Source organism: Mugil cephalus, chromosome 1, assembly GCF_022458985.1.
Source record: "Mugil cephalus isolate CIBA_MC_2020 chromosome 1, CIBA_Mcephalus_1.1, whole genome shotgun sequence".
NCBI classification, from domain to species: Eukaryota; Metazoa; Chordata; class Actinopteri; order Mugiliformes; family Mugilidae; genus Mugil; species Mugil cephalus.
In genome coordinates, this window is record NC_061770.1 from 16915078 (window position 1) to 17040713 (window position 125636).

General features: G+C 44.1%; 10 protein-coding genes across 15 annotated transcripts; 3 read left to right on the forward strand and 7 right to left on the reverse strand.

The window, feature by feature from the left end:
- Positions 1–2125: 2125 nt before the first annotated feature.
- Positions 2126–5531, reverse strand: ssr4 (signal sequence receptor, delta). Its single transcript, XM_047593525.1, has 6 exons — positions 5360–5531; positions 5039–5157; positions 4867–4941; positions 4364–4453; positions 4208–4273; positions 2126–2793 (listed from the first exon to the last, which is right to left on the reverse strand). Exons 1-6 carry the CDS (start codon positions 5406–5408, stop codon positions 2689–2691), a joined length of 504 nt encoding a protein of 167 aa, XP_047449481.1. The 5' UTR covers positions 5409–5531; the 3' UTR covers positions 2126–2688.
- A 1329-nt stretch (positions 5532–6860) lies between these two features.
- LOC125013141 (SLIT-ROBO Rho GTPase-activating protein 3-like) lies at positions 6861–14973 on the reverse strand. Its single transcript, XM_047593512.1, has 22 exons — positions 14786–14973; positions 13214–13303; positions 12817–12988; positions 12566–12728; positions 12393–12455; positions 12171–12299; positions 11964–12092; positions 11595–11816; positions 11405–11506; positions 10804–10983; positions 10599–10683; positions 10352–10379; positions 10179–10278; positions 10023–10083; positions 9693–9770; positions 9449–9577; positions 9261–9366; positions 8652–8879; positions 8503–8558; positions 8207–8420; positions 8081–8129; positions 6861–7577 (listed from the first exon to the last, which is right to left on the reverse strand). The coding sequence occupies exons 2-22, from the start codon at positions 13278–13280 to the stop codon at positions 7437–7439; spliced, it is 2502 nt and encodes an 833-aa protein (XP_047449468.1). The 5' UTR covers positions 13281–13303; positions 14786–14973; the 3' UTR covers positions 6861–7436.
- Positions 14974–16181: 1208 nt separating this feature from the next.
- On the reverse strand, positions 16182–18696 carry naa10 (N-alpha-acetyltransferase 10, NatA catalytic subuni). 2 transcript variants are annotated; one of them, XM_047572112.1, is made up of 8 exons: positions 18511–18696; positions 18254–18352; positions 18096–18154; positions 17960–18005; positions 17738–17853; positions 17582–17626; positions 16753–16837; positions 16182–16649 (listed from the first exon to the last, which is right to left on the reverse strand). In XM_047572112.1, the coding sequence occupies exons 1-8, from the start codon at positions 18529–18531 to the stop codon at positions 16458–16460; spliced, it is 663 nt and encodes a 220-aa protein (XP_047428068.1). In that variant the 5' UTR covers positions 18532–18696; the 3' UTR covers positions 16182–16457. The 2 variants fall into 2 exon arrangements, with proteins under 2 accessions (XP_047428068.1, XP_047428077.1); XM_047572121.1 differs by having other exon boundaries at positions 16182–16640; positions 18511–18695.
- Positions 18697–20006: 1310 nt separating this feature from the next.
- zgc:158263 (ceramide kinase family protein) lies at positions 20007–25551 on the forward strand. Its single transcript, XM_047597032.1, has 13 exons — positions 20007–20418; positions 21316–21411; positions 21657–21794; positions 21882–22010; positions 22099–22162; positions 22278–22423; positions 22509–22583; positions 22719–22871; positions 23108–23213; positions 23974–24077; positions 24315–24511; positions 24604–24920; positions 25111–25551. The coding sequence occupies exons 1-13, from the start codon at positions 20295–20297 to the stop codon at positions 25199–25201; spliced, it is 1740 nt and encodes a 579-aa protein (XP_047452988.1). The 5' UTR covers positions 20007–20294; the 3' UTR covers positions 25202–25551.
- A 686-nt stretch (positions 25552–26237) lies between these two features.
- LOC125015300 (glucose-6-phosphate 1-dehydrogenase-like) lies at positions 26238–30099 on the reverse strand. Its single transcript, XM_047597044.1, has 12 exons — positions 29764–30099; positions 29274–29311; positions 29067–29175; positions 28749–28966; positions 28507–28665; positions 28292–28417; positions 28119–28212; positions 27830–28016; positions 27490–27725; positions 26911–26987; positions 26663–26755; positions 26238–26565 (listed from the first exon to the last, which is right to left on the reverse strand). The coding sequence occupies exons 1-12, from the start codon at positions 29878–29880 to the stop codon at positions 26475–26477; spliced, it is 1545 nt and encodes a 514-aa protein (XP_047453000.1). The 5' UTR covers positions 29881–30099; the 3' UTR covers positions 26238–26474.
- Positions 30100–30610: 511 nt separating this feature from the next.
- galnt6 (UDP-N-acetyl-alpha-D-galactosamine:polypeptide N-acetylgalactosaminyltransferase 6 (GalNAc-T6)) lies at positions 30611–38474 on the reverse strand. 2 transcript variants are annotated; one of them, XM_047597020.1, is made up of 11 exons: positions 38279–38474; positions 36476–36984; positions 35673–35845; positions 34083–34232; positions 33255–33489; positions 33051–33168; positions 32415–32615; positions 32200–32331; positions 32000–32101; positions 31747–31905; positions 30611–31248 (listed from the first exon to the last, which is right to left on the reverse strand). In XM_047597020.1, the coding sequence occupies exons 2-11, from the start codon at positions 36955–36957 to the stop codon at positions 31135–31137; spliced, it is 1866 nt and encodes a 621-aa protein (XP_047452976.1). In that variant the 5' UTR covers positions 36958–36984; positions 38279–38474; the 3' UTR covers positions 30611–31134. The 2 variants fall into 2 exon arrangements, with proteins under 2 accessions (XP_047452976.1, XP_047452966.1); XM_047597010.1 differs by lacking the exon at positions 38279–38474 and adding an exon at positions 37089–37595.
- An 829-nt stretch (positions 38475–39303) lies between these two features.
- Positions 39304–71031, reverse strand: LOC125019197 (adenylate cyclase type 6-like). The gene is made up of 24 exons (XM_047603759.1): positions 70802–71031; positions 68503–68701; positions 67524–68418; positions 52484–52633; positions 51975–52096; positions 50367–50478; positions 49925–50052; positions 49586–49744; positions 49345–49486; positions 49080–49208; positions 47426–47454; positions 47073–47220; positions 46862–46959; positions 46654–46741; positions 46416–46532; positions 45415–45564; positions 45067–45242; positions 44824–44856; positions 44708–44737; positions 44489–44624; positions 43667–43930; positions 43324–43528; positions 42602–42726; positions 39304–41277 (listed from the first exon to the last, which is right to left on the reverse strand). The coding sequence occupies exons 3-24, from the start codon at positions 68415–68417 to the stop codon at positions 41149–41151; spliced, it is 3564 nt and encodes a 1187-aa protein (XP_047459715.1). The 5' UTR covers position 68418; positions 68503–68701; positions 70802–71031; the 3' UTR covers positions 39304–41148.
- Positions 71032–72102: 1071 nt separating this feature from the next.
- On the forward strand, positions 72103–95456 carry cacnb3b (calcium channel, voltage-dependent, beta 3b). Of its 4 annotated transcripts, none has more exons than XM_047589202.1 (14): positions 72103–72212; positions 85323–85442; positions 85738–85860; positions 86699–86820; positions 87069–87121; positions 87454–87473; positions 87629–87709; positions 90026–90084; positions 90315–90415; positions 90580–90731; positions 91809–91904; positions 91999–92160; positions 92244–92291; positions 92378–95456. In XM_047589202.1, the coding sequence occupies exons 1-13, from the start codon at positions 72111–72113 to the stop codon at positions 92271–92273; spliced, it is 1221 nt and encodes a 406-aa protein (XP_047445158.1). In that variant the 5' UTR covers positions 72103–72110; the 3' UTR covers positions 92274–92291; positions 92378–95456. The 4 variants fall into 4 exon arrangements, with proteins under 4 accessions (XP_047445158.1, XP_047445177.1, XP_047445167.1 ...); XM_047589221.1 differs by lacking the exon at positions 72103–72212 and adding an exon at positions 74178–74555; XM_047589211.1 differs by lacking the exon at positions 72103–72212 and adding an exon at positions 82033–82342.
- Positions 95457–99485: 4029 nt separating this feature from the next.
- Positions 99486–110397, forward strand: rnd1b (Rho family GTPase 1b). Its single transcript, XM_047589244.1, has 5 exons — positions 99486–99831; positions 100349–100436; positions 106708–106817; positions 106925–107059; positions 107367–110397. The coding sequence occupies exons 1-5, from the start codon at positions 99712–99714 to the stop codon at positions 107610–107612; spliced, it is 699 nt and encodes a 232-aa protein (XP_047445200.1). The 5' UTR covers positions 99486–99711; the 3' UTR covers positions 107613–110397.
- Positions 110398–119493: 9096 nt separating this feature from the next.
- On the reverse strand, positions 119494–124121 carry LOC125022617 (probable E3 ubiquitin-protein ligase DTX3). The gene is made up of 3 exons (XM_047609471.1): positions 123671–124121; positions 121604–121821; positions 119494–121153 (listed from the first exon to the last, which is right to left on the reverse strand). The coding sequence occupies exons 1-3, from the start codon at positions 123956–123958 to the stop codon at positions 121075–121077; spliced, it is 585 nt and encodes a 194-aa protein (XP_047465427.1). The 5' UTR covers positions 123959–124121; the 3' UTR covers positions 119494–121074.
- Positions 124122–125636: the final 1515 nt, after the last annotated feature.

Genomic DNA, 125636 nt, shown 5'->3' on the forward strand with positions numbered 1-125636 from the left:
ACAGCAATTCAGGACACGGACAGAAATAGACATGCTAAGTTTAAGTCTCTCAAACAAACTAGATCATATCAGCACGGGTTTTCTGTAAGCACATTACAAACGTGACAATCCAGAGCTGAGGAGGTGCAATGGGAACCAAGGCTCAGAGCGCATTATGCAGTGTTTTGAAAGACATTAGCAACAGCTTATGGCCTAATGAACCAGCAAAAATCATAATGTAATCTGTCCGTGAGCTCATGGCTGGCCCGGCCACTGCGAACAACAGACACGGAGCAAGCAGCACAGAGCTGCCACAGTGTGTCCAACGGCGGCACTGCACCACATCCAGTCAGAAACGGAGGCAGCCGCCGGGAGCTTTTTCTCAGAACTAATACCTATGTAATGGTTGCCGTTGGTGCAGGTTGAGTGAAAACAGGGCAGCGCGTCAGCCGCTGGTGAGCTGTTTGAACACGTATCTCTCCTCGACTATCGAGGAATGCCAGTGGGACAGCCGGGCCTCTCGTCTGATGACAAAAATAGCCGCCATGTCCGCTGAGAGTGGAGCCACGGCGTCAAAGTGGAGCATGTTTACAGCAACGACCAAAGCACTTTTTTGTGGCTTTGTTAAATAATATGGTAACACTTTCTATGAAGGTTGTATGTATTGGTTTGTGAGCTAATGCCTCACTTTGCTTACACGAAGCACATGGTTTACATATGAAAGCAATGATTTCGAATGGTTTCAATCATTAAACGCAAAAATATGAAAACGATCTAACTTGTGAGGGAAAACTAGCCGTGTCTTGTAACTTTCGTGTAGCTAGCTTAAGCCACCTACGGGTAATCTGCGCTGCCTGCATGATATGCGGTAACACAATGTCTCATTATGCTGCTTTAAACAAAAAAACGTGATCTGTTTATGTGTTTTCAATCAAACCTTTCTGCGTAAAAAGCAAACCCAGCTAGAGCACTAAAGATTTGCCTCTGTTCTTCTTGTAGTTGCTGTCAAACCATCTCCTGACCTCTGACCCTGAATCACCTCACCAACCCAAAGGCACTTTTAAGAGCCACATCTCTAGGACCACGCCGTGCCACTTTTGTGGCCTGTTTCACGTGTTTCATGTGTTTGTGTAATGTGCTCAGAGCATTGATAATCATTCTGATTATGTGTGTTGGTTTAAATGAAAATAAAGTGAACTAAATGCATTCCTTTGTCTTTACTGTCCAGGCACCTCATTTGGACTAATTTACCTAAAGCTGACAAATAACACCTATAATATTAACATTGTGCATATGGGGTAAAGATGCCAGACTCAGTGCTTAGTTCATTGCACCTTTATTTACTCATAGTAACTTATATCTGTTAATAATAGTGTCGTATTCTTGTCACTTTACTTAGAGCTGACAAGTAGCACTTATGATATTGCATAGCTGTTTATAAGTGTGTGCTGTAGGGAGATGTATACATTATTATAACTTTAGTCAAAACTCATTATGCATCACTATACACATTTAGCAAAGCAAAGTAGTTATGATGCATTATAAAACTAACAAGTGACTAGGCAGATATTGACATATTTATAATGCACTATTCAGATTAAAATTATAATCATTCATAACCAGTTGTCATAATGCATCATGAAGTTGGTTATAACAACTTGTGAATATGTATAGATGTAATAATGACCATTATAATGCTTTATAGACACCTTATAAAACATTATAAGTGCATTCATAGGGCATTATAAATACAACCTTCATAGAAAGTGTTACCGATAAATCTTAATATACGAGTACAAATGAGTTGGACAAAAACATTTCCATTAGCATAGTAGTATAAATCTTGGTAGAAACTCCATCTTTACCTGATTATATTAAGAGGATAAAATACATGCAGCTGTTCGGATTATTTTTCCAACACTAGTTCATCCATCTAGCAATAAGCCTGTAATAAATCTGCTATTGTCTGATCTGCATGGCTTCAGGGGTACCGCCGAAACCAACACAACGCCAGACTGAGACTGGCTGACAACACCCCAATTGTGTTGGAATAACAGGCTATGAATCTCCCACTCTGTCTTGGATTAAAAGGAATTTATAGAATAGCAGATTGTCACTCTGCCACAAGAAGCAAAACACACTACGCTGGAAGAAAAACAAGCCATTTATTCACTTTACTGGAACAAACTTGTCCGTTTGGCTTGTTCTGGCCAGCCAGAGCAGTCACATTATTGACATTTCCTGCACATAGAGGGGCTTGACCTTTCTCTGTTGGTGTTAACATTGTACAAGTCCGACTCTGGCTGGTGCATCCACACAGAAGGACAATTTGCTCTTGATGTACCAACAGATTTAGAGCAGGACTGAATACATCACATGATCTAGATTTGTTTTCTTTATTTGTAAAAATCCAGCTTTTTTTTTTTTTTTTTCATTCTGGCATTTCAGAAACAAAATTACAAAACTCCATCCCTGTTGAGAGGACAAACGCCTGACGAAATTCATCTGTAAATTGATAAGACTGACCACACACAGACACAGTCTGAATAGAAAAAGAAAAAAAATACAAAGACTGCTACTTTTGCTCCTTGCCTCAAATCAGACCAAGTGGCAAAATCCTGTTGGTTTGAAACAACACTGGATGATGGATCATTTTGGTTGAGCTCAGTCTTTAATGATCCAGTGGCTAAAAAGTGACTGTGGATCTGTTTATGCCTGGATGGTGGTCTTGGCGCTGAATGCCATGTAGTAGAACAGGATACCAATTAGGGCAGCGACAACCTCAGTGGACACCCATGGGCCGCTCCAAGCACCCTGTAGTGGTAAAGATAAAAAGAGGTTGACTGGAAATAGAAATAAACTGATGTCGGCCAAATAAACTCATACCGCAATCTACACAATCAGAGTTATTTTTAAAGGCAGGAGGCTATTCTTATGTGGGTATAACTTTAAATAAGTTTTGCTATTTTTAGTAAATAAGTAGGAAATCACTGGCTATCTCTACAACATTAAGAAAGAGGCTTTCATGGAAAATATTTCCAGTTTGCTCCAGGGAATTTGCAAAGTATACATATCATTCAACAAAGATTAAGGAAATTAAGGACTCCAGGTATGAATCAGACCCTTTCACTTATTCCAGTAAAATGTCTACAGCCATTATTCCTGTGTAGTTGTTGATTTGTTATCCATCATCTAAACTGCAGCTCAAATATTAATCTATAGATGTTATCATCACTACAGTCATACACAATGAAAACCCTTTATTACTCATGTGTACACAGATCAGTCTTAAAATTATGACCACCTTTCAAATATTGTGCCTAAAAAACACGTGTGATCAGAGAACAGATATGGGCCTTCTGATGGTATCCTGTGGTGTCTGGTAACAGGATGTTGTCAGTGGGGGAGGGGAGGGGAGCCTCTGTGGATCATCTCACAGATACTTGATCAGTTTGGGATCTAGTGAATTTAGAGGCCAGGTCAACACTTGTGCTGTTTTTCATGTGTTTTTTTTTTTTTTTGTTCCTAAACTATTTTTGTGTATGTGCCTGTGTGAGGCTGCATCCTGCTGGGGATGGCTGCTGCCATTGCCAGTATTGCTATGGGGTGGGGGTGTCTGGTCTGCTCTAGGCGGCACATAACCTCCAAATGAATGCCACGTCCACACGTTCCCCAGCAGAACACTGAATTGTCACAAGGTCAATGTTATTTATTCCTCCTGTGGTTTTAATGCTGTGGCTGATCGGTGTATATGTACACATAATTTTTTCAAAGTGCATCGTGACCAATAAATTACACCTTTTAGCCACTGATGCTTGATGTTTTTTTTTGTTTTTTTAAGGCTGGTCTGGTACAATCTGCTAACCTAAGCTGGGGAAACTCTTTGTGAGTCTGGGGGCAAGAATCATTCTTTAGATAGTGCTGACATAGTTGTATAAATACAACTATGTAGTTGCTATCAAGACATCCATCATTTACAGAAGAACCTCAGCATATAACTAAGGTCACCTTTCTGGCCATGGAAGAAAAAGAAAAAAAATATATTTACTAAAGGGGCCTTTTAACTGCTTAAGCAGTGTGACTGAATCAATCAAAACAATGAATTGAAAGACGCTAGAATCATTATTAATATGAAACTGAAGTGCTGCTAGAATGTGTTTACTCAATGAGTAGATTAAGAATCAAGGTCACAGGTTTACTCAAATATGTGCTTTGGTGAGAGACTCACCCTGTGGTCGATGTTCACAGAGAAGAGAGGCTGAATAGCGTTTACATCTTCATTGTTTCTCTGAGCCTGGAGCAAATAAGACGAAGACATTTAATTAATATTAAAAAAACACAACTCATAGGCACTGGGCTATGAGGTTATGCATGACACGCTAACCTTGCGCAGGGCACTGTAGGACTCCTCATCGAAGAATTTGACCTGATATGTCCCAGAGCTGGCCTGTTTGTGAGGAAGACTCCAAGAGACCTGGTAGAAGAAGAGAAAAGTTAAACAACGACTGAGAAACGGTCAAAATAAAGATGTTATGTAAAGCTGTTGCATGGCACAATTGTTTAAAGCTGTTCCAAATAATCACTCTCAAAGAAAAGGGGCAGTCCTCATGAGTGAGTGATTGTGTTAGACAGGGACAAAAGCTTTTATTTGACTCCTGACTTTTAGAGATCGTTAATGTGTGGAGGGTCAGTGACTCAGGGATGAAAACATACCAATCAAAGGTATCCTGTAACAAACACTTTGTTTTGTGCATTTAAGATGATCAGTGGTTTAAAATTTTGTAAAAACTTAGATGCACAGTCAACACATGAGAGAATCTATCATGTATGTACCATCACTATCAAATGAGCGAGAGCCTCAGTCAGCAGCAACATGTGAACCCTTACCTGGTACTTGCCAACATCTTGGCCTCTGGTCACAGGGAACTGTCTTCCATTGACATCAGCATAGAGAGTCACACTCTGGGGAGGACAAAAGTCTCTATCAGTGAGCCATTTGATCGGATTATCAACGAGGCATCATGCTGTCTGTCTCAGGTGCTGGAGGTGGAGGGGTTACCTGCGCTCCGTTGCCACAGGTGAGGCTCAGTTCAACGATGAAGACAGACTCGGATGAGATAACGGCGTCGGAGGTGGTGTAGGCCGACGGAGTGATGACTGGGTCTGTGCAGCTCTCTCCTGTCACCGCAGAGAGCAGACATGAAGTTAACAAAGACACTCAGTTTTAATAAACCAAACAAACGTCATTTATAATCAAGCTAACTGGAGTAAAAGGACAAATGGCAATGATTTGATTAGCTAGCTACTAGCTAACAGTGGTTAGCTTCAGAGGCTAATAAACCCCCTGGATATCTCTTCGACCGGTTTCCCTTTGACTTACCCGAGCAGGCGACGACCAGCAGGGCGAGGAATGCGGCTATCCGGATCATGGTTGAGTCTGAGAGGGTGTTTTTTCTTACCGAGGTCCGGCTACTGAGCTGCACTGCTTCTGTCTCTCACTGACTGAACGGAAGAAGTCCACCTCAGCTCACTGCAGGGATACCTCTGCGCATGCGCTGCAATGACGTGGACGTCCAGTGCCGCGTTGCATTTTGGGAAACTACTCTGTCGACACGTCATCTGAACTTTTTACACTAGCAAGGTACAGCGAGGCTTAAGAAAGGGAAAAGAAAATGACATTTAGGTTTCAGTACTTTTATAAACAGCACCATGCACCGTGATATTTATTTAATTTATATTTTAATAATTCTCCCAAAGACTTTAGCATATACACATGAGGGATTTTATTAATGCTGCACACACATATTGCACGGCTTGAATTTGGATTTTATTTTTTTTCTCCATGCATTTCAGACACCTGTCAGACTACAAACTTAGGCGTGTACCATGCGTATACCATGATTTGTTTTTAGACCCGGACCCACCCCAGCAGGTCTAGTCATGAAGCAGTATGATCTGCTGTTGCAACCTTTTCATTCAAGGTAAAGGGGTCACCAACTTGCAGAAGGCCGTCAAACACTGCCCAATAAAGAGGGTTGTAAAAAGGTGCTGCAGGATTATGGCTACTGACACACATAATGAGCGATCGCTGTGCCCGTAATCTTAAAAGGAAGCGAAACAAATTGCTGGTTTGTGGTGGCATCGCTCAGGGTTATTCATTTGAACACTTTCTGTTTGGGGAAGTGTGCGCACTGTTTGTGGACATAAGAATTTCCTCTCTTCTCTTTGCGAACCATCATCGGTTCCACTGTACGCAGTATGCACTGGTGAGGTTTGCAGCCAGTGTGAAGGAGCTGCGATGAAAGCAAGTCAACGCCAGAGCCACCGTTCTCTGTTGGATTGCTGCCTCACCGATGGGACCGAGTTGCAACCAATAAGTTACATTATCCAGGATCTTTTTAATAGGTGAGGGTAAAAATGAGGCAACGACATGACAAATGGATTTGTGCAGCAGTAATGCGGATTGTGTACCAGACTACTGAAGTAGGGACAAGCCTAAAGGCAAAGCTTTTGCATTTCATTCCATCCCTCACACATGTTCATGAGCTCTGGTGACAGGAAGAATGTGCTTCTAAATACAAGCAGCTATTATAGACATCCTACATACGCCTTCCCCCGGAGGTTTCCCAAGCACATTCAACTTACAGGAGATGAGAAAAAGTCGGAGAAAATATAGTTCATGCGATGTGGGAACTCCTCGGGATTCCCCAGGAGCAGCTGGAACACTTTTTTTTTTTTTTAAAAAAAGGGACATCTGGACTACTTAGCCTAATCTTAACCTTAAATGAGAAATTGTTTTACTCATAAAAACACAAGTTTATAGTAAAATAAATACATTGTGCACACACATATTTTGCTGTTCTTATAAAAAAAGTCCAGAGAACAGACAAATTATTTATTTTGCATGTAGCCTATAAATATGTACACACAGGGAAACTATGAACTGTAAAATGAGCTAAATCATTCATATGTACAACGCCAGTATTCAGTTTTTGTCAATGCTATGACACTTTCGTTTCAAGAGACCTTTGATGAAGATTGCGTGAGTAGATGTGCACACTGACAAAGAGTGAAAATAAAAATTGAGAGAAATTTGGCCTTAACCGGAATATATCAACACTTACATAGCTGCAGATATGAAGTTGCATAATCACTGTACACAACCACAGCGGATTTCAAGTAATTCACAGTTCCCACATCATGTTGCAGGTCTGCAGTCACGCTAGAGATCTACTGTACTGAACATGAACGAGGCCCGACTCCCAGCGGAAAGAAGCCAGGAGGCAGGCTTATGGGTCAGTGCGCTCAGTTTTCTAGAAATAGATGTGCTGAAAGCTACTGTCAGAGCCCTTCACACTACACCTCAGCTTTCATTAGTATCATCTCCCTCTTTTCCTGTCATCTGCTGATGCCAGCCCTCTCACTCCACTGGATCTGCTGCTCTGAAAGAGCCCTGCTCATTTTCCCTTGCGTCCGTCCTTCTTCCCTTTCTTTTGGGGCACTTGGGCGGAGGGGGAGGACGCGGCAGAGAAGGGATCCTGCTGGGTTTGACGCGTAAGGAGCTCCTTGAAGACCGTGTCCATCTGGCGACAGACGTCCTGAAACATGAAGCAAACAATGTCGATGTCGGGGAGGGAACAAAACAGTCTTTGTTCTTCACACTCCTCCGCTCGACGCTATTAGCCACCCTAAAAGGCCTGAGAGTCACGATTAGTTGATAAGCATGTAAGTGATTTCTGGGTCGACCTATCGTGGGAAAAATGAGCGGCAGGTGGTTTCTTTCTCAAGTGAGATACTTGCTTAATCGTTATTGGGCGTTACATCACCAAGACAACATTTCGAAAGTGCAGGTCAGCCACTTAACTGGAAGAAATCTGCAGAGCATTTGGACCTTACAACATTTACAGCTGCTTGATGGATTATTCTAAAGACTCCAAATGATTTAACGTTTAGAGCTTCGAAGGCCTTGCTAGGAAATGTTAAACCTAAGACCTTCTATGGAAATAATAAAATCATAAACTATTTGTAAAGCTATCCACTGATCTACAGCATCATTAACACGTCTCGCCTAATTTGAAACAAGCTGAGAATCAAGACAAACCTTGTCTACTTGAACGAGTAGATCCTCAGATGACGAGTTTTGATGAGATCTGATTGCAGGAAAAAAAAAAAAATTAGAAAACCCTGAATATTATTTTCCTCACATAATTCTTTCAGTGTTACTTACTGTTTGCGCACATAACCAGGAGAGAGCATCTTCCTGTTGGTTTGTGGCCCAATAGGAATCTGCAGCATTAACCTTCCCCCTGAGGTTATGCTGCCCCCTGCTGTTGACCTAATGTGCTCTATGGAGCCGCTGCTGTTGGCTCGAGGGCGTTCGGCCTTATTCTGTGTAGGTGCTGCCAACATGCTGCTGTCTCCTGATGATCCCGTTTCCAAATCTGTAGCAAAACCCCATTAGTGGTTTATAGTACAAAGACGCCACCCTAGTTTTAATGAAGCCGAACGAGGGCATCAACCTACCATCCTTGCTCTGACTGTACTCTGATTCTACGTCTCCTTCCTCATTGATGGCCTCGCTGTGAAGAGAACACCCGCAAATAAACTTAAAAATGAAAGCTTTTTCTTTTTTTTTTAAACATACATGTGATTTAAAACGTCTTTCACGTTACCAGTCGTCCTCCTCTAGTGTCATGCATTTCTCGTACACCGGCCCTTCTATTTCACTGAGGCCTGGGAAGATGCTTTCATGCTGCAGGATCATGCTCTTCACCAGGGCGTTGATCTGAGACTGCAGCATGACAACATCATCATCCTGGGCCCCTCTCACCAGGCTGGGGCCGAAACACACGGCCAAATTGTACGGCTGCATCATGTTCTCGTCACTATACTGAGACACGCTGAGGGCAGGAAACACAAAATAAATAAATAAATAAAATAAAATAAAAAATAAAAAAAAAAGAGCCAGATCCAATAGCACTTATCCAATATCCACACTATAATGCACTGCTGGATATATTGTGTGGAAGGAAAAAAAATCCAAAGTAATCAGATTTTGTCTAATTTGTGTATTTGTGTTTGTGTTTTCTTGTGTATAAATGTCAAAACTTGTAATTTTAAAGGAATACAAGCAGTCCCTGTGGACATGAGCTGGCCGTGCGCATCGGACAAAAATACCATGTGAAAAACAAACCTCCCTCATCCATCTGTCTCCTCTAATAAAACTTCAGCTTCAGAGACATTTTCATACACAGCTAGTGAAGAGGGTTTAAAACACTCACTGATGAAGGAATGCAAAGAGGTATCTCATGACAATGATGGCAGGCTCGGGGTAGGATGAGATGACCGTTTTTAGCTGAGCTGCTCTCTCTGCCTCGTTTTTTAATTCTGAGGGAAAAAAAAAGAAAAAAAAATGTAAGAAAAGAAAGCTAAGCTGCCACAAGCGACCACGCTCGTCTCATCCACTCACGGGCGTGCTCCAGGAGCTCAGTGGTGCTGGCGATGGGGAAGAGTGGATTCTCCAGACCTCTGAAGTAGAGCTTCAGAACCCCAGCCACAGAGTCCATGTCATACCGGCGCTCAGCCAGGGGGTCCTCTCCTGCAGGGGAAGCCCACGGCACACTGCCCCACATTATTAATGCTCCATGGTGAGCAGATCTGCTCTGCAAGCACGGCTTATGCTAAAAACGCGCTCACGAAACACACAGGCCTACCTCGCTCGAATGCATCCCTCAGGTTGTTGACCTCCACCTGAGACCCCGGCACTCTAAATATCCCCTCGTGATGGAGACCTGAAAGGCAGACACGCCGCTGTGATCCCTCAGCACACCTCTTAACCAGGAGACAACTATTACATCCAGTTCAAAAGTGCACTTTAAACGCAGACAATCAGGAGGTGTTACATCAGTGTCAGAAGGGGAAGGCACAAGTGCACCACAGTGACCATTTAATGTCAACACCCTTCTGGTGTGTGTGTGGGTGGGGGTGGAACAAAAACTTGAAATGTGCGTCTACATCGCGCTCCTTCAGTCCTCGGCACTCACCGTGGAGGTTGATGTAGCGGATGCAGCTTTCCACGACAGCTGGAATCCGTTGTCCCGATTCCTGAGTGAAACACGTTTAGCACCAAAGTTCATGAAGCTCATAAATCATCGCTGTCTGATTATATAAAATTACAGAACAAAAGACATGGCAGCTACCTCTATAAAGGACAGCATGTCTCCACTGAAAAGTTTTTGGTTGTACACCAGATTTCCACTTGAGTGATTCTTTCGGATGCGCAGAGACTTTCCAGGGTGTCTGCAATAAACAGCAACTGTTTAGTGTCCACACTTTGGCCATTTAAAATACCGTATGCCGTTACTATTCATACCTAGGAGGATGTCCATTTGATGACTCGGCTAGAATGAAAAAAAAAGAAAAAGAAAAGAAAAGAGCCTTTATAAGGACATGAGAAATGAGAAATACAGCAAATGATTTATTTGGTGATGAGCACAAAAAAAAAAAAAAAAAGGGAACAATGATTTAGTGGAAAGGCAATACCCCACAATGCAGCAACTGTGGGTCAGCAGTTTGCAGTTTGCCTTGTGGTATTGTGAAAAAAAATGCAGAAGTGATACCTTTTTCCACAGCCTCTTTAAGCAGGTCGTGCTTGGCTTGCAGTTTAGATACCAGGGAACTGCCCACAAGGTACTCTTTTACTTTCTGTAAAACCAATCACATCATCATTTTCGTCGCTGCCAGTCACTGCGGTTCAATCAAACTAATTTGATCTTTCACTTTAAAAAAAAAAAAAAAAAAAAAGGAAAGAAAAAAAGGACTCACGGTGAAGTACAGATTTTCTATTTCTTGCAAGTTTGCCCTGCGTCGCGCCACGCTGGGCTTGACCGTCAGATTCTCAGTGCTGCCCTCCTGAGACGAACCGCCGCTGATGCTGAGCTCCAGGTCGTCGTCACTGATGCCTTCCAGCAGGGAACCCTGGACCGTCGACATGCTCTTACTAGCCTGTATGACACGTGTCGAAGGGGATGAATGCACAGTGACACTCTTAGACATGGACAGACTTCAACGATCCACTGTAGCTTAGCAAATAAAAGAAACATTTTTAAAAAACTACAAGTAAAAAGACAGAAAGTAAAATAAGATTAGATTAAAATAACAAAAATAAGTAATATCTAGTTAAATAAAAGAACAATGAGAATACTGATGACTCAGGCGTATACTTGACGCTGGGCTAAAAACATTAGGCTCCACCAGTCAGAAAAAAAAGCAGTTACCACTTCCTTGAGCCCACGACATTTTCTATCCGCCTCAGTAAAATTAGATCAAGTGAAGTAAGTATGATGTTACTTTATAAACTATTTAAAGTCTACAGGGACAAAAAAATGCTAATGATGAGCTAACAGTTGTGCAATGAACTCTTTACCTCCTCCGTTTCTTGGCTGACGGCTTTCAGTCGGGTTTGTATCTGTTTGAATCTGGTCTCCAGCTCGCACCTCACCTCGCACTCTGCGCTGACTTCAGAAACCTGACGGGAGACACGTGTGTTCAGAACCGGCCCCATGTAGAATAAGAGCGACGTGTACCTCTGGGTCATTCAAAATCAAAGCGCGCACCTGGTCGCCGTCGTGCGGCTGATACTGGAAACGGGCAGGCATACAGAAGGTGTTGTAGTGGTCCTTCAGGAGGGTGTCTCTGTCCTGGCTCTGATCCAGTCCGGACACGGCCGCCTGGAGCTGCTGCAGGCCCGTGCCCAGGTTCTGCTGGTTCCGCCGCCGCCTGGATAGGTAGGCCTGCATCACGCGGCCCAAAGACACGTGGTACCCCGTGTCTGCACACTAAAAAGGAGAAAGAGACATTTTAAGGCCATGTCACCCATTTCATTTCGGAGCTTTCAGGTCATGATGACATTCTAGGAATTGTAGTTTTAAAACTTGGTGCACATGACATGAATGAATTGGAGGGGAGTAAACCGATGCACTCACATCTATGAGAGTAGAGATGTCTTGGAGGTAGTACTTATTTATGGACGAATTGGCTGCAGCCAGGTTCAGGAGGTACTCATTTCGGGCCTTGCTGCACTTCATCTGGATCTCTTGGACTTTAACTTGTCTCTACAGCACGCGGGCGAGAAAGGAACATCAACTGGCATGCACGCACAAAATACTGCGCGGGCGATAGCGATTATTTACCTTTTCTATCAACCTGTCTATTTTTTTTGTAGAACTCTGCTTCCGCTTCTCCTCCTGCTTCTCTGCCTCCCTCAGCTTCCCCTCTGCATTTGTGTAGTCTGAGTGGTACTGATAGTATGTCCGCCACGCCTGTACACAGACAAAAAAAAAAAAAAAAAAAGTACACCATTGCCTTCCTTTGCCTCTTTAGGTAGCGTCTCAAGCACTTGGTTTCTCACTTACAGTCTGCAGCTCTGTGGTAACCTTGAGTAGCCCATCTTGCAGTTGAGTGCAGATCTCTTTGCTCTGGATATGTAGGGACAAAATATCCCAGAGTCCGTTATTTAGTTATTTGGAGGCAGCTGGAATACATTTTAAGAAATTACATGGCTTGTTGGAGGCAGGTGTGATACTACCTTCTTGGCAAGGCGTTGCGTGTACTCCAGACAGTTCGAGAGCGGCTGGAGGAGAAGGTTGCTACAACTCTCACTCAATGCATTGTGGTCCTTGCTGTCCTGGCGGGTCTGGGACAGCAGGGCCATCCAGACCTGAACCACGGAGTGACTACTGGGCTCCTTCCTGTCGACAGCAAAGACAGAGTCAAAAATGGCACGTCCTTCTTAAACGAGTCGGCAGTTCATTTAGACGGCTTCGTGGGCAGGATTACCTTTTAATCCTAGACGTGAACCTTTCAGCAAGTTTTTCCAGAGAGCGGGCGTACTCGCTTTCAATCTCACCCCGCCGCCGCAGGTAGTCTGTCATGTCTTGCAGCTGTTGGCTCTTCTGCTCAAGTTGCACATCCAACACCTTTAGCTGGTCTACAAGCTGGCAACGCACTTCTGCAGACAGACAAAGAGGAAGGGGGTGGGGGGGTGGCGGGCATAACAGACCATTCAAACAGTGAGAAACACATAGGAAACAAACATATGACTCATTCTGAAGTCTCGTTGCAGGGTGAGAAAAGGATCTCACAGGTCCACATTAGAACATGGTGGATTAAGTACAGTCAAGATGTGGTGTGATGGACTTTGTCTGTGTTAAAGTGGCGAAGACAGAAGCTTTACCTTTGATTTGTGTGTCATAGTCCACCGCGCCAACCCTCTCCTTCCGGAGTTTTACGTGAGAAGCCATTGTCGCTCCAACCGGGTGGAATTCTGTAGGAAGACACTTGATACTTTATGATATGACCGTGAAATTTCAGTTACGTTCCCTTTGTCCGTCTCGCGACAGCAGAGTCAGTTTGTGTGCATGCAAGCAAACTGTCGCGCTCCTTTTGCTGAACGAATCTGGAAACGGCTTCTCGAGAACTTTGACCCCTACGCCCTGCGCTGCTCTCCACAAACTTTCGCACTCTTCCCTCAACAGGCAGCGCCGACTTCCTCCTGCTACGTAAAGAGCAAAAAGAGCATGCTCATCTTACTGTAACACATCTCTCCAAACCGGCCACCCGTCTGCTGCGCCTTCACGTACGGCAGACAACGAGAAAAACAGTTGCCATGTGTCGCCTGCAGCAGATTTGCACCGGTGCAAAAATAGCTCGAGCAGCATCTCGGCTGCCCTAAAAATAGTCTGAACCGCAGGGCTTCCAACTCCGTGGGGATGTTTGTGCCGAAAACTACAGGTGGTTTTAACAATGATTCTGAAGTTTCCAGTTTCACTGCGACTACTTTCTGCATTTCCACTGGTAAAACAGCTGCTTTCGACTTCTACAGGTTGTGACTCTTCATAGGCAGTGTATTCCAGTTTGGGCTGATCACATGGGGGCACATTTGACGGACAGTTGGCTTTACACAGGATAAACAGGAAAATTAACAGAAAAACGTTTTTTTTTTTTTTTTTGGTTTAGTTTTTTTTTAATTATTATTTTGGCGTCAGGCTCTTTGTATGACTGAAACTAACCAAGTTACTGGAGCATGACGGCTTTTTAAACGCTCAACAGTTTGACCATGTATGACATTTAATCCACACCAGAAAGGGGAAGAACGGCCTGCTTTCTTGCTTGCTCATAATGCTTTGTACAAAATCATCACACGCGTTATCATTCTTTCCTTAACTTCCCCTTTCTTTTTTAAAAAAAAAAGAAAAGACAAACATCACTGATCAGCATTCTCTTCAGCTGAAATGTGCACTTTTCCTATTTCAGCCGAGACGTTTATCAAGCAACCTGCAAAAATGAATGCAGCATTTTAGCACACCCAAAACTCTCCGCAGAAAGTGTCTCGTTTTCACTTTTCCAGCCTGTCACCCTGTTCCATTAGTCTTTCATTCTTTCTCTGTTGCGATCAGCACTGAATCACCACCTCCTGTCGTCACAATCCCCTGCAACATTTTTTTTATCAAAGATAGCCTTAACCTCAGCGCGGCTGCTATTAACGCTCATGCAGCTCGTCTCACTTTAGGTCGTCACAAGCACCACCAGCGCATAGATGCTGCCTGAGAACGGCAGTTTACAGCCCGAGGGCTGCGTCTGAAGCCAGCAATAACATAGCTGAAATAACGAAACAGAGTGATCCCTCACAGGAGGGCAGCGTGCGCTTTTCAGGACAAAAAACATGTTCATTACACTGCCCTGCTGCGCAGAGACAGGTCAGGAGATGGAAATTAATAAAAGGTCAAACCCAGATGAAGGGTCATACCTGATGAAGAGCGGTCGTCAACAGAGTCTCCTCCAGACTGAGACAACTAAATAATGCCAGTAGTTGATGGCACAGTAAGCTCTCAACTGTTTCACCTCCCCCTCACATTGGACACGGATAGATGTGGGTGGAGTGGAACTCATTTCACTGACTCTCTCTCACTCTTTCTAACACACACACACACACACACTGACTGTTGCTCTCTCTTTCTCACCCCTCCTCTCACTCACACATTCAGTTTGAGGCATCAGTGTGTGCTTGAGCGAGTGTGACGTGCAAAAAAAAAAAAAAAAAAAAACAACAAAAAAAACAAACTTTTCAAGACCTTCCTCTCACTTCCTCGCCACTTCTTGAACCCTGCAGCCGCTGCTCTACACCCAAACCTAACACCAGCTGCTTTCACTGATTAGTATCTCCTCACTGGTTATTTGGTCACTTAGTGAAATCAGCTGCTAGGGAAGTAAGTTGCTCGTGGAGATTCTTGGTGAAAAATGGAAGGTGCTCAAATACTAAGTTTATGATCAACTCATTTGGAATACTTGATACTTCACCGAGAAGTATCCACAATAACTTTAAGGCCACGCTACTGTAAACTTACAAGTCACGCAAAAAGGTTGAGGAGCACCAAGATTGTTATCGTCTCTCGTGCACAACTGAAGACGCTGAAAACGTGTTAAAAGGCACCGAGGTGTGAACCTCTCTTGCAATTTGTGTCAAACGGCCAAACTTCATTTGCCCTTATCTGCCACGTACTTCTCACTCACTGCTGTTTCCTTCCTCTCGCAGGCAGTACGACGGTGTTGCATAATTAGCGTAAAAATAAGCCAAATTTCTTGGCCTGCGTAACACAGGGACACATTTTGAGCGAAGTTCAGACATTATTTGTGATTTGATGCCTTATTACGTGAGCGTCGGGCAGAAATGTTAACGGCGCATTTAAAGCTGTAATGGTTCCAGTATGAAAGTCAGACGCTTGTGGCAGAAAGCACTCGTGCCTGTTTGTTGTTTGGTTGTGTCTCTTATATCTACACATATTGTTATTTTTTTTGAGGAGAAATATAACATTTGTGGAATTCATGATGTTGCTTTCACACCGTTTATTAGCATCCTGTAGGCCACATTATTTCCAAAAGTCACCACTAGGAGGCGCCAAGGCAAGAAGTTACTACATCTAAATGAAGGCACACCACAAGTAATATCTATGTCAATTAATCAATAACCTATTCAATAAAGCTATGATGATGAGTTTATGCCAGTTTAAATAATGCATGTCATTAATAAACGTTTCCCCAGCACTGATTGGCTGTCACCAGACTGTCAAGGGTTTGAGCTCAGACGTAAACATAAGAAATGCCGCTTGTATGAAGAGTTACTGGAAGAACTGAAATGCCAACGGTTTTATTTGAAAGATTTATTTGCTGTAATTCTGTTAAGTGTGAAAAGCACAGGCTGTTATCAATTGAGTTTTGGTAGTGACAACAGCAATTAATTCAGATCAATGAACCGATTTATTATCCAAGTCTCTTTCCAAAAAAAAAAAAAAAAAATTGTTGTAAAGAACTAAGACAAACCAATGGTGGAAATGTTGGACTGGAGTGGAGATCTGTGAACCCTCTATCAGAAGACAGATAAAAAGCAGAAGTGAGGGATGATTTTAAAAATAACTGGGGTGTCATTGCGAATCAGAAGAAGAATCTTTAACGTCTGTGCTTTCTGTCGCTTCGCTGACTTCACTCAGCTCTTTGCTCTCTCCTCCACTGTCTCTCTCGCTTTCTCTCTCCTGGTCGCCGGACCCCGACGGGCTCTGGCCAGACGGTGCCTCTTGACCCGAAACGCGCACCCCAGGTTTCCTCAACTGTGGGATTTAAAGACAAAAATAACAAAAAGATATCAGGATCGGCTTGTGTGAGGCCTGCGTTTTGACGCGAGCCGCAACTACAGTAACTAAACATAGAGAATAAAGTCACCTCATCAGCCATGTGGGCCAGGTCTCTCTTCATGGCATAAGCATCCTCCCCATCTGCATAGTATTTAGGCTCTACTTCACTAATCCTGTGAGGAAACAACATCAACGTTAACCAAGGTAATCGCAATGTTTACGAGCTGGAGGCTAATGGGTAGGAGAAGAAGAAAAGAAGAAATGAATGAACTCCTTCTTCTTCTTGAGTTAAAAGAGAAGTGGAAACTTGCACAACAAAACTATGCAGAGACGCACCAACACTGAAACTTAACAACAACGCTGACAGACATAAAAAAAAAAAAAACATACAAAAGTATTTGTTTGCAAAGAAGAACTGTGATCAAGACATGATTTGACGGACAGGACATTTATATAAATCGCGTTAGCACACTTGGTGAAGTGTTAAGAGCAACACTTTTTTTTTTTAATGAATCGAAACTTTTACACAATTACTGAGAATGTTGTTGTTGTTTTAGAGAAATTAATATTACACGCATGTTATTACTCATCGGTTGATGTATTCACAAACAGTGACACCTGCTTTTACTATTTTTATCATATTTATCTTTTACACCATCAACCCGTTATTATTGTTACTTTTTTGCACTTATGGGTGTTGTTTCAAATTTGCTGCAATTTCCTCATGTGGGACGAATGAGGTTTTCTAATTCTTATTACTGTGTATTTGCTGATAAGCAGTTGATTTAGTGGCCTTACCCGTGACCTCTTGGTGTTTGTGAAAGTCTGAGGTGTGGCCTAAACATCAACCACCAACGAGTATTTGTAATAAAACACACTAAAATACTGAAATGATGCTATCGCACAAGCAGACTTACTGGAATTTGAGTGTGTTCGAATACAGGTGCAGGGCTGCTCGGTTGCTGCAATGTGGAGAAAACACGGGTAAGTCTCTTAAAAACAGGAGCACGGACACGTGATCCACAGAAGATGAAGCTAAACCGAGCTCACTACAAACCAACGGTGCGCAGTACCTTTTACGAACATGCAGCGAGACGTATTTAGCATTGAAGTTTTCTATCATGGCACGGCTGGCCTGGTCCATCAGCTTCTGAGCCAGACCAAGACGCCTGTGCGACCTCTTCACCGCCTGGAAGACACAGAGCAGGGTTTCAATGCCCCACGCAGGACAGCCAAATAAACAACCTGTCACATAAATAACTGGGGAACAGGAGACATCTCTTGTTCCAACTCACCAGTGATGTGATATGTCCATGGGGTACATCGTCTGGATCCTCCTCCCTGAGAATAATTAGTTGCCGAGAGTTATGTGGGGAAACATTACACATCACCGGCTTTGTTCAGGTTACAAACATGGGCACAGACACTCACATCTTCGCCAACACGTATCCCACGATTTTTCCATTTTCATCCTCTGCAATGTAAGAGAGCTGAAACGATGAGAACAGGGCGTGAACACGGTTAAGGACGGGAGGGGGGCCATTGTTAAGAGACAGAGGAGATGGGAACCAGCACTGTCAATCAATCACCTGAGGCCAGGACAGCCCATGATAGAAATAGTATTTCATCTGGTAGTTCTCCGGTAGACACAGCAGGTTACAGTGCTGCATGTTCATGAGGTCCTCCGGCTGAAAGAGTGAGAATAGACGAGATAAATGTGTGTGACACGATGTAAAACTACTGATTGGTGGTATGTAGTCAGCTAAAGTGTAGACTACAGGCACTAGCGTTAGCTTAGCAACCAGTGGAAGCAGCGTGGCTGTCGGGGTGATTTAAGCATACTTACTCTTGCGTTTCGTATGTTCATTTTGTTAGCTGTTTTCTTGTCAAGTTCGCGGAAGTTGAAATTACTTATACTACGCAGATGGAACAATTCATAATAGTTACACTACAGGTTTTAAGAACCTTGTTTCGCTAGCCAGCGAAGCCGACCTGCTAGCATGTAAGGGAAGGGGGAGGAGCGTGAGGCAATAACGGCATTCATTTCCGGGTACCGCTGGCTGGGCCTTCACAATAAAAGTAGAGAAACTACAATCTCGCACCTAAACCACAACTATCTGTCCGGGTTTAGTCTATTTTAATATTAAGATAATACTTAAATACAAACGTATCATCACATTATATGACAATATATTTTACAGTGAATCACTAAACCGCTTAACAATAAACCGAAGCCTTCATTGTGGGTGAGAGTTATTTCCCGTTTCAGCCCCAAAAGGCGTCGATTTAAACATATTTTTGAAAAAACAATAAAATGTTGCTTGAGCGAATATCCTTGGGAATTAACATCTTAATGATAAAATTAATTTAATGTACCGATCACAAATACAAATACAATTTGCTGAAACTGCAACTTGATTCAGGAGGACTTTTGAATGCAGGGCTTGCTGTATAGTTTTTATTTATTTATTTATTTATTTATTTATTTTGACTGCTCAGCCCACAGGACCCCCAAAAGTCAGAGATCTCTTGTGCGTCTGTAAAGTCAGTTACTCTGACAAATCATGTTTGTGTCCTTCCTGGTCTCTACCTAGCCTGCGTGTTTTTTCTTTTTTTTTTCTCAAGTGTAACTTTCACATTGTTCTCATACTCATGTCATTTTTGATGCAGCACTTGTTTTTTCAACAGCAATCTTCCTGTTGGAGTTTGTCATTGTTTTTCTCCAGACTGTAGTTATCATTATTATTAGCCATAGATGTTTATCTATTTATTTAATTAGTTACGTACTTAAAACTTGATACAGTGTGTAAATATTTTAACTACATTACGCACAGAACAATAGGCTGTGAGTATCTGAAACTGTTCAGATGGAGACCATTGTTCAGATACACACCGTGCAGGGGCAACAGAAGCCTAACAACCTTTTGTTTGTTTGTTTGTTTCTTTTTTTTTTGTCAAGTTAATATGAGTTATTTTAAAGTTTAGGGTCAAGACTAAGTGGAGTCTCAAACCACTGAAGTTATTATTATTATAATTAAGTTTTTGTTCTGCTTTAAAATGTAATAAATAATCTACACAAGAGAAATGAGGATATTTTCCATTTATTATTTCCCACCTAAATGCAGACTATTTAGTTTACGTAAGTGAGCAGGTCATTTCAAATGTCTGTCTTCGATAACATCTTATGTTATTAGTTACACTGAATATTACATCGTCCATGTAGAGAAAAAAAGGCCAGATACCTCAGAAGCTCACAATAACAGGATTCGCTACTACAGGTAAATTTCCGGCATCCAATCAGATGCCCAACATGCAAATCGAGCAGGTGTCACAAGGGTAGGGAGTGGAGAGGAAACGGATTTTTTTTGTTTGAATAACACCCGAGTGCCAGTGTGTCTTCAGCATTTTAGAGGAATAATGCCCTGAACGTGTGTTTCTAAGGCACAAAAGAGGAAAAAGGGCTTTATCCAGAGGAAGATGAACTTTCACCCAAGGACTCTGGTGCGCTGCTGCTGAAGTCGAGATCACGCTGCCGACCTGCTATTGTTTCTCAGGGATGTAAACACTGAGGGTGTACGATGTAATCAGGGAAGTATTTTAGGGAAGCTGTGTCCGAAAGCGCTTTTCCACATGGAGACTGATCTGAGGCTGGAGTCAAGTTTGTGGGTCGGGAACAAACGATACCGGGCCGTGCTGACGGGCTGGCACTTCAAGTGGACCGAGGTGGATAAGAAGAACCGAGACAGTAAAACAGGTGGGTGTACTCTCTCCTAAGCACCGGTCCACGTCATAGTGGCTGTTGTTACTGTACTTTGCTTTTAATAAACATCCTCGGTGGCATCACTTTTCTTCACCGTGTTTCAAAAGAACAAATGTTCAAAATTAACTCATGCACACGCGCGGAAATGCTTTCTGTGGTAGCACCTGTTGAAACCACAACATAATACTGTTTCCCATTCGCACTGTGAACAGTGGTGGTGACAAGCAAGCACTTTGTGTTTAAGTAGGCAAGGCAACAGCCTCAACAACACGGCATCCATGCGTGTCATTTTTGGACCATCACAGGGAGCGTGTGCTTCAATTAACTCGGCGGCTGCACGCAGAAAACGTGAAGAACGAGTTTAACAGCACACTCGTGAGAGGGTTTACTGAAAATACAGGCTGTGGAAAACACACACGCACCTCCTTGCACAAGAGTAATATAAGGGTTGTCTTACTTTGGCCTCAATGCCAATATACCTCCAAAGAAAGGGCAGACAGACAAATGACGGGCGAAGCGTTTCCCAGAGTTGTGTCCTTGGGGACAACACCCACTTTTCCAAATGTGTAAAACATCCATTTTATTCTTAGTTCTTTCACACAGCTGATAGTGTTGACAATGACCCTGCTCCTTTAAGGTGTGCCAGTAGGCCAGCATATGCAATAGGAGCACCTTTCAGCAGCAAACATTCTGGCAGGTGTCCATAATAACAATGGCTCGGTTCAGCATGAATAACACCGGCCCCAACTTGAGACTGAGGCCTTTCTTGCTGCCACTTCAAGGTCTCTGAGGCAGCCGTCCCGGCGGGCCAGCTACATAGCACCTGGTTAAATATTCTGTTTATTGCACACAAATACGCCTGTCCGCTGAAGTTTTGGATGTTGGATAAAGTTTCAGTGCCCGTGGCGGAGGTGGTCGGAGTGGAGGAGGGTCGAGTGGAGATCTTACCCCAGAAGTCGGTCGAGGACACGGACAAAGATTTCACAGGTGAGTTCTCTTGGGGGACTCTCAAGTATCACATACCCGGGGCCAATGTCAATGCTTAGTTAAATAATAGCACGGCCTGAATCATTGCCCGTCTTACGCCGCTGAGTTTCAGGCAAGAGTGTGAATAATTTACGTGCAAGTCCACTGCACACTAGCTTTATAGTTTGGTCAGAGATGCAACAGTAGACTTTTTGGTTTTACAGCATGGTTTAAATGTTTTTTTCTTTTCTTTGTTGAATCTCCAGTTTTCTACGTCAAGCGCAGCAGCAGTGGTGGCACCCAAGGGTTGCTGTGGAGACTGGGCCGGACCCAGTTCAGCTGCCCCAGTCGTGTCCTCAGAGACCAGTGGACACAGCACCTAAGGACAGCTGTCAAAACGCACAGTGAGGACGGACAGCTAACATTACAGCTACGGTATTTTGTACGAGCCTGTACTCGAGAATGCTTAATATTCCAAATGTGTGTTTCAGGTCCTGTGCGTCCCTGCAGACTGTTGGTGTTCATCAATCCATTTGGAGGAAAGAGGAGAGGAAGACAGATCTATCATTCTGTGGTTGCGCCTATATTTGAGCTGGCTGGTATCAGCTCTCATGTCATAGGTAGATGTGGTTAATCTTATCAAAAATTGTTCATGAAACTAGATTTCCAGTGGGAATATGATATAATCATTGACAATTTGTTGTTTAGTGACAGAGCGGGCCAACCAGGCCAGAGACCACCTCCTGAAGAAAGACCTGACAGGCTTTGACGGGTAAACGCCTCGAGCACCACAGAATAAATCCTGTGGCGAGAGAGCATTGTGACAGCTAAGGCTTGCTGCGAGGCGCTTTCATAACAGAAAAGGGTTTTGTGCTCATTTATAACAGCGTGGTGTGTGTGGGCGGGGATGGCATGTTCAGCGAAATACTTCACGGTTTGATTGGGCGGACGCAACAAGAGGCAGGCCTTTGTGAGCACGATCCCACTGTCGCTCTGCAGCCGTGTCCACTTCACATCGGCATCATCCCCGCAGGTTACCGCCAGTGGTTATTCATAAACCGACTGTGTTACATTTAGAGCTGTCACACACGCATGCTGATGCACTGTGTCTACTGTAGGTTCCACGGACTGTGTGTGTTACGCCACAGTGGGAGTGATTGACCCCGTTACTTCGGCCTTGCACATTATCCTTGGTGAGGATTCTTTTAATATATGAAACACTTTTAATCATAGATTGTTTAATCAAAACAACTTTTTTTTTTTTTTTTTAGTTTGATCTTCCTATTACTGCTTGTGTAATCTTTTTGATTACCCACACTTCCTTGCAGGAGACTCTCAGCCTTTGGATGTTTGCTCAGTTCATCATGCCTCTGCTCTGGTGCGCTACTCTGTGTCTCTGTTGGGCTACGGCTTCTATGGTGACGTACTGGCAGAGAGTGAAAAACACCGCTGGATGGGCCCTCTCAGATATGACTACTCAGGTGCAGACTGACGGTTCATCTGAAACAGAAATGACTGCACGCTCTGTGATGTTACACGCAGTTAGATTATCTATATTTACTTTAAGCGCGAAGCTATAAATTCATCCTGCGATTGTCTCCGATAACTGTACGATCAAGATTTTTTTTTCATCTGACAAAGCCACAGGTTTTTTTTTTTTTTTTTAAATGTGCCTCTGGTGCATTTTTAGCTAACCATAGCTGATCTCTTTATCTAGGCACGGTGGTATACCTGAGCAACAGAAGCTACACGGGCGTCGTTCAGTATCTACCAGCAGACCCGCTGCTTTCCAGCCCCAGAGATAAAACCCGCTGCCTCTCAGGGTAAAACATGAACTACTGGCAAATAAATGCATAAATAAGGGCGTGTGCATGACAAAATGAAGAAAAAAAAAGAAAGAAGGAATGAAGAGAAAGTTATACAATTTTATTGTGTGTTGTAACACCATAAAAATGCAATAGCATAGGACCTCTGTTGTTTCTTCTGCACATTTCCTCTAACACACAGGGAGGGGGGGGTCACCGCGCACTGACTTTGTGATTCATGAGATTTTCAAGTAATGATCAAGAAAATGTGGCAGATCTGGAAGTACACTGTGAGAGTTGAACTTGTACAGGAGCCGTTTAAATAACTAATCTTACTCTCAGGCTTTGTGTGAGTCCCAATCTAAGTAATCGAAGGGTTAAGGTGATTTGAACCTTAAAACTTTTTTAATTAGAAAGAGGAGAAAGTGTCCCATGTGGGCAGCATCATTACTATTCAAACACTAGTGAAACGTTTCAAAGCTGCTGCTTGAGACACTGTACCTGCTGCCACCATCAGCAGGGACTCGGGTGTTGGGTGCACCTTGAGGAGGATAGGAGCCCTCGGCGAGAGGAACTTGATCTAGATGAAAGGTGAGCCCTGAACTCCGGTCAGAGTGTGCAGAGACAAAAGTCTTTGTCTGAGGCCGCTGCTTCCGGCTGTCAGCAAACGGTTTATAATGCTCTTATGAATGGATGTCAAGGTCGAGGAGCTTGTTATTTCAAAGACTTCCAGGAGTGTGAAACTCATTGTGTTGCCTGTGTGTGTGTGTGTGTTTAGATGCAGCGTGTGTTCCAGAAGCTCGGAAAGGCTTTTCCCCCACTCTTCAGATTCTGGCTCTTTGTACAGCTCCAACCTCAGCCAATCCAGCACTGACTTAGAAGGTAACATACACGGAAAATTTGTGTTTTTGTTTTGCATGTTGTAGCCACGTGTCCTGTATATTTATAATCACACCCCCAGGCAATAGCTTCTTGTTTTTCTGTTTTAGGTCACTGATTTAAAAGCTGTTGAAGAAGTAACTTTATAAACCTGGCGCAGTATTGAGCCATAGCTGAGTTCCATTGTGCAGGTTTCCTTTTAAATGTAGCCTCATCTTTCTCTTTTTCGTCTCTCCTCAGGTGAGTGGGTGAGAGTGGAGGGCAGGTTCAGGTGTGTCTCAATCACTTGTATGTCCAGCTCATGCGCCAGGAGTCCTCTGGGCCTCTCTCCCTCGGCTCACCTGGCGGACGGCACAGGGGACCTCATCCTAGTGTGGGACTCTCACCCACTGAGCTTCCTCAAGTTCCTCCACAGGCACACAAGCACACAGGACCAGGTAAAGGAATTTAATTCCCAAAAAAAATAAACGGCGCTAAACTTAAAAACTTTACAAACTGTTTGACCTGGCCGCTCTCCTGCCTTTCCTAGTTTGACCTGCCATTTGTGGAGGTCCATCGCGTGAAGGCCGTGCGTTTCTCTCTGCCAGAAATGTGCGAGGAGGAAGGGTGTGAGGAAACCGTCGGGCCGAGCGGTGTGCTGGATGAAGAAGAGGTGGGCTATGTGGACACTGTGAGCAGAAGTGGATCCCAGCAGCATCTAGCCGAGAGAGCCACGGGGCGGGGAGCGACAAACGAGCAGAAAACGGCGATGCCCTTCCTGTGTGGTCTGTGCTGCAAAAAAGCTCCCGCCGTGTCCGTGTGGAACTGTGATGGAGAGATCCTGACTTTCACTGATATTCAGTGCAAGTAAGAGAATTTAAGAGAAGATGTGTTTTGGTTAATCACGCAATCAGATCATTCACCTCCGTTGACAGCAAGTTTGGTTGCCTTACTTTCAGCTTGTATTTGTAATTACTGACTGAGACCAGACTCCATAGATGACACTATTTTGTATTCGGTACCTGCACTGCTCTTTAACATTTCCTTTTTCTCTCAGGATTCATGGACAGTTGGTGCGTCTCTACGCCCGGGGTATCGAGGACCAAGCAAACGTATACAACGGCAGCCAGGAGCTGGATGAGTGTTGAAGGAGCTGCATCCTGCACAAACAGTCTTACCTACATTTTGAATGATGAGGAGTGAAAAATGAACTGTTTGCATGGTTGTGAGTTTATTAGAAGCATTTCTAGCCTTGCAGCCATAGCCAAAGACGTCCTATTATTTATACATTTTCTCAACATAGTAGAAAAAAAACCTATTTATTCTTAAAAATGTGTTTTTTGTCGAATTCTTCTCTTTTCTAGTCTGTAAATGCACCAGTACTCAACAATCCTCTTCACAGACCGGTTTAACCTGAAACTGTGTTATGTTTTGTTTTTGTCTGTAAATTTTATTCACGTCCATTTGAACTTCCAGAGAATAAAATCATCGCAGATATGTTGATGTTTGTGGAAAATAATTACTTTGGCGTCGGCTCAGAGGTGTGGAGACATGCAGTCGGAACATTTCAGGGTCTGAACTAAATTATAAATGAAGAACGTGTGCGTAATTTCTAGTGTCAGCACAACTCCATGGAATGATAAAATATTGCATGACAAGAGGAAGAAGCGAAAAGGAAGAAGAAATGTTTAAACCCATGTTTGTTTGTCTTGTGTTTCCATCAGTCCTCTGAGCACTCGACCTTTATTAGTCAGGGTGTGGAAGAAATTGTGTGTTTGTGGTTCCAGTTAGGCCACACACCTGGTAGGGACAAAGAGACAAGACATCAGTGTGGTGCAGGTAGTGGTATGGAAATTACTGTTTGAATGTAATTAGATTAATTGGCTCTCAGGAGGGATTAACAGCAGTTATTTAAAGGTTTGATTTGAATGCAGCTTACCTGTAAGTTGTTCTCACCAGAAGGAGGAAATTTAAACATGTTTCCCTTAACGGTTCTAAATCAACAAGACCAACAAGTCCTCCTGGTATGACTACTACCCGATGTATGAAGTAAGGCAACTACTACAGCAGCATAACAATGTAGCTCAGTGATGACTGTAAACACAGGCCTGTTTATAGCAGAGAACAGGTTTATATGCATACGTAATACAGTGCAACCTCTAAAGACATGCCAGAAAGAGTGAATACAGAAGAATGATTCCAGATTTATTTTGTAATTTCAGATATACACGTTGGATCAGACTTACATTTCCACACTCATTCTCGTGTGATTAAGGATATAATAAAGCAGTGGCGTCTTGTGTGCATGCAGACAAAATCAAACAGGCGGTGACTGCAGTAAACTTTATTATTTCTAAACATCCTTACAGTGGCTATATTCACAAGCATGCGGGTTTGTGTGCATGAGAGTGACAGAAAGCATCAGGCTGTGTGGGGCTGCACCCACTTGTATGTTCCCTCATAGCGGAATCCCACCCTCTGCACAAGTTCGTCTGCTTCGTTTGGACCGCGACTACGGACACAACAAATACAGGAGGAAAGGTGACGATGAATAAAGTGTGACGCCCATCAGGCGTTCATTATTTATCATCTAATAAAACTGGCTTTACCTTCCATACGTGTAAGGAATGGGGCGTGTCTTCTCTCCCTCTATTTGGTGGAGGAGTGGGGTGAAGATCCTCCAGGCCTCCCGCAGCTCATCACTAAGAAAAGGAGCGGCAGTGGAAACAGCTTTACGACAAAATATCTGTCAACCTTTTCCTCGAAAAAAGATATTAGAGTTCTGAATGGCTGTAAAAGTTGTAGTACGAGAAAAGTGCACTACAATGGAAATACAACAGTAAAATATGTCACCAACCTGCGGACAAAGTGCATCTGATTTCCACAGAAGACGTCCAGTATTAGTCTCTCATAAGCATCTGGGAGTTTCACATTCTGCAAATAGAAGGCAGTTTTATGTAATTTAATATATATTTTGCATTAAAAACTTTGACTGGCATTGTAACCGCACGGTTGATCTTTTTTGTAGTAGTAGTAGTAGTAGACAATAAAATGCTTAATTTCTCATTTTGTACTCGTTTTCTAACCATTGCTAATCATTCAGGTTGGCTCTTATACCTTTTGAGATATAGAGCTTTTGAACAGATGACCATAGCTCGAAAATATACATCATACAGCTTCAGTATTTCTATTGTATGAATATGTACATTTGGGTGAACATTGTAATAATGATGTCAAAATACTCAGTTTGCAGTGCACACTATTAACTATTAGATTAAAAATGAATGATATTTAATCGCGATTAATCGAACTGAACGCGATTAATTGAACTAGAATTAACTTTAACTTCAGAAACGTCATAATATTTTGACACTTTCAGCTGCACCTGAATGATGGATTACAGTGAATACTTTGATTCAAGCGAGCCCATAAGCACCTTGTATCTGCTCTTGTAAGTGAGGTCCAGCTCAGTCTCCTCTGGGCTGAAGTAAACTCCGGGCCTCTTGGTCATCATCTTCAGGTAAATGGCCTCGTCCGGCTGCACCCGCACCACCAGCTCGTTCCTCTGGCAGCGTTCTCCAAAGATGTCTCCTGGCACGTCTGTGAACTGCAGACGCACCTCTGCTTTCCGCTCATTTAGAGCTTTACCACAGCGCAGGATGAAAGGGACTCCTGGTGGGTGGGTTGGATGGTGGGAGAACAGACACGGTGGATGAGAGAGGAGATAAAATGTTGACCAAGAAAGGCAAGATGTAAAAGCTGGAATGCAGCCTCACCATCCCATCTTTCATTCTGCACGTAGAGCACCGCAGTGGCAAACGTTGGTGTGCTCGATCCCTTTGGTACCGTGGGGTCGTCAAGGTAACCCAGCTTGGAGTGGCCCTCCCCTTCAGGATCTCCGATGTACTGGCCAAGCACCACATCTGACTCCTTTACCGGAGCTATACACTTCAACACCTTCACCTACAGCACATCGACAAATACAGAGAAATTAAATTACAATGAGCTGATGATTTTGTCACTGATGAAGATACACACATATCATGATCCAGTCCATAGTGTTACCTTCTCATCCCTCACGTCATCTGGACTGGTGGAAGCGGGTTTCTCCATTGCAACCAAGCAGAGCATCTGGAGGAGATGGTTCTGCATGACATCCCTACGCAACGAGAGAAAGGCGCAAGTTCGATGCAAGTTTCCATTGGAGGAATTATTTTTCTGAATGTGCCACCTCTCACCGAATGATACCGAAGTCGTCAAAGTATCCTCCACGGCCCTGAGTGCCGAAAGGCTCCTTAAAGGTGAGGACCACACAAGCCACGCTGTTCCTGTTCCATATGGGCCCAAAAATGCGATTTCCAAACCTGATAGTGAGGGAAGAGATGAAGGGTAATGACTGCTTCTATAATCAAGCCATGCAATATAGTGCTTAAAAAAAAACTGGTGTCAGCACCTGAGCACCATGAGATTCTGGACCATCTCTTTTCCCAAGTAGTGGTCAATGCGGTAGATTTGGTCCTCCGTGAACAGGGAGGAGAGGTGGGCTGACAGCTCCTGTGAGCTCTGGAGGTCACGACCAAAGGGCTTCTCAACAATCAGCCGGCTCCAGCCTCTGGTACGGGCATAGAGTAATGTTAGAGTAATGCAATCAAACTGTATGCAACAAGTCATTTAAGGGACTGAACTGATACTGACTTGTGGCTCATGCAGTGGTTTCTGATGTTTGCGCTGACGTGGTGGTAGACACTGGGTGGCAGAGCCAGGTAGAAGAGGCGATGGGCCTTGGCTCCCCCAGGCAGAGATGACAGATGGCTGTTGAGCCGGTCGAATGAGCTTCCGTCGTCATACCTGCCGCTCAGGTAAGAGTTCTTACTGAAGAAGGCCGATAAACTCTCAGTCTCTTCATCGGTGACCTGAGGGGAACGAGGAACATAACAATGCTTCCTGAAAACACACCCTGAACAAACCATGATCTCGTCAGAGATAGCAAGCAAGGAGCCTTAAAGGTGATACCTTCATGTAGGGAAGACATGCGGCTTTGATGTCCTCAACACTCAGGTTAGACCGGGCAAACCCCACAAAGAGTGTGTTGTCAGGAAGCAGGCCATCTCTGAATAACCACCTGAACAAGGGGCAGTCAGTAAAATGCAACGGTGCAGAACATTCAGGCCAAGGGTCAAACTTCTCATAATACACGGTGACCAAAGAACTTCAACTCACCATAAAGTTGGATAGATCTTCTTTTTAGCAAGATCTCCCTGTGATAATGACACACGTGAGAAAAGTGGGGAAAAAAAGGAATCAATAGAGTCCAAAGATTAAGCAAACTTTCAAAAAACATGGGCACAGTGAAGCAGGGAGAGTGGAACTGTTGGGTAATATTAGAAAAACTAATAAGGAACTTGAAACACACACCCATTGCAGGACATTTTGGCTTCATGCAATTGTTTAAATTTTTTTTTTTTTTTTGGTGCTGCACAAAGGTGTAAATGCAGCACATTTCTTTTAACATTCCCAGGCTTTCATTGACCGATTACCACACTGCAGTAATTATTCACCCAGTGAATAGTTCTCGGGTAAGGCTTTGTGTCAACTCTGCTGGGCCCCTCTCACTGCAAACACTCGCCTAGATCTCCTCTAATTTGGTGCAAAAACAACTCTACCCTGCAGATGTGAACACAGCAAACATGATATTAAAGGTTGTACTCACAGAAGCTCCCAATATGATGAATATGTGTGTGTTGGAATGACTTGATGGCTCCTCTCCGTAGAGCTCCTTCCTGAGCTGTCCAAACACCTCAGAGCGAGTCAAAGGCTCAGCGTTCATCTTCTGACTTGTCTGCACTCAGCCTGTCCACTACTGTGACCACTCATTGCCCCGTTGCCTCATGACACACACACTATATAGGGAAACTTGCCAACTTGCAAGTTGTCATTCCCGGCTTGCAGGAAACATCCGTGGCTCTGTGCTGCCACCTGTTGTTGTAAAGATAAAACGCCTCAAGTTTCAGCACTTCTGCTTTCCAGCCGTGGCGGTTTAGCATAGGTCCACGTATAAATTCACACCTTCACATTCCACCGGATCAAGTCCGTCTACCAGAGCCATTCACCTCAACTTGTAATTCAGGTCCATGCAGGTGACGCTGAACCAACTGGCAGGAATACTTCTTTCCTCTACCACTCCTTTTGTCAATGTTGCACAAACACTGGGAGTCACCTCTGACAAAGTCTTCACACATGCAGACAGACTTCTTATCAGCACATAACTCAGCTAAATAGTTTTCTATAGCTGTAAAAATGAGTCACAAGTTTTTTTTTATCAAGCATCGCCACGCTATAAGCTTAATGCCACTGTAGCTTTAACTCCCAATGATTTCTGTAATATCAGCAACCATAGCAAAGACTCTAAGTTAATCATTACTTCAGGATACAGCATTCTTCATAAATTAGTATCTACTCCTACAGGGCTAAAACATAACAGGAGAATTCCAGTGCTAATGCAAGATTAGTACTGTACACACATGAGTAAAATAATGAACCATGACAGACCAAAGATATTGGTTGAAACTCCAGTATATTTTACTTTTGAAACCCTTGGAGAGCCTTACAGTGATGATAAAAAATAAATATTAATCATACATTGCATACAAATTATCATTTATCTGACACAAAGAATTTTTATTAAAAAATAGACACTCTTGGAGACGAGTGCATATTGTCACATTTCAACATTCACTGACAGATCCCCCCTTCAAAAAAAAAGAAAAAAAAAGTTATTTCTTAGCTGGAGTGTACATTCTGTGAAATTAAGGTCATGACAGTCGACAGCCTTTGTCATGTTTTTCCTGAGTTCACTTCATAAATAACTTAAAAAAATCGGTTAAAACCCAGAGTGTCTTCAACAGGTGCGACTGTCATTGTCCTCCACCTTTAATTGTCCATTCAGTATTTTGGCCAAATGCCTGAAAGCTCCACCGCAAATCCTATTGGATTAATTAATTGATTGATTTGGCTCTTTGGTGCAGAGTCTGCGGCGTGAGACACAAAGAGCTACAGGTCACTGGATGAGCAGACCAGGAGGTCAGCTGAAGGTCCAGTGCTGGAAGAGATCAGCAGAATTACAGACGTCCATATGAATCTGGTCTCCTTTCAGTCGTAAACATTTTCCACTGCTGGGATTCTTTAGAAGATTTGCCTGTAGAGCAACAATAGAGAAACAAAGAATCAACACTAAAAACTCAAAGTAATACATTTAGTACATAGTGTGTATGTACTCAACATAGATTGGTTACATAAACTGGGAAGTATCCTATGTCGATTTAGTTCATATAAGGCCACAGCTACTAGTTAGCTTGTCAAACAGATAGGAAATGACTATCTTGTCTACCTGAAGGCTACAACTTTACACAAGCACAATCTCGGAAGCTCACTAGTTGACACAATTTCTAATGATGCATTTAATTTGTACAAAATTCAAAGAAGAAAGGAGAAAATAATTAAGTCATCATGCCAATCAGTGTCAGAAACTTTGCAATAAATCCCTGTTTCTCCGTCATTATGCTCAGCAAAGCTAATTGAAATAGCCGTAGCTTTAAATGTAACAGATGGCAGTGTTATCCATCCTGATCCTGGCAGTGACTACTGGAGCAAATTTCAAATATTTGCTATAAGTCAGACGTCAGTTGCTGCTCACCCCTGTAAAGACCCACTCCTGTTGTGGAGACAAACTGGTTCCCTTCCCCTTCAGTTGGCACAGCTCAATCTTCACCGGCTCTGGCTGGGTTGTGGCTTGAAGGCACAGCTGCTTTCCAGTATTGTGACGTAGCTCGTTATGAGATGTGTACTCAAAGTACTGCAATACACAGTAATCCAGTTAGAGGCCATCAAAGGAGCTTAAATTCAGCTTAAACTCATTGCTTCACTTTTGTAGAGCCAGAGTTGCTTACCTGGTTGCCTCCCATGTTGTGACACTGGTACATGATCACTGGTTTACCTCCCTGGTTGCTATCCCCAACATCCAGGCAGGTATTAGACCCTGAGTTTTTAAGCTGGTGCAAACACAGACACACAGTAACAGTTTAGACACGGCGAGAGTTATGAGACACGTATGGTGACGCTTCTCTTACCGTTCACAAAATTGACTCACCGCTCCATATTTTTCAGGGTTTAAATCTGGAATGAAGATCTCTGGGTAGACTGTGTTTAGAAACCACGTGAAGTTCTTGCATTGAAGCCTCTCTTTCAATTTCAGGCGATCAGAGATGTCCCCGAAATTATTCTATAACAGTGAAATGGCATCAAAAACTCTAACGAGGCATCATAGCAATAAAGCAAACGTGTGTTGGAGGAAGGGAAACTGACCTCTTTAGCCATAACTGCAGCATTCCTGTTGCGGCGATAGTAGACCTTCTTAAAGTCGTCCATCCAGACTTCAGCCAGGCGCACTTGGTTGCGTGTGATGACTTCTGTGCCCTTGGGGAAAGTGTGGGGGCTCTTGTTGCGGAAGACGTGGCCCACCACAGAACAAGGGATGATCTCCAGCTGACCCCCACACTGCCACACCTGGTAATTACATGTGGCAAAGGAGGAAATGATTCACACTCTATTTTGATAATCACTGATTAAAGTCCACATGAAATCCAGTTCAGTGTTTTTATTTGATTATGTCACCTATATGCTAGTATCTGGCCTAACAATCTCAAAAATTGTTGTTTCAGCAGTATTCATAATGCCAGTTTAGTCTTTCTGGATAAATGATTTAGAAATATTAATGAATCATTGTGCATTTGAAATTTTGAGTTAATGAAACACTCCTCTAATCCTCTAATCCTCTCTCCCTCCTCCCTCCTGTGTCTTAGCCAGTAGCACTGCCGGCTTCAGCTTTCTGCTCAGGCCATTGGATTTTTTTATTTTTTTTTATTTTAACAGAAAACATGAATATGCAGAAACAAACAGCACTCTGCTGGCTGTTTCATGCCGCCTAGATAAAAGACTGACCCTGAGCGACATTTCCACATTTTCACCGCCCCAGATCTCCATCTTGTCATCGTATGTCCCAATGTGCTCAAAGTACTTCTTGGAGATTGAGAAGAGACCTCCGGCGAAAGCAGGCGTTCTGAAATTTTCAAGGGCACAAATAAAAGCTTCAGGCATTTGAATGATTAAGGGTGTTCTCAGTGTGACCCACGTGATCCTTCTTACTTTACAGGGTAGGTTTCATCCTTGCGCAGCTTCCGTGCTTCCTCGGGGATCGGCTCCCAGCCGAAGGACAGGCTCCAGTCAAAGTTACCTCGGTTGTAGGCGCGGTTGGTGGCTACAGGTTTATTGAACTGAAAGGTGTTGAGGTCAATGGTGACGATTTCTGGACTGACCACAGCAGTGGGTTCTTCAACAATGCGGTACAACAGGGGTTCCAGCCAACCATGGAAACACTCACCTTAAAAAGAGAAGGAGATAATATTTTTATTACTTAAAAAACAGGCTAATGACGGTTTGCAAATGTATCAACTGTGGGTTTGTGGGGTTGTTTTCATGGGTTTACTGTTGCACATCGGCGTTGAGGATTTTGGCAAGAATGTATTCAAATATGTCTTGGTTGTATTGTTTGAATATACAAAGAAAACAGTAACTCAGCATAAAAACAGCTAATCACAGGCTAATTTTCTAAGTAGGGGACGTCTGTTTCAAGCATGCTAAACTTAACCACTGTGGTTTTCCAGTATGTCCCAACTGTTAAATATAATTAGATTTAATAAAATAATCTGCAGTTAGTATTAACAAAAGACAGATGAAGTATAATATGAAAGATTGGGTTAAAATGGTCAAAAATCATGAATAACTGGATGAGTCTAAATACAACATTAAACAAAATAATTATAATTTTAGCCAAAGTCATGTCTCCATGAGGCAAAAACGAAATATTTAGAAATATATCATGACATAGAGTTTAAATTCTAACCTTGACCCTGCAGGCAGTTTAAATGAGGATACTGTGTTGTTATGGGTTTCAGTGCGAGTGTGTTTTCTTACAGTGTGCGTCGAGGAAGGTGAGCACTTCACCCTGAGCAACGCTGGCACCCAGCAGCCTGGCTGTGATGAGGCCCTTCCTCTCGAGCTGCCTCACTACACGAACAATCTTCAGCTGAAGCACATACTCATCCAGTTTGCTCTTCAGGTGCTCTGCAGAGATAAGACACCATCACATGAGTCTTATTTATTGTTAACAAAAGGTGTGTTAGGCAAACTGCAATGATGTGTAGTCAGTGCAACAGACTTGGAAAAACCTCAGAGAGAAAAAAAAAAGACAGTGTAAAAGAACACATACTATGCTCAGGAAACCAGCGCTAATAAAAACAGACGAATGAAGAGGAAATGTTACTGGCAAATTCGGGTCACACTTCCCCTCTAAGAACTATTATGACCACAATGAATGGCACGCTTCATACAAGTTTTGCTCTGAGTGAATCACCCACGTGTGATGACTGTTGTGACAGTAAACTGGTGGTTCAAAAACACGATTAGTACTGTAGGAAATAAGTAAAGAGCTCACAGCACGTTAGCTTAAGAGAGAGAGAGAGAGAGTGAGACTTTGTCAAGACCAGATAAATAGACCACAGGAAGTTTTTATTGTCAACAGACTCAAAATAGCTTCTACACCTGCTTTACTCAAGAGGGCTGTTCAAGTTGTAGTCAAATGCAACTGTATGTATTTAAATCATTAAAATAAGTCAGACATAAAAGAGATGGATTGTAAAACTTCTTTATGAACAAGAAATCTAAAAAAGCAGAACACAGGCCATTAAAGTAAGCTTCTTTCATCACAGCTATTGTGTCACTCGGAGCTGCTCCACCAACTCCACCTCTTGCTGCCACTTGCAAACTCTCGTTCACTCTGCCTTTAGTCACTGTGCCAATCCTTGTGGTCATGCGGATTTATGACACTGAAAACTGTCTATTCCCCTGCATGCTACCCTGACTGAAGTATTGACAGCTTCTGTATTTGCGAAAACCACACCTACTGCCATTGTGCCAGTGAGCTGCTAAAATCCTGAGTAAACAGTGCTCTGGCTCATCTTATCAAAGCTTATATTATTTCGGACACGCTGCCCTAAAAACTCTGAAGGTCAGTTTAATTAATAAATTACATGTTAAACTAAACATATTTTCTATATTAGTCCTAGTCTCTATGCAGTCGCCTAATATTACGTAACCCTGATGGGTTTATTTCAAACTGTTTTGTTACTGTCAAATTGGAGTGCTTCTTTTTCTTGTTGCATCATTGGTAAAATATCAAAAGCAGCTAAATAAAATATTGTATTTGCATAAATCGTGGCCAAGAAGTTACTGCAGTGGTATAGTATTCCTTTTGTATGCACGGCATTGGCATTTCTATATTTACTCTGCCTATCTGCCAATTTTAATATTTGCATTTGCTTCACTAGAACAGCACTTGGCATTCATTCCTAATTAAAAGCTGTGATAGGAATTAATGAAGGGCTAAACCTGATCTCAATCCTTCACTGCCTATTGCCACGTACGTGCCACGTACTACAGCAAAGTCCATTATGGTTTAGGTAAAAAGGGAGTTTTGTCAGTGCAGTGTTTTCATATTTTCCATACCTGCAGTACTGGCATCATCTACCAAGATGATCTCTTTGAGCAGAATGGCAGGAGACGAGTGCAGGACGCTGTAGACTGTCCTAAGGAGCGTGGACCAGGCCTCGTTGTGGAAGACTATGATGACGCTTGTGTCAGGCAGAGGAGGACAACGAGGAAACTTTCTCTCCACACACCTGGGCAAGGTGAGCCAAGCCACAAAATGGAAAGAGACAAAGAAGCGTGTGAGAGTGAGAAGCATATCTGATGAAATGAAAAGAAGGTCTTGCAGTGCTGCGGATAACAGACCATTGTCTGCAGATATTCAAGCTCTGCTCACTTAAATCGCTCCGCGTGCAATACTTGCTATCAGTCTGCTCATTTTAAAAGCTACTAGAAAAAAAAAAAAAAAACTTAACCAAATATCTCAAGGCCCAAATGTATTATGCAGATATCAAGCTGGACTAATGTTTACACTGAATTGGCATATTCAAAATGTGTACGCTTCCAGCCGTACCGTATTCAGAATTAGTGGTTACAGACACATTAGCTTTTTTTGACCAAGTGACTTTTCAGGAAAATGGTGAGCAGAATATGAAAATACATGTAAATAACTGAGCATGACCTCAGCTGCGATGGAGACTAATGGCCAGTGTATGTGATGATCATTACTTTACTTATTTACTTACTGCGCGCCACGTTTCTGTGAAGCACTTGTGATGTGAATTGAAAAGTGCGTTACAAAAAAAGTATTATTATTATTATTATTAATGATTATTAACGATTATTATGAAAGTGTGACAAATCACCCTGTGAAACTAACTTACTCTGTGGGCCTCGTGTCTTCACCAAGACTTCGACTAAGTGAAATGCGGTCACTGGCAAACTGGTTAAAACAATTCCGCGTCATGCCCTCCTGCCTCTCCTTCTCTTCCTCAGGGCTCAGGGGGTCTTTCTGAAATCCTTTCCCATCAGCACCGGGGCCGTTGGGGTCCTGGGGCGGTCTCTCCAGGTAAGGTTTAAGCTCTGCCTTAGTGTAAAACCCAGCGGGGCAGTTGATATCCTGGGTCGGCTGCTCCTTTTCTGGCGGTGGCTGTGGAGCTCCAATCTGAAAGCCCATGTTGTTGACAGCCTCTCGGACCATGATCATCACCTTGTCTTTTTTGACCACCAGCCCTTGCAGCCAGGGGTCCCCGGCAGATGAAGACCCAACATCCCTTTGGAGAACCACGAGGACAACCATGAAGAGAGTCCCCCCGAAGAGCACCAGTTTCAGGGGGGACATACGCCGGCGTAGAAACAGACGCATGCTTCAGAACGGATGTTGATCCGAAGGCTGTTGAACAGAAAGAAAAAAGAAGAATGTCTATGTATTAGCTGGCTGTTTACACAAGGGTTTCAACCGAAACCCAAACACACCAAAACACACTCTACTCTTACCTGGCGTTAATTGCTAAACATTCACGGGGTAAATCTTGAAGTAGAAAGGCAAGGGTAAGAGCAAATTCCTTGAACCTGTTTGTGCGTCTCTGCAAGTGTCATAGCAGCTAATCTAGTCAACCTCGCTCCTCCTCCCTTTCTGGCTCTTCAGGGAACAGTCCCACAGGGCGGGCACAGAGAACAGGGAGGAGGCGAGAGCGAACAAACACACCACACCTCTCTGTAAACACCTGAATTCACCTGCTCCGACCACAGTCCTCCTCCAGCAGCCACGGGGCAGTATATGTGAACCGTTACACTGCTGCCTTACGTTGCAACTCCCATGCCAGTTAATGAGTGACAATATTTGCCTCGCCCAGACACCTGTACTTAAAGACACCTCATCATAACTGATCGGCCGTACTCTGGAACAGGAAGTAGGGTTTGCTACGTGGAGCAACACAGGCCAATAACTTCCCCCAATCATGGAACAATAGATGGCACTTTCCTACTATGTGAAAGGGGATATCATTCAATTGAAGGACTGTCTGAATGTCTGCAGGTGATCACTATTCAAACTCACTCTTACTTGGCCATAATTAATTTAATTTGTTCTCAAGCCAGCCACCTTCATAATTGATTCAAGAGGACACATTGTGTGGCGTGTTGCAGAAAGGAGAAACAACCCCAGGATATGAAGTAATAAAAGACTGCATAGAATCGCACATATCTGCCATCATTATGAGGACGTGCAGAATGGCCAAAATGAACGTATGAGTCAGAGAAGGAGAGGACAGGATCCCCCCACAAAATTAATATTAGCAGGTTACAGCTTGAAATAGCATCACAAGCAGACTGACTGCGGGCTATGAGATGTTGAGCAGAGACAAGTTGCAGAGGCCTTCGATAAAAATCATCAGTGCAAAATGAAAGAGGAAGAGCGGCATTCTGCTTTCACTGAGTCAAAGTACGCAACGCAGAAACAGCGTATCTAGAAATCACATATTTGACAGATGGGGGAGACACATGGCCAAACAATGTCACAAAACAATGTTAAGCGACGATATACACGAGGTTTAAACTCCCGAAACGCCGCCACTTACCCACAACTGACTTAACACTTAACACTTGATCTACACCTGTTTCCCCCCGACTGGATGTTTTCCTGTTTCTGTGTGAGAAGTGAAAATGTGAGCACGTATCGAACTTACCCGTTTTCTGAAGTTGTCAAACTGATGTTCGGCGACAACCGGAGTCCCGGCTTTTGCTTTCAATTCTACAGGTGCCATTTGTTGAAATAATTAGTTGGAGTGAGTCCCCTGCTGGCCGCGTGTGCTAAACTCTCATTATTTCCGTGCATCGTTACAGCAAAGGCACGAGCTCCTGTGTAATATCGAAAGTGCGGAAAAGACATAAAATCTTTATTATTATGTTTTACTTTTTTTCTTTCTTTCTTTTTTGATTTCTCTCTTTCAATTACTATGTCTTGGCCGACATATGTAATAATGGCGGCTGTGCGTGTTGCATTTCAGCAGTTCTGCAATAATGTAACTATTGACAAAGTGTATAGTTTTACTTTTGTAGCATTGCAAAGGTTTAACTGAATGTTGAATTACAGAAAATTTATACCACATTGAGGTGTTATTGTTGTCACATGACGTTTCCATTTGCAAAGGGGAAGTCGGAATATTCCAAACGCTTTTAAATCTAAAGCAGCGCAATATGACACCACCTCTCGGTTTGACCCAAATTCATCAACATATATAAGTGAACCAGCAACCTTTGTGTGGAAGTGTATGAAATAATGAGCATGTTAAGCATCCTAAAAATCAACTTCATGGTGGAACTGTTGTTAGGTTGCATTATTCTGTATAGATGTACCTGTGTCACGAATCTATTGTGGGGACATTAGTCCTTTTTCATCAGGGATTAGGAGGAATTTATGTCACTTAATTAATGTTCAGCATAGAGTGCTGTAAGTGAACATAGCCATTACCTCAACAGAAATTCATTATTCATGTGCAAGCAATTAAATACTCTCTCCTGTATAACTCCCCTCCTGAAACCCAAGACTGAGTTATTCAGAGACGTAGATGGACACATCTCTCAGGTTACTGTCAAAGGGAGAAATCTTGATTGCAGACAGGAGACTGACATGATATCTAAATTAAATCTAACAAACAGAGCATCGCGTCATTTTGAGAATGGCAAATACAGACCAAACCAAAGAAACATAACGAATGCAAAAACAGACATTTATTGATTTCTTACCAGGGGGTGGATTTTAATCAAATCAATCATTGCACTAATTTTTAATCTCCTTTAAAGAAAATGCAACAGTGTTTATTCACCTTTCTTCATAAGGTAAAAGAGGGACAGGCAAGGATCTTTTTCGTAGCCTATGAAGGCACAATCAATTCTGGTGGTCAGACAGAGGAATGAGCATGTCAACACTACTTGCTTAAAATATTCCTTCACCTTCAAAAAGCATATAGGTCGGTTATTTTTTCAGCACCAAAGGCACTGCATGTAGTGGTTTTCCCAGTAGTCTCATGGAGGGCAGAATTACTCATCATTACATACATTCATACGACTATTGGTTCAAATGGCTAATTTCGGTGGGCTACAAGCCTCTATGCGCCAAATACAAAAAAAAAGGGTCAAATACTGTTGTGTAAAGTTGTGAATATTGGTCCATGAACTATGCTGACCTTGGAGCTGCATAATCTCAAGGCAATACGGAGCAGACTAAGAATTTCTGCAAACACTTAATCCTGAAGAAGTCAGGAACCCAGCTAACTTTGTTGTAACACAATCCAAAAAATGAGCAAAAAAAAAAAAAAAAAAAAAAAAAAAAAAAAAGAAAGAAAGAAAGAAACACATACATTTCATAGGCCTTTGCTTATTTGAGTTGGAATGAAACCAGTCAAAATCACAGTCCAGTAAAAGGCGCAGAAGACACAAATCTCTGCAAATGATCATTTTGACACACACACACACACACAAAAAAAATATATATGTATATATATCAGGAATGGACACACAACTCTAAAGAATAATATAAAACATGCCTTGCAGCAACCAGTTTGGCGAGAAAGCATTGTCATACAGTATCATAAAAACCTCACAGTGAAAAGTTACAGTATGCCCCTTTATGGATAAAGATCAGCATTCACTTACATGTGCTCACTCCCACACACACACACACACACACACACACACACACACACACACACACACACACACACACACACACACACACACTCACACACACAAACACTTGTGGAACAATGTTTCACAACAGTTCGACAATCTCTCTTCAGTTCCGTGACACTAATGCAACTGTCCCTCCTTCATTTCATACTTCTCGTGTTTGGCTTGAACCAAAAATACATTGCAGGGAGTGAGTGTTCAGTCGTACATTTGAGTGAACCACAAACAGCTCGTGTCCAGACTGTGGATTATCACAGGCTGGAAGAAACAAAGAAGGCCCTGATAAGAAACACAGAGGTCCAAACCAAGGTCGTTGTGTTTTCTGTCTGCGTTCTGTGTGCATATGTGCGTTCTCCTTCATGAATAAGTCCGCGACAAAATAAGTGTTCATCCCTGTCGACGACAGTGATGGTACCTTGGCCTTTGCTCACAAAAGATGAATAAATTACTTAAGGTTACTGTAGTGTTCAACAGAATCATCAGAGTGTGTCTCAGATCAGACAGTTGTTCTTTGGTTATTTTCATCCTTCATGTTGTCCTTGCATATTTTCTTTTATGAAACAGTTTTGCTGAAATATATTTCGATGAAATACTTGTACTATTGCTCATAAACACAAGCATAGCCACTTCTGTCCTAAGGCAACTGGGCTTCATTATCTCTCGGGCAGCTTGGGAAAAAGCCTTCGAACATGGACAACGCCCTGCATGTGTGCATCTGAGTATGTGACAACATACAGACTCGTCCCTGCTGGCCATCTCCTGTCCCCAGTGTGTTTTCACCGCGCTACGGTGCTCATCGCCGAACTGGCCACTCAGTCTCTGCCTTATCAGTGCAGTGGGAGTCACTCTGCGGTCGCCTCGTCTGTCGCTAACTGCCCGGGGGACCACTGGTGAGGAAGTAAGTAGTCATCTCTCCTTTCCCCTTCACCTTCACAACACCTCGACAGTCCAGCTGGTATCCGTTGTTGACCAGCACGTGGTACAAGTCCGTGGTCACCTAAGAAAGGACACGGACATTTGACACTTGGGATGTGGGACATTCAACCCTTGCAAAGAGAAGCAGCGTCACACTGAATAACGGCCTAAAGAACTAAAGCGCAGGCACAACACAAACAACAGAACCTCTAGTATATATATACAGTATATAGTAAATCTCACTTCAAATTAGAGGATCTGCAGCTTGGCTCAAGTTTTAAACTGTCCCCCAGACACTGGTTAGCCTCACTGATTGGTGGTTTTCTTAAGGAACCACAACTCTTCAGTCCAAATCCCTTCACGCTGTAGTTCTACTTTTGTCCGTCTTCGACCGCATTTCACCAAATGTTTTCCGACCACATTTCTTCCCCAAAGGCGATGGTCCCCCACTGTCCTTCCAGTCTTTAATAATGCGTTAGACCGTTCTTAACCCAAGTTTAGGAGTTTCTGCTTCAGTCTCCTTCATGTTTTCTGTGCGTCATGCATGCCAATGATCTGACCCTCCTCAGCATCTTTTCCACAACCACGGGATGTGTCTTTTGACGTAATCGTTTAAGAAATGAGAAGCTACTCATTGCATGAGTTGGGGTTAAATAAGTTGTTGCCAGCTGAAAGATAATCACCCATGCGGTAATTATCCAATAGGAGGTTATTGTGTAGCTGAACCCTACTATTATGCAGTAACACACACTGTACAATAGATGGCAGCACTGCTCTAACTAATCTTTCAGGAAGCCAGTTCATGCATCTGTTTTGGGGGCAGCACAGCATCCAGGCATGGTGTGACTCACACCTTTCAAAGAAAGTGTCACCATCTACTACACACCTATGAATGAGGTATGACTTCACAGATGGACATGCAATGGCTTTTCACCACTGGAGAAAATAATACCGCGGTACTCACATGGCCTCTGCAGGGAATTCAAATTTAGCCTTCTGTCCTCCCACAGAGGAACATTAGTTTCTGCTAGAGAACAGCATGTCCTGCGCTGACCAGAATTCCTGTTCAAGGCCACTTATGCCCTTGTGCCTTCCTCTTAGATTAGATGTCTAAACCCCTCATTCAGACTCCACAAACAGTACTTTTAACCCTATTTTCCTTGGACCAATACGCATCTCGAAATTGGGGGACGGAGGCTGAGGTGTGGACGTCGTTTTCATAATTATTTGGCAATTAATAAACACAAATGACCTACACTTTCACACGGGATAACTTAATGGCTAAATTCATAATTACTAATTGATATTCTGACTTGACTAAACTAAAATTGCAAAACGCTTCTCGTGAACCTAAAATTACACGGTGCGGAGAAGTTACTGAGAAGAATCCAGGACGCGCGCTGTACCTGGATGTAGTCTGGTACCCCTGTGCTGTCCATCCGACTGGCCACGTTGACCGTGTTCCCCCAGATGTCATACTGCGGCTTCCTGGCACCGATCACACCTGCTACCACAGGCCCCATGTTCAATCCTGAGGAAAAAAAAAAAGTCACCTGACTGTGAAAAATCATATTAGTTTTTAATATGAATCTCCTTTTTAACCCTTTATGGGACGAGGAACCGCATATGGAAAATCCGCCACACATTTTAAATTGCGTCCCTGTGCCTCTCAGTGAGGTTTAGAAGCATGTGGTTTTCATTCAGACAATTAGAGAAGATCAAGGAAACATTCTCAGGTAAAATCAGGGTCAAATGAGGTCCACCTCTGCATGAACCCGGAGAATAACCGCTTTATTAGGGACAATGAAGAAGTGACAATGTGCATGTTGACAAGTGTCTGAATCAGCACTTATGTTGTAATGGTCTAAATGCATGTTTACATGTGTTTAAGGGCAAAGAAACCTTGATTTTCTCCATAAAAAAAAAATCACAAAATGTTCAACCTGTTCACTCCTTCTTTTTTTTGGATACAACATGACCCTACGATAACACTAGGGTTGAAATTTAGAATTTGCAGGTATTTCAATGAGTGCCCTATAAAGGGTTAAGGCCTTAGCCGAACAAAAGCCAATCCAAGAAATTATCAGTAGACGTTTCAAAATCTATTTCGGCCTCTGTCCAGCCTTACCTATCTTCATCTGGAAGTTGTTGAAGGAGTGCTCGTTGATGTATTTCATCTGCTCTCTGAGTCTCATGGCGTAGTCGGCCAAAGCCAGGATGTGTGAGCGGCCCTCTCTGTCGTAGGTGGAGTCGTTGAGGCCGGAGGCTGCCATGTAGGTGGAGCCGATGGTTTTGATTTTCTCCAGTTGACGGAACCTCTCCTCACTTATGATCTAGTGGTGCGTAAGCGGTTGTACGCAAGGAGGGGGAAAAGAGAGAAAACAACACTTCAGCTACAGCTTATTTTTCCATCTTAAACACTTCATCCAGTAAATATTACCACATTAACTTTGACTGCATAATTTTCTCACCTCATCAAAGTCTGCGATGATCTCATTGAGCAGCCGGAGACACTCCACTCCCTCGTTGTTCGCTTCCAGCTCCACGTAGAACTCTGAGAAGTTGCTAATGGAGGCAAACATGACAGCGACGCATTCGCACGACTGGTAGTACAACTCGTCGTTCCGACGCTCCCTGGCGAGGAAGTGGGCGGCCACGTCCTTGGGCAGGATGTTGTGGAGGAGGCGGCGGTTGTACGCCTGCAGCTCCTCCATCTCCTCCTTCTCCTCTGTGGCCTGAAGAGGGACAGCAAGAGTAGTGGCGATTAGTCACGCTGTCAGGTGACTATTACTCACAGAACACATTTATGTCACAGAGGGGGAAAAAAAATAAAATCTAATGATGGTTGAATTCCACTCAGCTCCCTCAGTGTCAGTCTGGATGCTGGGTAACTAACTAACACGCTGGCATATACAGAATAGAGCCATTGTTAATGTTATTCCTAACCCCATGTCCAAAAAGCGAAGCTGGAACAAGGGCAAATGGACTTATTGTGTTTCTCAAAAACATTTCCCCATTCATCCAAGTAATTTTTCAGCTCTAAATGAGGAGTTGGGGTTTTATTAGTAACATCTGTGGGTGGTGTCCACCTAAAACAACTAACTACTTAGCTGTAATCGGAGGAACCTGTTTTGAATCTGCTTTCTTCTCCAGTAAATAGCTCTATAACGACACAACAGCCAGAGACTCCGGCCACAAGGTGTGAACAGGGTTGGAAGTTTTTTTAGATGTAACATGATGAACTATATGCACTGCACGCATGTCCACTGTGAAAAAAACAACTCTTCATTCACCTGCAGCTTCCAGAGGAAGTCAAGGCGAGCAGTGGACTCCACCTGCTGGCCGTGCAAGTAGAGAGCCAGAACGAAAACCGTCAAGATGACGGGAGTCATGACCTTTAGGGACACCTTCTTCACCACACTCTCCGGGCTGTGGAGGGACAGAGGAGGCATGAGCGAGCGTCTCGCACGGGAAAACAAATAATACTGTAACGTACAGTGAAAACTGCTCACCACTGTTGCTCAGTTTCATTGAAACCAAATCTGGAAAATGGAAAAGAGAAAGTCATGCATCCAAATCGTTGTGAGTCACTGAGATGAGGAACTACTAAACATCAAAAACAACTTACAGAGGCAGGGAATCGTTAACAGGTGGTAATTGCCTGAGGACAAAATGAGAACATAATCAAAAAATAGGACTTAACATTAGAAAGTAGGTCTTGTACGATCAGAAGCTTATCATAAAAAATTAGGCCAATTCCAACCTGAACCAGAGAGTTGTGACACATAAGCTATTCAGGTTGGGAAAGAGTGAGATTATGGGTTTGTGTGAGTGTGTGCGTCTGTTTGTGTGTTTTTGGCCGGGGACTCACAGGGAGTTGACAAAGACCAGCAGGTCCGCATTGTCAAACAGGGCCACCTGAGGCCACTCCACCAGCAGGAGGAATGTGAGCTGGATGAGCAGCATCAGAGCCAGTTTCCCTATGCTGCTGATGTGAAGGAACACGGAGCAGGCCAGCAGGGTCAGCAGTACGCTGTAGCTGAAATACTGCAGCACGGAGGAGGAAGGAAGGTTTAGGGTGAATATTCAAACATCCTCTTCATGTCCACTGAAAAACAAATATGCACACAAGCGGAATCGGCGCGCACCTGCACTTGTGCGCGTACACAAAGGCAAACACACGTAAATGACACGTGTAATGAGACGTTATGGGACTGACCTCGGGGAAATGGCAGGGCATGGCCTGACTGGAACACAGAGTCAAACCGTCCTCTGCCGTCTTGGTCAGGTTGTGCAGCAGGCACAAAGTCGCTGATGTGTTCAGCTCCTTGGACACACAGTCCATCAGTCCTTCTCTGCTGCAGGTAAACTGGTACAAAAAAAAAAAAGAAATGCAAGAAGGACACAGATGTTATTCTGAAACATAAATTGAATGATGGCAGAAACCATTAGCATTGGCTTTAGGACGTCAAAAGCATTATCCCTGTTTATGGATGCTTAATATTTTGTTCCAATAACATCCCTGTATATCAGCCATGTGCCTTCAAAAATCCTTAGGGCCTTTTGTTAGTCACTGTTTTTGACAGAGCCATGTTGCGCACAAAAGTACTGTAGGTACATAATATAAGAGCAAAACTAATGTGGAAACTGTGATCAATGCATAACATTCCAGACGCAGAGAAAGCAGCTGCTAAACTGGGCGAGCACAACTTTGAAAACTCTCTTGCCCAGTTTGATGCCAGTTCTTGCAACTGAGAGATCAGTCAAAGGAGGGGACAGCCCTGCAGGCAGCCAATCAAATGTGTGGGCCGGCATAAAAAAAGCTTGAACACGGAAAGTGACACACAAGTCACAAAACTAGAATGTAAGATATTTACATTTAATGCTGATATTTTACTTTTACCCCTTTGTAACTGTGTTAAACATGATGATGGTTAAAAATAGACCCTATTTCTACAACCCCATCTGTCACAGTGACGGATTATGATTAATTGCAGCCGCCAATTATAGCGCCCCCTCAGGCAAATTGGTCTAATTTTAAAACCGAGATGGTTGCAGAATTTCTTCAGGTGTGCGATCGTCAGCGTCATCTTTGTGAGGTCGACGTGTACGATAGGTTCGCGGTAGGGCAGAAGAATGCCGCTGAGGCAGGCATCTCCCCCTGACTTCACTGTTTTGGGGCGCAAACGTGACAAAATAAAAAAAAACGGCGGCCCCTACCATGTTAGCAAAAGAAGAGATGAAGAGGAGGAGGATGGTGAAGACGGCCACCAGCGTGCTGTTTGCTCGAGACTGGACTATTTTCTTGGTTACTGTCTGCAAGGCAGCTGGGAAGAGCTTTGACACGGGCAGCAGGGAGGAGATGAGATAAGAGAGAGTTAATGCCATTAGTGATGTGGGCCGAAGACATGTAATAACGACTCTTATCCGAGGACGTGAGCGGCCGTGCGTTTCTTACTTTGATGCAGGAATAGATGGCGCAGATGAAGAGGATGTTGGTGTGGATGATGAAGACGCTGGTGTAAAGGCCGAGCATAAGTGTTGTTCTGTGGAAGAGAGGAAAACTCATTAAGATGTGCAGCTCCTCGTAAACTAATCAAGATCAAGTTTCCCATCAGCAATTCAGTATAACGCGAAGAAGCAACTTCTCAGTGAGAGGCACTTACTTTGGGAAAATGATAACCTGAATAAAACAGATAAAACAGAAGACCATAAGCGTGCAGGCCACGTATCCCCCGAAACGATCATCAACCTTTTTGGAGTACTGAGAACAGAGAATCAACGAGAAATTAGTCGCACTGCGGACGGGTTTGAGAACAAAGAGACGATTGAGTTTATTTCACGGGGAAGTTTGGTGAAATTCAAACTCTCGCTGACCTTTTTCTCGAGGTCAGCAGTCTGAAAAGTGAGCAGGAACTTCTTGACGTGATCTTTCCTCAGCTGGTCAATGCTGCGTGCGTCGATGGCCCGTCCCAGAAACTCGTCCACCTCATCCTCCGGGTTCAGGGTCTCCTGAGCACAGCGACTGCGAGGCAGATGGAACAATAGGTCACTGTGCGCCGCGTGTCCATGTCTCTGTGAATGTGCACGTCAGGGAACTGGCCTACGCTGCGACAGGCAGGGTGAATCAGAGCTAATGTGGCGTTAGTGCCATGTTGGACCCGACTGTATAAAACCAACAGTGGGCCCTAAAGTTAACTGCTGAGAAAAACTAGGGATAAAACACTCACTTTTCTTTGCTGGATGCAGCATCTATGCCCTGAGAAAAACAAAAACAGAATGAAATTGAAAACAAAAGCAGTGAAGAAACAGCAATAAAAGAGTCACTATTGTGTAGCTACAGTGCAACTGAAAAATAGACAGAGACTCAGACATCTGCACAGTTAATCCCTGTGAGCCAGACTGATGTTTTAATTAATGCTCGGAGGCTTCAAATTACACCCTCTTTGCCCCTAGGGCTCAAGCCCTCTGAGATGGAGAGGACAAAAGGAGGAGGAGAGGAAAGGAATGTCGGAAAGAAAAGGAAATTAGACTTCTTAGAGAGAGGAGGGAGGGAGGAAGTGTGAGAAAGTGTGCGAGCGAGAGGGAAAACGTCTGCAGCTGTAGCCTCATCAGATGAAGCATAAGAAGAACTAGGGCTCCCTGGGACTGTGGCGACTCCTGTTCGTTGGACGCAAACACATCAATACATCTTCTCACATTCACAAATGTTCTTTTAAGCTTACGCCACATTTGTGTACATATTTGTCCCAATATAATATTCATAGTCAGAGGGAATATTTCAAGGGTAGATTCGGTTAGTCATTCTAGCGGCTCTACGTGGCTGCACTTAGCCGCAACTATTGCGCAAGTGTGATACCACACTAGCACTAGCAGCACAGAATTAAGTTTTTTTTTAATCACACTATGACTATTTTAACTTCATTCTGACTTAATAATGTACGTAATAAGATAGCAAAGAGTTTTTTTTGGAATACTGGGAAAAGTTAGAGATATACTGGACCACAAAACATTATATGCTCACTGGTATTAGCATATTTAGATTATTTAGATTTAGATTTACTGTGTGGAAGTTTGGGGGAAACACTAACAAAAGCGATCTACAAACAATATGCACACTGTTTTTAAAGTCGCATGCACTTAAATTTAGGGATTTGGTGGAATTATAATCTACCTCCTTATAATATACAAAACATGTTCATGGACAAAAGAAGGGGGTTATAATCTCAGAGGGAATTTAAACTTTAAACACTGAAAAGCATGTGCATATGCGTTTGTGGGGTGATTTTTTGCACTGGGAAGAAAACAATGAATGATGACGCATTAATACTGACAATGGGTGGGGCAAGATAAACTTACCCCCACTCCTTTTCAAACATTGACAGTGATTTATGTCACTTATTGAAAGCATTATTATTTTTCTGTCTTTTGTTTCTTATTCAATTGTTTATGCATTTGATACAGTTCTTTTCTTTTGAATGTTCAAAATAAATAAATAAAACTAAAACTAAATATTGAGATGATTGGGTCACCAAAGTTAAACTGAATTCATCCTCCATGGACACACAGTAGTATACCTGCACAATATTTCACGTTGAATCATGCAGTTTTTCGGGTATTACAAGGATCCACAGGTGACTGTCCATATGCTCCAAGTGTGACAAAAACTAAAGATTTTGCCCAGTAACATATTCCGGTAAGTCAAGTGTAGCCTGACAATGTACCCTTGACACTTTAAGGACCATGACGGCATCTATCATTAAGGCTGCATGATCCACTTAGAAATTATATTAGTGCCTTGGCTTGGAGAGAGAGGAGAAGATGACACGGAAAGACATGCATGGAAAAGTAGTGAGGGTATCGGGCACAAGCTTAATTGCTCACCATCTTCTTGTAGACTTTGGACTCCTTGTTTCTGGAGAAAGATCTGTCGGGCACCCAGCGCGGCATCAGTCCCTCCGCGGAGTTTGCACGTGCTCGCTGCATCTTAGCCATCATGGCTTTCTCCTCTTTCTGGAAGTGAAGAAAACCCCACCAGGGCACACGCTTTGACAAACATCGTCTATGCTGAAGTATGCTGCTGGTGTGATTTTGCTTTGAAGAGCTCAAGCAGATGACGTGTGTGTTGGTTTGACATGCGTGGACTAACCCTTTTCTGGCTACAGCCGAGCACCAAAAAGGTTTCGATGTTGTTCTCCTTCAGGTAAGCATTCCTCTCTCCTCCGAACCCCGGCTCCACCTCGTAGTCTCCGTTCAGGTACTGAAGCGTGGCTTTGGTGATGTGGATGCGCCTACACATACACACACGCACAACAAAGACATGGTGAGTCCAAAATGACATACAGCAGCCTACTCCAGTGCAGCAGCAGGTAGAGATAGGGGGGACCTACCCAGCCTTTCCCCCAGCCTCCATTTGGTTGGCGAGCGTCACGTCATTGGACCAGACGTCGAACTGCCACTTCCGCAGGCCCAACACCCCGCAGTGCACGCGCCCACTGTGGATACCCACCCTCATGTTCACGTTCACGCCCGTCACCTCTCTCACCAGCCTGCAGATAGTACATATAGATTTTGTCGTCCAAAAAAATCCCCACACACATTTACCTTCACGCGTCTCTTCGCAGCAAAAGCGTGACACGTGCACTCAACCTTCAGATAAATATTACTACTCAACCTTCAGGGTGTGTTGATCTTGGTGTGTGAGCTGCATTAGTGTGTGTTTCACTCACGAGATGGCCTCAATCATGTCTACTCCCATCTCTACGCAGCAGTGGGCGTGGTCGGCCCGGGGCTCGGGCAGCCCCGACACACAGTAGTAGCAGTCCCCGAGGATTTTAATGCGCAGGCAGTGGTTCTCCTGCAAAGCAGAGACACGGAGCAAAATGTAAAATATGACACTCTCTAATGCGCAGCATGCTCATGTGAAATATAGGGCTTTTTATGCATAATTTAGATGACTCATCAGTCTCAGGATGGCCTAATTGGTGTGTTACACAATGCTTAAGTAACCCCCTCGCCCCCACCACCACCACCACCACCACCACCATCAACAAGTACATCATGTTGGCTTTGTCATACCAACAGTAAAGGCTACAGACTGCTACGGTTATATAAGAGGTGGCGGTTTGGCGCTCTGCTGTGAAAATGGCGGCAGCAGGTGCCGGCGCTCACCGAGGCCAGCTTGTCGAAGCGGGCGAACAGCTCGTTCAGCGTCATGACCAGCTCCTGGGCCGTGCACTGAGACGCCAGGCTGGTGAAGCCCTCGATGTCCGCGAACAGTATGCTGCAGGACGAGGGGGGGGAAGGAAGACAAAAGGAGGACAGAGAATGAGATCAATCAATAAAGTATAGAGTGAGTTAGCATGGTCTAGCGCCTCCCTCACCCCCTCCCTCACCCTGTCCCTCCTCACTGACCAGCTGACATGAGACAGAGAGAGAGAGGGAGAGGGGAGAGAGGCAGACATTTGTCCAGCTTTGGCTCTCATCATCTAAGCCAATGTGGGTCACCTCCTCCTCCAGCCCTTCCCCCTGAGAACCCCCCCCACCCCCCCCCACCCCCCCCCCCCCCCCCCCCACCCCCACCCCCCTCCCTCCTCAGTCCCCCTGTCTGCATGCCTTTCATTGCTAACTTTTGATAGTACCGAAAGGCGAGGATAAACAACACTACGGACAGCAGTTCCAGCTGAAAGCGACAGATGGCGCTGTGGGTCCCCCGAGTTCATGCACTGAGAGAGACGCGACCCTTAATTACAGCGGCCCAGAGCTCGTCTGTGTCTCCCATCATGACCGAGAGGCTGTGAGCAATTACGTATTCGGACAAATTCATCCAGATTGTAAACAAACCCCATTTTCTCACTTACTGGTAAAGTGGTGGTGTTTTCCGTTACAGTGGACGGGGGAGCTTGACATTTTCATTTAGTCATAATTTAAGATTTTTGCTCTCAAATGTCACTTAAACCTTCTTTTCTGGTGAAGAAATAGACCCATCATAAAGTGAGAGGACAGCACGGCCGTGGAAATTACACTTTAGAGAAGCCGCTGCAGTCTGGGCGAAGATATCACTAGGAGCAAGTTTAATTTATTTTTAATCAAGTAAATTACATGTTTGCCTCTTTACACAGCATAAATAATAAGAGGACTGTTAATGGTTAAGCGCCACCAAAACATAAAGAACATATTTGTTGTTTAAAGCTATTAAAAAAACAGAACATCCATTTGGGACAAAGGCAGCAGGTTTTAGTCTTGTGTTACATTTGGATAACGGATAGCTCGTGTAAGTTCACACCTTGTAGTTGCAACAGATTATTCCACTAAGTGCATCACCTGTACCTATTTGGGTCACCTCCAACAGGAGACCTGTGCTCATTTCATATCACCGCCGCCGCCGTCACCGTCCGCTGCACCACAAATGGAGCAGCACTTGCTGGACTCAACTGTGGGCTCACGTAGGGAGAGCCACCTGTTGAACTGACTTATTCCCACTACAGAGGTGAAATTGAGTGGCGAAAACTGACACAGAGGTCCCGCAAACTTCAAGTCTGCCTCCCGCTGTGTGTTATGGAAAGCACAGCAGTTCGCCCAAGTCTATATCGTTACTGCAGCCGGCGCTGTCAGCGTCAATAAACAACAACATGCATAATACATGCTGTCAGGGAAATAGCTGTTGGAGTGACTCTGTAACTGTCAGTGGAGTGAGGTCAAAGCCACCGGTGCAAGCTGTGACAGCGAAGTAGGCAGGCGCTCCAACGTCTTCTTCTGCATTTATCTGTCTGTGCTTACCTAACATTGTCGTGCTTCTGGATGTAGATCTTGTGGAACATCATATCTTCCTTCTTGGCATTGATATCGGCCTTCATCTCCATGGCAACGTGCCTTGGCAGCACTGACAGCAGTAAGCGCTCCTGAGAGAGAGATAGAGGCAGAGGAAGAGAAAATAACAGCGAGAGAAATTTAAGAAAGAGAGACAGAGAGAGAGAGAGAGAGAGAGAGAGAGAGAAAGAGAAAGAGAGCCCATTCATTTTCAAAATCTTTCTGCTGTTAGAGTCCTCAGTGAGTCACCCTGAGTTCCCATCTGCGTGGGAATGTGAGAGGAGAGCGGAGATGCGTGTTATACTCCAGAACATATTGCTGACCTCGAAAACAGAGACAAACAAATGAGACCAGAAAATGGAGACTCCCATTTGTTGCTCTTTTGCATCCGTGCATGTGCTCTCCTCCCAGGCGTGGGCACGGCGCGCCGTTCATAATTTGCCTGAACCTGCAGCCGATCGCTTTGCGTGTGCGCGTACCTGCTGCTGGTTTTCCCTCTGCAAGTGCAGTCTGGCCTGGATGTATCCTCTCGTCTCCTGGAAGGCTTGCCTCTGGGAGACCTCAGCGGGGTAGTGTGTACAGATCCCGATCATGTTAGTGCACAGGAAGATCAGCACGTTGGCACTGATCTGGAAACACACAGACGCACACAAACGCGGTGAAAAAAAAGTATCAAGTTTGCTGCGGTTATGTCACAAGAATACAGTAAACTCTGTCTGACCTGGGTGAGGTCACTTCGTGAAATTGATAACGCGTTGTGTCATAGGAATTAAAGCAAGGCGAAAAAATTCCTCAAACGTCTGAGGGGCCATTAGATGTGATCTGGTTAGAGATGACAAGCATGGCCTAAGATGCCTGAACGGAGACCCGTGAAGACTTGGCGACGCCAGTCTATCTTTTCGAGCCTTAGTGTTTACAGTGCATGTGGAATCTATTCAAAATGGATGCTTTTGTTGAAAGCCATAAAACATATGGCGTGACCCAACTAACAGCTTTTTCTTATCAAAGTGAAGCAACAATAGCGTGAAGCAGACAGACGGGCCAGGTTTCGTGCAATACTTGCGGCGTATCTGAATGTGCGGCTTTAGCGAGAGGCATGAGCAGCCGTTAGCGTTAGCTTTCTTGTGTGTACCCAGCGCCGTGAGTTGAACAATGGGGTTTCGAGAATGCAGTGCACAATCTGTGTAACATTATCTGTGGCTTGAGCAAATTAAGTTTCGCTATAGCGTACAGTTAGCTTTGTGGGGTCGTTGACCTTAAAGACATTGCTCCGTGCTGCTACAGTCTCTCTCTCTGTGTGTGTGTTCGCCTGTGTGTGTTTTTTTTTTTTTTTGTTGTTTTGCTTTTTTCGGATGCGTGTGCGGTACGTTGCAGTTTGAGTCTGTTAGTGATTTCTCTTCTCACTAGTCCAGAGCCAAGACCGAACATCAGTAATGGAGCCTTGAGCCGTGGACTTCCCCTCCGCTCAGAAACACACGGGCATGCGCACACACACGTCCTCTCTATGTTCAGAAACACACTCCGGCCTGGGAAAGTCACTTGACCCATGACCGGGAGCACAGAGTGTTTCCTCTGAAGATGATATCATCAATAATGAGAAAAAGACATGCAGGGACAGTCGGCGCATTTAAGCGCTGTCTTAACAGCAGCATTACAGCTAAACTCGGCGGCTGAAACATCGCAACGGCGGTACCAGTATGTCGGCTGGTATGTTGCCAAACCAGTGTGTATTTCTGTGCAGGCTCGTCGTTAGCGTTTATCAGAAAGATGGCAGATAAGAGATGCAGTACAGAGGAGACAGAGGATCATTATCTGTGTACATACATAGACGGCATATTTTCAGGGATGTGAGCTACAGGAGTGTCAGAACTCCTGTAGAATCGCCTCAACGTTAAGTAGACGAAAACGCGGCCCCAAACATGCGTAGTGATGGCAGCTTTTAACACCGTTTACACTTGATACACACGGGCTTGCCATTTGTTGTCACAACAAGATGGGGTTAATCTAACAGCCTGTGCTTGAAACAGAACACCAGTGCCACGGGACAGTGGCAGGCAAATTCCACTCTGTGTGTATTATAATACAGAGTCTGCGGAAGCCTCCCATCCCTCCTCAAAATAAATGGCTGAACTAGATCATAAACACACAGATGGTTCACAGGTGCCGAGGCAACAGCACCTCTGAATAATTCGGCAAATGCCATTCCCTGACGTAGCGGAAGCCCCCGCATTAATCGGGGACCGAAAACAGAAAAGCGCAAAATATATCCTCCCTCATAAATTCATGAGGATATTCAGCCTTGTACATATATAACAGAGTTCCCTCAAACATTTTCTGAGAAAGAATATGAATCACTTCTTCTTAAAGTCTTTGAAGCAGGATGATAGAGAATAGCTGATCAGTCAACTCTCAAGGACTCATATCAAAGCCGTCAAGATGTGCGAGGCATCTCATCGGCGGGCTAATCAAGATAAGGTGTGCGACGAGAACATCCACTCATGTTCTTTACATGACTGGCCACATAATTGTCCTCTAAGTGCTACATTGAATTTGTGCCGCACCATCGCTCAGTTGGTGATTTGCCTATTGTGTTCATAAATCACTGATGGGCCGGGGTTTCCAGATAAGCCCTGTGTCGCATCGTTATAGGCAATCGCTTGAGACCTGACACTCCGGTCTTCAGCGGCTCTGATACGACCTGATCGCATTAATCCCAAACAGATGGCCCATAAAAGAAGGAGCCAGATAACTTGGTTTAGTGGCCTGTCTGAGATACCGGCCCACCTGCAGCTCCCAGGACCACACTGACTTCTCGGCCGTGCAATTAATCTGCATTCAGACAATTCATCTTCCCGTGTGAGGAAGTTTATTGATGGATTCAGCGGCCCACATTCAGAGTTTTGTGTACTTTTGTTCAACAGAAAAAGCACATCCTGTGTTTGAATGCTGTGTCGAATCTAATTGAGGGTGCAGCGCATGAGGCTATACATCACAATCAGGCATAACATTATGACCACCTTCCTAATATTGTGTAGGTCTCCCTTGTGCCTCCAGAACAGTAGTCTGACTCATCAGAGAATGGACATGGTCCTACTGAGGGTGTCCTGTGGTGTCTGGGTACAGAAGTTTGTTAGTGGGGGCCTTTGAGTCCTACGGGTTGAAGAGAGGGGGCTCTGTGGATCAGACTTGTTCTAGTGCATCCAATTTGGGATCTAGTGAATTTCGAGGCCAGGTCCTTGTGCTGCTTTTCATGTTTTTTTTTTTTGTTTGTTTTTTTGTAGTTCTTTAACTGTTGTTGTGTGTGTATCTGTGTCAGGGTGCTGGGGATGGCTGCTGCCATCAAGGAGTGTCATTGCCTGGTCTGGTGTAGGCGTGTGGTACATGTCTTAGTAACATCCACACAAATGCCAGGTCCAAAAACTTTTCCATGAAAACATTGAATTGTCACAAGACGGTCAATGTTATTTACTTCTGATGTCATAATGTTATGGCTGATCGGTGTAAATAGGAACCAGTCGGCTCAGGTGTTCCACTCAGAACTAAAACGAAAAAAGATTTTAACTGTTTAACCAAGTGAAAACTATTTAAACTTGCAAAAGCACAAAAAATATCTAAAAAAGCTCCACTCAGGTTCAGTGCTATTAGAGCCTCAGCTGACAGTGCAAGAGTTTGCCATCTACGTCGTAAATGTCGTAAAACACGATGAAAATAGGTTGTGTTAATGCCAAGTTATATGCTTGGTCACCGCATGATCTCGGGATTAGACGCATTCACAAAAGCTTTTAAACAAATCTTGCGCGTGAGCTTTGCAGCAGTGTGTGTGCGTGCGTGTGTGTGTCTTTGGACAGGCAGCTCTTTGATCCTAAAGCTTGTTGTGTCTGTTGCTGGACCTTTATCACCCAGGCCTGCAAATCCAGCACAGATGCAAGGCTGACACTGATCCCTCTCCACACAGCGATGCGGTGCGAAGAGGGCAGAAGCAGCTCCTCTCCATTAGCGCGATGCCACTCTCTTCATTAGCACTGATCTGGACTTAGTGTATCTTCCGCCGATCTCTCCTGACCGTTCCTCCCGCAGACTGCTGGCTCTCAGAGATGATCCTCGCTCAACATTTACTTAAGCAGGAACCCTGGGCGGCGAAGTTAAAAGGAGTCCAAACATTGGCTTATAAGGTGCGGCTCATGGCAAGGTGCTTTATAAAGTAAGGCAGAAGGATAGCATGTCAACGAACAAATGAAGAAAGGGGATGGAAAAGATTTCTGCTTGGCAAACACACAGCAAATCCATTTGGTCTTAAATAATATCCCAGCGGACAAATTCCCTCAAGTAAAAGCACGCACGACTGTTCAAATTCTGAAAGGCTATTATCCAGTTATTTACAGACCAAACTAATACAGCATCTGATATGTCCTATCAGTCAATAAAACACATTTTCCTCGATATTTTATCTGCTGTGGTAAATGCGCGCGTTTCGTCATGCATCTTCAGCGGAGGCTGCTGCAGAAGCTCAGTCCGTGAGCGGAGCTGAGGTGGTCACACGTTGACGAACTTCCATAAGCCGATAATCAAAGATACACGTTGAATGCCACTGGTGTAAAGGGCGCATACAACAAATGTTTGGCTTCGCTCAGGAATATCTGAAAAAAGGACTGAACTGAAAGAGAAGTTCAGGCGCTAACCCCGAGCTCCACAAAAGCTGATGTTTAAACTTTAAAAAGGCCAGAGTGCTATATCCCATAAGTCAACACAGAGACTCCTGGGACACGGACTGTTGTTGACATGGGGGGCTACTCTGGAGCACATGACCTTTGATAGGCATCTGGAGCTTTTAAAACCCGAACGTCGAAGCTCAGTCGCACACGGCTCATCGTGGCCAGTGCCAGAACGGTAAAAATAGACAATACTATGAGACTTTGTTGCGCTAGTCTTGATCTAATCGGGGGCTACTATGATGTGTCATTAGTAACATAAGCTATTCCTTATAAAGATAAACGCTGCAGAGTCAGGAGGTGCCTGTCTTTGCCATCTTGGGCTCCTGCCATCTGGAACTGAGGCTCTGTTTTTGTCATGAGTTGGGCCAAACCAAAATTGGTCTCAGGCGACCGCCGAGGGCCGTAAAGTAATCTTTGTGAAACACTGAAGCGAATTCCGCATAGCTAAACGGAGCTGGACACAGGGATACAGATCCTGAATTAATGCTTAGGCGAGTAAAATTTGAGCACGAGAAAAATCTCCCAGCCGTCCAAGGATCACCGGGTAAAACAAGCTCTAACCGCCGGCTTAAACTGCCCACTCAATCTCTCTAACAAATTGTTCTTCGAATCAAAAGATTACAAAGCTCTTTTTTTTTTCCTCATCTCTATAATAGTTCAACCCTTAATTTATTCTTGCCTGGCTGAAATTCCAGTTAGCGTCACATCACTGTGCCTGGTTGAGGACAATATTTGGTCATGATTTAATTCTTTTTCTCATGCCACTGTATCTGTATTTACCTTCAGAGCACCAGGACGGTCATGAAGAAAAGCTCAAAGGATAAAAATTGTCAGTGACAGGAAGTGACTTTGATAACTTTGGCAAAACTGGACACAGATAGAAAAGATTCTTTGTTGCATTGTTATTTGTTATTTGAGTTATTTGAGCTTTAAACAAGGCCTTTCCCTTAGGCAAAGCAAAGAGGCGTTTCTCTTTACATATTAGTTTCTTGTGGCTATGTTACATCTATGACAATTATCACTGTGCTCTCCTTCCTAGGTTTTCTGTCTCCAACGGCTACAAATAACCCGAAGCTTTGAAGGGTTATTTGTACTTTGCTTGACCTGTTCCTGCAGATTTAATTGGTTTTAGTTTGAGTTACTGCTGAATTTCTGCTGAATTTATCCAAATAAAAAAAAAAAAAAAACAGAAACAAATAGATGTCAAACTCACACTGACTGAAAACTCAATGTTTATGCCGTGTGTTTGTAGTATTTAACGTCTGAGTGCTGTGTTTTAAATGTCGTTCTCCACTTGGTATCTGTAAACCAGAAAGTGATTCTTTTTATGCACAAACTGGACTTTTTCTTGTATTTTTCTTAAAGAGATTTATACGAAACTGACAAACAAAGACGGATTAACCACTACAAACTCTGGATTTATTTGTGAACATTTCACTACAAGATCAGCATCCTAATGTCTGCCATATTTGGTATTTCGACTGGGAAAATATACAAATAACCAAACAACCAAAAAGTTAAAATATGTATTAATAATTGTTTATATTCTATCTTACGTCCACATCTAATTGCGTCCCCTATGTTTATGTTCAGTTTCTGATCATGGAACTAGTTTCTATACCTTATAAATGTTATTGTGATCTGATGCAGCAGGAGCACATTTTTATTTAGATACAGTAAATAGTGAACCACGGGAACAGTACTATAGAAGTGGGAACCATAAACCAGGAGGAAAAATAGAGCTACTTTCAAAGTTGTGATGCTACTAGTTGCTGTTTGTGAGTGGTCTTGGCTCCTCGTGGTCTGGGGGTCAGTGCTTGGCTGGAAAGCAGAAAGCGGGTGGGAGAGAGTGGGCAGGACTAGACACATCCCTCGCCTCCCCTCCCGTCCCCTCCCCTCCCAGCTGTGTCCTCACTAACCCTCCACTTCCTGCCCGCTAACACCCTCACATGCACAGCTGCAATTACAGCAGAGCAGCCGAAAGGAACACAAAATCTACTTAATTAGCCTAACCAACCAACCAGCCACATTAACTCCTCTGTTGGCCACTCTCCTTGATTTGTAAGCCTGGACCTTGAACTGTGTGAGCTAAACATCCAGGAATTCCCATTTCGGCTGCTATTGCGTCTCATTTAAAAGCACAACATTGAGCCAAGGCCACCATTTCACTTTGACAGAGGCCGACGTAACGCGAACATGTCTCCCAGGCCTTAGCGACTAAAGCAGGGTACCGTGTTTGTCTCGTACTTGAGTATGTTTTGCATTCTTCCAATAAAAGGGTCCAATCAAAGTACGAAAGGGTTTAGTTTCACTGTCCTCTTATATAAGCCTCCGCTAAGATTTCAGTTTTAACCGCTGTCCTTCCCTGTTCTGACACACACAACACACACACACAACACTGGCTTTTACTACAAAGCACACAGATCAATACTGGGACAAGAACAGGTTACATTTTAAACAGCAGCGGACACTCATCTTCCATGACTTGCTCAGTCAAGGATGAGCTGATACTGAACTCAAGCATGTAACACATCCGCCTCCTGGGCCAACTTCAGGACATGTCATGTGGCGTGTTTACGGACACTAATGCATAAGCTGCGTTTTACGAGAATAAAAGCACAGGTGTAGAGTTTCAGCGTATTCTCACAAAACAACAACATGAGCCGCCATTTGTCTCGATCTGACCATTTATTTATGGTGTCGTCCTGATCTTCTCTGCTCAGCAGGTGGAAAGCTAAAGTGATGCAGAAGTTCCAGCGGTAATACAGACCCTGCGTAGCTGCAATTTTCGTTTTGGATCAATAAAGAATCGGAAAAGTTAACTGAGGAGGTTTGGAGGTGCACTCGTGTTCGTTGACCTTAAAGTTAAAGTTAAAGTTCCAGCTGCCATTAGCTGGGTTTAGTTTAAGCTAAATAATCCGATTACAATGGGTTTAGAAGCTCAAATCGAATGAAAACGCTTCATATACACACCTCAATTGGAATAAACAGGCCCAAACCTAATTAAATTTCATTCGGTCTCACAAGAGTACAATGTTCCTTTTCCCATACTGATTGAAAGTCATGTAAACGAAGAATCGAAAAGAAGTCAGGCTCCGTTCTGTCTGCACTGCCACATGTTTCCTCAGCTGGTCTGCGGCGCCGCGGAGGGTTTGATTTTTTAATAAAAACTCTGAAAGAACTAGATGCTTAGATGGCAGGAAAAATAGAAATATTGGACTGTTTAAAAAAGGTCCATCAAAAATTCACTGAAGCTGGGATAGACCGAAGTATGGAACAAATTCCGCTGGAAAACCTTGAAGACCGGCTACTATAAAGCCAACACAATAGCAAAAGTGGACGCGGCTCCACAAACTTTCAGAACCAAGCTGTTGCTTTAGTAATAAAACTGTAAAAACAATAGCAACTGATGCTAGTTAGACGAGAAACATCCATCTCTGATCAGCCACATGACGTTTGCATCGATCTGCGCATGTCACGCGTCAACAAGCGTAAACAGCTGACCTGAAACCGCCAACTGGGACGATTTCAATCGGAATGAGAAAAGAGTCTCACTGTAAACGTGGCTACTCCGGCGGAGGGTAGTAGTAGTTAACAAAGTAGTTAGTAGTTTAAATGTACGCATAAGACTTGGAAAAGTGATTCAGCCACATCGGATGTTAAAGAAAATGTCTGCCATCTTTAAAGACGGGGATCTATTTTATTTATTTGTCCAAAAAAAAGGGAGCGTAACAATCATAACAGAAAACAACCCCAAAAGGCTTTCTCGAGTTTTCTACACGCTTCCGTGGGAGGATCCTGCAAACTTCTGCAACTTCCTCTGGATTTACTCTGAGAGTGTGAAATTGTAATCATGGGACCAGGGACTTGTTATTGCGTCTGACATCACCCGGTAAAAATGTGAAAAAGGCATGCTGTGAGGCACCAAGGCTCTGCCCTCTGAGCTCGCAGCTAACAAACGGAGCTGCTCTTTCTATTTAATAGGCTGGTGAACGTTCTAGTAAAGAGCCTGAGCAGTTCTGGAGAGGATCTATAACGTCTTCGACTGTAAATGGGTTGTGCAGAGTTCATCTCGGTGGCAGGAAGGTATTGCCTATTTGTACACTGATAGTGAACACGTTATTAAAGTTTCACTCCTGCCAGCCTGACATATGTTGTCACTGTTTTAACAGCGTAATTGTAGCTGGGATAGAGGGGATAACAAGACAGTTGGCTAGTGCCACGTTGACCTTTGACAGAGAGCCATTCACCTTCCTGTCACCAGCATTATAGCCACTACACTCAGCAAGGTTTAGTAAAACGACCCTTAAAAGCCTAGGGGCGTGCATTCCTCGCAGATCAACATTTAACACCGCTAATGGAGCCCTAATATACATCTGTTGGCCGTCAGCCGTACATCCCTGTATTTACTTTTGCTGAGAGGCAAGTTGTTAGTAAATGAATTGTTATTAGAAGCCTGCACTTCCTCATCCCTGACTCGCACGGCTATTATTAGCCTGCCAATTATTTCCCTTATCGTTTGGCTGTATTTTAAGAGCAATACTCTTATCGCTAATCCTAATTTCTTCCACCCATGGAGATGGAAGTTATCCGGGTTTGTATCATTGCCTGTGGTTGTAATACAATAACTGGATGAGTCACAAGCTCTCCGTCTCTCTGACAGGAGGTGGGGCTGGAGGTAAAAAAAAAAAAAAAAAAGGAGCAGGGGGGAGGGAGGGGATTATCTGAGCCAGTGCATTGTTTGACCCGAAGTACCTGAAGATAGGTTCTCACCATTTGATAGCAGCCAAGTGATCTGCAGCCCACCCAGCCAGACACGCACTCCACCTCAAATGGCCTTTGCATGTGTGTGTGTGACTGTGCATAATGTGGGTATACTAGACACCACGTTCGCTCAATATAAGAAGAGCGGCGTATCAAATTTCGATAGTTGTTGCGTGCCGCCCAAGTCACGTGCACAGCAACAAGTAGGAGTGTCACGTATGAAACGCTGACATGAAATGTGTGAGCATTTTTTTTTTTTTAGGTAATGTTTCCAGATTCTACTTGATATGAATGAATCCTTTTTTTTTTCTTTTTCTTAAAGCATAGTATTACTGCATCCTCAAACCATCATGTGGAAAAAAAATCTAATTTTACCAACACCCAGGCACTGATTGGCTCTGCTATTTGAAAAATCGTCAAACAACGAGCTACTGTGATGCCTGACACAGCTGAAAAATGAAAATATATATCTGGGTGATCTATGTTTTCTTTTGTCTTTGTTTTCGTCTCTTTAGGATCAGGAAGTGGGGTATTTCCCTATAGTACATCTGAGTGTCAGACAGCTCTGGTCATACTTTCCAGGAAAACATCATAAAGCACTGTATAAAGGTTAAATTGGTCTGTGTAGCTGCTTTCTGTTTTGTTTTGTTTTTTTGTTTTGTTTCAATAATGTCAATGTTCTGGCTTAAATGCATTATGCATGCTTTAGCCATGGTTGTGACATTTCATTGATTGGTATCTTTTTCACCACAGTTAAGCCGAGGGATCAGTATGTTCCCACTAGTCCCACATTAGTTGACCCCATAACAATCTGCCTGAGGAACAGGTTTTTCCTCCAGCGCAGGATCAACACACACTAACTAAAGCACACACTAGATACGCCTTTGAGACTTTATTCACGATGTGAACTCTCTGTCCCCGGGACTCGGGACGTTTACCATTTGATTATCCAAATTCATCCTGCTGCGCACAAAAGAACCACTTCTGTTCCTCCCAATTCACGTGCGGTATCCTGATGCAAGCCGGCTGGTTATGAATTCCTACAACTGAACAACGTTGGCCTAAGTCACATAATCCCCCTTAAGACATATAAGCGTAAGGATTCCGCAGGAGTTATGGAAATACATGTATGAAAGCAAAACATCCCTGCATGGTCCTGGATGTCAATCACGCAAAAGTTAGTTATTTTTCTATCCAACGAGACGTAACAAAAACACTTGGACGCACAACCGTACCTGAATAATGTGTGCGTGTGTCTGTGCGTGTGTTTTGTGCGTGCGTGTGCACATGTCTGACTTCCTACCATAGTCTGAGTTCTCGGCGCCATGAGCTAAAATCATCACTCAGATGACCGGACAAAAGTAGACCAGTGCAAGAGGGCGCTATCCACAAAGGACTAAATATGGAGTACTATGTGAATCCCTAAAATCACTCTTTACTGGGAGCATGATGCAGGGATGATAACAGTTGGGTTCAGTCAATTACTGCATGCTTATACTACAAAACCACAAACCTAACAAACAGCTCTGTGCCTCTGGCTCTGCACGATGGGTTCTTGTCACCGAGGACAGCTGTGATAATAGATAAGGCACTGGCCTCCTAAGCCAGGGATTGTGGGTTCAAGTCCCATCTGGGATGAGAAGCAGAGTGGCGTGAGGCAGAGGTCGATGGATTGATGGCCAATATGTCTTTTAATGGAGCTGTGAGCTGGTTTGCATCCCTCCTATGTCCATGCTCACGACTCTCTCTGCGTAGAAATTGTATGGGTTAAAAGTGCAATGTTCTGTTGTTCAAACTTCTGTATCTGGCATTTTGATCTAGACCAGACCTTACTCCCCCATCACCTTAATCTGTCTACATATATATACACACACACACGGCCAATAAAACCTGTTTTGTTTTGAGATATTCAGTGAGCAGAAATGACAAAAAAAGAAAACCAAATCTGACACGGTCAAAATAGACTTTCCTAATAACAAGGGCGCTGGTCGTCAGCTGACTTGGGAATAAAACAGCCTCCACAACAACTGTCAGCTGTCACGGCAGGCTGTTTAAATGAAGTTAATGGGCTGAGGCATGAAAAATCCCAGTAAACATAAGTGAAGATGAGGAAATAATAGAGACACTTGTGAAGCTAAGCTACCGCGTTACAGGGATTTCAGCCGATCAAATATCAATGCAGAGTTTCAGCGTGACTCAAGTTGGAAACGTGAGCAGCACAAAGTCAGGATGTGTCAAAAAAAACATTAATTATGAGCAACAAAAGCAAAGGCAAATTAAACCGCCTCGACTGTTCCAAAGCCAAATGTATGAACTACAAGCTGTATTATATTGAGAACAGCTTCAACTTCAATGACATGATTAAGTATGAGCTGTTATTAAGGATGAGTTTTTCAGTATTAAATGACACTCCATGTGTTCTCACTCAACCACTGGTTTGATTTAGAGCTTGACTTTTTAAGTAAAAGTTGAGAAGACGGTGAAAGAAATTTCTTCACCGAAACCATGTTTCCCAAGTCTAGAAACTGGACACAAACATCATTGGTACGTCAGTGAACAGTGATAACACCTGAACTTATGAAATCTCCAGTCAGTACCTTTTTGGGCCAACACAAACAAAAATGAACAAACTCAAAGCTATGCAACTTTTTTCTAAGATAAAAAAAAAAAAATGGTTTTCTCTTTTCAGGCATCACCTCTATGAATGACCGAAGCCCTTGTGAGCCCCTGTAGAATAGTGCACTTCAAGTGAACAGCAGCGGTGTAACTTGTTGAGAGCGGTTGCACCTTCCATCTCCCTGTAGATGTCTGAGAGGGGGCCCTTCAGAGCAGAGCGGTGAAATGGGGAGCATCTATGGAAGCAATCCCCATGAGTAGGGTGAGCTCAGTCTCAGGCGGTTGTGAAATAAAAGGCCACTCCATCTGAGAGGGATTTTGTGAGAATGGAATTATGACTCAGAGAAAGAGAGTGGAGGGTTGAAAAAAAAAATGGGAGAAGAGACTGGCAGCTCTTTTACAGCAGGGTGAGTCAGCCCAGCATTATTTCATGTTCTCCATCCGTAGTTGCCCCCTTGTCACCCACAGTCCCCCGCCTCCACCGCTTCATCGTGGAGGTCTTATACAAAGAGGGCTTTTGTACTTTGCTGTCATCGGTTCCACATCTTCTCAGCTCTGATCCTGCATGAATATCTCCGTGGGGGGAAAATACAAGTAAAGGAAAAGGCTGGGAGACACAGGCTGCCTGGAAGGTGATGAGGTCCCAGAAGAAGAGTCACGAAGGGGGGGGGCACAGAGTTTGCTCTGGCGTACATGTGCAGTACAGATGGTGTGGCAGACTGAGTGGAGTCCTCCAGTATTCACACAACAGACTGATACCTGGGGAGAGCGTGAAGTGACTAAATGACACTCTATGCCGGTTATTTTGGTGAGGCTGAAATCCACCTCAATTTCATCTTAATGTGAGACGGGAGCATTATGCAGGTAACGGCATTAACCGACCCCAAGCAGATGGCCGTCTTGGTCTGCAATGCCTAGGGCGGAGACAGTGCAGGGGAGGGGGATGGTTGCAAAATCTTTGGTTGATTAGACATCTTTTGTATACATTTGTTTTGTTTTTTTAATTTCCTTCACAAATTTAAATTTCGTCAATTACACATTAACTTAAATCCAACATATTTTAGCAAAGGGATAAGGGATAGCTTAATATTGAATGCAAAATGATATTAATGTATATTTATAAAAAGAACTAGTTTAATATAGAACACATATATGTATATGTATATATGTACATATATGTGTATATATGTACTAGCCTGTAGTATATGCAGATGACGTACGTCGACACTGTTTCTCATGGAGGAGTTAACTAAACTAAAAATCTTTACTGAAATCCCTGTGACATAGAAACGAGAGGTGAAGTTTGACTAGATAATGTGCCTCTCTCTAAGAGGCGTAGAAGGCAGTTGTGTTACATTTCTGAGGAGGTGCATGTCGAAATGCGGCGCAGGCCACAGCGTAGGAGCTAGACCGTACCCACAGTCCAGATCCAGCTCGAAAGCACAAATCTGGCGTTTGTGTCTACCCAAAGAGACAGAGACAGAGAGTCACCCTGTAGCACGACAGTGTGAAGTTCATGTCCTATCATCGACTGCTCAGACAACTGGAATGAACTGTGTTGAGGGTCCAGGCCCTCGGGCATGGCAGCAGTCCATCATCAGAAGACCAACCAGCCAGGGCTTCAGCCTCACAGAGGCAACACACCAATGTGCATGTAGTCACCCTGTCTAGTCGAGGGCATGGGCACTTAACACACAAGCTCACTGGACCAGTGGAGTTATGTCAATATTGCCTTATACATAGTGGCTCCACATTCATCTGGTTGCCTAATAGCCATGGCTGCTAGAGAAAACCAATAACATATCAGAGGACTGAGGCCACAGGATTTCGGAGTTATTGAATTAACTATTTCAATGCACAGCTCTGTATGGGAGGGTGGCTTAAGGCACCAACATAAGGGAAAATAGTGAGGCACACACATACGGCAGAATTAATGTGTTTCCATAAAGTAGAGGTATGACAATAACTATGATCCTGACCTATTTAAATATAAAAGTACACATAATACTAGGACAATACGTGGTGAGGAAAATACATTTTCAAAGGGTTTGGCCATGAAGTACAGTAAATTAGCTGCTTTTTCTCTTTTCTCTTGTCCATTTATGTCACTACATATTCAACAGATTGGTGTTTTGGACCGGAAAAAAAAGTCCATCGTGCTACAGTGTACATCTAATTGCCGACATTAGAAGAAAATCAATGAGTAACTGCCCTCGCATAAAAGAAAAGAATATACAAAAGTAATGAAGAAATATTTTCCGATGTGCGTCTTCCAATATGAAGAAGTAATCATCATGCTTTCCATAAAATTCATTGCACAATCTGTGTATCCCACCCAGCCCTGTTTCATTTCACTACAATAGTCTCCTTGTTTTAGGGAACAGCGGCCTGAATGGCACCATGCTACATTATCATGATAGTCATCCACAATGCAGCTAAACGGGCTCATTCAACCCAGATGACCTTCTACAAACCCCAAAAGAGTTGCCAATGGCTGCCCTACAGCGCAAAACATAGGCTCATTAAAAATCTCATTTGAAAGGCTGCCGAGATCTACAGCACCATCTACTTTTAGTACGGCACCTTTGACATGGAAAAGTGGCTGAGGAGCCCGTACAATGTTTGTCCTATATTGATGGGAAGAGAAAGTAGGGCGTTTCCACTGGTGAATACAGTAACAACATTGTGCTCAGTTCTATGGTGACAATAGTGGGTCCTAACTAGCACGAGTCTGACATATTTTTCCTTGTGTTCTCATAAATTAAATGTTTCACTTGTGGTTGAATATTTACAAGCAACTCGGATACAAAACTGAGAGAAGAGTCTGCATCTAGACAGACAAAAGTGACATGTTGTCCAACTTAAAATAATCATTACATATATCATCGTGCAAATGCAAATCTAAAAGAGCTTTTCCTGCTGCCCGTGCAAAACTGAACCCACAGTTGAAATTTTATTCAATGATGCATTGTGAAGGCAACTGATATGAGGCTTCAGCGATCAAAGCTACCGTCTCTTTGGTGTGAAACTTACAAGGGGAATTTTGAATTACAAACACACTAAAACTTCACGCTAGCCCCGGATTAGCTCAAGGACAGATTTTGAACAATTACTGTAAATTTCACTGTACACATTGAGATTTCCCTATAAAATGTGTCGAATCGAAAATGCTAACACCAATAAAAAAAACATTTACACTGAGGCCACTGTCCCTTTAACATTTATGGAGATGCACCATATGCCAATTGTGCAAACTAATGAGCCACAATATGTCATAGCAACACTGGGTTTTATTCATAAATGCAATGAAGTTGTTGTTCAATGTACATGACCAATCAATGGACATAGCATTCAATTCTAATCACTAAATTGCGTTATTTTATTGCATTATGTTGTATTTATATTACTTATTCTTACTATCACTTACCTGTTTGAAAATGAACTTGTCCTCTTGGTTGAGCTGCCAGGCAGTGACTACATGTATGGTGGACATCACAACTCCACTTAGCACAGCAGCTCTCATCCTGACCGGCAGCAGAGTGTAGATGATGTAGATGAAGAAGACCGTCCACCAGATGCCCTCTGAGGCACTGCGCGGGTGCACCCTCCATACCCCAAATATTTGCACTACGATCAGCACCCCGATCACCAGGTAGCTCACAATCCACATGTAGTCTTGGTGGAAGCCGTTGCGGTTGCACACCACCATCATGATCAGGAAGAGAACCATGGCCACGGACAGCACTGAGATGTAGATCACGTGCGGGGTTGTGTGGATGCAGTGGAAGGTAAGCATGACCCCACACACCACCACCAGCACCCCCATTAGCATGGTCAGGGAGCTCTGGTTGAGTCTGAAGAAGTAGCGCTGGTACAGACGCTCCAGCTTGGCGGACTGAAATTTCTTGGATTGGAAAACCCACATGAGACGCATCCAGCAGTCTGCAGCGGTCATCGTCTTGCAGCCGCTCTCTGCTAACTCCCCCAGCTCTTCCTCTTTCCTGCCCTTCAGCTCGCCATCTTCAAAGCCAAGGTCCACAGCCTTTAGACCCAGATCTCCACCGCCGACCATCCTCTTCCCATAGTGGTCCTCCTGCCAGCCGCAACGCAGGCCGAAGTTGCCCCCACTGGTACTTGCCCCGCAGTGGTAATGCTGAGGGGCCGCATTAGAGGTCTCTAAGTCCTCTGGGTCCCTCAGGCAGCTCATGTAACGTGGGTTGCATAGTGACGAGCTGTCCTTCCTCTTTTTGCCATTCCGCTCTCCCCATGCAGTCTTTCGCTCGTCCACTCTGCCTACGAACAGGCCTCTGGCCCACGACATCCTGAGCAAAAACATAAACAGGACACATGAATGGAAAACCTTCACATGAACCAAGGCATCCCGCGAAACATGAGCATCCTCTCACCTGTGTGGGCTTGACTGCGTGTAGCAACACTGAGCTCCTCAGCCGGGCTACTAGTTTATCCCAGCGAGTACACACCATGAGCTCAGACTGGCCAGAGGCATCAGAGGTGTGTCTGTGGTTGAGCCGCCCTTCTTTTGTAGAAACAGTCAGTGTGTCAACCCTATACACCACCCAGCGTGTTTACAGACCACCTGTTTTCCTGGAAAACAAACACAAACAAAAGCATGTTATGTTGCTGAGCAAACGTCAACTTGAGAAACATCACCTGATGTTCGTGATTATTGCAGATAAATAAAGATCCAGGAAAGCGTGCACTGGTCTTTACAGCTGCGTCTGGTGTTTTTTTGCAAACACGATTCTCTGACAGAGGGCTTGACAGTGAATAGCTAGGACGTGAAATAATACTGAGTAAATGGCATGTCCATCCCAGTCTCCCATCACCTCCCCTCCAAGTGGGCACAGCATTTCCATGGAAATGACTTTCCGCTTTACATGGTAAAACAGCAGGTTGTCACGGCAAAACCTGCCCCAGTAACTGCCTCACATGGAAGGTGCCACCCGTCAGTCCTGTCGTCAAACCATCACAGCGACTGCAGGCCCATTTCTACAATTTATCCACCGATCCGTGGCTTTTTGAACAATTTACCCACCGGGAGCTTTTTTGGAGGAGACAAACAATTCTTCTTGGTGGATAGCACTCGCGCACACTCTATCACTGCAATCTGTCCCTAACATCTTGAGTGGGCAGGGATGGGTGTGCTCTATTTGACAACAAAGGCCTAGTGAGTGGGCACCATCAGAGATCAAGAGCTCTCCAGTTCAGATTAAATTGTCCATGCTTCCCCCATTAGCTTTGATGACTCACTGTGGCTGGCTTCTGGCAGCACATGTCAAGGGCACTGCTAACCTCTAAACTTAATAAGCAAATGTCTGCCAGGCTGACTGGGCTGAGACTAATGGTGGGAAGAGCACACATGAACTGCACACTCGGACATGTTTATAATCAGCAGCAGCTAGTAATATAAGTTGCTCAGCCACCAGACACACACACTGAAAAAAAAACAACAACAACATCTAACTGGAAGAGTGGCTCCAGAGACACAGCAGGTTGCACGGACCATACTTGGAAAAAATCACATCTTCATATCCTCTAGCCAATCGAGCGACACGGTGACATCATAGCACAGTGATGAGCATGTTGTTTAGTGTTGTGGTGCATCCATTTGCCACATCTGGAATGCAAACGAGCGGCCGGGTCACCTTCTTTTCCCTGCCTCACCTTTGTTAACGTTTGCGACAGGTCAGGCAGCGACTTGCGGCTCCTTATGTAATCTGAACACGCATCTGCCGCGGCGTGGGGACCACGACTCGAATGTGCTGCCACGCAAATGTGTCGATTTGAGTCCTGCGTCCTGCATGCGCTGCACATGAAGAAGACGGCGACGCGTTCACTTACGTTTCGGCAGTGATATTATTGTCCCTGTGCGTGACACTGGCCGGCAGCCCTGCTGTCACCACTGCTAACATGAGCCTGATGTTGGGGAGGAAAAAAAAAAAACATGTTTGGCAATTACACGTGTAGGCCCGGGCTGTCTGGTTTGCGGGCACTCGGCCGAAGCGCATTACATAACAGGACGCTCCGAGAGGCTCTGCGCGTTCAAATGTTGCCTCTTTCACCACAATTCACAGGGAGACGGTGTGGGACCTGGTAGCATGAAGTCAGCCCGGAGTCTGTGGGCTGCAGAAGAAAGTGCAGCTCGACACACATCACTGCCTCCACCAACTTACTAACTGGAGTAAAGCATTTCGAGGGGGTTAACTTCAGGCTCGCCAGCGGGATCCATCCAGCGATGTGTAGTCCATCTAAACAGGACAGTGATAATAATAATGGTCTACGCTGGCTGTACGCCGGGCCTGTCTCCCGCAACACAAGCGTCATTCTGTTTAGACTCCAAACAGGTCAGTGGACGAGAGGGTATATCGGTGAGCCGCCGTGAGTCAACATGCAAAGTGTCTAACAGCTGATCGGCCTCTTCATAAGTGTGCCTTTAAATAAAATGTTTATATATAAATATATATGAACGCCTGTAGGCTGTGTGTAGTGTGCACAGTCCTGCAGGACAGTTCAGACTGCTCAACGCCGCCGCAATCATCACAGCAAAAAAAAAAAAAAAAAAAAAACACAGGAGTACAAATCAGCTGTTTGGTCTTTTTTCCCCCCCTTATTAATCCCTCGCAACAAATGAATAGTTGCCCAACACAACCGCGCGAATGCCGGAGAGAGGCAGTGTGCACTTACCATTGGATATCCAATAGGAGTTACTGTAACACTGCAGTGGAGCTCCAGTTGAGCCCGGTCTTCAGTCTTCACGCAGCCGCCGAGACTCGCTTCAGATGCGGATCTGTCCGCCTGGGAATGGATTTGAGAAGCAAGGGGGGGAAAACTGCGGATTGGCAGGACAACCTTCGCTCTTGCCCGCCAGAGCTACAGTACTACATTCCCAACGCCTTTCTCACTCCCCCCTCTCTCTCTCTCTCTAAAACACACACACAAACACACAGACTCATGGAAGCTGCATTCCTATTCGTGGACACAGGAGTCCCCCTAGAGGAGGCACGAGTCTCTCTCCCTACCTGCGTGTCTCATTTTCACTTCTGCTGCTCTGTTGACCATTTCTTATTTTTTTTTTCTCACTTTTCACAGCAGCCCACGGCGTCACCCCTCATCATAACACAACATAGAGCGGAAGCAGGCAAGTGACAGAAAACAATCCGAAACTCCCGAGCATCTCACTCACACATAGTCAGAGCTCCACCCAGTGGCGAGGGTTCACGCGCAGTCTCCATGGCTGTCTCGCGCCGTGGAGCTGCTCCACATTGTTTTCGGACGCGTGTTTACATCCACCGATTCACTTCACCAGTGGGACAATGCAGGGAAACAGAATCGGGTTTAAAGTCTACACTGCCAGCTAGCCTGCAGAAAATCACATGATGAAGCTTAATCCGTGAACCAGTAGGGCAACTTTGCTGTTGACTCAGAAGAATCTATTTGTTGACTTTTGAGGCTTTAAAACAACTACACGCCCTAACAGACCCCATCAGGAACATTAAACACTTGGCTGCAGCGAGCTATTGCACAATGTACTGTAAAACACAGCTTAGTAGTGCAGAATATCGGTTTACTCAAATGCTCTATGTTGCTGGTCTTCAGTACAGAGCTATTTAATTAACACTATAGCGGTAATACAAATGAGATGGGGTCACCTGTATTGATCGTGTGCAGCAGGTCCATCCTGGTGTTGCAAAAGCAGAAGAACTGACAAGGGCAATTTAAAACTTAGTCTTTCAAGCATTTCAGCTCAAGGAATAATAATGATAATTAAGAGAAAATAATCCCCAAATACTAAAATTGCACTGAAACTGGGTGGTGGGTATATACTGCACTATATAGTGGATTTTATATAGGTTTCTCCACACATACACTATATATATATGGTGATTTATACTGTATATACACCAATCAGTCACAACATTAAAACCACTGAAGAGTAAATAACACTGACTGGCTTCCAATTCCCTAGACCTCAAACTGATCAAGTATCTGTGGGATGCACTGCAACAAGCCTGATCCACGGTGGCCCCTCCCCTCCAACTCAGTAGATCCAACAGGCCACGCAGGACACCCTCAGAAGGCCTGTGTCCATTCTCTGGTGAGTCAGAACTGTTTTGGAGGCACAAAGGAGACCTACGTAATATTAGGTGGTCATAATGTTATGGCCATGGGAGGTGTATGTGCTCTAATGGTTATGTTTTTACCTTTAGTGTTCGGGGTTTTGATTTGCCACAGGCCAGAGTGTTGTTCGTTAGGAGTGGTGGCTGACACCTAGGTGGAGGTGAACACTAATCCGTATTAATAGGTGTGGGAGCACTCTCTGTGTCTCTTATTTAGCCGGGATGAACTCTTATTTGCTTCTTGTTCTCCTGTCATGACCCTCTTTCTCCCACACACAGGCTGCACACATTACTGATTCTCTGCAGTTTTGATTTGATTAAATATAATAAACTTAGCTTTATTTTAAGGATTCAAGTGACATTCACGAGACATTCATGAGGGACATTTTGCCATTTCCCACACATACTTTTTCAAACCACGAGTTCAGGAAGCATCATTGCTACTTTCCTGCCGTGTCCCTTGAGAGTGGAGATACTCTTTTATTAAGTGTTTTCGTGTAGAAACTTTTATTCATAGTGCCACTTATAAATATCACCAGCCTCACAATTTTTGCACTCGTACCGCCCGATATCAGGATGATAACCCCTCTTCATGTTTTTTGTTCAGCATTGTGTAGTCGCTGTGGTAGTCCCAGTCCAGTCCATGCCAGTCATCAGACTCCATGATGATTACACCAGGCCTCTCTCTGTGATTGTTTTTGAAGGATTCTGTCTTCTGATTAGACATAAGGTGGTCTGATGTTACATGTGGACGGACACTGTTTACAACAATGTCATCTACGTCAAATCGTCCAGCAGTGGGCGCCATAGGTCCTCACAGGCGCATCCCTTCTCTTTGAAGGAAGGCACAGAAACAGTGTTCTCTGTGGTGAAATGAATAACATGTTTATTAGGACACAAGATATAAAAATAATCTGCAGGCCAGAGAGAGTTTGTTACTGGGTGTGAACAACCAAGACAAGTAGCTTTGAGACTGTGAGGTCACTGGTTCGATCCCCACTCAAGAGCCTTGAGCAAGTATCTAAAACTCCTGAAACTGCTCCCCAGATGCCTCTTGTGGCTGCTCCAAGTTTGGCCTCTGAGATGGGTTCAATGCAAAGAGCTAATTCCTTACATGTGTGTATATGGCCAAACAGTCATCAGAACGATGCATAGAGTTTTAAGCTGTATTCATCTGTGTATGGAGGAAGTATGCACCTAAGATCTGAGATCAAGACTGATTCAAGCATGCTTTTCTGTCACATATACAATTTATACAAAAGGCTACGACGGCGAGTCCCTGCAGTATCTTGTGAATTAACTGAGAATTGATTGTTCAGAACAGTAAAGTTGCATCAGTCTGTGGCCTTGTCTTTCTCCTGTCTTTTTGACATTGGCAGTGTATATAAGTTACCTGACTGGAGCGGTCGATTGGCCCTGTGTAAATGGAAGGCGTTTGCAGGATGTGAGGGGAGGGGGGGTGCCAAAGTGCTGGATCAGTGAAAACTGAGAAGACCTGTAAATAGTCCTCTGGTGCTGGATAACTTCAGCTGGAGGAAACTAAATGTCTGAAATCAAACAAAGGTTTGTGAATAAAAAAAAAAAAAGAAACTGGACACATCTGACAGTAACAACAGAGACTTGACACTGTAGGTCATGTCTTGATGCATCACTGTAATGAAATTTCATCCTGATATTGGACTAGAATAACTGCTCATCCCATGAATCCATTAATTTCACGCTGAGCAACAAATACTGCTGAGCCCTAAGCTTGAAGGGCCACATTTGCTTCGTTAACATTTTTTTTTTCTTTTCAAATAACAGAGACGAAAACTGAGAACACACTAGAGGAAGATAAAAAAGTGTCGTAGACATATTACAGGATGATGACATCAAACTCACAAATGACCATCTTACATTCGGACTCAAAAATAGAAATCGGTCGAGAAGCCACAGAAATCCCGGCGGACTGGCTTGTGCGAAAAGTGCAGGTCTTGCATAATTTATTGCGAAAGCTGTAATCTATCCATCCGTGTGTCCGGGCGTATATGGCTTTGTGTACAGTCATTGATCATGCAGAAATCCAGAAACAAGAGAATTTGCAGCGCGGATGCCGCCTGGACCCGCGCGTCCTCATGAAGCGTTGAGCGGCGGCCGAGACGTCTCGTCGCGGCTGGTGGATGGAGATGTTTGGACGAGGCTCGGTACTCTGCCTGCAGCTGATGCCGTCCATTGTTACAAACTGTGGCTTGTTTTATCACCCAAAGTTGGGCTGTGCTGACCGAGGACCCCGTTAACTGCGGATGTCCCTGACCAATTCCAGCGTCTTTCTGCTTAACGAGGTGGGCCATTTTCAGTTTTATCACCGTTCAGATATGAGTAAGCGCCGAAGGTAGAGGCAGGTCCTCGGTGGGAGGCTGATAATTAAATTAAGCAGGCGGACCTCACCGGGAATCTTTCACTTCTGAGTGGAAGAGCCTGCATCGTTCCTGTCAACATGCCAGCGGAGATTAGGGGCGGATGAGCTGGGCTTTTAAATGTGCATGATTTATTTATTTTCCGTTTTAGCCAAAATAATAAAAACCGGTCAGCTGGAGCAACAGATGGACTGTGGGTCTGTTTAGGCTTCCACTTCATCCTTTATTAGGTAATTATTCCATTTGTTACAATAATATTGACAACAGAGATTGTACTTAGGTTATAAACCCATTTTTTGTCACATTTCATGCATCCAGTAAATGTCTGATTAAAAAAAAGAATTGAATTTGAACAACTTTCAGATTCAATCAGCTGACTCACAATTTATAAATAAATTTACTTCATGTGAACTTCATGGATACTACACAGGCGTCTGGTGATGTGAGGCTGCCAGAACTTACGCTCATACTATTTTGCCATGTTGTGACATCAGAAAATCTCTGCACGTTACAAAGTGCATGTGCTGCCTTCGCCAGAGTGCGTTCCCTCACTGGTATGGGTTTGAGCCAATGATGTAATTGCTGTGAGTGATACTGAAACATGCTTGCGGTCTAATAACACTCACCTAATAACTACTTCTACTCCCGTGTTTTTGCAGGTTTAATAATTCACTCTAAATAACCGAGCCCGCTCTTAGCTGGTGACTACAGAACAGAAAATTCCTACTATTATTATTATGAAGATGATGATGAAATGACAATGCAATGATACACTAAAAACCTTTCATCTTCATTATTTAGGTTGCTTCCTTTTTCGTTCTACGAAAGTGATGCTCCTGCTCACTTGCTTGGTAAAGCCTGACCGACTTTGAAATTGAAATGTCACTCTTCAGATTATTCTCTCCTGGAAGTTTGAGTTCTGGAGGTAAACTGGTAGACACAGAGGACAGAACCTTTTCTAATGAGCGCTTATGAATGATCAAGCTTTGAAATCTGTGGCTTCCCGGTGAGATAATCCGTCATCCCGGACACCATCAGGGCATCCATCTGCGTCTCTACGCGTTTGTTTCCCACCCAGAGGGCCTGGACTGTGTTAAAGGTGATTGAAAAGTCAAAACACATGCTTTTTGACCGTGTTTTCGGCCACCGGCTGAGAAAAGTCCATTATTTGCTTCAGTGTGTGTCCCGTAGGCAAACTGCAGGAGGTCCAGTCAGTCTGTCTGCTCCAGATTCGTGATGAACAGCTAAAAGTGTCTACGACACCTTGATGAGGCAGGTCTGGCACTTGAATTAAAACGTCTCCTCTAGGAAGATGAAATGCAAATCACTTGTGTGATGTTTGCCATGATATTTTGAGTACGTGCAAATTAGTGATGTACATATAAGGTGCACGGATTGAAATGTGACGATGAGAAACATCCCTGAAATCTGGTGCTTTTTACCATTATACACATTCATCTATTTCCCTTTCAGTAGAATGTGTGCACATTCATATTCTAGACTCATAAATTTCCCTTTCCAGTTTGGACTTAAATGGGTAAAATATTAAAAGCTCAGAACTCATTTGGATCTGGCAGTGCACGCACGTTTGCATCCACACCCATAACAAATGACACTGACACTGTTCTCGTCTTAATTTAGCAATGTGCCACGTTTTCAAGCAGACCGTGTGTGTCTGGGAAGTGATGACACATGTAGTTGAGGTTAGCTAGTGACCATATCTACGCTGGCAGCTTCAACAAACTCCCTGGTTGAATTAACTGCTCAGCAAACAAGCTCACAAGAGATTACGTAAGATGTGCACGTGCGCGCGTGCGTGCGCGTGGCTTATCGTCACATAAAGTACACTGTCTGTGCGAGGCGCTGCTCGGTGACACTCGCGCTCACTTCAATGGCATCCCGGTCTGTTTACCTCCTCCCTCCTCTTGGCGTGTACACTTCAAACAGGGATCAGGCCTGTGTTGGAACACATTCTGTACCTGCACGTCTGAACCCATCAAGTACTGTACAAACCCGATGAAAGGATTTGGCAGCAGCCCGGTGTCATCTCCCTCCACTAAAAAAAAAAAAAATCAAAACCCAGCATCCCCGGTGCCTTAAAATAGCCCCTCATCCATAATGCACCAGCAGCAGCTCTGCCCACAGAGGCGCTTCATATGGGACAGACTGACAGACAGCCGCGCTCAATGCTTGGGTGCAACTCCTAAATCTGCTCTCACTCCCCCTTTCCTGCCTTTCTCCTGCTCGATGCAAAGCACACTGGAGTTTAACTTTCCAACCTTCATCCGTTCATATTTTATTCACATCTTCTGCTCATGCAGAATTCGAATGGATGCCTCCTCCGTCTCTTTCTCCCTTCATCTGTTCCTTTCCCCTCTGCCTCACTGTTTCCTGCAACCTACCCAATGAATTATGAATCTCATCCTTTGCTGGAGATTTTCGCATCACCCACCGACCGGTTGGTTTTGGGTGCACGCTGTTCGTTTTTTCGAGGCGCTCTGAGCTCTAATTAACAATTAAAGCGGATACATCAATCCTATCTGGAGGTGTTTTGGTTGGTTTGGATGGCAACGAGAAGAGTAGCTTCCCGCATCTTTGCGCAACCGAAACGCATACTGAGCAGCTGTCAGGGCACAGCCAGCCATGACATCTAGAGAACACACTCTGTGAACAAAGGCCCACACTGGGGACGCTTCCACATGTCGAACATAGCTTCCCATATCCACCCTCGTCTCCACCAGACTTTCTCCTGCCTCTAAACTTTTGGGGTTTTGACATGTTGAAATCGACCGTGGCTGAGAGGAAGTGTGATAGGAATGTAAAAACGCGCAAATTTCCCCACTGAGACTTTGCCTTTGTGTTTACGGGTTGCATGCAGTGGACACTCCCGTCGATTTAAATGTGAAGGTGGACTCCTTGGATCTTTCACATGGTTGGGGCAAGGACAGTCAGTTTCAGTGTAACCCGAATGAGCCACATACACAAAACTGGACATGTCTGCATCTCACGCAGGGACGTGATGTTAGGACGCCCATACGCCTTCAGCGATATTTTTTGTGACCAAACAAAAGTGTGATGCTTTATTTTACGATCTCCAAGTGTCTCGGGATCTGACATGCACGGAGCCGCGTCGTCATCCGACGCACCGTCACGTGGTCATCTTTTGAATGAACTTAGCATGCGCTCGCGATCCAGAGTCCCATTGGTCGGCCGAGGTAGAGATGGAGAGGGGAGAGGGTGGGAAGGATGATATGCGGAGCGGAGAGAGCCTCGCTGACGTAGAAAAGGGGTTGTGTACTGAGAGAGAGGTGGAGAACAGGAGAGGAGGGGGGGTGGGGTGGGGAGGGGTGCTAAGAAAGAGAGAGGCATAGACTGCTCACAAGCACGCTACAGTGCACTTCAGTGTTACCCAAGAGGGAGAGCACACCATGACTGCCTAGCAGAGAGAGCGAGCAAGAGAAACGGGGAGTGTGCTCTCCTACTTCCATCTGAGTAAGTACGCCCGTGTCTCTTCTACGTCTATTCTGCAATGACAGCTCCAGTAAAAGGTCTTTGCTTGATCAGATGGCGTTGGAAGATGCAGTGAGGTAATAAGGTATATTCTTCACCTTTTTTTTTAAATTTTTTTACAGAAAGTTTGAGGAATAGAGTTGGTGCCTGCAAACAGCATTTTCTGTCTGTGCTGGAGCGTTCTGAATAAATTTGATGCATATCCAAAAATTTCTCACCCTCAGCACTGGCATTTCTGGGGAAAAGTCTGAGTTGCACCAAAGCAGAAAATGGCATTTTATTGCAGTTGTGTGACAGAGTAGCAGCGGTGGAAAGCTGTGGGGCATACTCGCAGGCGTTCATGCTTTTTTTCCGTCGGTCGGTGGGGGTGGGGGGGTGGGGGGCGGTGGAAGAGTGCATTTGGGACCGCTAGGCTTCCTGTGTGGGGTCAATTAAATACTGCATGAGACAGAGCACTAAAAGCCTGTCCCGTGTGGAGCGAAGTGCTTTGTGTGTTTCTGTGAGTGGATGTGCATGCATGCATGTGTTTGTGTGTGTGTGTGTGTGTGTGTGCTGGCGCATCAGTGTGCAGTGTCTTGATTAAATTTGATGAACCAGCAATGTTGAGAGGGCCAAAGATTCCAGTAGCAGCTTCTTTGAGTTCCTGTTCAGAAACGGCGTCTTTTGCATTATTAGCTTACTAAAAGGCAGGAATACGTGCTCACCCGATTGTGAATGTTACTTCACCGGTCTAATCTAGGACATCTCCTTTATCTAGTCTGGCGTCTTAAACATCTCCGGTTTTCTTCACAGGGTTTTTCTTTAGCGTTACATCTGCAGTCTTCACTAACATGCAGTTGTGGGGAAAAAAGGTTCAAGGCGTAAACTTGGGAGAAAACTCAGTGTTTCAACGTAAAGCTGGGAGTACGTGAATAAGTAGGCCACCATTATATATTGATAAGTCTGACATCCTCTCAGTTAGTGGAGGCGCACCAATTAGGCCCAGCTCAAACCTAGAGCCTAAATCAGGTCATCTTCTAACAAACACATCTCGTTTAATGAAGGATGTGGCGCAGTGCAATCCTCCGCACTGTAGGTACACAGCTTTATGTGGGTTAGCCCCAGCCTCTCTGCGCTTTGAAGCAGTTTGGTGAAGTCAGGTTGAGGGGGATCCCTGAGGGGATGAAAGCAGCCCTAAGTATGCACAGTGTAGCCGGCGAGGCCAAGTTCACAGCGAGGAGGAAAGACGCAGAATTCCCGGGTCAGGCTTCCTGCATCCCGCTCCTTTTTTGCTAAACTGTATGCTAGCTTCAGCGTCAACCCATTGGCATTATTGCATTAGCAGAACTTCTCAACAGCTGGCGAATACTCTTAAACCTGTCACAAAGCCTGCAGTTATTGAAGGAACTTGATGTCTTCGCCTCAGGCGTCAGGTTCTGTCAAGGGCTCATTACGGACGGGGAGAAAGTATCCTGAGGTAACATTAACGCGGGAGGAGGGTGGAGCTGCTAAGGACAGTATGGATTATCAATCTGGGTGGCTCTTGTATTGATCCACTCTGCCCTACTCTGGTTGCACTTCTGGCTCTGAATGATCCACCGCTGCCCGTAATGCTGCCTCAGCTCCTTCCGCACACGGATGCGTACGGTGTCTCTTCACAGGCTGGAAAAGCTGCAGACATGGACGTCGACAGTTGAGGTCTCGTGGCCGATTCAAAGGTCTCGCGCTTCAATCTCCAGATTTGTTGTTTTTAGTTTGAACTTTCTCTTCGCAGCCACTCGTTCCCTGTAGGGTGTAGAGCTTTTCAGTTGCTTACAGGGCGGACGGCTCTGCAGTGTTCAGCAGAAAATAAAAGAGTGAAAATAAAGGGCCAAGCGCCCAACCTTGAAACTTTATTTGCTCAGACCAAAATGCGCTTTTAGTGCTCCGCTTAGATGTTTAAGTGTATATATACGTAGGTTTAGTTATTATGGTGACACCCCAATGCATTCTGACTTTAAAAATATATATATTATTGTGCTGCGTTTTATTTGGATTCAGCTTAAGCACAAAGATCTTTTTAACAGCAGCTTAAAAAAAATTGCCATATCTGGATCCAAATTTTAATTGTATTCAGTTCTGTTTTTGCTTCACTATGAAGGCCTGTGAGAAAGCACAGCAGCATTATTGTGAACATAAAACAGACCCAAAAAAAACAACGGAAAAAACACCTTTGTTGCAGAGACGGTGTACAGTACACGCTGTTGGCTGATTAGAGACACGTCTCAGCGTCTGTCTCTGCTAGTTTTTTCTCATCCATAGGCACTTAGTTCGCATTCAGATGGGCTATCTGGTGTCAGGGATGTAGCCAAGCCAGTTTCAAATCTGCTTTGCTCTTTCTTGAGGGAATTCATCAAAACTCAGTGAACTTTGACAATCCTCCTCAATCTTCTCCCCACTGCCAAACCCGGGCTGTGATGGGAGGAGAGGAGAGGAGAGGAGAGGAGAGGAGAGGAGAGGAGAGGAGAGGAGAGGAGAGGAGAGGAGAGCTAAATTTAGAGCAACTGAACTGCAGAAATATTACAAAAAAAGAAAAAAAAGATTCCTCTGTTAAACTCTCGTTCTGTTGTTCCAGCGGTCTCGCTGCTTTGCCCTCATTTGTTTTCCTCTGACTTCCCCGCGTATTAATAATTCTTGTTTTCATGTCACTCTCGAAATGAAAGAGCTTGAGCTTACGTCACAATTCACCTACAAAAATATTGCTTCTTTCTCTCTACCGTTTTCACTCCTTCCATCTCCGCCTCCCTCTGCCAGTGACCGGCCGCTCCACGATGAGAACAGTCACCATATTTCGTATCTCTAGCAGAGGCGTCAGCGACGGTTGCTGCAGTAACTACAGCGATGTTTTCGTTGTTTGTGTTTGTTTGCCGCCCCACTGGCTTCCCCTTTAATATGAAAAAGCCACGCAGCGGCATAGCCCTGAGACATTTTTTTGCTAAAAAGCCTTCGCAGAGTGCACTTAATTCTTAAGCAGGAGAGGTTGAATGAGGGTGAGAGGGGGCGTGCGCGCTGCCAGCATAATGGAGCCCAAAGTAGGGTCCTCGGGGCCCGGGGCGGCCCGGGGAGCAGGCATGCAGCCCTGGCTTGGCAGGAACAATGAGGCCGTCTCCAACAATAGCGACGTTCTCTGCTGGCTTATTAAGACATCTGATGGACTCTAGATGGCTGCTTGCTGACTCATCGCTGCATTTCTGTTCTGTGGGCTCATGCATCACCTTCCTGTCAGGAGGATGGTGCAGGGCAGGCAGACAGGCAGGCGGGCACAACCCCTGCCTTCCTTTACTCATCTCCTCTGCCCCTTTTTGCATCCCTTCATTCATGGCCACCTCTCTTTAATCCATCACCGCACCTTGCGCATGTAAGGCTTTAGCTCGTGAATGGCGGAAGGAAACGGAGACACTAGTCGGCAGAGGGATGACAGAAGTACTATTTCCAACCATCGCCTTGCTCAGTCATTGTTATTATCACTTAGCACGGCTTACACAGACACAGCCTTTGTTCTTATTTATAGAAGTTCTGCTCGTGCCCAGAGAAGATGAAACCTGGCCGAGTTCATGTGCATGTATTTTTATTTTTTTTTCAGGATATCTTAAGAGCAGGAACTGACATAAGAGGAATATATATGGGAGAACTTGAAAGGACGAGGATGCTGGAGAGGAATATATCAAATTTGTAGCGTGCTAGGGCGGAGAGGAGAGGAGAGGAGAGGAGAGGAGAGGAGAGGAGAGGAGAGGAGAGGAGAGGAGAGGACAGGACAGGACAGGACAGGAGAGGAGAGGAGAGGAGAGGAGAGGAGAGGAGAGGAGAGGAGAGGAGAGGAGAGGAGAGGAGAGGAGAGGAGAGGACAGGAGAGGAGAGGACAGGACAGGACAGGAGAGGAGAGGAGAGGACCAGGGCTAGCTCGAACCTAAAGAAGCCCACTGTACGCCACCAGTGTGCGGGCGTGTACACAACAGTGCTGCAGTCAGGGCATCAATTTTGTATAGGAAATGAGTGTTGAGGCAACGCAGCAACGGTTGTGAAGCACTTAGGCTGAGCGCGCCTCCCTCTTTCTCTCCCTCCTGTAACCACGGGCTGAGGGGAGGAGGGTTCCGCTTTTTCCTGTGCAATGGGGGGAAGAGAGCGCTGGCAGCAGAATCATGTCTGCCTCCGACTCGAGCGCTACAGGACTCATCTGTAACAAGGTACGCTGTCAATGCTCCCCCACCCACCCCCCAAACACCACCTCTTTTTTTTTTTAATCACTCTGCATGCAAACTCAGCCTCCTCGTCCATGGTGAGCACCCCATCTGCCTGCTCTCAGACGTCTCCTCTCTGTTTCCCTCTTCTCCCCACTCTCTGCTCTCACTCTTGTCTCAGCTGAAGTCTATTCTGGTTCACTCACTTTGCCAGCATCCCCCACTTGTCCTCCCTTCCCTGCCTTCTTCTCCCTCTCCTCCTCCTCCTCCTCCTCCTCCTCCTCCTCCTCCTCCTCCTCCTGTCCTTCGTACTGTAGACATGCAGTTTGTCTGTTTATCTCAACTCTGTAGCGTGTGTTTTGCAGCTCTGCGTTGGACCTGTGCCTCACAGGGTGGCCCATCTGTTGAGCATGAATTTTGACACTGTGGTTTTTTTAATGGCTCTCCTCCCCTGTCTGTTTCATGAAGTCACTGCTCTCTTTAAATATTGCATCCCGTCCAGTGCCTGTGGTTCTTTCTTCCTCCTGCATTTCATGCTGTTAAATTTTGTTGTGCAACAGCTGCTTTGAAATTTCCAAATATCACACTATAATTTTATATAAATAAGGAACCAATTTAAATCCAATTGTATCTTTAACTGAGCTGAAATATGTATATGCAACTATACACATGTAACTGTATACTTTTTTTCCCCTTAGACATGATGTGTTTGAGGACCATCAAGTGAAATTGATGGTCACTTTTTTTTTGTGGTGAATCCAACCTGTTTTGTAATGTGCATGCCTCCCTCTGCTGGTGAGAACGTGCAACTGCTGCAGTGTCATCATCTCGTGTTTCAGTCTCTAATGGGACTTCCAGCATGTGAGGGATTTCTCGTTAGCATCTCTGTCTCTCGTTTCCTCGCTCCGAGAACGACCTCCGCGGCGCGAGTGGAGGTCTGTGGCTTTAAAAGGTCGAAACAGTCGTAAAACACAGCGGGCGGTGCGACACATTAAGGCTGTTCCAGCAGTGAAACCTGCGTGTCAGTGATTGCATTAGTTTCTACTATTGATCCCAGTGTGATGAGCTGAATTTTTTATCTTTTTTTTGTTTTTTTTCCTGAGAGTGAAGCAGAGTGAGCTTGTCTGACTTTATGTTTTCACTTTATTATAAATATCACAGCTTCTGCCACTGTGCATAATGGTTGAAATTACAGTCATTTGATGAATACGACATACCTTTTCATTATGTCTCTCTGCAAGTTTGGTTGATGCATTTGTGCACATGAAGGGGGAAAAAAAGGCAATAGTTTGAAACGCGAAATCTGTCTTTAGTGCCATGGGATGTGTCAGTTCATCAAGTAGTCATAGTGGCTGCATGTGAATACAGTGCTGAAAGGAAGGAGGAGGATGGGAGATAGTTAGACTGAAACAAAGAGCAACAAACACCAAGTTTGTTCTATACTTTTAAAATGAATCCCAACATGCTCAGCCTGTAGAGTCGATAAATATCTGAGATGTATTATCAGAGTGTCCGTGGGACAACGTGGATAAGATCTCCAGGATTTATCAAGTGATTAGTTAAATTGACTTCACTATGATCATCTCACACATACAGAGTACATTTCTCTCTGGAGGCAACTGGGAAAACAGTACAACGTCGCATCTGACCTGTACATTTCTGCAAGTTTTGTGTGGCTCAAAACAAATTGGCTTAACAACTAGACAAACAGAAATTACTGGAGAAAAACGCAGTTTTAAACGGAGCAGAGTGATGAGCTGCAGCAAAGAAGTTGAGGACCTGGCCAGTGGCAAACATAACGTGAAAGTACGTATTCCTTCTCAATCGAGGCAAAGCAGTTAAAACCGCAGCAGTTTTTTTAGTTGAAGGCAATGTGCAGTCTACAGTATATATACTGCTGCTCTGTGCTAATGAGAGTCTCTGCCTGTCCTCCTCATCCATGCGCAGAACTTCATGTGCCTTAATTAGGATTTCTGCTGCTTGACTCCAATGTCCACGAACTCTGCTCCAGATTCAGCTTAACGTGTTTTTCTGGGAGAAGAGGGGTTCAGCAGAGGCGGAGCTGATGGAAGAGAGGAGGGAAGAGATAAGGGAGGAGGGGGAGGAGGAGGAGGAGGAGGAGGAGGCAGGTAGAAAAAAATAAATAAAGTAAGAGAAGGGTGACGTAGTTGTGGCGCTATATTTGGCTGTTTTATGTGGGTGCTCCTGTCTGGCATGTGGAGAGTTTTCCGACCTCGCGCCCGAGCCGTTGCAGAGGAGCAGGTTGCTGATGGAGTTTACGATCTGTGAGGTGTGGTTTGTGAGTTTTATTTGCCTGTAGATGAAGTCTAAGAGAGTGATGTGAGTGGGTTCTTTTTCCCTCTGTATGATGCTTGACAGGTTTCATTGTACAACGTTTCTGTGAGAGTAAATTTTTTTTTTAATGTGAATTTCAGTATAAATGACAGCTTATTTTTACTGATATACAAATGTATAATACATCAACTGTGTCTTATAGCTCATGATTAAAACTGGTTTGTTTAATGACTCAACTCCTGTTAATACAGGCCTGCATGGAGTTGAGAAAGTGGAATAAGAAAGAAAGCTGGATATTGAAGCATTATGAGGTATAATTAGTAGCTTGGTTGAAGACTGGCCTTTTGCCAACATGTTGTGAGCCTGACTCAGTGGATAAAGAGACAACACGCTTGTGCTGGTTGTTAGTGTTGCAGTGCTCACGCACATGCTCCCCTGAGGGCGCTGCTTTGGAAAAGCCACAGGAAAAGACGGGCAGGTACACGTAGAGGTGAACAAGGAGAAGGTCATGGCAGACGCAGAGGGAGATATAGATGATCTGTTCAAAGCTGCGTCTCGGCCGTAAGTCAGCACTTAACTGCATCGCGAGTTACTCCGAGCAGCTGCTACGATGGCACCGTGCGGCGATGGATTTATCTCCCCTCGCCCCGGACGCTGACGGCTATTTCCTCTCCTCTCCTCCCTCCTCCAGGGTTCTGCCGATTCATACACTAGTCGACCCTCTGATTCCGACCTGTCCCTGGAGGAGGACCAGGAGGCGTCTCGGCGTGAAGCCGAGCGCCAGGCTCAGCTGCAGCTGGAGAGAGCCAAGGTGAGACAGCGAAGGCCAAGGGTTTGTGTTTGTCTTTAAACTCACCTTAACTCCCTGAGCAGCAGTAACTAAAGTGCTCATAAAAGCAGGGACAGGATCAGAATGTGCTTACTGTCATTGCACGTCCACGTAAGGTGAAATTAAAGTGGCTCTCCTTAGAAAGACAGTAACATAAATTACACTCCACCCACCTTCACTGAGCCCATATATAGGTTTACATTTATATATACATTTAGTGAGTTAAATTACACATTCACATTATCTCATTTCTGCTTTTCACTTTGTCGTCCAACAGTCTAAACCTGTAGCATTTGCAGTGAAAACCAACGTGAGTTACTGTGGGGCCCTCGATGAGGATTGTCCAGTCCAAGGTGCCGCTATTAACTTTGAAACCAAAGACTTCCTGCACATAAAAGAGGTGAGAGGCATAAAGCATTACGTTTTTTTTTTTTTTTTTTTCTAATACTTTTGAATGTATTAAAGAAACAGTGCAAGTTATCACAGCTACTAGTGTGATGGACCTGTGGCAGGAAAACAAAAGAAGTGTCCACAAAATGTTTCTGATGCTCCAGATAAAAAAACAAAAACATGGATTACAGACTAGAAAAGAATGTGACGGACAAAAAAAAAGCTAAATGATAGTACTTTATCTGGAAAGTCACCAACTCAGAGTGTAAAAATACTGGGACATTTCCACAGTTCCAAGAAAACAACCCATTATTTATGTCGAGTATATATAATAGCTACACGGCCTGCTCTGAATATTTTACAAATACCAACCTGTCAAAGAGCAGAAAGGCAACAGACCGTGTCAGCCCTCAGTTCCCTCCTTTTCTTTCAGCCCTCTCCAGCAAGTAAAAGCCACTCCAACGGTAATTAATCCTAGCCAGTGAGCTCGCTTGCATTGTTTGTCAGTTCGTGAAAACGAACTCGCATATTGCTCATAATCCCCCAGCACCAGCTCTGTAATCAAAGTGGTCGGAGGACACGTTTCTCTCAGCCGGTCTCTTAGGTCCGTGCTTGGTTACCTTAGCTCGTAACAGGCTGAGCCATAGAGAGTCTGGAGGAGTCACACCATATTCTGTGACCGACCGGTGACGGGTTCACATGCACGCATCATGTGCACGTGTCGTCAGTGTTTGTGTGACCTGCAGGACGGTGGAGACGGCGTGAGGCATTAACGATTTAATCATGTCAGCGCGGCAGTGCTGCAGCACGACGTCTGAGTCACAAAACTGTGATTCACTCTCGTACAGAAATACAACAATGACTGGTGGATTGGTCGGCTGGTGAAGGAAGGGGCAGACATCACGTTCATCCCGAGCCCAGTGAAACTGGAAGCCATGAGGATAAAACAAGAACAGAAAGCAGCAGCGAGGTCAGAGGTCGCACAGCTCTTGACACATCTCTTTGTCATCACTCTTCCAGTTTTGTCTGTGTTTCTTTCTTTGCCCTATTTCCAGCAGCTTCCTCCCTATCACACTGTTTGAAGACAACTTTTTTGTCTTTTTTTTTTTAGACACAACTAGTTCTTGCTCATGTGTCGCTAGGTGCAAGTCCTTATCACTAAATTGCCTCCTTAGGGGATTCATGCATAATGAAGCTTCGCATTATGTTGCTCCGCAGGAAAGGAGGGAACGCTTCCTCCGGAGGCTGGAGGTCCACCCCTCCATCTGCAGGTAAGTAGGGCTGAAGACGCCCTGCTGCTGTTCATGTCTGCTGGGAATGTATGCTCTCGCGGGGTTAGATTAGCATATGGGACTAAGATGCTCTCTTTAGAAGTAATGTCTTCCTCCTCCTAATGAAGACGAAGCTTAATGACTATTTCCATTTAAACTAGGGCTCCTAAATTAACACACAATTTACCAAGACTGCAATCCTGAAAGTCAACACATGTTCTCTGAGCCCATGCAGAGTCTGAGATCTTCAACATTTTTAATCAATCAGTGATTTATTTAGTCTACTCATTAGCTTTGAACCGGCTAAAAGTTCATTCTGTTTATTCTGAAAGCCAAACAGAAGCAGAAGCAGGTATGTTTGCATTTTCTTTAAAAACTTGAACTATATTAATATGCTACTCATTTTTGCAACTATGTTTTTAACTATAGCTATGTGTGTGTCAGCTCATTACCTGCCTCATATGTTGTTGTTTTTCTGACTTCCATCCCCTGCCTGTGCCTGTGCAGACTGAACATGTTTCTCCGTATGATGTGGTTCCTTCCATGCGGCCCGTGGTGCTGGTGGGGCCTTCGCTGAAAGGCTACGAGGTGAGTCGACGGTGCCGCTCTTCAGTTGGCTCTCGTCTTTGTGTTCAGAGTAACAACCTGGATGTGGTTAGGAATGTTTTTGGGATTAATCATTTAGTCAAAGACACTCAGTGTCTCTTATGGGTGCACCAAAGTTGGATTTTAGTTGGATTTTTTTAAAATTTGATTTGAAACCCGAACTGATTGAGATATTAAGTATGGACTCCCTATATGTGTTCTATATTAAACTCAGCCTAGTGCTATTTATGAATATACATTATTATTATCATTCTGCATTTAAGTTATTCAAATAATAGGTTCAAATACTATTCCCCTCAGTATGAGCAGCCTTTTTGTAAACTAGCTGCAAACTAATGGCTATCCCATCAGCCCCAGCAGCAATTTGCATAGCTTGGTTGTAGACTCTTATCAATTTAAAATAGGAATTTGTCATTATTTTAAGCCTTTTATTCAATTTGATTGATTCATTTAAGAATACAATCAATATATTGCAGTATATAATGAAATCAATAGTTCATTCCAGCCACAGATTAGACGTATCTGACAGTTTGAGTTTGTTTTAGCTCAGTCTGGTCTTTTCTTCCCTGGGCTGCCTTCTTTGTTCCAGTCTCGTTTTCAGTGGCAGTAGCTCTTGCGTGGCTTGCCTCCATTATCCCATTAACAGTCGTGCAAAATCGCCGCAGTAACATCCTGATGAAATTACAGCGCACACAACAGGCGTCAAGCATCCATTTGGGCGATACAGAATTGCACGTATGCGTTTTTGCATTAGCTAATGTATGTGATATTCCAGCACACTTAACACACACACACACACCCTGGGTGAAACACATGGAAACACACTGAGTTCATCTCAGAATATGTCGATCTGGAATGAGTCTGTGCTGAAATGAGAGGCATGTAATTGAACGGAGCGTCTCGGCGCTTCACTGTTTTCTCTCCGCCCTGCCCTCTCCTCTGTGGCTGCGCAGGCCGCGCGCCAAGCCGTTTGTTTTGTGTCTGTGAAATATTTATGCATTGCTCTGGTGATATGCTTCGGGGATGCTCCAGCGGCGAACGCCAGCCCTGCCTGCTCCTCTCCTTCCCTCTCATTCTCTTCTCCCCTGCTTTGTCTCCCTTGCACACATCATGTTCAGCCGCTCGCCGTCGTCTTTCTTCAAAGCTGCCTCCTCCCCTTTTCCCTCTTTCGCACTGTCTCTGTTCCTCAGAGGAAGCGCAACGCTGTGCGCTTCATCTTCCATTCCGAAGGCCATCCATTTTTCAGGACTGTTTGAAAATAGACGCCTCGTCTTCCTCGCAGTGCACACTGCAAACACTCTGTCCGTGGCACGGTTAAAACCCGCTAAATTACATCTAAGCCCATCTCATCCACTGCACGGCTACGTAAAATTAAACTTCTATGAAGTGTCCTCCTTCAGTCTAGAGCCTAATCTCCAGAAGGTGTCCTGAGGAGTCATCAGACGTCCACACCCCGCAGTTAATGAACTGGATGTCGACTCAGTTAAATTCAATTCACTTGATTTGTCCCCAAGGGGCAATTTAAAAGGGCATAAAGTAGCTGAAAAAACAGAATCACAATCGATAGACGCAAAAACAGCGCACACAGTACAACATACGACATTCTCAAATCAGTTTTTGTTAAACTGTCATAGTTAAACAATAATTTATTTTAATGGTGTTAGTATTTTACCTATTCCTTTTTTTTAGTTTCACATATGTTGCGTGATTGCATCCTCTGTTTGGTTCGTCTGTTGGTGTATTAGCTCGGTTATATAGCATCGGTATCGGGTTGGTTTCGCCGATTCCAGCCTGAACTTTACTCAGTATTGGATCGGAAAGGAAACCGCTGGTATCGAACATCGCCTACAGTCTGGACAGTGAAGTGTTCGTCCTGAGGGGAGCCACTCAAACTCACAAAATGTCAGGGTGTCATGTAAGATCCTGTGAGTTGATTTCACTGGCTCCAAAATTAGCTTCATTACAAACTCTGGTGCTATAGTAATTAAATTTAAGGTGAACACCAGAGACTCCTCGAGTGATGGATTATAGGAGATCCTTTCAGAGCTAAATTCTGCACGTGGATCATTTTGCAAAGAGAAACACAAACATCCAAAATAAGTAAAGTAAAACCGAGGATGAAGGACACAAAAATTGTATAAAATATGTCTTCACAGGAGAAGTTGTCATTGTTTACATTAATAAAATTGAAATTGTCCAAACTGCTTTAATGCATCATATTTGAAATGTATTAAAGCTTTAAATTGAGCTGTGAATGCTCCATTTTAACCTCCCTCCTCTTTTCTTTTTGTCTCCTAGGTAACAGATATGATGCAGAAAGCCTTGTTTGACTTCTTAAAGCACAGATTTGACGGCAGGTAGGTGCGGCTGTACGTGTTTCTCACCACAAGATGCAGCTCTGTGCGCAGCAACTCGTGTGTCTGGGCTCGCGGAGCCGTTCCGTAGGACTGCGCCTATCACGTTTCATGGTCGATAGGACGCGCGATGATGATGATTTGTTTTTAGCTGTGTGAGAGAGTACAAGTTCATCTCCTCCTTTGAAATGGAACAGTTGTGGATGTGATGTGATAAGACACTTCTTCTGTAGGATCTCTATTACACGGGTGACTGCTGATCTGTCGCTGGCAAAGCGCTCCATGCTGAACAAGAAGGCCATAATGGAGAGATCCAACACTCGCTCCAGTCTGGGTGAGTGACGGAAAATAAGTTCTCTCTCTGTTTCTGCTTCTTTGCTAAATAAAGATTAATATCTGCTAAGAATAGATGCCTGTTGTGTCTTTGATATATGAAGCCCGTATTAAACTAAGCTGCTCCGTTTAAAAGCAGCTCACGTGTTCTCTGTCTGCTCACAGCTGAGGTCGAGAGTGAGATAGAGAGGATCTTTGAGTTGGCCAAGTCTCTACAGCTGGTCGTCCTGGACGCCGACACCATCAACCACCCTGCGCAGCTCCTCAAAACTTCTCTGGCCCCCATCATTGTCTACGTCAAAGTCTCCTCACCCAAGGTAAGTTTATGTGTAAATCACATAAACTTCACAAAGAAATATATCAACACCTTGTTTTTGTTCATATTGTAGCTGATTGAAGCTGAAATTTTAAGTTCAAGCAGAAAAATGAACCATTGATTTATCAGCTATTTATCAACTTATCACTTTTTAATCACTGCAGATGTAATGTCCTTGCATTTTTGACACAACATCTGAAGTTGGACATTGTATAAGTGATTTTCTTCCAATTGCAATGATAGAGAGAATACTTCTAATTGAATGCTTAAAATAAGGGACAGTTTAATTCCTAAACTTCTCCTCCAATTCCCTCAACTTAAAGCTGAGTGTTGCACTTTAAGCCAGAGTTATTATAAAATTGTGTTCCACATATAAAGACCTAAGTGCATGTTGCTTGAATTTTCTTGCATGCAAGTTTAAAATTGCACATTGACCGTCCTTGCTGAATAAAATTTTAAGAAATTAAAGGAAGGAATACTTGAGATTTGACCTCCTGAGACGTGAGCTTTTGTTTGGTATACATTTTTAATTTCTCCGTTTCTCTTTATTTGCCATTAGTACGGCCTAAGAACTCTAACCACTAAGCCTCGTCTTTGACCAGGAAGTAGATTTTGGAAAAAAATATGTCCTCATATGTGGACACGGGGGTTATTTCACTCAATATTATCATAAAGCCACCAATTTGTAACAAAATATAAAACTGTTAATTTTCATGTCTTCAACTGAGTACTTGCTAATTAGCAAAGTTATAGCTTGTTACTACTGATAGAAAACTGGTAGACATATTAAACTAGAAAACTTGATGAGCATAAATAAGCTAGTCTCAACCGTAACATTTGATGAGGTTTTGTGCTGCAGAATGAATCCGCTGAAATGCCCGCTATCATGTTTTTACACCAACTAGTATCCAGTTAAGAGAATAAAAATTTAAATGGAGCATAATAAGAGCTTATAAAACTTAATGTCCCCATATGAGGACGCGGGTTCTCAGGAGGTTGAGATGACATGCATTTGCCATTATTTTTCTTTTTTTTTTTTCCCCTGCTTGAACATTTCTGTCTGTGGCTCACCCCACAGGTTCTTCAGAGGCTGATTAAATCTCGAGGAAAGTCCCAAAGCAAACACCTCAACGTCCAGATGATGGCAGGAGACAAGCTGGCTCAGTGTCCACCTGTATGTCTCTCTCACAACAATGACCAGCAGAGACGACCAGCAGCCTCTTATGGATGTGTTTTATCTGTTCTTCTCTCATCTTTTGACTCCTCAGGAGATGTTTGATGTCATCCTGGATGAGAATCAGCTGGAGGATGCATGTGACCACCTGGCTGAGTACCTGGAAATTTACTGGCGTGCTACACATCTTCCCTGTTCTGCCCCAGTTAACCCCACCAACCTGATCACCCCACCTTCAGCTAACTCTAGCCAACAGGTACAAGGAACATTTAAATTTTGCTCGATTCATTCAGAATTTTGCACACATTAATAAGTGCATCTGTTCTGCCTCCTGTTTAGTTCTCTGAGACTCAAGAGTTGATCGAATGATCACAAGTGAAAACATAGGTGAGAAGTCTTTTTTCTGTATTGTGCTCCTGCTGCTTACTCGTTTGGGGCTCTCCCTTTTAAAATGTCCGTATCGCTCTCCTCAGGAGCAGCCTGTGCTGTCGGCTGGTGTCGGACCAGGAAGTCATAGAGCACAGGGACCAGGGCGCCACCAGGGGGCAGCAGCAGCCCTCATCTCTCCAAAAACCAGCCACCACCTTCTCCAGCCACACCTGGGGCGTAGAGGAGAGCAAGAGCGGGGGCCCCCGAGAGAGAAGGAGCAGGAGGCTGGTGAGCTGGAGGGAGAGACGGAACAGGGAGAGGAGCAGGAGGACGGAGACTTGACCAGCGCCGCCACGCACAGAGGACCCTCCGCCTCACTGCTGCCCCCTCGGCCAGAGCTCCCTGCTCCCACCGTCACGCGACAACTCCGCTTTTCTGCAGCTGCACATGCACTGGTGGTAAAAAAGCCAGTGCAGCAGTGCAGTCACCGTTCACCACCTGACCCCCACCCACCAACCTCACACTTCCTCCCACCCCGACCTTAAAATTACATCCCTGCTTTCACACCCAAAGTCGCATCCCTCTCTCGACAAAGCTGAGCCAGCCCATGTGTGCGTCCAGACGCCCACGACTTTCACATAGGCTGATTCAGCTCTCATTGTAGACAAATTGCACCCCTGTGAAGTCGTACAGTACTGTGGCACACAAAGCTGACAGTATAACATCTATACATCCTCCCGATGCAGGGCTCCCGGGGTTTTCTGTGCAGAGAGTGGCAGATGATCTATTCTGTATGTCTTCCATCTGTACAGCTCTCCAGTAGCTGTCATTCCAAATGTATAAACCAAATGTTTTCTCAAAGGCACAATTGCTTCTGTCTTGGAGACCAAAGGAATTTGTTTTTTAAACTATTTTCCTGCATCACGTTCAATAACCCTTTTAAATGATTTATTTCTATTCTCTTTTATTTAACGTTAGCTGTCAATGATGCCACCTGTTATTCATATCTTTGCTCTGAGTATAGCTTAGCGTACGTAATATCTGTACGAAACGATGATACAAAGCCCATGTATAACAAGCACAGACATGCACACAGTCTATATGCATATTCGTCACAGCTGTGAATGTATAGATGCTGGATCACTGGCTTAGGCTGGATTATTTACAATAACTGTGGTTTGTTTGCGGATGGTTGAGGGGCTAATCCTGTAAGGTGCTTTTAAGAAAGACATATGATTCATTCACATGGAAGTCAAATCACAGAGTCACATCACATCTGGACAAAGACACTTTTTAGAATTAACTATTTATCTCTGAGACAATTTGATCCACCTAGTAACATAATTTGTAGCAGATAATATTTAAAACACAAGTATTGGTTGAATCAGATTTAACTTAGAAAAAAAACCTCATTATATTTTTTTACAATCTGCTCCTTTTTGGATAAATTTTACTCTTACCACCAAAGTTTTGTACCTGTTTTTATTTTATTGCTATTATCTGTGTGGAGAATACAACAATAAATTAGCAAGAGATAAAAATATTAACAATTTAAACAAAACATAATTAAGAAGATTCACAGTATGATTTCCAGGGATAATATCTGTAGATTAATCGTAACCTCAAAATGTTCTGAATGTGACTCTTGGCCTTGACATTACTGCATCACCATGAGTACACAGACGCACACAGTCAGGACCAGTCGTCGCTCATAATCACCGGCGCGGCTATAACTGTAGTGGACAAGTGAGCCGAATGACATCAAGAGTGTGTAATCTCAGTCACTTCACAGGAAATGGTAAACGCTGATCTGAACGATAGGACTCTCTCTGTGCGTAGGCTGAATCATCAGACAGAATCAAGAAGCAAAAGTAGTAAAAAAAAAATAAACTCACTCACCGCTGAGAAGCCTTCTGAGCACATCAACAGATTGTGAAGGATCACTTCCTAACAAGCCCAGTTGTTCATTTCAGTATCCTTCGACAGAATCAAATCAGCATGCGTACAAGCTTGTGAGTGTATTTACAATTTAACGCCGGTCTTATATCCGTTGCTGTATGTAGCCACATAAATGTACTGTATGTTCCCATAGCCTGCATACAGTCACCAACCTTTTTTTTATTTTTTTTTATGCCTCGCCCCACTCACGAAAATGACACGTTAAAGCAACTCCTTGTATCTTAAACCTTAAACCACATACCTTACATGTAAATAATCTAAATGTATGTGCATGACATTTATATCCCCGCTTCATCAGAAGGGCTGCTTAGGACTACCCTCACTCGAGCCGTTCACTCATCAGACTGAACCAGTGCGACCTACGTAACCAGTTACATTATTATATGAGTTACTGTAAATAATGTATATTCAATATGCAGATACTATTATTATTAATATTATCAAATTGCACAGAAATGCTGAGAGTAGAAAGGGGTTTTAGTCGCAGTGCAAAGTCCTATACTCAGCTCCTTCCTCAGAAAGCATGTGTTTGTATGTAACGTCCTTTGAACGTCTTTCTCGAATGATGCTCCGTTTGTTTAGTTGCCACCGTGACGTATCGCTTCCACTGACACCCACATTCATTTCTGAAGGATAAGGTTTGTGATACATAACTTCTACTTGATGAAACACAGAGAGCACAGTACCTTCTAAAGCTGATTAAATTTAAAAAATAAAAAACTCAATCAGCTTCTTCTTATTTGCTTAATTTAGATTGCAGGAAATTTCTACAAAACGTGAATTACTCTTTGGAAGTCCAAAGCACAATTTTTTACAACTATCATTTCTTATTGCGTTTCCCTCACCTAAATTCTGTATGCAATACGACGTTTGGCATTGACACTAGCTGAGACTATCAAGATATCTCCTCAGATGTGATGGGGTATAATTGCACTACTATCGTTTCTATGTATGCTTTCCAATGCAATAAATGCACTAAACATTACGCTGATCCCACCTCCAATACTGAACAAGCTGCCCGGCCTGATGATGATGATCATGATGATGATGATGATGTCAACTTTTCTCGTAGTTTCTGACATGTCAGCAAGATAAATGATATCCAACAGTGTCTGATGACGATGATAATGATGATGATGATTATGATGATGTGTTACAGGGTGCATCTTTTGTCAATAGCACACGTGAAGGAGGGGGTGAATAAACAAAACTACATTTATGTAACATTTCTGTGCGCCATGGTTTCATTTCTCAGTGATTCACCAAGCCACCAACAGAGGGCAAAAAGGGACTAAGTGATAGGTATAAATATTTTAAAGGTTTTTGGTTCAATTTAAATTCCATAGTAAGGGGGTGAGTTCAGTCTTCTACGTCTTCCCAACCGAACGTTACACTAAAACTATACTTCCTTAAAAAACACTCCTTATAAAATCAGCTCATTAAAGTAGAGACACTACAGAAGAAGCAGAAATTGTAAATTGTGCACAACCTGAAAAGAGCAGAATAGCACTTGCCTAGACAATATTAGTAAAAATATATACAGTGGCCACTTCATTAAGAACATCTCTACAAGCTGGTGCTAATTCAATACACCAGCTTCCCTTTAACTCCTGGCTTTAATTAGTTTACACATGCCAGTTTTTATACATATATATATATATATTATAATCCTAAATAAGTCTACGGACTCAGTTAAATGTCAAAGTGGTGTTTATGTTCATAACATCATGACCACCTGCCTGGTATCGTATAAGTCTCCAAAACAGTTGTGACTCATCAGAGAATGGACATGGGCCTTCTGAGGGTCAGTGTTGTTGTGTTGCTGTATCCTGCTGGGGATGGCTTCTGCCCTTGACGAGTGTCATAGCCATGGTGTGGGGGTGCCTGGTCTGGCCTAGGTGGGTGCTGTATGGTCCAAAAGTTTCCCAGCACAACGCTGAATTGTCAGCAGATGATCAATGTTATTCACTTCTCCTGTCTGTGGTTTTAATGTTGTGGCTGGTTGGCGTCCACTCTTTGTTACATAGAAGTGGAGGTCAGAATTTAAGAAGCAGCTTTGACTTCAGTGCAGTTTAATGGACTATGAATGAGTGTGAAAATAATGAACACAACAGGCATCATAAAAGTTTAGTTCAGTGATTCTAGATGGACATAGTTAAGTGGTTTCTGTGTGTATCTACTGTTTATATACTGTGCATATTAAACTGGTGAAACACCCATAAAGAAGATTTCCTTCTTTGGTGTAGAAATCAGCCCCATCCAATATATTTTGCATAAATGCTGCTCTTGCAATAGGATGGGAGAAACAAAGAAGAGTATTTAGGCCCATGACTGGCTTTGGAATAAGATGTTCAGGTGGTTTAATAACAAGAGGAATGACAAATGACTTGTTGGCTATCCACAGCTACCTTGGGTGACAAATCCCTTCACCCATGTTCTGACACGGAGGGGTGACATATGTCATAACATGACATGTGTCATGTTATGTCACATGTCATAACATGTCATGTGTCAGAGCTGGCGACCTGCAACATATCCCACGTCTCTTCAGTCAAACCACACATGCTCTTCAGCGAGAACATCGATCTGGATCCACGTGCACCCCCTTCACATTCAGCTTATGCTCTGTTTTCTACAGACTGCTCCATTATTACCACCTCTATCTGCACACGATGACTCACCATCTGCACTAGTTCTCCATTCTAGTAATGCCACACCTCCTCCTGTGAGTGTCTGAATGTCACTTCCATTAATCCCAGATTGTATCATGAGAGAGTGTAAATTGCTCCTTAATAGATCTAGAACATCTCATGTGAAGTTTTTAAAACTCCCGAGCTACAGCACCATCTGCTGGACACTTGGTGGTGGAAACATGAGGAAGTCTTTTTGAGTCCACGGTTCCCACCGTCCCTACGTTTGTGTGTTTTCCTGGGCCCGTGCTGTCACTCTCTCATTGTGTTGACTTTAATTACCAACAATGTCACTAAATACGTCGAGGTGCAACGCTTTAAAGTGTCGACGCTTCCTCCTGCCAGTAGCCAGCCTCTCCACGTTTATATCCCCAGCCCTCTCTCTCTCGTGCTGTAGTGCCAGCCATATTGGAAGGTGTCACTTTATGCCTGCTGATTATTCACAGCCACCTGCTCTTCTGTCCCAACAGAGGAGCTCTGCGGCGGATACGAGGAATCCAGTTTAGGAGGGTTAGAGAGAGTTCATAGCCTCGACAACTTTTAGTAAGGACAGTCCCCCTGTATAGAAGTCATATTTATACTTTCAAGTGACCACTGATGATGTATTTATAAAGCATCAATGCCACAAGACATTTCCTTGTTTTTATTGCATGAGACGTTATTTCTGTCCCAGTTCTCACAGAACAAATGCAACCACATGCAGCGTAAAATGTTTACAGCTTAAAGGCAAACGTATAATGCAAAATCCTAAAATGATATTGCACAACTTAATGCACAGCGTGAACTAGGATAATAAAGCTACATCATTTAAAATGTATAATTTATAATGCTGATGCCATAAATTTCAAGGAGCAAAGATTTAGTGCAACGCTGTTTAGATAATATCAGGATGCATTCCTTTTTACCACTGGCCAATTGAGTTTATGACATCATGAGATCACTGACGCTGAACCATCAACGTGTTAGCAGCGTGTTTGAGTTAAAGTCCGGACTACTTTACATACAGTTTTAATTCCAGAGACTATAAAGGAATTTGTGAGATTTGCATCGTTTGAACTGAAATGAAACCACAAGAGAAGTTAGAAATCCGTAATCAGACAGAGACTGGAAGCCGGTGGTTTGATTTGTGCCAATGAGTAGACATTCTACTCAACAGGGACACCCAAAACAGCGAAACTCCATATAATGGCCTGTAATTGGTGGAAAAATACCATCACACTGTGATTTTTATAAAGCCTGTAAATACAGCCAGCAGGAGGCACAGAAGTCAGTTGTTCACTCATAACACTTGAATTGCAATATACTTACAGGTTATTATCAAATTTGGACCATTTCCATCTATGTGGGATTTTTTTTTTAATTGTAGAACTGCTCCAAATATAAAAGGGAAAGATAATCTGGTCAATGATGCAAATGAAATACTGCCGGCACATCCCACATAATCAAAGCTGTGCAAGATGACAACGAGACATATATTGGGGTGTTACAGACAGACAGGTCCCAGCATGAGGGAGTGACTGATATGAGCTGTTTGTTAACAACGGCAAATTGCTTTGACCCACGGGGGCAGAAACCGCAGGGCTGCGATGGGCAACAGTAAGTAAATTAGCCAGGAGGCTGGCAGGCACATGAGTGTAATTGGCTTTTATCTTCTAACTCCTCTTTTCCTCACAATGAGACGCTGTTTCCATACAGTAATAACCTTCGAGGTGTGAATGGCTGTGTCTCAGCGTCTCCAGGGGTTCGAGCAGAGGGGAGGACCTCTGACTTGACCCCGTGGTCGGCTGACTGCTGGTCACCTATCAGGGGGCGCCTCGCACCGTCCCACCACATGTCAGCGTGGTGGTATGAACACTACACTGATCAGCAAACATTCGCTCACACGTTCTTTAAATCTTGTGTCTCTGCGTTTATCTGGGAGCAGCCATGACCGGTTGGCGTCTGGAAGAAACTCACACAGTAAATCAAACATCACTTTTAAATACAAAGACACAGATTAAAGGTTACAGAGGGTACAGATTATCAATCGTCTCATTCCAGGACCAATAACACAATCCTCTATGGTCAACTGCTATCTGAGTCTGGCTCAGTCAGTTTCAGACTAGTCGTGAAGGGAGGAGGATAAATTCCAGAAAGGAGAAGTCGAGTTGTTCAGATGCATCTGGCCTGACTGAAGTGCAAATTAAAGTAAACTAATTAGTCCGCGTGGATCAGTCTATCAGTTCCATTGTCTTCAGTCAGTGGCATGCCATTGATCCAGAGAGTCAATCTAATCAATCAGTTTGCGTCAGGGCAAGTAACTGGGCCCACAGGTGACAAAACACAAGTCTGCAGGGGCCGCCTGCTTGTTAAATGGCTGTAAAAATGTAATGTTAAAGCACGTAGTCGACACTATATACATCCGCTACTGCGACTGGATGATCTGTATTAACAACATTCGGTCATTTTGTACTGAAACTAAAATACGTGTAATCTTGCGCAATATTCTGGACACTGTCTTCAAGTAAATCCACAACGCTTCGTCTCTATCACATTCGCCGCGAGGACATCTGTGGGTGCAGTGGAGGGATGTTAGAAAGCCTGTGGAATGGCGAGCTCCCATTGGCCGCTGCTCGCCTGTATAAAGAGCCGCAGTGGCAAATTCAATCAGATCAACTGCGGGCATCCTCCGAGAAGCAGGCACGCAGACACGAGGACACTCAACACTGGGACCATTTCTGGGCTATTCACCGCTACTTGCTTTTCATACATTCGCCGCAGAATAAATATACCGGACCACACGTAAAACCATGAAGGAAAGGAGAAATACGCAACCGCTGGTGGTGAGATGTAAACTGGTTCTTGTGGGAGACGTTCAATGCGGAAAAACGGCGATGTTGCAAGTCCTGGCGAAGGATTGTTATCCAGAGGTATGTTCTGATGTTGATGAGAAATAAGCTAAATGTGTATGCACGTGAAGCTGTTTTGTATTTAGTTGACAATCAGACTATCGGGAGTTCCGTTAAAGGAGAGAAAATGGCAGGGATAAAACGGTGCGTCTGTTGCAGACGGCGAGAGTTTGCATGCGCATTTTCCAAAAACGAGTCCTGCTTAATTTTCTATGCACTGAACAGAATATTATTGAATGTAAAAGCTCCCTTTTTATCACGTGACGATTGAAAATGCGCATTTGTGATCGTTTCCTGTAAATTGACCTGTAGTCTAGTGATTTTTTCCCCTGCAGATGCAGTGATTCAAGTGATTGATTGAAATCCAAAATTCTTTCAAATGAAGGAATGTTTTTTTCTCCACTGTGCTTATTATTCGACTTATTCCTCAGTGAGAGTTTTTTTTTTTTATGTTGCCTAATCTGCTAGATAACTTTCATTACCTGTAGCTGACTGACTGACTGACACCTCCCCTCTAATGTTGCTAATTGCTCCCCAGACCTACGTGCCCACGGTATTTGAAAACTACACAGCCTGTCTGGAGCTGGAGGAGCAGCGAGTGGAGCTCAGTCTGTGGGACACTTCAGGTAACTGATCACCTTCTCCATGACTGTCTGGTGTGTGACCTGCAGCTCTGGAGGATGCTGGAAAATCAGACAGTGCCCAGAGAATGTAATGAGAGTCTCACCCGAAAGGAGATAACATTGGAGTTTTCTCTTACATTATTGGATGCAAGGTGGCAGTGTCCACTTTTTTGAATGTAGGAGATAACATGAAATATAAATAGATAGAGGCTTATGTGAAGGCTTTTACTTCTTTTTATCCATTCCAGACTCACAGTAGGTGCACTAGTTGATCTGCAGGATCTCAAGCGATTTTTCATGTCTTTTAATTTGTTGCTGATTACTTTTCCCCTGATGTTTTTTTTTTTTTGTTTTTTTTGCATGTGGCTTGATGAAGGACTGGCAGATCTACAAGTAGATTATTGTGCCAAGTGTGTTTCACTGGAAACTAGGCAGAAAGACAGTGATTATTCCGCTTCACTTGAGGTCAATGCTGACTTCGTGCATCATATGTTCATTTACACTCGGCGTGAAAAAGAGGGTCATTGTGTCATGGCAGATCTCCGGGGAGATCTGCCGTTTAGAGTGCTGACCTGAATACTGGGAGCACGGGTCTGAAGCACCTGTTTGATTCCCTTCATGCTCGCTGCACAGCGGCCTCGCATTCCTCTCCCATCCTGCACGCGCACGATGTGTGGATGTGTGCTGCGCGGCCTCACTGGGTCACCGTGGCAGGGCAAAGTGCTGTGGCGCACATGTGCGTCCGCGCACTACAAATCCTTTATGTAACAGGCCCACTTGTGTGACGCGATGCAGCATTGGTCGTGTTTTTATGTTTTTTGTCCTGCCATTATCACAAATCAGAGAGAGAAAGAGAGAGAGAGAGAGAAAAAAGTGAGTGTAATTCCCTGCCCAGACCAAATCCTGCTTTTTAATCCCAGACTGTGGACCTTCGGTCTGGCCAGCAGGAGTGGGCCTGGTGCCGAGGGATGATGGGCGCACACACAGAGACATCCTGTTGAGCACGAAGGTTTTCTGGAGCAGACAGATACGAGGGAGCTCAGAAACTCTGGTGACCTGCATTTTCCTCCATATGCTGCCACGGGTCACCCATTCAAAGTGCATGATGCAGGGGATTAAGAGTCTGAATAGGACCAGTGGGCCACCACTTCTGACTGACCCAATGAGTCTTTCTTTCTTACTTCATCCTTTTAACTCGTCATCACACACTGCACAGTGCACATGCATGGCAGATAATTATAAACAGACAAATGTTTCAACCAAACACTTCTAGTAAATGCCATTTATTATCATATTTCTATTTCCTGTATTGATCTAAAAGGCTGCGCACTCTCTTGTTTGATTGCGAGGAGAACTTCTTCTTCTCCCTCCCTCCCTCTTCCCCTTCATCTTTTATAGATGACCCTTTTATCACACGTATCTCTTGTCAGGCTGATAGATGGCAGGCGCAAAAGCTATTTGTTGTTCCCCCTCATGCAGTTTCTCCTCCTTACTGTAATTCCCTCTAATTGTGCGGGGTTGTGCTGCAGAGGGCCCCTCCACACTGAGAGGGTCTCCTCATTATCCCGGCTCCTCTTCATTGATTGGACTGACCTCATCAGTGGCTCCACATGGCAGGCAGCTCCTTCTCCCCAGCTCCGCCATGGATTTACCGGTTAAAATCAATCCACCGGTTTTAATCAGCCTGATCTGATCGGACATGCGGGCAGGGAGAGAGAAAAGGAGTGGAAGGCCGTCCAGCGGCCGTAACTCATGAATAGTGAATAATGAATCTCGTTATGGTGTTAGTGTGAGTAATTTATTTCAGGTTCAGTGATCTCGCTTATAAAGTCTTTGAGTTTCGGGGGATACCGCATACATTATCTTTTATTTCATAATACATAAATGAGATTGATTTGGAACAAACCCAATATCCGTTTAAGCTGATGATACAATCTGTATAACTGTAAAAGAGAGGCTTTGTTAATAGAGGGTGATAATGTTGATCATCGTACATCAGTCGTTCTTTAATAGCCTCTCAGCGTGTAGTTATTTTTAAGTTTTTTAGGATTCAACCCCTGAACACAGTTTGATCAAGAGCTACAGCTAATGATTTTTGTTATCATTAATCTGGAAAATGTCTTGTAGACTGTTGTAATATCACCACTTCAACACATATTAAATAGACCTCACATTTGCTCATCTGGAAGCATCCAGCGTGTGGTATTTAGTAGGGGCGGAGTCGAACCCGAATACGGTTTGTATAACAAATAGTTTTCAAGTTATTTTTATCCAAGAAGAAGAAAAACATCTAATCAAAAAGCCGCCTTTCCTCATGTGACCGCAGTGAATGTTTGCCAGAGGAGGCTCTGACTGGACCAAACACGACTTAACTGCATCATTACTTTTGGCAAATAGATTTTTTTTCTTAACTGGGTTGCGAAGGCAGCAAATAACTTTTGGGAAGCGGGAGATTATTCTGTTACGTTACATTAGCATTGAGACGTCTGCAGTCAGGTTCTCTCACGTTAGCATTCATCTTAGTTAGCATTCATTAGCTCTGTAATTCAGACTGTTGTCTAATGCTGCTGGTAATCGTAAATGGTCTGGCTTTTGTATAGCGTTTTTCCACCTATTGGTACTCAAAGTGATTTACAGTCACAGAGGTTCAGTGTCTTGCTCAAGGACACTTCGGCATGTGGCACATTTGGGGCGTTGAACCGCTAACCTACTCTACCTACTGAGCCACAACCGCCCCTGTTGTCTCCCACAAGCACCAAATCATCACAGTCATGTTCTGCCCCTTCAAGTCAGAATAAATTACCTATATTAGATGCATTTAATGCAGACCTCACATTTGCACTTATTTTAACAATAATATATCCTAAATTTGAGTGTGTTACTCAAAACAAAATGGATTTTTACAGCTATTTTAGAGTTTTATCCGAATACAAATACAAATACTGGATGCTTTGCACACCCCTAGTATGTAGGTTACATTTTTAAATATAATACAACTATTTAAATAAAGTAGTCTTGGCAGACGAATGTCACCCAGTAAGTATTAAAATTTAATTTTTTTTTAACAACTTCTGCAGCTTTTGCCTCCACCTCTGGCTTTGTTTAAGATTCCTTTGAGAGTGCTTGTTTTATTAAAAGAAAAACTGAAGTTGAATTTCTTTAGACAACTGTTGTGTCATCAGCCATTGTGTCAGAGTAAAGCTTGTTAACAGTTCAGACGCGGTGATGCTCAGGAACAAAGGAGCGTCCTGTCTCCCTCTCTCTCTGTCCCTGCAGGGGGCTTCGACTGTGATCCTGACTGGCTCGTGTGAAACTAGGGAACGAGCGTCTGATGCAATGTGGTGTGTGTGTTTTTTTCGTTTTTTTTCGGCCAGGCTGTGTAGTCCGTGGCTATCAGCTGCAGCAGCACACAGCTCCCAGTCGGCTGAGTGTGGGTGGAGAGGCAGGGCTGCTCTCATCCCCAAACCTGTGAGTCATCCCATCAGTGGATCATTAATCTGTCTGACCCCTGCATTCTCTCCGCGAGAGGAGGAGCGCTAATGATGAAAACGAGCTATGCCACTCACTTGATTTAACACGCCTTTGCACGGGAATAAGCTCACGCGCTCGCTCATGCACAAACAGAACAGCAGATTGCCCCCTCCCCCACCTGTGCGCTCCGGCACGAGGCCCGCCGCCTCAGACCGCGGAGCCTACTCCCACCCTGGCCCGATTTCCACCTTCAGCACTCAGCTCTGGGCGCCGCACCATCGAGACGGATGAAGTCGAGCTCAGCCGCAAGAATTTGGGTCTGCTCCTTTCTTTTCCTGCCATTGCCGAGTTCGTCGGCCTCAATCTCCTTGTTTCATGCCTCAGAAAGTCTCCATCTGTTGTAGAGGCACGCCGTTGAGAAGGGAAGGAATCATTTGGGCCCCGCTTAGGTATTCTCCAGCTCTGCTGTTTTGTTGCAACAGAGTGAAGAGGGAATGAGAGTGAAAGAGACAGAGACCGGTGCTCTGTGATATTAGACTGCAGGGGGTGAAGGATTAATGGCATAGGAGGGCTCTTTGTGATGCGCCTCTGAAGGCTGCGCTCCTGCTTTTCCTCCTCTTCTCCTCCCTTGTGCCTTTTTATTTTGCCACAATAGAAACAGCTATTTCTTCCGAGATTAGAAACCGGGTCCTGGAGCGTCAGGAAGAGCTGCCGAGGCTGCTGTTGTTGATCAAGGCATAGGCTTCTTACACCCAAGTAAATATTTTTTTGGTTCTAAAAATAAGATATGCTGGAATGCTTTGTCCAAAATGGAAGAAACAAGTGATTTATGTGTCTTGAGTAAAAAGAAAAAAGAAAAAAAAAAACCTTGATGACCTCTATTCTGTCCTGGCACGGTAACTAATTTGTCAGCTTTAATTGCAAGGGCTCTGGGAACCCCCAGTGCAGCTTTTTATTGATTGCTGCATTTAGATCAGTGACCATTTAATGCAGAATCACGCCCTGCCTCCCAGCCGTGTGATAACCCCCCCGGCAGGACACTGCGAAGCCTTTAGGAGCACCCCACCTCTGACACTCTTAAGAGATATCCCATCATCCCAGTGGTGCTAATTGTTCTGCTGCTATTGTGCGTCACTTTTTACAGCCAGCAAAGTGGCTTTTCTGTCTGCTGTACCCCTGTTGGTACAAACGTGTCAAGACAGTGATGCAATTTGCATTCTTAAAGTGGGGCGTCCGCCTTCGTAAAAATACATAAGTAGCACATGGTTTTCTTTGATTAAAATGTGTCCAAGTATTTTTTTTCCAGAGGCACAGAAACACTGGAACTTACAAATATTATCCCTTTGTTCGTTTGTGCAGCGGTGTTTACGTTCTTCAGGACATTGAGTCCTGCGTTTTTTTGTTTTTTTTTTATCTTGTCATTATTCCACTCACAGCACCCGGCAGCTGCCAAATTCTGTTTTAGCCTTTGATAATGTGGAAAATCATTAAGTATTCATGGAACTGAAATATATGCACACACCCATGTTCTGTGTGCTTTTTTCATATGTTTCATTCTCTTGCTCAGTTTTTTACGCTGTAAATCAATTAGGATGGTTGTGTAATACCTAATGAGTGATTACACAGACAGCTATTGTTATCCGCAGCTATAAGAAGAACACCGAATCCCCCCTGGGATTCGGGCAGAGACTAAAGTAAACATGTTAATCCTGCTCGGCGGCTCCTCATCTGTTTTCATCGGATAACGCGCCGGCTTCACCTCTGGCTACAGCCAGATTTAAACAGCGAGTCCGTGCGCCGTGCGGTGTCGATATGGGCGAACGTGCGTCTTTTTGTGTGCCGGCTGTGCATCTGCGGCGCGCAGCTCTGCTGCAGAGCAGAGGAATGTCCCCAACAGTAGGTGGGTGGGCAGTTTGTGGTGTAAAACGATTGATTGGCATTTAAGGCGAGCCTTTATAGAGAGGTGGGAGGAATGCCTGATGTAGATGGTGGATTCCGAAGGCTGTTGCTGTGGTAACAGAGGGACTGGAGGTATTGCTCGCCAAACAGAGGATTTTTGGGGGGGTGGGTGGCTTACTTAAGGATTCTGAGCATGAGTGGGAGCGTCTGCCTGCCCCGAGCCCTACCGTTCCACTTGCGTAATCTACTGCAAGAGAAGATCAATGAGGATTTAGAGCTCGATTGTCATCTTCTCTCCCTCTGAAATGCCAGTGGAGGATATAGAAGCAGGGAAAAGAGCAGTTTCAAGAACAGCGAAGTGAGGCTCAGGAAGAAGTGAGGCCGATTCCACATAATCCCTGCAGCTGTATTCTCCCGTTGCTGCTTCAACTCTCTCTTCTTCTTTTTTTTACGCGATGACCAACTACCTGTTGTCACAGCAATCAGCAATCTTAACTTAATTAATTACAGGCTGAGCAGACAAAATAACATTTTGTAATGCAAATCCAGCCCGAAGCCTTGCACCTTTGATGTGAAATGAACCGCGTAATGGAAGAAATGTATGTGCATCTCCCCGAGGTTGTAAGAACATGAAAGACTGTGACCATTAAATATTCAACAAAAAAAAAGAAAGAAAAAAAAGAACTAGAAAACTTTGAGAACTTACAAATGAGAAAAACATACAGAGATTTCCAAAACAATGTCTGAGCAAGACTCTCTTTCTTGGTCAAAGAACAGCAGACATGGATGATTCAACGCATTAAAACAACATTTAAAGGCTCTGGGGGAATTATCTAAAAGCAGATTCATCTATTTTTTTTGCTGTTTTCCTCCGCATTAACAAAGCTCTATTTTCTCCTGCAAGGTTCTCCGTACTACGATAACGTGAGGCCCCTGTGCTACAGCGACTCGGATGCAGTTTTGCTGTGTTTTGACATCAGCCGCCCGGACACTGTGGACAGCAGCCTGAAGAAGGTAACGGCACGGTTCAGAATTCACCCCTCTGGGCCACTGTTATCCCTTGTAGTGAAAGTACATCTTGGTAATAGGCAAAAACACTGCATACCCATTTGCGTTCACAGTGGAAAACTGAAATCCTGGACTTCTGTCCGAGCACGCGCATCCTGCTCATTGGCTGTAAGACGGACCTCCGCACGGATGTCTGCACACTGATGGAGCTGTCCAATCAGAAGCAGACTCCCATCGCCTATGAGCAGGTGAGACAATAGAAACCATGTTGTGTTGCTATGTTAGAATAATACAATCAGTTTTTAACCTCATATGTCAGACGATATTTCTTTTTTTTTGCATTAATTGGCAAATGTTTCTAGAATAATTTGGGGAATTTGACTGAATTATTTATGATGAAATCAAGACTATAACGGTTAAACTGAAAGAGTTGCTCCCTCATTTCATTTTACAACCTTTCCGTGACCCTGTAAGCGCGTCGAGGCTCCCCCGCTGCATGCTAAAAACAAATAATTCTGAAAAAGGCGCAGTTTAGTGAAGGATATTTTATTGCAGGGCTCTGCCATGGCCAAACAGCTGGGGGCGGAGGCTTATCTGGAGTGCTCCGCGTTCACCTCTGAGAAGAGCATCCACAGCGTGTTCCGCACCGCAGCGATGGCCTGCATCAACAAGCTGCAGCCTCTCCCGAAGCCCAGCCCCACCCGCCGCCTCTCCAAAAGACTCCTCCACCTGCCCAGCAAGTCAGACTTGCTGTCCTCCACCTTCAAGAAGGAGAAGGCCAAGAGCTGCTCGGTCATGTGAGTTGAGACCTCCCGGGTTACAGTCCTCACATGCAACCCCCAACCCCCTGCCTCTTTGGTCTCGGGGAAGGGGGGGTGGGCACGATGGCTTTATCAGGATTACCTGCTGAATCCTTCCCTCACCCCCCCAGAAACCAAACACCCCTCAGAAGAGGTGGACACCCCGCTGTCCACTTGCTCCTGAACCTTTCAGCGCACATCCATCCTTTTCCACTGTTTATCTTGCTTTTGGACAAACAATACCAGTCAAGGTTTGATCATCGAGCTATCATTTCTTCACCTGTAAACAGTATGCAACTACAATGGTGTTACATCCGTCTGATTTTACTATCTATAGGCACATGTTGATTTTCGTCCAAAATGGAAATGTGCAACGTGTGACGTTTAATCTTGTGATGTAAATGCCTCTCGGACAATTCAATGGATATTTTTCTAAACACAAAAAGTAAACCTAGCATGAAACCGACAGGACTTAGCGACATCCTGTACATCCCTAGTGAGGTGTGTGAGGTGTGAACTAGTGTGTCACTGGTTTCCCCCTTTAGTGAGAGTACAGAGATGTACAGGAAGTAGTGGGGCTAACCTCGCTGAGTGCCGTTACATCGAGAGCTGTTCTTATCATCTCAGCTGTGATGAGAGAAGGGATAAGAGCTGTGAGTGCAGGCTGCTGTGTAGACAACAGTCTAGACTATATCAACCTGCGTGGATAGTTTATGCATGGTTGTGTAGCTCTGGACGGTACTACTCCGCAGGCCATCAGCGGACGAAGCGGAGGAGGCTGCAGAGGCTTTGTGTGTATACAAAATGACTGCAGAGTCGAGGGCACAAAATATAAATGGAAGCTTAGCTGGTTTTTACAGTGTCTCTGCTGTCACTGCTGGAGCTCTAGTGATAGTAGAGGCACACAGAAAGATGCCTTTTTCTCACGACCGGGGAACATTTACGCAAACAGGCCGACGTCGAGCTTGCCGTGCGTCATTTTCGTCGACGCTGTGGCTCAATCTCGACGCCGGTCAAAGTGTTAGGGAGGCGCGTTCAAAAAAAGGATAAGTCGTCCCCTGCCTGAGTCGGGCCGATCTGATTCGTGCTTTCAAATATTCTTCGGAAAAAAAACAATTGTAGCATTGCGTTGTTGACGGCCTTTCAGCAATTCTCAAACGGTATGCATTTTCGGAAAAAAAAAAAAAATTGCCTTTCATATCATGTTCCCGGAAGTCATTGAGATTTTTGAACACTTGCAATATGCCTGTGGTTTTCTCACGTTCGCATCAAATCCAATGTAGCACCACTGACCTGACTCTATTCTTCCAGCACGCACACACACACTCACACACACACACACACACACATTAATCTATTGACCTCCAATACGCAGCACTTACTGTAGGCTACAGCAACTACGGAGCGGAAACTGGATGCTTCTCTGAGCTTAAATCTTTGGCTTCATGGTTATGTGTGTGTGCAGCATTGATCTCTGTGCTTCTAACCATAAAGCAATAATGATTTAAGTGCTTGTGGCGCAAGGCAACCTGTACGGCAATAACAACGCAGCTTTGTGATTACCGTCATGCTATAAGTGCTCCACGGGCCGACGTGTTGTAGACCGAGACCTTCTCTGCTGTACAAAATAAGGCTGCTGATCTGTGTTCGCCCCCTTCCCTCTGTGTAAGTAGCCACCGGCATATAGAATAACTAATGGCAATGCTGTGCTATGAAAGAGATCAAGACTGTGGGAATAAGAAGACACAATGCCGTTTGAGCTGGAAATGCTAGACTTTGCATAATCGTAATGAAGAGTTTTAAGGTGAGTCGACAAGGCACACTTTAAAAATTAGAGTAAAATGTTGCAACAGTTAATTGATCAAGGGCTAGTGTGTGGAACAAAATAAAACAAAAAAAAAGAAAGAAAATGGCCTGGGACGCAGGAGAAGAAGTAATCAAAATGCACAGGCTGGCCCTGTCCAAAGAAAGCTATTTTTTCATTCTTTTTTTTTTCTCGCGTGAGTGTATTTTTGTGTATTTAATAGCATGATGTGAACCTCCCCAGTCCCCCACCCCCGCCGTTTGGAAATATCTTCCTGAAATGGTTGTTGTGTCTTCATGGAGCTGTGGACTGCCCCCGTTAGTCGGAGGAACTTAAAGTGGTGATTTGCACAAAGGCTTCCAGTTCATGGTCACACACCAAATTCCTCAGCATTGCCTAGCAACAATTCAGCGCGCACAGAGAGAGAGAGAGAGAGAGAGAGAGAGAGAGAGAGAGTGTGGGTCTTTAGTTGGTTGCGTGGACAGATAGGCTTAGCTTGCAAGCAGACATCCCCGCGTCCATTATTACGGCATCGTTTGTGCATTTATTGCTCGTTAACAAAAAAATAGCATTTCTTGATATTTTTCTTTCGGGTTCGGAGGTGATGCCGAAAGGGCCTTCGGAAGATGGGTTACAGTGATCATGTCAGTTAATATGCAGCCTTTGTGTTGTAGTCAGTGCGTGGTAAAGTGGTGCAGTCAAACTCCTAAGCATGTCCTATTAAAGTTGTATGATTGTACATACCGTCTCTTGTTTTATAGTCATTGTAAAGGCATCTTCAAGGATGTCACATGGAAATATTGTTGCTGATGTGAATATTTATTTGGTAGCTATCTTTGCCTTTGTTTTTTTTTTGTTTTTTTTGTTGTTTTTGATTGACATGAACATTTCTTTAAAGTCTATTTTGGAATTTTTTCTTTTCTTTTCTTTTTTTTGGGTTATTGCTGTGTTAAATAAAGCTTGCCCTGTCCGGCACCATGAAGTTACTCCTCCTGTCATTTTTTTTCTTTTTCACCACAGTGTAACAAAGGAAGTGAACACGTGTCCAGAGGCCTGCATCTCTTTAGTAATCCCTGCAAGTGAGGTGCTTACCTTTCCCACTCTATTAACGCTAATAATTCCTCCAACAGGCTCCGTGTCGCCGCATGCATGCAGAGCATGTCTCATTAAAGATAGAGCAAATTTAAATCAGGTTGAACAGAGGATTACTGTCACTTTCCATTACTTCAGCCCTGATCTCAGATCATAGTCACCGCTCAGGGAGTTATAACGGCAGGCAGAGAAAAGAGAAAGCGTGTCAGACGTGTAACAGAAAAATTTAACTGCGTAATGAGGACGGGACAAAAAGGAACCCTTTGATACGCGAGACTTGTGAAAATAAAAGCGTGGATAGATAGCTAGACATACAGCACATTCGTCCTTCCCTCTTAAGGTGCGCAGCGCTCATCTGCTCTTATCTGTCTTCAAACACACCACATCTGGCCGCTGCCAGCTGCAGGAGTGTCTAAAACTGGCCTGATGCCACAGTGCGTGGCAGAGGTGCCAGCAGGCCACATGTGCCCTCACACTGCCACTTTTATTTCACTGCTGCAGACTTTAACCAGCGCTAATCAGCTCTGACTGTGCAAGCAAGTGACGTGTGCAAGGCAACCAGGACCGTCACGATGTCTCCCTGCCTTTTCCCAAACTAGGAAACTGTGCATGCATTGTGTGTGAATGGTTAACATGCGTCTTATGCACTACATATTAGCGCACACCTATCATCACCTTTTAACAACGATCCCGGTGAGACTGAACCAGAAAACACAGAGAAGTTGTGAGCACCGAGACCCAAACAGGGAGTGAAGCATGTCAAAACACTCAGTTGAGGTGATGGCACCTGTAGAGAAGGTAAAGTGGTAATTATGTTTTTCTCTTTTTTTCACCGCACGCTGTTGTTTTTCCTTTTCACCAGAGGAGATTTGTTTCATGCTGCAGTGATTAGGCCTGGATCAGAAAGGCGACCGGCGTCCCTCTAAATGACCTGAGCGTTTGTATGGTTTCTGTGCAGATGAATGAATGAGGAATGTGCATCAAATTATACAAGAATATACAAGTGTTTCTCAGGATACTGGACATAGTTTTGTGTTTGCGTTGAGTCTCTGAACTGAACTCATTAAAAACTATATTCTCCCTGCTATTTGCTAAAAACAGGCGGGTGCTAAAAACAGAGAGAATTATTTGCTGTCAGACGGTCGAATGGTGGAGCACCTGAGGTAGAGTCTGACATTGCGCACATGCAGACACACACACACACACACACACACACATAGACACAGACATAGTGGGTGTGAGGACATGTAAATGGGCCACATACGCTGCTAGTCCTACTAAATTAGGGCAACATCTGGACAGGCACAGAGAGAGCTCAATTGCCCACTCAGCTGTAGCTCGTACCTCGCGGGCTCGGTTGAGGAGAAGTGGCATCATGGCACAGTCCAGTGAGCTTTCAGGATCAACTCAGCCACTTTGTAAACACTTTGCCATCCGCAGCCACCTCAGAAAAGTTCTTTGTCTCCCACACAAACAGTGGGTCGCTTTGGCCAAGGATTACTGGGGCCGGAGCCTGGAGAGGGACGGCATCTAATCCACCCAAAGCCAATTTAGTGGGCCGGAAAACACAGCGCATTCATTCTGATTCACACACATTTTCAGCCAATTTCAATATCAATCCACTTCACAGTGGCAACATCGTTGCCTTATATGGTGATGACAGTTAAATCAATTCACTAATGATGGAAGATGCAACGACATACAAATAGCTACTGCATTCAAATTCAAAGGTACATGAGACTAATTAGATAAATAAGCTGGAATTGGAGCTGATAGTTCAGTACAATGAGTCCGTGTTCACGCTGGACTGAACTGAACGGCGATGTTAAGGGTGATCCAAAGGGAGTCACGCAGCACTGAGTGGACAGCCCTCAGTGCTGTTGTGTAACACATCATGTTCCGGGGTTGCTGGCCGACCCTCTGCAAGGACACAACAACATAACAGCAAATTCAAGAAGTGACCTGTCACTTTCTGTTCCCTGTCTGTGTGCAGTCAGTGTTTACACAAAAAAAAAAAAAAAATCGCCCCGGATGCCACAGCAAAAGCTGCGTGCATCCGTCCGCGGCCATGTGTGTGGAGGATACGTGCTAATCTTTGATTTGTGATGAGGTGTGATAAGGTGTCGAGTCCTGCAGCGTGCTCTCTGGCTCTCTGTCTCTCTCCTGCTTGCTTACAGACACCAGATCCTCTGCCGCAGTGCAGGGCAGGGCCGGGATTTCCAAACCCATCAACTTCAACACTCATAAAAAATAAATAAATAAATAAATAAAAAGGTGTCGTGTGACTGGATTGATCGGGTCATGTTTACAACACTCCCATTTTGCCATAACGTTTCAGGCCATGGTCTCAGAAGAACTAATGAAATGAGGTACCAAAGATGAATTTCATTTATCATTACCAAGTTCAAAATCATTATTTTACCATTATTTTAGCAATGCTGTTGGCATGACTCTGTCCAATTCTTTGGTTGGTTTCGTTTTAATGATTGCTTTTTTAATTGATTTTTCTTCAAATAAGCCCCTGTTGGACAAATTCTAATCACCATCAAGTTTAAATTCCACTTTGGGTTTGGCGCCAATTAACAAATGTTGCACCCAAACATCCAACTCTGAAAACTGAAATATGCATTATGGCAATAATATAATAAAACAATAATGTACAGAGCCTGAGCCAGAGTGTCATGTCTTATTGCACCATTATTATTTCCCACATAGCGCCAGTAACTGTCCACCTGCGGAGCTCTTCCTTGCGCATCTTCAGGCTCGGCGAGGACTAAACATAATGACATCGCTCCTCCACAACCCCCCACTTTAACGTGTGACCCCTGACCCCGAATTCTCCTCTGTGACTGAACCTTCTGCTCCCCTAGAGCTCTCTCTTGACCTTGTGTTTCCCTGGCAGCGCCACCATCGAGCTCAGTCAAATGTGACCAATTGTTTAATGTTCCCTGTGGCCACAGCGGGAAAGTACAACTTGTTCCACGGTTTTCGTGTCTGTGTATATGTGTGTTTTCTTTTTTTCAAGCAAAACGGGTTAAGAAATCACTTTTTTTTTTTTTTTTTTTTTTAGGACACATCCTTATGTGTCAGCCTGTTAGCCAGGATAAGCAAAGAAACGCAGAAACCTGTCTGTGCGACAAATCACGCAAACTGAGCAGATGCTGGTGGGATGAGTAATCATCATGTTATTCTTGTGTGTGCAGGTATTGCATCTTGTACATGTGGCACACCCGCACGTGTTAGTACATAGTAAATTTCCTTCATTTATTGGTATAAAAATTGGCAGAAGAAAATGTGATTATCCGGACGCTAAGCGCACTCCTTTAAAGCTCACATCTGAACCATAAAGTAGACAAACACATACACAACGGGAACGTGCTTTGTGCCTTTCTTTGTGTTCACTGGGCAACCACGCACAAAGACCAGGGCGTGCTCCACTGTGCACAATTTGACACTGTTTGTGCATGAGAGGGTGAGGAGGAGCACTGAGCTGCACCCCCTAACGCACACACAGGCCCACACATAAAAAAAGAAAGGGCGATTTGGCTACAAGCCACATCCTGCATGTGTCTGTGCAAACCAAAATAACACAGAGGGAGTGCTCATGAGCATCATCGCATCAGCTGCACCAGCAGAGAAATATGCAAGGTCCAGCGCTTTGTCCTTCATGCTGATTAAAATTCCAGATTAGGTCAGCTGCAGCAGGCCGAGTGAACAGCGGTAATAATTACTCCATAATTACACCATTTTGTTTCTCCGCTGTGTTTCACCAGTGTCATTTTACTTCCTACTCAGCGGTCATGTAAATAAGAGCTGGTTTAATTGCACAAATCAAGACACTGACTCAGAATCCGGTAGCCTGTACTGGCGGATGAGCCTCCTCTGTGAGTGGGGGAAAACATGAGCAACCATCAAAAAGACCAGTGAATACCCCTTAAGAGAGCCCATCGCCATCAGTGACCAGTGAATATGCATGTGCATGCATGTGTGCAACTGTTATCTTCAAGGCCCCTGCAGCTATGAGAGAAGTACTGGTGGGGGGGGGGGGGGGGGGGGGGGGGGGGGGGATGGGAGGCAGACAAAGGGAAGGCCTAACCTATACTGCAGGCAGCACTCTGCTCATTTTTGTCTCCGCCACTCCTCTTCGGGGAACCATGGCTACAGGGAGCATGTGCTTTTAGTGATCTGAGCAAGTGTGAGGATGCACACGGGACCGGAGGCTTCTCCCGTTGAGGAATAAATCTCCTGCTTGCACATGTGGGGGCAGGAAAGAAATTAGGAGATAGTGTGAGCATGCAGAGAATAGGAGGGTGCGTGCAGAGATGGGAGGACATCTACCCCGGCTCAGTGTCTGTAAGCCTGAATCTTTTGAGGGGAGGCTCTGGTATATTTGCCCTGCTGCAACGGATACAAACACTGGAGTGTTAAAGGAGGAAGAGAGAAACACTGAGCGCAGAGATGACTTCGATCCTTAGTGACAGGGGAGCTGTAAAATCACTGAGAGTACACACACTGGAGGGGTGTTCTTACATGTATATACTGAAAGGGGGAAATGAAGCATAGAGCCGATGTGAATTACATAAGCACTGCATTGGGAAGAGGTCCTCGCTGGCTGGCAGCATCCACAGGAGGTTGAAATGAGCTAAGATGCAGTGAAGATCAAACAGACACCCCGTGAAAAAACGCAGAAGAGACTTGGACGGTCAGTCTTTGCTTTAAGACAAGCCTGCTAGCAAGGCTTTGCAGTCCGTGTCATCATTTAGCTTGCATTTGATGTTCTGATTTGTAACAGTTCCACTGCAGGGATGCGTAGCCATGACAACAACAGGTAGCATATGAGAAAAGCATGTTTCTGCAGAGGGATCAGAAGGTCGCGGCGGACCTTCTGATCCCTTCGAAAGAAAATCCATCAAAACCAACAGCAGAATGTGTCTTCTAAGCCACATCACGCAGCTAATCGAGACAAGTGATGAATTCAACAAACCTAGCTGTGTATCAGTGTCATCAAATCCACTCCACTGAGTTTTGTGACATCTGACCTCTGTGGAAACATCACTGCTAATATATGAGGAAAACTGTAACAAGAAAAAAAAAAAAATTCTGAAATATGTGCCTGAATGCAGCATATTGAACTATATTCTACACTGAACAGCCAGTATCCGCATATAAATAATGTGATATCATAGTGTTGAGACAAAGACGCATTACAGCTTGCTGGACTGTACATTCTTTGTCCATCACTGCACATCTTACCAAACCCTCCTCTGGAAGCATGTTGCTAAAGACAACAGACAAGACTGCATGAGTATAAAAGGGAAGGGGTTGAATAAATATTTCAGCGGCAGAGGACGACGCATATCAGCGATCCTGTTTGATGTTTCTACGCGGGAAAAGAAAATACCTCTGCTTTCTTGCATTGTTCTCTCCTACTTCAACTCTACTCATTATGCAACCATACATGTCCATGCGGCCAGTACAAATAAAGCCAGCTTCTCTGTTTGGGTGTGAATCATCACCTTTAAATAAGGAAAAAAAAAAAAAAAAGGGGGAAAAGAAAGAAAGCACTTTGAGATAAAAGAGAAGTTTTTAATCTATGCTCTGTCTGGATACTGGAATGCAGTCTGTTACTATGCAACACATCAGCTCTGAAGATATTCCCGCAGAGGATTTTCATCCGCCATCTGTCTGAGTCCTCCCTCTGAAAGCTGTTTCTTCTTTTTTCCCTCTGTCTCTTCCTCCTCTTCTCTTCGACTCGCATTTTCCTGGGTGTTTGATTCCACAGCTGCTCGGAAGGGGGAGAGTTGGGGATGGAGGGGGGCGGGGGGAGACTTTGGAAAGTAAATATGCATTTTCTCCCAGTTGCTCTCCTTCCTGTCTTGATGCAGACTGTAAAAAAAGCTTAGAGGCACCTTTGTGACGGGAATCAGTATGCCACGCAGACGCACAGCCTCCTCTCTCTCTCTCATTACCCACACAGCCTCTGATGTTCAGATGAACTCTTAAGGGGATACAAAATATTTATGGTTCTACATTGTGTTTAACTAATGTGTGGTAGCGGATTACTTTCTTTTCAGACTTTTTGCAATATCTGGTTTTCAGTAAGAACACAAAGTTCGCAGCAGCAAATAGATCAGGGGCTTAAATTGGGTTTGCTACTTAGTGTCAGACGTGTGCAGTGTGTTTGCCAGGTGTTGTTCTGCGGGGGGTTGGGGTGGTATGCACTATTTAGTATGAGACTTATACTTTCATTTTACTGTATTGTTTTTATTCTATTAACTGATTCATGACTTTCCCATAAATCCAATGTTTTTTCTGATAAAATTTGAAATACTGTAATACAGAATCCACTATATTACTTTAACTACGTGACTGAGAATTGTGTTTGGCCTTGACCTGTTTGAGTGGTTTGCTTGTTGCTTCAAGTTGCAGCTGTTTCATTTGCCAATTGTTAGAATTTCTACCTACATCTAACTACCTACATCAACAAACAACAGGTGAGTCTGGTGCCCTCTTCACTATCGCAAGGCTTTTCTTCACATGCTTCACCTTGAGACCCGTTGTTAGCGTGCGATAGTTCTGCAGGTTTACCTTGTGTTCTTCTGTGGTTAGCTCTCTGCGCGGATGCTCAGCCAGAACAAGAAATAGTTACATCACGTATCGGTAGATAGAATCTAAGTCTGGCCCACAGTCTCTGCCAGAAAGCCGAGCTGCAGCAGCAGCAGCAGCAGCAGCCTACACTTTGGCACAGTCGTGCAAAATATACAGTCACGCAAGTTTTTCTTCCTTTTTCTGTGTTTGTACTTGTGGAAGTCTCAACAGCTTGTGACCAGAATCGTGCCTGAGACCAGTTCTTCTTGTTATCGTGACGCTGCAATCTGGCGGCGCTTACGGAAAAACAACAGGTGAACACTAATTGCTTTAATCCGTCCGCCGCGGTCTACAAATGTAAATAAATGTAACAGGTTTACACCATAAACTGTACTTTCCATCCACGTCGTCTCAACAGGGCCGGCTCCTATTGAAGCAGCATAATGACTGACGCCTTCCAAAGACTCACTGTTCTCTCAGTGTGGAGGCATCAGTCACTTTTCCATCTAATACGCGGCTGCCTCAGTCGCCTATTGTCGCAAACAAAACCCGTCATTCCACTAATGTGACAGAAATCACCAAACAGCTGTCACAGTTGTTCGGAAGAAAGGCTGGCCTTGGTTAAAATTCTCGTTTGTGAAATGATAGAAAGGTCATGCTAGTTGTCATGGCAGCCTGCGCCAACTGCTTCCACGAGGCCGTCGGAGAGTGGATGGCGAAGGCTGAATATGCAGACAAGAAGACATATAAGAGAATATTTCCAAGACTACTGCATGTATCTGCACTTTTATTTTCATTTCACTCCACCCAGTTGTTGCAGTTTCACGTGAGACTACAAGGTCGAGCTTTGTGTGGGCTACGTGCACAAACAAAACAACTGATTTGTGCTGATTGTTCATCATTTAAGTTCAGACAGGTAATTGCAGTTGAAATTTCTCTCACGGTGGACGCACGACGGGGCTGATATTCTGTTTTACTGAGATATTCGGCTGTCGCTAATGAAGAACAGCTTGGGCGCAGCCTTCAGTCTGTGACGCTGACAGTCGAGCCAAAGACCCCAATGGTTGCCAGCTCTGCTGTTGTGTCCTGTCAGTGGAGTAAGTCAGTAAATCTGTCAGCCTTACTAAGAAAAGCAGAGGGTCTGTTCTGCTAAATCAGGCAGACAAAAAGCCATGGCACCCCGGCTATGAATCAGAATGTGAGAAACTGACGCGCGCGCACACACATACACATGCATGCATGCATTCAGCATTGCATATCCCTACACACTGTACGCCCAGATGCAGGCAAGGGTGCGCAGACAAAAGCCACAGAAGCACAGGCAGGCGCTCACACACCCACCTTCACTTTGCTGTTCTTAAGCAAACAGCCTGCGGCACAGTGAATGAGCACGTCAGCGGAGTGGGCTGACATTCTGTCACACAAAGACGGCGTACGGAGACAGATGCTTCCTCTGCCTCCTTCTGTCCATGCATGTAACACACAAACATAGCCCCACACGTTCGTTCTTTGCAGCTTCCCCAGAAATCGTCCAGTCAGAAAGTCGTCATCCCGGTCAACTTTAACATCAAAAAGGGGAAAACTGGGTGAAGATATAAAAATATACCTTCAAAGGTGCGCAGAAGTAGGTTACGTCTGGAGGAGTTGATCCTCATTACGGTGAAGGGGGGAGGAAGAGTGGCATACCGCGCACAGGTATAGCTGTGATTGGGTAGCTTTAGCAGTGAGGGATGAGAGGGTGAGTAGGCAGGCAGGCAGGCAGGCAGGCGGTGTGCCAGGGCTCTCCCCACAGCCAGAGACACTCTAATTAAGGAGCACAGTGGGGAGAGAGGGCAAGAACAACAGCTCTGCATTGTCACATAATGATTTTCTTATCATCTCGAGTACAGGGGAGCGTTGCACATCTCTCGTCTGATAGGTATACGCATCTGTGTGTTTTTTCCCGGGAGCTCCGCGACAGCCGTCTAGTCACACCCAGAAACACGAAATCAACAACGATTCCCGTCGCTATTTTCAGTGCCTTACAGTGACAGGGTATTCACAACGCCCCGCTGCAACGGCGCAGAGCAACATTTTAAAGCAGCTATAGATGTGCCCGTTTTAATGCACCCGCAGAGAGCTTATTTTCACCAGGCCATCGTTCCACTTTTATAACGAGGCCCGTCTCTGATTCACGTCGATGAACGTTTAATCCACCCGCTATAGTACTCTGTATGGTCGTTAATATACAGTATATACATATATTTATAGCTCCTGGCACGTTTAAATCTTTGCCCTGATTCGCACATGTCCAGATGGACCAGATGGACGGACAGGGGGGTGAAATACCTGCAGAGAGGGAGAAAGGGTCATTCATTTTTAATCATTCTGAAAACTGAGAGCGCACACCACGATCACCACAGGTCCATGCCATTTTATTTGAGTTTAATTGGGAATATGATCTGCATTTAAACAATAACGCATGAAGAAATCCTGTCAGGAGGAAATAAATGTGTTCAAATGTGTATTTCCACAGATTTCTATTCTACACTGCCTATAATAAATGTTTGTTCATTGCTCGGCCTCTTTTTATTTTTTTCTTTTACAAATTTTCTCACATTCTGCTACAGAGAAAAAGCTGTTCATTAAGTTACACTTACATACTAACAGGATAATGAAAACCCGTGACGTAGGTATGGACGAAAAGATGGATTATGATTAAAAGTGGATGGAAGTCGCTGTTGTGTTTGTAGGAGAAGCGGCCGTACAGGGCGTGGGGGTGGTACGTTCGAGCAGATGGGTCCTGGTCTGCTTTGTGAGAGCAGCAGATGCCCTCAGATCCTAGGCCACAGAAATGCCCCCAGACTCTCACACCAGAGCGCTAAAGAGGCCAAGCCCAGTAACTCCGCCTCGTCACATGCGCCGTCTTTCTGATAGGAATATAGGTTAAAGGGGTTTTTCCCATCCACTAACTTTACTGTTGGGACTGAAAAACAGATCTGATGGATGTATTATACATTATGCATGTTCAGATGCAAATGGGCAATGATTGGAGCAACCAGTGAAACATAGGCACCTGGTGATAGTAGTAACAAAGGGGTCAATGTGGACCAACACAATGCCACCTCCTCTCCTCTCTGTGTCCTATATACACCAATCAGACATAACATTATGACCACCCATGATCTAGGAAATTTGGAGGTCAACTCCTTGTGCTGTTCCTAAATCGTTCTTGTGTGTGTGTCTGTGTCAGTCTTCATCCTGGTTGGGGTGGCTGCTGCCATCGAGGAGTGTCGTTATAGTCATAGTGATTACCTGTAAGTGGTTGTAATGTTATGGCTGATCGGTGTACAGTGTAAGGCTACCACTGCTAACGCTGCCCTAAACACCATAGAAACACATGAGTCATCATGTGTAGCAGATGCTCTGCTCCTCTCCCTGACTTTGGGTGAAGAGATTTGGGAGATGCTGTAAGTCTGTCGGTCTGATGATAGAGCCGCATTCCAAGGAGACGCCGTCGCACAGTCTACTCTGAGGAGAGCATCGCCCTCTAGTGGACCACAGGTGTAAAATGCAGGATGGAAATAAAATAACTCAGGTATTTTTTTTTTTTTTTTTTTTTTTTACTCCTGTCCAACTTTTTGTTTGACATTTCTTTTGGACGTGGTAAGCTGACTGTCACATGAAGGCACACAAGGTTGGAAGTGCACATGTGATGTGGGGACATACTCCTGTCACTATGAAAATGCATAGTGGCATTTAAATCGGACGATCGGCAGCAGCACCCCTTGTGCGGAACACACTGAATGTGTGTAAAGTAATTTTTGCATAGTCGGTAAACACCTATGAAATCTTTATAAAACCTCCATTTAACCAGCTAGCACAGAAAAAAAACATCTTAAAGCGTCCCTGCACGGGGACTGCAAAAAGTGCACACTTAAAATGAGATAGCTTGTTACAATACATAGTATTAAATCTAACTGAGGGGCGTCTTCATCTATTAGTCATCTTCTGTCACTCCTTTTAGACGAAGCTCCTCTTGGACCCTGGACAAGTATTGTGGATCTGGGTATCCAAAACTGTGACGGGAAAAAGACAGAAGGCAGACAGTGAAAAGCTGTTTTAAGCTTGGTACAAATCTCTTTAAAAATATATATGTTTTTCTGTAGATATTGATTGATGTGATTTGTACTTGTAAGCATTAAATCTATCAGGCCATTCACCACTTTTTATAGATGCATCTCAGCAACTATTACAACAGTATTATATACTCATGGAGCCTGAACAATAGATCACACTGGTCATACCCTGAGTATACTTCTAATTTTTATCTGTGCTAATAAACAATACTAATATTATTAATGTGTTAACACACTAAACTAAGATACACAACATGGTAATTCAAAATCAGCATGTTTGGACACATTATTAGATGTCTTATTAGCGATAAATATGGGTAAGCTTTTATGAAAAACAGAAATATACATAAAAGTAATCCAGTTACACTCTTTCAAGTCAACCGTACGTACCACTGTGGACCTCCTACTGGGTTGGTCTTGTGGTGGATGTCGTTCCAGGTGATGACGTTGTTGAGGCCTGTGGTGGCCGATCGTCCAATGGTGAAAATGAGTCTCCTGTCGAAGGCTTTCCTCAGCAGCCGGAGGACCTTCTCTCCCTCCCTGCACGCTGGCAGGTACGCAGTGCGGGAGGTGCTGCTGTACCTCACTCCGGGGTTTGGGTGCTGAGGCTGTAATGTAGTAAATGACAACATAGTAATAAGTGAGACGCCCCGACAGTGGCCCGCTTGTGACAACTCTTAAAACCAAATGGGAATCCTCCTTTTAAATGCTGTTAGACATTATGTTATAAAAGTAAGACATTCATGCATGCATGTAATATGTCAGTTCGTAGAGCCTATACTCATAAGGAGCTAGATGAGGATGAATTTAGGGGTTGTTTCTACAGTTGGTGAAAAAAAATCTGGCCTCATTAATCGATTAAGAGAGGAAATCTAGATAATTGAGTCAGTCGCTAACTTAATTTCCATCTTAAACTTCAGTGTTTCTCTCTTTATCTGCTGTGTGCAGCTGTGTTTATGGAGAACCTCACTGCATTTTTTGCAGTATATAATATTTTAAATTTATTTAATTTTATTTCTTTAAATGATTAATTTTATGTGTAACTGAGCAAATGTGACCAAGCAGTTTCCTTTGTGGATCAATGGGTACTGGACTTCTTGTCAAACAGGCCGCAGACTGTAAGGATCAACGACATCTCCTCCTCTTCCATCACCCTCAGCACCGGCTCCCCCCGGGGCTGTGCCCTGAGCCCTCTTCTGTTCACTCTGCTCACGTATGAGCGCTCGGCGAGATACCCCGGCTGTCATATTGTGAAGTTTGCAGACGACACAGCAGTGGTCGGATGCATCAGCAACAGCGATGAGTCCGGCTGCAGACAAGAGGTGGAACACCTGGAAGGTTGGCGCAGAGAAAACAACCTCTGCACCAACGTGAAGAAGACAAAGGAGGTGATTGTGGACTCCTGACAGGGCAGTCAGCTCCCCCTCCCCCAGCACATTGAAGGACCTGTGGTGGAAGTGGTCTCCAGCTACAAGTACTTGGGTGTCCACCTGAGTGACGACCTGAGCTGGAAAAACAACACTTCCAGTCTGGTCAGGAAGGCACACCAGTGCCTTTGCTTCCACAGTCCTCATGTCTCTTCACAGTCGTGTGGTGGAGAGTGTCCTGTGCTCCTGCGTCACTGTGTGGCACGGCAGCTGCTCGGCTGCAGAGAAGAAGGCTCTGCACAGGGTGGTGAAGGCTGCACAAAGAACTGCTGGAGTCAGCCTCTCCACAACAATGGACATTTACACCTCCAGATGCAGGAAGAGGACAACCTGCATCAGGAAGGACCCCACCCACCCAGCACACGCACTCTTTGTCCCGCTCCCCTCTGGCAAGAGGCTGCGGAGTTTAATTCCCTGCACTAACTTGAACAATTCATGCTGCTCTGCTGCCGTTTTAATTTACGTATAGTTTTTTCTACCTTATTTATCTTATTTTATTTATCTTGTTAGACACTTTTACTAGTATCACACTGCACTGTCTATATTAGTTACTTAGTATCTATATATTACAGTTACTATGGGTAACCTGAGTGCATAAATTTGTTCTATCTCATGCTTCTGTACGGTTTCAAATGACAAATAAAAATCCTTGAGTCCTTGAATATAAGTAAGTCTAGCGGTGATAAAGTAAGATTTAGAGCACTGTTGCATAAAGAAGGATAAGTTTCCTGTAATATACCTAATGAAGTGGTAAGTGAGTAAACCTTATATGGCCCACACTGTTATTATGACAACAGAGGGACGCACTGCAGACTCTCTTCCTAAAAAAGAAATGATGATTGAATGACACCGAGTTTAGCTGGGGGCCTTTTTTTTAATACCTAATCCAGGTGCTTTAATGCGCCTTGTAGAGAAACTGAGCTGTAAAATAGACAACACTGCCCTCTGGTGGACAAACGTAAAGCTAAAAATAGAGTAAATGCACTACAGACACACACTGTGCGTTGAATGATACGAGTGTCAGCCTCACCCCTTGTATCCCCGCCGGGAAGATGTAGTTTATGATAAGAGAGCCGCAGCCCTCGAAGCCCGGGAGGCTTTGGAAGCTGCGAGTCACCGTCATCGTGCCCTCCGGCTGGGTCCCGGTGTACACTCCGTAGTAGGTGTTGCATATCGGACAAGCTGGTTTAAAGCTGAAAACCGAGTCGATACACTGGGAGCAGAAAGAATGAAGGCATTGGAGTGTTTTCTTCTTCTGAATAGTCTCCAAGCAAATGGCGCAGTCTTCGACACTTCGTCCTGCTCGTGTTGTTTCCATTATTTTGCTGGCGTACGTGTGAATTTGTTGTGAGAGACGTCAGAAGAAGTGCTCTTCAGGGTGATTCATCCATGTGCTAGGAAGTGAAGCAAACACTGGGCTCTGATTGGCCTGATTCTTTCATTTTTACTGCTCTGACCAGGAAATGCAACCTAGACTGTCACTGACATTCACTTTTCATTCATTGCGTTATTTATTTTCAAACTTTTCAAATATAAACAAATGTCATTTCAAGTTGTGAAGTCCTTTTTTACTACTATTCCTACTTTTGAAGGCAAATGTTGTGCTTTTTAAAGTTAAATACTTTATTATCTTCATGTAAATGTATCTATATTAATAATCCAACAGCATTATACATTATACATAAGTGGCCCTTTCACAGGTCTGGTAACTTTTACTTTTTGCATTCTATTTTAAATACAACTTTTATTAAACTTAACAACAAACCTACAAATAACTTGGATTTGTCTGTATGTGCGGATGCTAATGTAGTAGTATGTGAGACATACAGCATGTTACCCAAAGGAAATATAAGGACTTTAGTGCTTTATTTCATTCTACTTTATAGTTCTGCTTTTAAAAGGGAAGCATTGCATTTATTAAACTGACAGTTTAATAATCATATTCTGTTATATAATTTATATGAAATACACAAACCTTAGCCTGCTACACAGTGCAGTAGTTCCACCAGTCAGCGACTTTAAAAGGCTGTGTATATATTAATGCGTCTGATCACAGATACGTAATATTGGCTCATTTTCCTAAATAAACAAATACACAAGCATAATATTTCTGGTACAGTAAATAATTTGTGGTAAGTAATTTTGCTGATAGAACTTACATAGGTCTAGTTTTTGCATTTTTAAATGTAAACATTTATTAAACTTTAAATATTTTCATAGTGTGGCGTAGCGGCTTCTGACTATTCCATGTGTTGACCCACCTACACAAAAATCAGAATGTGTGATTTGAAATTTACCAGCTATAAAGATAAAATCTAACACAAGAAAATCAAGTAGTAAAGTTCTGTATAGATCAGGAATTACATCATAATCCAGATGTTTACATGGGAGTATACATCTGGATTATGATTATGATGGCAAAGGCTCAAAATGCAGCTTTCTGTCAGTTCTTTCTTATCTTATAACTTCAATTTATATAAAGCAAAAAAGTAAGTAAAATTACTTATTAATTTCAACATTATTTATTTGAATTTAGACTTTAGTCTTAGGAAACTGCCTGAGGCCGTGAGCAAGCGGGAAATAAACTTTACTCCCTGCTGCCTTTTTAAATCCAGTCGGCGTATTTCTTAGAAGCCACAGGCTTTTAGTTATAGCCTCAATGTTTCTTAGAAATACTTTAAAAGAAAGCTGAAGGACACACTATAGTTATCCAATTTCAATTCATTCTTTGTTAAAAATTAAAACTAAACAAAAGGGCCCATTTCAAACTGCACTCAGCAAAAGCGTCTAACTAATTCTTCAGGTCAGGTCATCCAGGTATATAGATATTTTGAAAAAAAAAATCGCACAACATCAGATATTTCTGAATAAAGCTGATATGCACAGATAGCCATGATGTGATGCGGCTCTTTGTAATTATAATAACCTCTCCTCATTTACCTACAAACTGTGAGTTTTATCTGTGAAATTCCACGATGCCTAATATTTTTATTTGT

Excerpts from the sequence above, each read along its gene's own strand:
- galnt6 (XM_047597020.1), bottom strand. The coding sequence starts at position 36,957 with ATGCGTCTGTTTCTACGCCGGCGTATGTCCCCCCTGAAACTGGTGCTC. Across the intron at positions 34,233-35,672 it reads AGATGATGCCAGTACTGCAG|AGCACCTGAAGAGCAAACTG; the intron begins GTATGGAAAATA and ends TTATCTCTGCAG. Across the intron at positions 33,490-34,082 it reads CACCTTCCTCGACGCACACT|GTGAGTGTTTCCATGGTTGG; the intron begins GTAAGAAAACAC and ends TCTCTTTTTAAG.
- cacnb3b (XM_047589202.1), top strand. The coding sequence starts at position 72,111 with ATGCACTGCAACAAGCCTGATCCACGGTGGCCCCTCCCCTCCAACTCA. Across the intron at positions 85,861-86,698 it reads ACTTCCTGCACATAAAAGAG|AAATACAACAATGACTGGTG; the intron begins GTGAGAGGCATA and ends ACTCTCGTACAG. Across the intron at positions 90,416-90,579 it reads CAACACTCGCTCCAGTCTGG|CTGAGGTCGAGAGTGAGATA; the intron begins GTGAGTGACGGA and ends GTCTGCTCACAG.
- ssr4 (XM_047593525.1), bottom strand. The coding sequence starts at position 5,408 with ATGATCCGGATAGCCGCATTCCTCGCCCTGCTGGTCGTCGCCTGCTCG. Across the intron at positions 4,942-5,038 it reads CCTGTGGCAACGGAGCGCAG|AGTGTGACTCTCTATGCTGA; the intron begins GTAACCCCTCCA and ends TGTCCTCCCCAG. Across the intron at positions 4,274-4,363 it reads CCTACAGTGCCCTGCGCAAG|GCTCAGAGAAACAATGAAGA; the intron begins GTTAGCGTGTCA and ends TATTTGCTCCAG.
- LOC125019197 (XM_047603759.1), bottom strand. The coding sequence starts at position 68,417 with ATGTCGTGGGCCAGAGGCCTGTTCGTAGGCAGAGTGGACGAGCGAAAG. Across the intron at positions 46,742-46,861 it reads CAGGTTATCATTTTCCCAAA|AACAACACTTATGCTCGGCC; the intron begins GTAAGTGCCTCT and ends TCTCTTCCACAG. Across the intron at positions 44,738-44,823 it reads GTTAACGATTCCCTGCCTCT|ATTTGGTTTCAATGAAACTG; the intron begins GTAAGTTGTTTT and ends TCCATTTTCCAG.
- naa10 (XM_047572112.1), bottom strand. The coding sequence starts at position 18,531 with ATGAACATACGAAACGCAAGA. Across the intron at positions 18,006-18,095 it reads GGATACGTGTTGGCGAAGAT|GGAGGAGGATCCAGACGATG; the intron begins GTGAGTGTCTGT and ends AATTATTCTCAG. Across the intron at positions 17,854-17,959 it reads ATGGACATATCACATCACTG|GCGGTGAAGAGGTCGCACAG; the intron begins GTGAGTTGGAAC and ends TGTGTCTTCCAG.
- LOC125015300 (XM_047597044.1), bottom strand. The coding sequence starts at position 29,880 with ATGAACGCTGAGCCTTTGACTCGCTCTGAGGTGTTTGGACAGCTCAGG. Across the intron at positions 26,756-26,910 it reads CAGATGCACTTTGTCCGCAG|TGATGAGCTGCGGGAGGCCT; the intron begins GTTGGTGACATA and ends TCCTTTTCTTAG. Across the intron at positions 26,566-26,662 it reads ATTCCTTACACGTATGGAAG|TCGCGGTCCAAACGAAGCAG; the intron begins GTAAAGCCAGTT and ends TTGTGTCCGTAG.
- zgc:158263 (XM_047597032.1), top strand. The coding sequence starts at position 20,295 with ATGGAGACTGATCTGAGGCTGGAGTCAAGTTTGTGGGTCGGGAACAAA. Across the intron at positions 21,412-21,656 it reads CACGGACAAAGATTTCACAG|TTTTCTACGTCAAGCGCAGC; the intron begins GTGAGTTCTCTT and ends TTGAATCTCCAG. Across the intron at positions 22,011-22,098 it reads TATCAGCTCTCATGTCATAG|TGACAGAGCGGGCCAACCAG; the intron begins GTAGATGTGGTT and ends TTTGTTGTTTAG.
- rnd1b (XM_047589244.1), top strand. The coding sequence starts at position 99,712 with ATGAAGGAAAGGAGAAATACGCAACCGCTGGTGGTGAGATGTAAACTG. Across the intron at positions 99,832-100,348 it reads CGAAGGATTGTTATCCAGAG|ACCTACGTGCCCACGGTATT; the intron begins GTATGTTCTGAT and ends ATTGCTCCCCAG. Across the intron at positions 107,060-107,366 it reads CTCCCATCGCCTATGAGCAG|GGCTCTGCCATGGCCAAACA; the intron begins GTGAGACAATAG and ends ATTTTATTGCAG.
- LOC125022617 (XM_047609471.1), bottom strand. The coding sequence starts at position 123,958 with ATGGAAACAACACGAGCAGGACGAAGTGTCGAAGACTGCGCCATTTGC. Across the intron at positions 121,822-123,670 it reads TCCCGGCGGGGATACAAGGG|CCTCAGCACCCAAACCCCGG; the intron begins GTGAGGCTGACA and ends ACTACATTACAG. Across the intron at positions 121,154-121,603 it reads CCAGTAGGAGGTCCACAGTG|TTTTGGATACCCAGATCCAC; the intron begins GTACGTACGGTT and ends TTCCCGTCACAG.
- LOC125013141 (XM_047593512.1), bottom strand. The coding sequence starts at position 13,280 with ATGGCTTCTCACGTAAAACTCCGGAAGGAGAGGGTTGGCGCGGTGGAC. Across the intron at positions 12,729-12,816 it reads TTCACGTCTAGGATTAAAAG|GAAGGAGCCCAGTAGTCACT; the intron begins GTAATCCTGCCC and ends TGCTGTCGACAG. Across the intron at positions 10,684-10,803 it reads TAGAAAATCTGTACTTCACC|AAAGTAAAAGAGTACCTTGT; the intron begins GTGAGTCCTTTT and ends TTGGTTTTACAG.